This window comes from Acomys minous, assembly GCF_964271855.1.
Source record: "Acomys minous genome assembly, chromosome: 7".
In the NCBI taxonomy this organism is placed as follows: domain Eukaryota; kingdom Metazoa; phylum Chordata; class Mammalia; order Rodentia; family Muridae; genus Acomys; species Acomys minous.
The window spans coordinates 108,035,722-108,173,597 of NC_140488.1; the positions used below are offsets into that span (position 1 = coordinate 108,035,722).

The following is a 137,876-nucleotide window of genomic DNA, read 5'->3' on the forward strand; positions in this document are numbered from 1 at the left end:
TGACAGAGAATGTGTATGGTCAAAAATGTACTACTGGGAACAGGACCTGGTACGTTTGTAGAGCACAAATGTTGGGGTTATTACCAGACTTAGGGGCGGGGGTATTAACCGTATTTTGTAAGTTTGTACCATTTGGCCTCAGCCTGCCTCTTGCTACTCTTGGCTTTTACTTGCAATTTGCCCTAACCCTATCTTCAGCTACCATCCTTATCTGTCTTTTAAGACAGAGGGGTCACCTGAGAAAACCCTGTGTGATCCCATTCGCATTCTCACTTCTGTCTACAACTATCCCCAATAACTGTACTATAAATAAACTTATGGGCTGGGGCTGTGATGCTTACTTCTCTCGTTCGTGTGTGTGTTAAGATCTGCCCTCCACCACTGTCCAGCTCATAGTAAGACACCTAGTGCTGTTAGATGGGTAACGGAGATTACATGCAGCCGTCTGCTTTGTGTGTATTGTCTGTGCTTGTGACTACAGTGCGTCTACCAGTTTCTCTGAATTTCAGTGTCTCTGGTTGAATGTGTATGTGTCTGTGTCCGATGAGGGCTTCTTTCCAGGTGTGTCAGATGGTGATTGAGCATGGAACTCTGCCTATGACAGTTTGTGTCTGGTATCTGAGAGCAGTGCATGTTTGCGTGGGTCTGTCAGTGACAGTGCATCTGTAGTTTGTCTGGGTACTTTCAGTGAAATAGCTGCACGTCTGATAGTGTGTGTGTATGGGTCTGGGTCTGGTTTTGTTACATTGCCTCTCTCTGTGGTGCTCTCAGATCACTACTTGCCTGCTTTGGAGCAGTGTGTGTATGTGTGTGGAACATCTGTACATTCTTGTGAGAGTCTGGGTCCCTCATTTCTGGAGCAGCACAGTCTATAAATGTGTCTATCTGGTGGTGCTGGTGTGCCTGTGACAAGTTTGTCAGTAGCTGGTGGGAAATCCGCTGTTAAATGGCCCCATGGGACAGTACAAGTAGAGTCAGCACTGAATGTTTCTGGGGTATTAGTTTCCAAGTGTATCTTCATGTACATCTAGGTGTAGGGCAAGTCTACCTGGATGTATCTGACTGTATCTTTCATGGTATTCCCCCTCCTCCCTCAGTGTATGTCTGTGTGGGTGTGTGACTTGCACACACAATTGGATGTCGGAAAACAACTTGTGGAAGTCATTTCTCTCCTACTTGTGGGCTCTGGTTAGTGAATACAACCACCAAGTTGGCTGACTTGGTAGCAAATACCTTTATCCTCTGAGCCATCTCACCTGCAGCCTTTTTGTTTTAAAGACTTATTTTCACTGTGTTGCCCAGTCTGGCCTTGGGTGCCTGACAGGTCCTCCTGACTCGGCATACAAATACTTGGATTGCACGTGTACCCTGCAATGCCTAGAGGCCCTCTGGATATTTACACAGACATGGCTGAGGCAGCTGTACCACTTCTTCAGCATTTCAGTTTCCAGCTCTTTTTCACAAGGAAGTTGTAGTTCCCACAAGAACCAACCTCTGCCATTATAGATTGTAGATCCACTGGCTGGGTACAGGGCTAAGACTAGTCAGGTTTCCGTGGGATAATGGCAGCAACAAAAAAACACCCTACAGGTGCCAAACGGCCACTGACCCGTCTGCTCCCCTTTCTTGTCACGGTGGTGGTGAATATTATCCTTTTCTGAAGAGTGGACTAGCTCTTCTATATGGGTTACAGTTTTGAGGCAAAGGCTGCAGCAATCTTTGGTGAGAACATCCATGACAGGATCCTGTCTGGCTACAGGTTCTGATTCTTTAAAGCTGGCCTGGTGGTGTCTCCTCACCCATCCCAAGGCAGCAAAGGTGACAGCAGCGACAAACCTACGTCCTACGAAAGGAGGCTGTGCTTTTTTTTTTAAAGTGTGTACACACACCCCACCACACCAACAACCAAAACAAACGCGGTTGTCGCAAAGGGATTCCCAAAACCTGTTCGAGCTGGTGTGTGTGCGTGTGCGCGCGCGCCCGCGTGTCTGCGTGTGTGTGTGTGTGTGTGTGTCTGTGCGCGCGCGCGCGTGTGCCTGTGTATGTGTGCGCGCCCGCGCCTCCCCTACATTTGCATACAGGCCCTGCCTCCGCGGAAGAACCTGGCATCTATTTGCTTAAGGGGCACTTGAAACGTTGATGGTGGCATGCAAATAAGGACTGGTTCCGATTGGCCGGGGTACAGCAGGTGCCGCGTCTGGATTGATCAAAGTCAGGTGGGCGGGTCTGTCGCGCAGGGCGACTCTCCCGGGAGGCGCGTGCCCCGGCTCAGTAGCGTTGGGGCTGGCGCGCGCGACGAATCTTAACGCTGCGCCGTCTCCAGGCGCTTCCGGGCCACCAGATTCCCTGCCTTCCACCCTGGCGCCCCCCAGCCCTGGCTCTCCTGCCGCTTTGCCCCGGGCATCCACGCCCTGCGGGCTCAGCGGATTCAGCGGGCTCAATCTACGCAGTGCCTCCTCCATGTTGACCAAGCCTCTGCAGGGGCTTCCTTCGCCCCCTGTGACCCCCACGCAGCCTCCAGGTGAGCGCAGCCTCTCCTGTTACAAGCAGGTTGGGTGGGCTGGGGTGGTGGGTGCTGATGTGGGGGCGAGAGTCGCGGCTGGGATCAGAGTACACCGCCACCCTGACTTTCTCGCCTCCGCTTGCGTAGGAGGCAAGGATCGGGCAGCTTTCGAGGCCGAATACCGACTTGGCCCCCTCCTGGGTAAGGGAGGCTTTGGCACCGTCTTCGCGGGACACCGCGTCACGGATAGACGTCAGGTATCCCCTACAAGGGGTCCTGGGAGGGTCAGGTGTTTTGGTGAGGGGTGGTAGTGGGGTCCCGGAGACTGGGATGCCCGCTGCTCCACTGGGGAGCCTGCAAATGTGTAGTAGAATCTTAAGGAGCAGGGATGCTGTGAGTGTGAGTACGCGCGCGTGTCTACAGCTGGACTGGGTGGGTATGGGGGTGAGTAGGAATTTTGGAAGACTGGGGATTTCTATTAGGGAGGGAGCAGATCTTCAGGACTCGACCCCAAGATCCATGGAATTTGTGTGCGTGCGAATCTGTGTGTGTCTGAGAAAGTGGGGATTTTTTTTTTTAAGTAGGTGTTAAGTGTGGAGTCGTGAGAACAGGAATCCAGATACAGAGTTGTGTCCTCGAGATGGGTAGGATGATGGAGGAGGGCTTGCGATGTCAGAAAAACTTAGAATCGAATCTGGGGATGTGGGTCAGTGGTAGACCATTTGCCCATCATCCCGAGAGCACCGAGTTCAATATCCAACATCTTGAGGCGTGTGGGGAGACAGTGGGAGAGAGAAAAAACAAAAAAGAAAAAAATCTATAGCTCCGTTCTGGCTTTCAGGGGGGTCTTGATGGTCTCCTGACAAGAGAGCTCAGGCATGAAGATGTTAGGTGGCTGAAGTGAACTTGATTCTGGGGGCTTGAGTCCTGGGTACGCATCCGAGCTCCGATGGGTGTGATATGCATGCGAACTAGAAGTGCGCGAGTGGAGAGACTAGAATTGGGCAGAGGGTCTAGATTGGGAATTATGGGATCCCCTGCTGGACCCTTACCCCAGCCCCCCTCCTTTTTTTTTTTTTAGGTGGCCATCAAAGTAATCTCCCGGAACCGTGTGCTAGGCTGGTCCACCGTGGTGAGTGTCTTTGGTGTACGTCATGACCCGTGGACTCCATCACTGAACTCACCCCCGATTTTTTCCTAGGGGATAGATGACTCCCTGGGCTCTGAAACCGTGAGGACCACACCAGCCTGTGTTTACTGCCTTCATGCGATAGTTCTGATTTCATCGCAATCCCCCCAGAACCCTGGATTCTCCTCTCAAATTCTCCTTTCGCATCCTTCTTCCAAACACTGCTTCAGGGGCTGTTCACAGGACATGCTGGTAGAGAAGGAGGGGCCTAGGTCACTGGTTGTCATGGTGATGCTGGCTGCTTCTCTTCTGCCACCCCGAGAACGCTAACGGACATCAGGGCGGGTCTGGGCAAATTGTAGGTAGGAGAGCTCCCCCTGGTGGGCATTTCAGACAGTCTGTGACAGCCCTAGGACGGAGAAGGAGGGCGAGGCTGCGCAGTAGCCTAATTTGCTGCTCCGTGAGAAAAACCTGTGTGCGGCTGTGCAAGTTAGTGGGCCCCACCTGAAGCAACAAGACTCTTGGCAGTCGCTGACTGTTCAGGTCTGGGTGGGGGGCCGCTATTGAACTGTGCTGGTTGATTAGTGAGGCTGACAAAAATTGTATTCGTTAAATGTTTACTTTGTCATGTCCATTGCAATTAATCACTGTGAGAACAAATGAAAGCCAGGATTGGTCTTGCACACCTGTAATCCCAACATTCAAGAGTCTGGGGCACTAGGATTCCGGGGAATTTGAGGCCAGTTTGGGCTACATGGCAAGATCCTGTTTCAAAAATGAGACCAAAAATTTTGTTCTGGTTTTCCGAGACAGGGTTTCTCTGTGTAGCCTTGGCTGTCCTGGACTCACTTTGTAGACCAGGCTGGCCTCGAACTCAGCGATCCACCTGCCTCTGCCTCTCGAGTGCTGGGGTTAAAGGCGTGCGCCACCACCGCCCGGCAAGAGACAACATTTAAAAAGTAGAGGACACCTATGTAATAGCTTAATTATAGGTCCTTTGCAAAATATATCATTTCTTTAAAAAAAAAAAAAAGGATTATTAATTGATTATATATACAGTGTTCTGCCTGCATGTAACACCTGTAGGCCAGAAGAGGGCACCAGATTTCATTGTGGATGGCTGTGAGCTTCTGGGACTTGAACTAAGGACCTTTGGAAGAGCAGCCAATGCTCTTAACCTCTGAACCATCTCTCCAGCTCCCAAAATAGATCATTTCTTAGAATTCATTATGTGCTAGATTCCTTCTATTAGCTGCTATCTCTGTCTAACACACCGAGCACTGCTCTGTTAACTGAGCTCTGCCGGTACTTGAGATACGCTAGTGACGAAACTGACACCACTTACTAAATCAAATACTGTTATTGTATAGGTCTTATTTGTGCAATAGTTTTACTTCTGTGCTAGCCCCTCTTTATTGAGTATCTAGTGTGCAAAAACGCTGCCCTGATCTGGAGTGTTGGTTAACAAGACAGGTAAATATATCTCATGATAGTGCTTGTGCAGAGGGACTTCCATTAGAAACTACTTTGAGAGGCTGGAGAGATGGGTAAGTGGTTAGGCGCACTAGCTGCTCTTCCGGAAGTCCTGAGTTCAATTTCCAGCAGCTACATGGTGGCTCTCAACCATCTATCATGTGATATGATGCCGTCTTCTGGCATGCAGATGTACATGCAAACAGAGCACTCAAACAATAAATAAATAGAGTTAAAAAGAGAAGAGAAAACACTTTGAAAGTCAAGCATGGTGGTGCATGCTTTAATCCCAGCACTCGGGAGGTAGAGGCAGGTTCCAGGCCAATCTGGCCTATGTAGAAATTTGGTCTCAAACTCCCTCCCCCTCAAAACAGAAGAAAACATTATCGTTTATCCAGATATTTACTGAACGCCGGGCAGGCCAGATGTGTTGGGTCCTGCTCATTTCACTCTCCAGTGGACTTGAGCCTTGAAAAGGATACGGGGGTCTAGGAAGGGGAATGGCTTGCTAGTGGCCAAAATCAGTGCTTTGAAAAGAAACTTGGATCTATATCGACACTAGGGCTATAGACATAACAATAACATCTGCCTTCTTTTCTTTCCCCCCTCCTTTTCTTCGCTTCCCACCCCCAGTCAGACTCAGTCAGTTGCCCACTTGAGGTGGCACTGCTGTGGAAGGTGGGCGAAGGCAATGGCCATCCAGGTGTGATCCGCCTGCTTGACTGGTTTGAGACCCCAGAAGGCTTCATGCTGGTCCTTGAGCGGCCTATGCCTGCCCAGGATCTTTTTGACTACATCACAGAGAAGGGCCCACTGGGTGAAAGCCGGAGCAGAAGCTTCTTTACCCAAGTAGTGGCAGCTGTCCAGCACTGCCACGCCCGCGGAGTTGTCCATCGTGATATCAAGGATGAGAACATCCTGATAGACCTGTGCCGGGGTTGTATTAAACTCATTGATTTCGGTTCTGGTGCCCTACTTCATGATGAACCGTACACTGACTTCGATGGTAAGGCTTCTTCCCTGCAGTTTATGGTGGGAGGGCTGAATTCTGGTTTTTGAGCTCCAGTATTGGGTTATCCTTGTAACCTCTGACCTATATCATACACTTTATGGTTCTTGATATCTCTCTCTCTCTCTCTCTCTCTCTCTCTCTCTCTCTCTCTCTCTCTCTCTCTCTCTCCCCAGTTGGGCTTTGTTGTTGGGCTTTTTGCTTTGCTTTCCATAAGGTGATCTCACTGTTAAATACGAAGTGTTCTGTTACAGTCTTGTTGCTGCTGCCAGGACTCCCGCTGTTGAATTTGCAGTGGCCCTGCTCTAGCCAATGGAGCCCTCCTTTTGATATGCACTTGATGCTTCTAGGGGCACAGGGGTGGAAGAAGGGCATCCCCAGAGAAGGCTCTAACCCTTGGCTTGTGTGCAGGGACAAGGGTGTATAGCCCTCCAGAGTGGATCTCGCGACACCAGTACCACGCCCTCCCAGCTACCGTATGGTCACTTGGTGTCCTCCTCTATGACATGGTCTGTGGGGACATTCCCTTCGAGAGGGACCAGGAGATTCTGGAGGCTGAGCTCCACTTCCCTGCTCATGTCTCCCCAGGTGAGACCATTACTCAGCCTAGCCCAACAGGCTCCATTCCTCCCGGGGGACTGGGTACCCCTTGCTAACTGCTAATCTCCCCTGTGCTAATTCACCCCACAGATTGTTGTGCCCTAATCCGCCGGTGCCTGGCCCCTAAACCCTGCTCCCGACCCTCACTGGAGGAGATTCTGCTGGACCCCTGGATGCAAACACCTCCTGAAGAAGCACCCATCAACCCCTCCAAAGGAAGCCCCACCCCCTTGTCCTGGTCTCTGCTTCCCTAGACTCAGCCAGCCTCTCTGGAATCCCATGGTCATGCTACGGGGATAGATGGACATCTGTTGACCTGGTTATACAGGTTGTTAGAAATCCAGTATTACTAAGGTCAGGGGACAGGGATAGCCAAGGCTGCTCAGTTCCTATCCCAATCCTGTGAAGGAGCTCTCCTCCCAGAACCTGTGGTCCCTAATTTGGGAGGGGGGAGTTACTTGTCTCATGTTCTGTTCAGGATGCTTATTTGGTTGGATTCCTTCCCGTCGTCTGGCCCTAAGATTCTTATTCTGACATTGTAGTCCCTACACTGGCACCTTCTAGACTACTACACAAACTTAGACACTTAGTTCAAATGCTCTCACGTGGGCAAGGGTGCTTTCCTTAAAACAACCCCCAGCAGCTCTTTAGCGAAAGAGCCTTTACCCTGGGATCTCATTCAGTTGCTGCTTGCCTGCCTTCATCCAGAAATGATGATTATTCTGGGGGAGGTAATACCTATGAATTAATTAGCATCCCAGTGCTTTTTTTTTTCTTTTTCTTTTTTTCTTTTTGGTGAGGGGACCCTACTGTTATCCCAAGTGCTCTTATTCTGGTGAAAAGAACCTTACTTCCATAATTTGGGAAGGAATGGGAGATGGACATCATCGGCCACCACCAGAGACTAGGATGGGATGGATGGTTTTGGGGGGATGGAATGGAGGAAATAAGTCTTAACTGTTTGTTCTCCTGGGGTCCCCCCTCTCCAACTTTTGCTGCCTCCTCCTCCTGAGCCAAGATTGTCCAGTGGCTAAAATGTAAATATGTACTGGAGGTGGGGAGAGCTGCAAGTGTGCCCTCCTGTCCCTTCTCCCCCCCTGCCTGGATTATTTAAAAAGCCATGTGTGGAAACCTATTTAATAAATAATGAAGTCACAAGTGAATGACCATTTATAGAGGTAGGCATTAGTGGAGCATCGACTGTGTGCTGAGTTTAGGAGGTGACTGGAGAAAAGCCCACTCTGAGTGGGACTAGTCTGACTGGTATGTTTTTACACAACATCTTTTCAGGCCCAAGCTGGCCTCAACACTTGGAGTATTGAGATTTGCTTGCACAGAACTTCTGAGCTAAATCCGAGGCTCGAACTGCAATCTTTCTAGTGCTTTCTGTCTAGCTCTTAACCATTTAAATCTTAATTTTACCACCAGCTTTCATGTTCCTTTGGTTTCTCTAACCCTGACAATTGTGTCCACTGTATAGTGACTAGCCCTGTCCAACAGCCTGCTCACTGGACCTAGGGGCAGGCCTATAGTTCACTTGTCCCGCCTTCTTTGAAGTCCCGTCCCTCCCAGTTGGCCACCAGCCCTTAGAGGGCGGGATCTGGCTGGGAAAAGGGAGTAGTACTGATTCTGATGCCAGGAGGGTGGCGCCATCTGAGGGTTCCAATAAAAAGCGGAGATGGCGGAGCAATGCAACCAATGAAACCATGGGCCGGTTTAGGGTGGTGGTGCGGACAGCCGGGTCAGTGAGGTGGGCAAAGAGGAGGTGGGGGCTGTGTCCAGTGTCACGACCAAGCTAATAAGAGCTGCATAAAGACGGCAGGAGACTGGGTCTGCGGCGCCCTGGTCTCCAGTTTTGATGGCATTTGGGACCACGAAAAACCACCATTTTAGAATCAAGCTCGAAAGGGATAAGACACCACCCCCAGATTCCCAGCCAATGCCCCGCCTTCCACTCCAGAGGTCCGGAAGCGGATGTGAGGGATACGGAAGTAGCCTGCTGTTGCCGAGGGGACAGCACGGGCAGATGCCAACATGGCAGCGGTTGGGGTTGGCGGATCTACCGCGGCGGCCGGACCAGGGGCCGTGTCCGCGGGCACGCTGGAACCTGCGTCCGCAACAGCGGGTGAGATGGCATGAAGCAGAGCAGTTGGCTGGGCGGAGGTCGGGATCCTTAAGGGCGGAGCAATCCTTGACAGCGGCATCTCATGTGAACAGACTTACGTGTGTGTATGTGTGTGTGTTGTGGGGAAAAAGCAAGGAGAGAATGGACTGTTGTATGCTGGGGTCAGGAATCGGTCGGTCGTTGTGTGGGGGATTGTGGCGGGGGTCCTAAATTTGGAAATAAAGACTATTGTGACAGTGTCGGGAATTTCCTTTTGAGGAGGCTAAGACCATTGAGAATGTTCTGGGAGGGGGGCGATCCTTAATTGTGGAAGGGAGAGACGGTTCCGAGGGTGGGCGTTTTTGAGTCTTAGGGTGGTGGCTTCTTCCTTATAAAGAGACCTTATAAACTGTCAGGGTGGGGCACATCTTTCCTTGTATGACTAGTGGATCCATTTTGAGCATGAACCTGCCCTTCACTAGAGAGAGAGAATGTTCTGGGGATGCCCCTTCCAAATGGAGATAGTTCTATTTATGTTGAGGTGGGAGGGTTCCTTCCTTATAGGTCAGAGAATGAACATTTGGAAGGTGCCAAGTGCTTCTGTATAGCAGAGAGAGCTCATTGTAAGTGTGGGCAGAAACAAAGCGTTATTCATTGGCTAGGAGGAGGGTATTCAGCAGAGGGAGGACCGACTCTGTGGAGTAGGGAAGTGTTTCCTTATATGATTAAGGTAGTCATAGACTATTGGGGTAACCATTCTGAGATGGAAAATAGAACAACCCTTAGGTGGTGGACATCTTAAACAATCGTTTCACTCATCATACTGGGATATTATTTTGTTTCTGGGACAGTCCAACAAGTAGAAGCATCACTCCATATAAATTCTCAATTTGCTTATCCACAAAATGCATTTGTTTTTGTGGTACCTTTGGAGATCAAGTGATGGGAATCCCTGTACATTCCTTAGTGCCCTGCTAGGCATACTGTAAGCATTCAGTAAATATTGGGGATGCTATCTGAGAAAAAGTTGCTCCCTGGGGGAGGAAGATGATGCAAGTAATGTGTGTGTGGGGCCCGCCCTGGTCATTTCCTCATAGGATTTCAGATAAGAGCTGGCCAGACTGGGGCCCGCTTTTCCCTGTCTTGACACATTTTGCCAGTAGCTGAGGGTGTGGAAACAGGGAGGGACCAGACCTTCATCAAGTCAGGATGGAAAGACCGAGGAAGTCCCCGTGACTGCAAGGTTTTTGATTGAGAAAAGAGGAGTGAGGTGGGTGGCTATGCCACATGGACTCGCTTCTAACCCCATCCTTCTCCCATGTTCCACTTCCTGCAGCTCACCGGCGCCTCAAGTACATATCCTTAGCTGTGCTGGTGGTCCAGAATGCCTCCCTCATCCTTAGCATCCGCTACGCTCGCACACTGCCTGGAGACCGCTTCTTTGCCACCACTGCTGTGGTCATGGCCGAAGTACTCAAAGGTCTCACCTGCCTCCTGTTGCTCTTCGCACAAAAGAGGGGTATGAGTCAGGGAAGGGGTTGGTTGGTGGGAGCCCCCCCCCAAGTTAAGAGTGTAAGCACCCCTGGAAGGTTTGCTGGGAGAGTATACTGGTGGGTCTGAAACTGTTTGGGGAGTATGGAAGTGCATCTGAGCTTCCTTGGCACTCCAGCTGTGTGAAGTTGCTTCTCCACTTGTATAGGCCTTACACCTGGGAACTGCAGTCGTGAGATAGTCTGCCCACAAGGCAACAGGGCACTCATGGTGAGCAAAGATTTAATTACAGCGCTTGGAAGGTAGAGGCAGGAAGATCAGGAGCTCAAGAGAACATAGGAAGTTTAAGGCTAGCCTGGGCTACATGTGACTATCTCAAAAAAGAAAAAGAACTTTGTAATGTGGAGTATTCCATCACACACACATTCAGAAAGAATAATAAAATAGTAAAAAACATCCTTCTATGCATTACTGAGGTTCACAATTATCAACTCTTGGCCACACTATCATAAAGCAGCACCAGTGGCTAGCTGCTCACTACTAATCTGTGTGTCTTTCACATACCTGCATCTTTATAGCACCAACTGGGTGTAAGTGTCATACACTTGGCTGTTGTGTTTTATTGGGGTTTTGTTGTTTTGTTTTTTGAGACAGGGTTTCTCTGTGTAGCCGTAGCTATCCTAGAAAGCTCTGTAGACCAGGCTGGCCTTGAACTCATAGAGATCCTCTGCCTCTGCTAGGATTAAAGGTGTGGGCCACCATGCCTAGCTGTGTCACACACTTATAACCACAGCTGTTCAGCATGCTGAGGCAGGGGATCACTTAATTCTATGGATTCAAGGCTATCTTTTTTTCCTTTTTTCCTTTTTTTTTTTTGCAAGACAGGGTTTCCGTGTGTAGCCCTGGCTGCCATGGACTCGCTTTGTAGACCAGGCTGGCCTTGAATTCACAATGATCCACCAGCCTCTGCCTCCCAAGTGCTGGGATTACAGGCGTGCACCACCATGCCCAGTGAATTCAAGGCTGTCTTGAACACCATGCAATGCTCCTTTAAAAAAAAAAAAAGAAGCAATCAGTAAATGAAAGCAGAATACCTTGAGTTGGTGGTATAGCTTAGTTGATAGAGTGCTCGCTTAGCGACATAAAGCTCTGGGTTTCATATCCAGTGCCACAGAAACCAGTTGTGGCAAATGCCTAAAGCTGAGGCAAAAGTTCAAGATCCTCATTGGCTATCTATTAAGTTCAGGGACAGCCTGAACTATCTGAAACTCTATCTCAAAAAAAAAAAAGCAAGTATAAGCTGGGCATGGTAATGCATGCTTTTAATCCTAGCACTCAGGAGGCAGAGACAGGTAGATCACTGTGAGTTCAAGACCAGCCTGGTCTACACAGTGAGTCTAGGACAGCCAAGGCTACACAGAGAAACCCTGTCTCAAAAAGTGCCTCCCCCCTCCCCCCGCAAAGCAAGTATAATAAAAATTATACACGGGGGCTGGAGAGATAGCTCAGAGGTTAAGAGCATTGGCTGTTCTTCCAAAGGTCCTGAGTTCAATTCCCAGCAACCACATGGTGGCTCACAGCCATCTATAATGTGATCTGATGCCCTCTTCTGGTATTCAGGCATACATATATATGTAATAAATCTTATACATGGAAAAATAAATAGACAATAAAGTTGGGTGGGTGGCTCAAACCTGTAATCCCAGTACGTAGGAGGCAGGGCTCAAAACAAAGCAAACAAAAAAAACCAAAGCACCAACGAACAAAAAAGCAAAGCCACCAAAATAAATAAATAAAAAAGCAAAGCCATACATGCAGGCCTACCTGTAATCTCAGCTCCTTAAGAAGCTGAGGTAGGAAGATCATAAATTCAATACTAGCATGGTCAGCTTTGTAAGACCCAGTCTCAAAACAAAACACACGATGGGCAAGACAGCTCAGCAAATAAAAGCTCTAGCTATGCAAGCCTGACAACAGGTCTGTCTATCACAACCCACAATGGAAGTGGGGAACTGACCTCAGCCTCTAAATTGTCCTTTGACCTCCACACTTGCACCATGGAATATGCACGCCCACACTTGCATATACATCACGTAGGACACAAATAAAGTACTGGAAATGTAGCTCAGCTGTAGAGTAATTGGCTTACTTGTTCAAAGCTGTAGGTTCAATCCCCAGCACGCACGCACTCACACACACACGCACGCATGTGCATGCATGGAAACAAAACAGTAGATGCTCGGAAGATGGCTTCATGGGTTAAATGCTTGCTGTGCAAGAACGAAGTCCTAGCTTAAGCACAGAACCCTCCATCAAAACCAGGCAAGGTGGCATACTTCTAATCACAGCTCATCTTTTCCAGTTCAGGGACAGGAGGCAGGGGACAGGCAAGGAGGTTGGGGATCACCAGTCTTGTGGGCTCACTGACAAGTCAGTGTAACTGAAATATCCAGCCCTGTCTCAAAAAAATGAGAGCCAGGTAGTTGTGGCAGTGCATGCCTTTTATCCCAATACTTGGGAGGCAGAGGCAGACAGTGCTACCCACAGAGAAGCCCTGTCTCAAAAAAAGGGGGAGCTGGGCATTTAATCCCAGCACTCAGGAGGCAGAGGCTGGGATCTCTGAGTCTGAGGCCAGCCTGGTCTACAGAGTGAGTTCCAGGATGGCCAAGGCTGCACAGAGAAACCCTGTCTAGAAACACCAAAAGAAAAAAAGGGGAGAAAGAAAGAAAGAAAAGTGGAGTATAGGCTCAGTTTTCTCAACAATGATATTATAAACTTACTAACCGAGCGTACCTCCCTTATAACCCGACTAACCTAAACAAGAGGAAAAAGAGATTAAAGAACAGAAGAATGAACCTTCTGGGTATCAGTTCCGAGGAACGATTCTCCAGGTGTAGTCAGCAGGATTTCTTCTGCTAGAACCTGGAGCAACCAGAACCCGGAGCCTCAGCCAGAGCCCAGAGCCCAGAGCCCAGAAGCCTTCCCTCCACGGACTCTCCCTAGGAGTGTCCCGAAGTGGAGCAATGAACAACCAAAACCATCCCAAGTCTCCAAAGACACCCTGCCTCCTGTTTTTGGCTCACATTTATATCTGCCCTCAGAATCTATTCAAGGATGTTTTTCAGCTGGTAACAGCCAAGCTCTCCCAGAAGGTGATTCAACTTCTAAGGAGATAAACATCACCTGCTCTCTCACAAGTCTGTTCCTCATCCCACACTTGGAATCTAATCAAAAACATACTTACCTCTCCTTCAGACACCATTCATCCATAGAGCAGTGGTATCTTCTTAATGTATCTAGGGCTGAGAAAAAGATCTGTTTGAGTTGGAAATGGACCATTAAAGAGTTAGGGTGTCTAAAAGTCTTGTGTTAGATGTGCAGCTCAGTGGTGTGTGAAGCCCTAGGTACAACCACAAAACAAACAAAAAATGTCTAAAGCCTCCCTTCTGAAAGATAGTTGAGTGCATCTACTTAGGAACCAAGAACCTCTACGTCTAGGAACTGGTGATTATTTCATTGTACAGACATGTTGAATGCTCACCCTGAATGGGCTTCTGCCAGGGAGGCAGATCTCAGGTGGGTGAAATGTAGTTGATTAGCAGGCAGAGTGGGATGGATAATAGGTTTGGTCTTTTTTATGTATTGATGTAGAACCTGGGGACACACATCTGCTAGGCAAGCACCCCACCATTGAACCATATCCCCATTCCGAGTATCAGAAAGGCTTTTCTTCTTTTTTAATTTTTAAAAAAAATTTATTTTTGAGACAGGGTTTCTCTGTGTAGCCTTGGCTGTCCTGGACTCCCTTTGTAGACCAGGCTGGTCTCGAACTCACAGCGATCTGCCTGCCTCTGCCTCCCGAGTGCTGGGATTAAAGGCATGTGCCACCACGCCCGGCTCGGCCTCCTCCTCCTCCTCCTCCTCCTCCTCCTTCTTTTTTTTTAAAGACAAGTTCTCACTCTGTAGCCCTAGCTATCCTGGAATTCTTGTTTGGATTTTCGAGACAGGGTCTCTCTGTGTAGCCCTGGCTGTCCTCGACTCGCTTTGTAGACCAGGCTGGCCTCGAACTCACAGAGATCCACCTGCCTCTGCTACCCTGAGTGCTGGGATAAAAAGGCATGTGCCACCATGCCAAGCTCAGAAAGAGTTCTTACTGGCATTGTTGTACATGAGAGCTGGCAGGAGAGGAAAGTGTCATTCAGTGGTGGGGGAAGGCAAGACTGGGAAGTGGACAGAGAAGCCAAGCCCAGTCCCAACCTTCAGCAGACCCTCCTCCTACACAGGTAATGTGAAGCACCTGGCTCTCTTCCTCCATGAGGCTGTCCTGGTGCAATACGTGGACACACTTAAGCTTGCGGTGCCCTCTCTCATCTATACCTTGCAGAATAACCTCCAGTATGTTGCCATCTCCAACCTGCCTGCTGCCACTTTCCAGGTGAGTGCCCAGCCCAGCAGAGCCCCCAGGGAATGAGGGAGGGAGGGAGAGGGAGATGGGGGGGAGAGAGAGAGAGAGAGAGAGAGAAGAAGGAGGAGGAGGAAGAGGAGGGAGATGACTTGCAAAGAGCAAGAACTATGTCACTGTCAGAATGTTCTTGGGACTCCTTTAACTTTGGTCTCCTTTGTGTGTCAAAATTGGCAACAGGAGAGATCCTTGGATAACTGAAAATATACTCAGGGCCAGCGTGTTGGCATTATATCTGCAAACCCAGCACTCAGAAGGCTGAGGCAGGAGGATTTGGGCTTCAAGAACAAATTGTACTACATAAAGAAACTATTTGTTGGGCCTGGAGAGATGGCTTAGCAGTTAACAACACTGGCTACTCTTCTATGGGACTTGGGTTTGATTCCCAGCACCCACATGGTGGCTCACAAGTATCTGTATATCTCCATTTGCAGAGGACCTGATGCCCTTTTGACCTCCAAAAGCACTAGGCATGCCTGTGATGCACACACACGCACACGCACATGCACATGCACACGCACACGCGCGCGCGCGCACACACACACACACACACACAGAGGCAAAACACCAATATACAAACTGGTTGTGGTGGCGCACACCTTTAATCCTAGCACTTGGGAGGTAGAGGCAGGCAGATCTCTGAGTTCAAAGCAGGCTTGGTTTACAGAATTCTAGGACAGCCAGGGCTACACAGAGAAACCATGTCTTGAAAACCAATGAATGAATGATTAAATACTTGCCTAGATGCTACAGCAAGGTTGCCTGGTTTCAAATCCCAGTGCTACACTTTCAAGATGTGCGATTTCGGGGAGGTCAGTCACTTACCTTTGGATGCCTTTATTTGCCATCTGTTTTATTTTATTATTTCATTTGTCTTCTTGAGACAGGGTCTCATATAGGCCAGGTTGCCCATGAACTTGTTATGTTGCAGATGATGAGCTGTGATCCCCTGCCTCAACCACTCAAGGGTTAGGATAATAGGTGTGTGCCACCGTGCCTTGTTTCTGAGGTGCTAGGGACTGAACCTAGCCCTCTGTACCTGCTGAACAGAAATACCAGCTAAGCTCTATCTTCAGCTTTTCTTCTTTCCTTTGGTTTTTGAGACAGGGTCTTACTTTGTGGGCCTTGAACTCATGATTTTATTTTATTTTTTATTTTTTTATTATTTTTGGTTTTTTGAGACAGGGTTTCTCTGCATAGCCCTAGCTGTCCTAGGCTTACTTTGTAGACCAGGCTGGACTTGAACTTACAGCCATCCACCTGCCTCTGCCTCCCGAGAACTCACGGTTCTCATACTAATTCCTAAGAGCTGGGATTTCAGTCATGTGCTACCATGCCTAGTTTTCTCATCATTTAATTGCATATTGGCTGTGTCCAGTTCTATGGTAAGTGGTGAAGATTAAATGAATAAATTCTGAGCTGGGCATGGTGGTACACTCCTCGAAAAACCAAAACCAAAACAAAATTTTGCTAAGAGTGCCCAGATGCACACTAGACATATACATAGGAATCTGCAAATATTTTCTGGCTTTGTTGTGGTTGATTCGTTTACATGAAGACTTCCCTTATCACAAAGCTTTCTATTTATTCATCACCTACTTGGAGGTGTTTTATTTATTTATTTGGTTGGTTTTTTGAGACAGGGTTTCTGTGTCTGGCTGTCCTGGATTTGCTTTGTACACCAGGCTGGCCTCGAACTCACAGAGATCCACCTGCCTGCGCTTCCCTGAGTGCTGGGATTTACAGGTGTGCGTCGCCATACCCACCTTGGAGGTGCTTTATGTATAGATCAGCCTTATTTTACAGAGGTGATGCTGGGTCTTAGAAAGGACAAGTGATTTGTCTCTATCACATAGCTAGGAAGATGGGATTAGGTTGTGTAGATTTGGATGTGGCTTGGGGCTTCTTGGCACAGCTACCTTTTGTAACTCACTAGGAGGTTCTTTTTTTTTTAAAGATGATTTCTAGCCCAGGCTAGCCTCTCACTCTATATAGCGGAGGATGACTGTCCATTTCCTGAGTGCTGGGATTATGGGTATTTGCCACTGCACATGGTTTATGTGGTGCTGGGGTCAGAACCCAGTAGTCTGTGTGTGCTAGGTAAGCTCTTTGCCAATTGAACTACATCCTGTAGTCATCCGGGAACGTCTTTGGGAACTTTTTTTTTTTTTTCATTTTTGGTTTTTCGAGACAAGGCTTCCCTGTGTAGCCTTGGCTGTCCCGGACATCCTTTGTAGACCAGGCTGGCCTCGAACTCACAGAGATCTGCCTGCCTCTGCCTCCTGAGTGCTGGGATTAAAGGCGTGTGCCACTACTGCCCGGCCTTTGAGAACTTGTTAGGACCAGGTTGGTCAGTGGTCAGTGGCCAGTTAGTTTTATTGCCACATACCCCGCCTTATCCTTTTCATTGTGCCCAAAGGCCTACAGCAGGTACTGTCCCCCACCCCTTGTACTTTCCAAGAGTTGGGGCCAGCCCTCAGTGCCTTCCATATGCAACTTGCAGGTGACGTATCAGCTGAAGATCCTGACCACGGCACTGTTCTCCGTGCTCATGTTGAACCGCAGCCTCTCACGCCTGCAGTGGGCCTCCTTGCTGCTGCTCTTCACCGGGGTGGCCATCGTCCAGGCACAGCAAGCTGGTGGGGGAGGCCCGCGGCCACAGGATCAGAACCCTGGGGCGGGCCTAGCAGCTGTTGTGGCCTCCTGTCTCTCCTCAGGCTTTGCAGGTGTCTACTTTGAGAAGATCCTCAAAGGCAGCTCGGGTTCCGTGTGGCTACGTAACCTACAGCTTGGCCTCTTTGGCACAGCGCTGGGCCTGGTAGGGCTCTGGTGGGCTGAGGGCACTGCTGTGGCCCGTCGAGGCTTCTTCTTTGGGTATACACCTGCCGTCTGGGGTGTGGTACTAAACCAAGCCTTTGGTGGGCTCCTGGTGGCCGTTGTTGTCAAGTATGCCGACAACATCCTCAAGGGCTTTGCCACCTCCCTGTCCATTGTGCTGTCTACTGTTGCCTCCATTCGCCTCTTTGGCTTCCACCTGGACCCATTATTTGCCCTGGGCGCTGGGCTCGTCATAGGTGCCGTCTACCTCTACAGCCTTCCCCGAGGTGCAGTCAAAGCCATAGCTTCTGCTTCTGCCTCTGCCTCTGGGCCCTGCATTCACCAGCAGCCTCCTGGGCAGCCGCCGCCACCGCCGCAGCTGTCTTCCCGAGGAGACCTCATCACGGAGCCCTTTCTGCCAAAGTCAGTGCTGGTGAAGTGAGAGCTGGTGGTGGCTGGGCGGGAAACAGGGCAGGGGGCTGGGTTGGAGGGTGTGGGTTTCTGCAGGTCCAAAGTTGTTGCCAGGGCCTGACTCTTGTGGGGTTGGTGGTTTTTTGTTTTGTTTTGTTTTTTCTCCCATACTTCTAGAGGGATATGCAACTAGGGATGAATGTCACGTGAACACTTCCTGGTTAGATGGACTCTCTCTCCTCTCCTGGAGGAGGTTTTTAGAACTGCTTCCTTTGCCCCTGGCTAACCTCTTTGGGAACAGGGTTGGGATGCTGCTGCTATTCCAGGCTTTTCCCTAAGACCCTCTGCTGGAGGTGTCCTGTCTCTCATGCCTGGGACAGTTCATCCCAGCCATCCTGCAGACTGGACAACAGCTCTGCAGTTCTTCAGTAACGACTAATGACTGCTCGTGGGGTTCCATTTCCTACTGTATGAGGCCTTCTCTCCCGCGCCATCACCCTGGATCATGGCAACAGTTTGGTCTCTTCTGTGGCTTTGGGGCAGTTTCTCTGGTCCAGGGACCCTTGAAGACCAGACCGGATTGTTGTAAATGCCCCGGAGAAGAGGCACAAGCTGAAAATTTTCTATCAGCTCATCTTGGGGAATAATAACAATAAGTGTCATTTGCTTTTCAATAGTTTGGGGATTTGTGACATAATCAAATCAATGATCCAGAGTGTTGGGGGGATGGGGAGGGGAGGCCCGTGAAGTGGCTGAATCTCGTGTAACTGAAGAGACAGAGGCGAAGGATGATCTTCTGAAACATCCAGAGAGGAAAAATAAAGCTGCCAATCCCATTCTTGCAGCCCTATTGGCTGTTTAAAACACCCCTACTTCATGGCGGGTGTCAGAATTGATGACTCATGGAACCTGCACACCTGCACTCCCCAAAGCTTATTAACTCCTTAACTGTATCCCAGATGTGTGTGTATGTGTGTGTGGGGGGGGTATGTATGTATGTGTGCACGTGCGCATAAAGTGCACGCATGGAAGGTGCCTGGGCTGTCTTTGCTATATGTAAATAGGGCCACTGGATCTTTATTTTTGATTAATTTGTTTTGATTTTTTTTTTTTTTGGTTTGTTTTCTAAGGAACTGTAATGAACAAATGTCAGGATACCCAATGCCAAATAAAGATGTTGTATTTATTTAGTCCACGTGTAGCTTTCTGACCCAGGGGCCCGCTCTTTCCACACAAGCACCCTTAACAACCCCACGATTACTAGCTTACTACCACCACCCTCGCTTGCTCAGGAAGCCCACACGCCAGCCCATCCCAGCTTTCTGTGTTTCTCTTTCCTTCCCATTTTCACCACAGGTTGCTCACCAAGGTGAAGGGTTCGTAGCTGCTGGAATTGAAGACGCTGGCCTGCCTTCCTTCTCCCTTCTTGCCCTGGCCCAGCTGGGACTAAACTCTTTATCAGTATTAGGGGTAGGGTAAGGTAGATATGGGAACTCCCTGGCCCCACCAGCCCTGCCCCACACAGGGCTGCCATGACTAACCTCTGTTAATGGCCCACCTCAACTCCTGCTATCTTTGCAGTATTTCTTAGGTGAGTTTCTGCAAATAAAACTATGTTTTGCATCTTGTCAACTTGCGTTGGAAAGCCTGGAAAGAATGAAGAAAGGAAGCCCTCAAGCCTCTCGGACATGATCCACACACAAAAAAGCTTTATTAAAACCAATAAGGGAGCTGGGCGTGGTGGCGCATGCGCCTTTAATCCCAGCACTCAGGAGGCAGAGGCAGGCGGATCTCTGTGAGTTCGAGGCCAGCCTGGTCTACAAAGTGAGTCCAGGACAACCAAGGCTGCACAGAGAAATCCTATCTTGGAGGGGGGAAAACCAATAAGGGGGCCGGGAGTATAGCTCACTGGAAGGTAATTTCAGCAGCTGCTAAGCTCTGGGTCCTGTCCCTAGAGGCACGAGGAAGACAGAAAGGTAAACTGCCTAAGCTATGGGGAACAAAGGTTCAGTCCTGCTGTTTGGTTCGGGAGGCCTCAGCATTGGCGCGGAGCACTGCTCCCGGGGAAGGGTATGGCCGCTGCTGGAAGAGGGGTCCAGCTGCTGTCGTGTCAGCACCAGTCTTGGCCTCATTCCTCTTGGGGAGTCCTGTTGACCATGTGCCCCTGGGGACAACAGAGAATTAGAAGCCAGGAAGAGGGTAAGCGGGCATCTCTCAACTGCTCAAGGTTAAAGGACGGGAAGAAAGAGACAAGCAAGAAACAAAAGGATCAGCAAAGGGCTTCACTTACCGCGGCGCATCTGAGTAGGAGCTGGGGTCCATGGGGTCTAACTCTTCATCTTTCCGGCTCCCTGCTATAAAAAGTAAGTCACAGGGCAAGTTTTTCCCTTGGAGCCCCTGACCACTGAGCCCCTGCTCCCAGGAAGAGGTGGTACCAGTGGCTAGCACTGCCCACAGCAACCTTCAGAAGCCCAGGACCAGGCATGCACTCCTTATATTCTGTGCCCTGGCACCTCGCTCCATTAATCCGAGTTCCAACATGATCTGCTTACCCTTCTTGTTCTTGGGGTAAGGGGCCAGCTCCTCTCTACGATGGTGGCGCCGGTCTTTGCCCTCTTCCCTGTCAGCCTTGTCATACCCCCGGTCCCGATCTCGGTCCCTGTCGCGCTCTCTCTCTCTGTCCACTTTGTCATAGCTCCGTTCTCGATCGCGGTCAGACTTCTCGTGATTTCGGTCTGCCTTGTCATGGTTCCTCTCCGGCTTCTCGTGACTGCGATCTGACTTCTCATGATTTCTGTCCAACTTCTCAGGATTCCGGTCCAACTTGTCTTCAGCATCTATGGTAACACAGAAGCCCTGCAGCCCCTCTCTTACACATATGGTCTCCTGAGCCCCTCTGAGACTGCAAAGAATCACTGAGCCATCCCTGCCTTTGCCAGCTCACCTGCAGTACTGTTCCTGAGTTTCTTGGCAGATTTGGTAACGACAAAGTTGGGATCGTGTGGTGAGAGCCAGGACACCAGGTCTGTTTCCACATTCCAATAGTAAGGGAGTCCACTGTGGGCAGTGAGAAGGAAAGGCATGTTAGCACACATGCTCCTGAAACCAACTGCCTCCCCAATCTCGGCTTAGATCTGCTCCATGGCTCCACATGCAGATCTCTTTCCCTATGGAGCCCACGCTAAGGGATAACACAGGAAGGGCAAGGCCAGCTGTCCCTCCCGTCTGTGTGTTTGTAGGCTCACCAAGAAGGGTCAAACACCTTGTACCAGCTTGGTGGCAGGCCCTCTAACCGGGTGGCCTCATAGTCAACAGGATCATCATCATAGTCCTCAGCAATAATCTCTTCCTCTGGCTCTGGAAGAAGGGGGAATTAGAAAAGCAGTTTAGGACTCCTTTGTGTAGCAGGACGCGGTGGCACATGCCTGTAATCCCAGCACTCAGGAGGCAGAAGCACATGGATCTCTGTGAGTTCGAGGCCAGCCTGGTCTACAGAGTGAGTCCAGGACAGCCAAAGGCTACAGAGAAACCCTGTCTAGAAAAACCAACCAACCCCCCACAAAAGAACTAATGAAACCTTATTTAAAAGGGGTGAGTGGGAGGCTGGAGCGGTGGCTCAGAGGTTAAGAGGACTGGCTGTTCTTCCTAAAGGTCCTGAGTTCAATTCCCAGCAACCACAAGGTGGCTCCCAACCATCTACAATGAGATCCGGTGCCCTCTTCTGGTGTGCAGGCACACATGCAGGCAGAATACTGTATAAATAATAAGTAAAGAACTATTTTTTAAAAAAGAAAAAGAACCTGGTGTGTGTGAGGATTCTCCTCCTATACACAGGAGCAGATGAGATTTACCTCAATAGTAGAACACATCCAAGAGCTTTGGTTTGACCCCAGCAAGGCAAGGGAGGGGGGAAGGTGTGCGCTTTGGGGATGATGGGAAAGCGCTTGCTTAGCGGGTACCTGGGTTCTACGGTGGCGGGGGGGGGGGCAAGGGGGGCGGAGGGGGAGAAGAGGGGGAATAGAGACCAGAATAAATAACAGAACTTCCGTTAATCCACCTGGCTTTCGCTTGCTCACCCGGCTCTAGATGTTTGAGGATGCCCCTCTTCGCCAAGCGGGACTGCAGGGCAACAGGGAGCGGCATAGTGTGCTGCTGCCCAGACCTACAAAACGACAGACGGTACTTACTTACTGCAAGGCAGATGCGCTCAACATTTCCATCTGGATCCAGTAACCTTTCACCACCCTTCTGCGTTTGCTCATTTGACCCCTCACCTACCTAACTGCACCGGTACCTCAAAGAACAGAACGAAAATGCGTGCTAAAAGACGGAAGGCGACTCGGAGCCGTAAGGCCAGAGCTATTGCTACAGAAACTCTATTCGCGGCACTGGAGACCGGATGCACCAAAGCTCCAGTTCCTCTCCAGGCTAAGGCTCCACCTATCCTCAGGGACTACGTACAGCACTCCCGCGATCCAGAAATGGGATCACCCGACGTTGCTCTAAGTGCACATACTGGGAGGAACCAAGGCGCTGGGATGGGGGGGGAGCGCCACACTGCCTACACCATTCTAGCTTGGAAAGAAAGCTTCCACTCGGGCCTTACCAGAACAGCTCTGTGGAGAGTCAAAGTCTGCCCCCCTGCCCTCCTCTCCCTTGCCGTCTCTATGCTTACCAAGATCGGAGGGCTCTTCTTTTAAAGCACCGGAATGCTCCGACCTCTCCACTGCTGCGCTTACCTAGTTGCCTCCCGAGCTCGCGGTGAACGGAAGTGGCCAGCCTGGCTAGCCAATAAAAACGCGCCTTCGACCATTACGTAGGCAAGGACAACCAATTGTTTCCTTGGCCCACATACGAAGCCGCCGCGCCTGTGGGCGTTTCTGAGTCGGGGGGGAGTGGCTCGCCTGCGAGAAAGACGGTTTCAGGCCAGACTGTGGCGCCATGGAAGAGTACGCTCGCGAACCTTGGTACGGCGATGGGCACAGGCTTCGGGACAGTCCCTGCGACGCCCAGGCCAACCACGGGAGGCGGGCGGGGAAGGCACCGGCTACACTGTCAAGTCCTTGACGCGGGAGGCTTAGAAACTTCACAGCCTCAGCGCCTCCGGCGTGGCTCCGCCTACTCGGACTTCGGTTTAAAAAACCGCCACAGTGCAGTGTCCTCCCCGTAGGTGCGGTGTGGGACAAAACGACCTCCCTCTTTCCCTGACTCTTCTCCTTGACCCTTTTCTTTTTGTGAGGCAGAAGAGAAACGCTGGGCAAATCCATTCCGGCGGCGGGGGAGGAGAGGCGTGGAGCCAAAACGCACCGGGTGTCCTCCTGTGGCTTTTCCCAGGCTGGTTTTTGACTCCAGACAGGGCATGGATGAACCTACTCTGTGCTAAGAGATGGGGCTTGGATCTTCCTCTCGGTCTTTTATTTATTTATTTATTTATTTATTTATTTATTTCCATTTTAGGTTGATTTGGTTGGTTTGGGTTTTGGAGACAGGGTTTCTCTGTGTAGCCTTGGCTGTCCTGGATTTGATTTGTAAAAAACCAGGCTGGCCTTGAACTCACTGAGATCCACCTGCCTCTGCTTCCCTGAGTGCTGGGATTAAAGGTGTGCGCCACCACCGCCCGGCCCATTTTAGGTATTAAAAGGATACGAAGCACAGGGCTTCCTTGGACATGCTTTCTTTGTCAGAGACCAGAGTGCCACACTGTTAGCTAGTTAAACCTGCCAACGCTTTGTAATGGTCAACCCATTGGTTTCTTTTAAGGGTTTACTTGTTTTTGTTTTATGTGCATTAGTGTTTTGTCGATCCCTTGGAACTAGAGGTACAGACCGTTGTGAACTAACATGTGGGTGCTAGGAATTGAACCTGGGTCCTCTGGAAAAGTAACCAGTCCTCTTGACCCACTGAGCCATCTCTCCAGCCCCAATCTGTTCGATTTTGCGGGGGTGGGGGGGAGGCGGTTTTTGAGACAGGGTTTCTCTGTGTTAGCCTTGGCTAATCTGGACTCACTTTGTAGACCAGGCTGGCCTCAAACTCACAGCGATCCTCCTGCCTCTGCCTCATGAGTACTGGGATTAAGGGCATGCGCCACCATGCCTGGCTTCCATTCAATTTTTTTAAAAATGTATTGTTATTTATTTGTTTGTTTTGAGACAGTTTCTCTGTGTAGCCTTGACTGTCCTGGACTCACGTTGTAGACCAGGCTGGCCTCGAACTCACAGAGATCCGCCTGCCTCTTTCTCCCGAGTGCTAGGATTAAAGGCCACCACCACTGCCCAGCTCGATTTTTTATTTTTTTAAAGATAGAGTTTCTCTATGTACCCCTGGCAGCGGTCCTGGGCTTTGTAGAGCAGTTTGGCCTCAAACTCACAGAGTTTGCCTCTACCTCTGGGCATGTACCACCAGGCTCTGCTCCATTTGATTTTTGATAGTAACAGAAATAGTTTCATTGTTGCTTGGTTGTAGTCAAGAATACTTGTCTGTCAGTAACAAGCCCAGCTTTTGGAAGGCTATGTAGTGAGACACCTCTCTTCTTCCATCTTAAAAAGAAAAAAGTATTTTCTCACTTCCTCCACAGATAGACCTACAAAGCTTTTAAGGTTTGCATGTTGGTGTTTTTTTATTTTTTAATGGTTTTTTTTTTTTTTTTTTTTTTTTGGTTTTAGTTTTTGGTTTTTGGAGACAGGTTCTCTATGCAGCCTTGGCTGTCCTGGACTTGCAAGCTGTTTAGACCAGGCTGGGCTCGAACCTGATCTGCCTTTGTGTTTGTTTTGAAACGTGGTCTCACTATAGAGCCCTGGCTGGTCTGGAACTCTTTGACTAGGCTGACCTCAAACACACTAATCTACTTGCCTCTGCCTCCGAAGTGCTGGGATTAAAGGCGTGGCCACTACACCCAGCCCATAATTCAGGGAGGGGGATTGTAGGGGGCAGGGTCTTCATTTATAGCCCATATTAGACTCCCAACTTCTGATCCTCCTGTCTCAGCCTCCCAAGTGTTGTGATTACAGGTATGCAGAGCCATGTCTGACTTTCTTTTCTGGCTTTATGGGACAGATAAAAGCTAACAGAACTGGGGGCTGGAGAGATGGCTCAGAGGTTAGGAGCACTGATTGCTCTTCCAAAGGTCCTGAGTTCAATTCCCAGCAGCCACATGGTGGCTCACAACCATCTATAATGAGATCTAATGTCCTCTCCTGCCCTGCAGGCTTATATACAGGCAGAGCTCTCTATATGTAATAAATAAATCTTAAAGAAAAAACTGACAGAGCTCATTTGTTATCTGAGCTGTTTCTCATATGTGATGAACCTCTCGTTTCGGTTCTCTGGTCAGGCCAGAGTCTCACGTTAACCCAGTCTTTTCCTTCCTGCTTACAGCCCATGGCGAATTGTGGACGATTGCGGTGGAGCCTTCACCATGGGTGTCATTGGTGGTGGAGTCTTCCAGGCTATCAAGGGCTTTCGCAATGCCCCTGTTGTGAGTTGAGCCTTCCCCCAGTCTGTAGTCTTGCTGACCTAGACTACTGCTCTGAGCACACTTACTCCTTCTGTTGCTTGTTCCCCTATGTGTGCTGGGCCTGGCTCCGAGAGCTAGCATTTGAGGGACTCTGTTCTTCAACTGGCGCTCTGTGGAAATGCTGTACTGTCAGAAATAGTCTGAAGGGCTACAAGTACATAGCTTGGTGGTAGAGCAGCTGATTAAGCAAGAGACGGCCTAGGTTCCATCCTCAGCATCAGAATAAGCGAAAAAGGCTAGCATTGAGTTACAGTGTGTATGCAACATCAGGTTTTACCTCAAGGCACACTTTGAGTTATAAATCCTCTATATATGGGCTGTGGTGAGAAGCAGAGGCAGGCGGATCTCTGAGTTCAAGGCCAGCCTGGTCTACATAGTGAATTCTGGAATAGCCAGCGCTACACAGAGAGACCCTGTCTCAGAAAAAAAAAATCTAGCTTGGTGTGGTGGCTCACACCTTAAATCCAGCACTCGGGAGGCAGAGGCAAGTGGATCTCTGTGAGCTTGAGGCCAGCCTGGTCTACAAAGCAAGTCCAGTACAGCCAAGGCTACACAGAGAGACCCTGTCTCAAAAAAACCAAAAAGAAAAAAGAATCCTCTGTGTAGGAAAACGACAGCAGTTTGGCTGATAGAGCAGCCTTTAAATTGAAAGGGGGTAGTATGGGTCTACCTCCGCCGCCCCCCCCCCAGACCCCTACCCTTGAATGTCTAAGGCTCAGTAGAGAAGAGCACGAGGCTTTGCAAGCCTGAGGACCTGATTCTGATTCCCCAACACCTATGTAAAACACCAGGCAGGTCTACAACCCCAGTACCAGAAGGGGTGGGGTACAAGGCAGGCATATGCCATGCCCTTTTAGCCTGGAGACTCTGTCTCCAGGCAAAAAGGGATAAAAAAAGCCCCCAGAAGGTCCTGCTCTGACCCCACAAGTTCACACTCACACACACACACACACACACACACACACACACACACACACACACACACACACACCATGCAGACACAACAGGTTTTTTCTGGTTTTTCGTTTTTGGGTTTGTTTTTTTTTGAGACAGGGTCTCTCTATATTAGCCTTGGCTGTCCTGGACTCACTTTGTAGACCAGGCTGGCCTTGAACTCACAGAGATCCACCTGCCTCTGCCTCCCTAGTGCTGGGATTAAAGGCGTGCGCCACCACACCCAGCTTCACAGCAGGTTTTTATGTAGCGCAGGTTAGCACAGAACTTCAAATCCCCGTCTCTGCTTCCCAAGTGCTGGGATTCCAGGCATCTACCAACATGCTTGCTTTCTGTAACTTTTAGGTCTGTCTCTGAGTCTTCCCCTCAGATCCTGGATCTTGGTCCATATTTCTCATTCTTGGGAGGTTTTACACATATTGTGCCCTCTTTCTTTTTTTCTTTTTCTTTTTTCTTTTTCTATAAGGAATGGAATGTGGTGCCTCCATCTTGCTGTCCTGTGTCCTAAGAATGTACTCCACTGCTGTGCTACATCCGCAGCCTCCTTTACATGCTTGCTTGCTTTTGTTGTTGTTGTTGTTGTATGTTTTGTTGTTTGTTTGTTTGTTTTGTTTTGAGTTTTTTTGGGTTTTTTGTTTTTGGTTTTGGTTTTTCAAGACAGGATTTCTCTTATAGTCCAGGCTGGCCTCAAACTCAGAGATGTGCCTGCCTCTGCCTCCTGAGTGCTAGGATTAAGGGTGTGCACCACCGCTTCCCAGCGGTTCTCAACCTAATTAAAAGGTCCTACTGCTGCAATGTTTGAAAGCAGTTCTTCATGTTGTGGTGACCTCCAGCCATAAAATTATTTTATTGCTACTTTATAACTATAATTTTGCTACTGTTGTGAAAGGGTCATTTGACCGAAGGGAGTTGCAGTCCACAGCTTGAGAGCCACGGCTCTAGATTGCATTTTGCTGTGTGAGGCCGTCTTGTCTTACTTGCTTAGGATCTGTGTGTGCCACTACTGTGTGCCCTTACTGTGAGAGGACAGGGTCCTTGTTGTACCCCTGCATATAGGATGGAGCCTGGCACATAGTACTTGCTCATTGCCTATTGAATGAACAAGTGAACAAATTAATAAAACTTAGCAACCTTATTCTAAGAGTACCTTTGCTCGATTTATTCCCCATTTTCCTGGCTCTTTGGCTGTTGCTATGCATCTAACAGCTTTCCCATGCCTTCTCTCTTGATTGCAGTTATGGGAGGAAAAGAACCCTCGGCCTTGCTCATTCTGGGCGCATGCTCTACCACCAAGTACCCCAGCACCCCCTCTTTTTTTATTTTTCAAGACAGGGTTTCTCTGTGTAGCCTTGGCTATTCTAGAACTTGCTTTGTAGACCAGGCTGGCCTTGAACTCACAACAATCTACCTGCCTCTGCCTCCCAAGTGCTGGGATTAATGGCATAGTGCCACTGCACCCGGTTCCAGTGCCCCTTATATAAAGCCTAGAAACCCTGCCTACCAGTGGTCTTACCCTACCCTGACACCTTTCCTTGCTTTCTCCAGGGAATTCGACACCGGCTCAGAGGTAGTGTCAATGCTGTAAGGATCCGGGCACCCCAGATCGGAGGTGAGGAGAATGGGGGAACATAAAGATGTGATAGCAACTTTGTGGGTAGCTGATCCTTTGAGGGTGAACTATAAGTTAGAGGTCCACATTCTAACCCAAAGTCTGACCAGAATTTACTGGCTTGGTGACATTTCCCAACAGTAAAAAGGCAAGGCTTTGTATTCTGTAGTTTCTTTTTGAGATAGGATCTTTCTGTGTAACCCTGGCTGTCCTGGAACTCACTCTGTAGATCAGGCTAGCCTCATAGAGATCTGCCTGCCTCTGCCTCTACCTCTTCCTTCCACGTGTGGGGATTAAAAGTGTGTACTACTGGGCTGGAGAGATGGCTCAGCAGTTAAGAGCACTGACTGCTCTTCCAAAGGTCCTGAGTTCAGTTTCCAGCAATCACATGGTGGCTCACAGCCATCTATAATGTGATTTGGTGCCCTCTTCTGGTCTGCAGGTGTACATATGGGCAGAATACTGTATAAATAAATAAATCTTTTTTAAAAAAGTGTGTACCACCAAGCCTCGGGTATTCCGCAGTTTAAATCCAGGTCCTGGGAGCCGGGTGGTAGTGGCACATGCCTTTAATCCCAGCACTCGGCGGAGAAGGGGAGGGGCAAAGGCAGGTGGATCTCTGTGAGTTTGAGGCCAGCCTGGTATACAAAGGGAGTCCAGGACAACTGAGGCTACACAGAGAGACCCTGTCTCAAAAAACAAACAAACAAAAACTAGGTCTTGCTCTTCCCTGTTCGGTGACCTTATGCCATTAGCATACTTGGTCCAAATCTCAGCTGATGATAATAGCATTGACCATCCGATTGATAGTTTTAAAGTTAATTCACATAGTACTTATTTCACATGTCAGAGATTTTTTTGTTTTGTTTTTTTGTTTTTGTTTTTTGTTTTTCGAGACAGGGTTTTTTGTTTTTACAATATTTGCATCCATATTATAAAATAGTTTAGGAATATTTGGGGTTTTTAAAAGGTTTACTTTATGTATATGGGAATTCTATCTGCATGTTCACCTGCAGCCAGAAGAGGGCACCAGATCTCATTCTAGATGGTTGTGAGCCACCACACCTGATGGTTGCTGGGAACTGAACTCAGGACCTCTGGAAGAGCAGACCTCTTAACCTCTGAGCCATCTCTCCAGCCCTGTATTTTATATATATATATATATTTTTTTTTTTTTAACAGGTCTCACTCTATAGTCCAGGCTGGCCTCAAACATGAGGTGATCCTGACTCAGCCTCTCAAGTACTAAGATAACAGATATGAGCCATGCCTGGTCATTTTTCTTTTCTTTTCTTTTTTTTTTTTTTGTTTTTTTTTTTTTTGTTTTTTTTTTTGTTTTTTCGAGACAGGGTCTCTCTGTGTTGCCTTGGCTGTGCTGGACTCACTCTGTAGTCCAAGCTGGCCTCGAACTCACAGCAATCCACCTACCTCTGCCTCCCTAGTGCTGAGATTAAAGGCATGCACCACCACGCCCGGCTTTTTAAAAGATGTATTTATTTTTTTGTACACAATGTTTTGCCTGCATATACTCCTGGAGGCAGGAAGGCACCAGATCTCATTATAGATGGTTGTGAGCCACCATGTGATTGCTGGGAATTGAACTCAGAACCTTTGGAAGAGCAGGCGGTGCTCTTAACCCACTGAGCCACTTAACTAATATGTGTGAAACCCTGAGGTCCATCCCAACCACCAACAAAACAAAGCAAAACAGAAACAACAGATAGAGGGATCTTTCTATGTTGTCCAGGCTGGTCTCAAACTCTAGGCTCCAGCGAGCTGCCTCTATAGTTCCGAGGGCTCCCACATAGCTGGGAGCACAGGTACATACATCACACACACATCAGCTAATTTTATAGCAGCATCTTAAGTTCTCCTACATTTTTACTGTTTCGTGTCACATGAGGTCAGCTATGGGATTTTCTTGTTGCTGAGATCATGACCATGCTAAAAAAGCTTTAAGCTGGGCGTGGTGGTGCACGCCTTTAATCCCAGCACTAGGGAGGCAGAGGCAGGCGGATCGCTGTGAGTTCGAGGCCAGCCTGGTCTACAAAGTGAATCCAGGACAGCCAAGGCTACACAGAGAGACCCTGTCTCGAAAAAAAACCCAAAATATAAAAATAAAAAAGCTTTAGATTTTGAGCTGGGCGTGGTCGTGCACGCCTTTAATCCCAGCACTCGGGAGGCAGAGGCAGGCGGATTGCTGTGAGTTCGAGGCCAGCCTGGTCTACAAAGCGAGTTCAGGACAGCTAAGACTACACAGAGAAACCCTGTCTCAAAAAACAAACAAACAAAAAAACCCCTTAAAAAAGCTTTAGATTTTGAATGTCTAGATTATTGTTTAATGATATATATTGTGTCCTGGTTTTCCTGACCTGTTTTCCTTCTCCCTGAAACCAAAACCAGAACTCCAGCTCCATGTGCTCATTAAAGGGTGGAAGTTGCTGCATTGAAAGCTGTATGGAAAGTTAATCTGCTGGTACCCATTTACCAAATAAAAGTGGAAGGATTTGATAATTGCAGCCCCGATCCAAATGGGGAGCTACTTATAGTGGGAAAGATGGGGTGTCCCGTAGGAGTCTGATACCTGTCTCTGTGTCTGGACTTTATTCCTTCTTGTATTTGGTGTTGAGGTTGTAACCCATGACTTTGTACAGGCTAAATTACTCTCCAACTCACTTCCTGTCTCCTCTCCCACCCCTCACCCCAACAGGGTTTCTCTGTGTAGTCCTGGCTGTCCTGGACACACTTTTTAGACCAGGCTGGCCTCAAACTCACAGAGCTCTGCCTGCCTCTGCCTGCATTCTTCACTTCATAGGTGTCTCTTTGTAGTCCTTGTGCCTGCACCTCCTAGGTGCTGGAATTATACCATATCTTAGTCATGTTTGTTTGTTTATTGATTTATTTATGTAATATCTTATCATGTTAAGCTTTTGGTTTTTTTGAGACAGGGTTTCTCTGTGTAGCCTTGCCTATCCTGGACTCAAACTCACAGTGATTTGTCTGCCTCTGCCTCCTCTTTAGTGTAGCTATTTTTAATTAATTAATTAATTTATTTATTTATTGTGTGCATCTGTGTGTGTTTACTGAGAATCCCAAGAACCCCAGGTAAGGGCTGGAGAGATGGCTCAGAAGTTTAGCGCACTGTCTGCTCTTCCAAAGGTCCCTAGTTCAATTCCCAGCAACCACATGGTAGCTCACGACCATCTGTAATGAGATCTGGTGCCTTCTTGTGACAGGCAGGTGTACATGCAGGCAGAGTACTGTATAAATAATAAAAATAAATCTTTACCAAAAACAAAAAAAAAGAACCCTAGGTAAGCACTCTACCACTGAGCCACATCTGCAGTCACAACAGCGCCTTCCCTGGGCAACCTTCAGACCTTGGAAGTTTCCAGATGTTGAGATCCCTGGAGTCTCAGAATTGCTGGGAATTACTGACTAGGACCCTATCCCCCTACAGGTAGCTTTGCAGTGTGGGGAGGCCTGTTTTCCACCATTGACTGTGGCCTGGTACGGCTGCGGGGCAAGGAAGACCCCTGGAACTCCATCAGCAGTGGAGCGTTGACTGGAGCAGTGCTGGCTGCGCGCAGTGAGTGCCTTCAGCCCCCAGCCCCAGCCCTTTCCCGGTGCTGCTTGCCCTTCCTCAGCTCTGTCTCTTTCTGCCTCCAGGTGGTCCACTAGCCATGGTGGGCTCTGCGATGATGGGGGGCATCCTGTTGGCCCTCATCGAGGGTGTTGGCATCCTTCTTACTCGCTATACTGCCCAGCAGTTTCGCAATGGTGAGGACCTGGTGGGCAATGATCAGGGAGAGCCAAGAGCACTGTCTGCCTTCTGCACCCTTCCTCATCTCATTACCTCATTCTCCCCTCTCCAGCACCCCCATTCTTGGAGGACCCCAACCAGCTAACCCCTAAAGAGGGAGCTCCGGCCCCAGGTTATCCCAACTACCAGCAGTACCACTGAGGAAGCCGCTGCCTGCCCCTGCCGTCGTGGGAGCTGCTCCTCAGTTCCCTCCCGGACGATCTACCTCCAAGGGAGGACTGGCTCCTACATAGCCCTGAGCCCTTCAGAGAGGGCCTCTCCTCTACTCCCTTGTTCTGTGGTAGGGGTGGGGGCACCCCAGCAGCCTTGTCACATGGGTTCCCTTTTTTGTCTCTCAGGGCACTTCAGCCTCACACATGTAACAATCTTTAACCCCAGATCTTTGTGTGGCGCCCTGATGAATGTTTAAAGCCAGATGTGAAATGTCTATCTGCCCTCCTTCAGTCACCCAGGCCACCCTCGCTCTGCGCAGGAGGAGGGCGTTGGAAGTCTAGGTCTTGAGCTCCACACTGAAGGGGTTCTGCTGAGGATGGGGGAAAGAAGCAAAGTCCTCGCTATGTTGTCCAAGCTGGACTTATTACTTGTCTGATGCTACCACAGCAGCCTCTAGTAAAGGCTTACAGAGTGAAGGTAGAGACAAAGATATGAAAGATAGGCATTAGGCACACAAATAAACATGGTTAGGGGCCTAGAGATACATCAAACACACTTGGGGAAGAAATACGGGAACTCAAGAACTGCTGGGTGCATATGTATGTTGTGTATTCGTACTCCAGACACCAAACCTCCTTGCATAAGCTCCCTTTGTAGAGACTAGGAAATTAGTCTTTAAAATAATAGCCTCAGGGGGCGGCTGGAGAGATGGCTTGAAGGTTAAGAGGTCTGCTCTTTCAGAGGTCCTGAGTTCAATTTCCAGCAACCACATAGTGGCTCACAACCATCTATAATGAGACCTGGTGCCCTTTTCTGGCCTGCAGATGTACATGCAGGCAGAGCATTATATACATAATAAATAAATAGTTTTTGTAAAAAATAGCCTTAGCTGGGCATGGTGGTGCATGCCTTTAATCCCAGCACTCAGGAGGCAGAGGCAGGTGGGTCTCTGTGAGTTTGAGGCCAGCCTGGTCTACCAAGAGAGTCCAGGACAGCCAGGACTCTGTTACACAGAGAAGCCTTGTCGTCCCCCCCCCCCAAAAAAAAAACCAAAAAAAGAAAAAGCCTTTTCCCTGGGCATGGTGGTGCGTGCCTTTGAGCCTAGCACTCAGGAAGGAGAGGCAGATGACTCTCAGTGAGTTTGAGGCCAGCCTTGTTTACAGAGTATGTTCTAGGACAGCCAGGGCTGTAACTCTTAGAACCTTGTCTCGAAAAACAAAAGTAAAAGCAAAAACCCTTTTCTGAATATTTTTTAAAATTTCATTTATTTAAAAAAATCTCCAGCTGGCTGTGGTGGCACATGCCTTTAATCCCAGCACTCAGGAGGCAGAGGCAGGCAGATAGTTGTGAGTTCGAGGCTACAAAGTGAGTCCAGGACAGCCAAGGCTACACAGAGAAACCCTGTCTCAAAAACAACAACAAAAGTCCCCAAGCCATGTGACCTTAGAACAGCGCTGGGGTAGAGGTCCAGCGATCTGGTGGGTGGGTGGGGACTGCTTTCTGAAAACAACAAAAAGATGCTCTGTGTCCATCTCCTGTCACTACCTCATGCTTGGAGGTGTCTAGATTTCTTTACATTTTTTCATACATATTTTTGAAAGTATTTTTTCCTTCTCCAACTCCCCCATATCTTCTCTGCCTCCTTATCCACTTTATGTTCTTATGCTTATTTTGTTTTGTTTTTTGTTTTTGCTTTTTGTTTTTTTGAGACAGGATTTCTCTGTGTAGCCTTGGCTGTCCTGGACTCGCTTGTAGACCAGGCTGGCCTCGAACTCACAGCGATCTGTCTGCCTCTGTATCCAGAGTGCTGGGATTAAAGGCGTGCGCCACCACACCCAGCTACTTGTTTTGTTTTTTTGAGACAGAGTCTCACTATATAGACCTGACTGCCTTGGAACTCAGGTTGTAAACCAGACTAGCCTTGAACTCAGAGATCAGCCTGTCTTCTGCCTCCAGATTAAAGGAGTGTGCTTCCACACCTTGCTTGCTGTTTGTTTTTCAAGGCAGGGTAGCCTGGGCTGGCCTCCAGCTTGCTATGGAACTGTGGCTTTTCTGTGAGCTGATCCTACCTAAGCTTCCTAAGTGCTGTGGGGCACCAGTTTTATCATAGTCTAGACTGACCTGGAACTCCTGAGCCTTCTGCCTCCCAAATGCTGGAATTACAGATTTTTGTTTATGTTTTTTGAGACAGGGTTTCTCTGTGTATCCTTGGCTATCCTGGAATTTTCTTTGTAGTCCAGGCTGGCCTCGAACTCACAGAGATCTGGCAGCCTCTGCCTCCCAGAGTACTGGGATTAAAGGCATAGGCTACCATGGCATGGCTAAATTGGCAGGGGGGGGGATTGTCCACATTCTTTTTAAAGACTCATTTGTTGGGAGGGAGTACACATGCCGTAGTGTGACATGTGCATGTCAGAGGACGACTTTCCAGGGTCGGTTCTTCCACCATGCTGGTTTTCTAGGACTTAGGCTCTAGGGCAAGTACCTTTACCCGCTGAGCCACTGACAACCCAGTTTGTTTGTTTGTTTTGAGACAAAGTTTCTCTATGTAGTCTTGGCTGTCCTGGAACTCATTCTGTAGACCAGGCTGGTCTCAAACTTACCAAGATCCACCTGCCTTTGCCTCTGGAGTGCTGGGATTAAAGGCGCGTGTGTCACCACGCAGGGCTCCCAGTTTGTTTCCTTTTTCTTTTTCTTTTTTCTTTTTTATTACATATATACCTGCACATCAGAAGAGGGCACCAGGGATCTCATTATAGATGGTTGTGAGCCACCATGTGGTTGCTGGGAATTGAACTCAGGACCTTTGGAAGAGCAGCCAGTGCTCTTAACCTCTGAGCCATCTCTCCAGCCCCCAGTTGGTTTGTTTTTTTTTCCCCCAGAGCTGAGGACCGAACCCAGGGCCTTACGCTTGCTAGGCAAGCGCTCTACCACTGAGCTAAATCCCCAACCCCCCTAGTTTGTTTCTTAATGGTGACTACAGTATGTCCAGAAATGAGTTCTCATTTGGGGAGAGGAAAGATATGGGAAAGATTATACAAGGCTGGGCATGGTAGCGCATGCCTTTAATCCCAGCACTCGGGAGGCAGAGGCGGGCAGATCGCTGTGAGTTCGAGGTCAGCCTGGTCTACAAAGTGAGTCCAGGACAGCCAATGCTACACAGAGAGACCCTGTCTCGAAAAACCAAAAAAAAAGATTATACTGAGTGGACATCTCCCAGGTTCTGACATTCTGTGCAAACCCCTACCTGTCTCTACTGGGGTCCAAATGCCATATGGAGGCAAAGAAATTTTCAGAGAACTGGGTTTTCCACTGTGACTGCTGCAGTACAAATGGGCTCATGGGTAATATATGAATTCTGCAAGGAAATGGAAACATCCTTCCATCTAAAACCGGTGTATCTAGAGACAAAGGTACTGTCCTTAGGGCCTCAGAAAGGCCCAACAAGAGCCCGGTAGCCCTCAGTAATGGGAGTTGCAACACCTCCTGCTTGAGCAACTCAGCACCCGGCAATGCAATGTCGCCCCTGGGGAGGGAGGGAGGGATGTGGGTTTGTGGCTTCCAGCTGCTGCAGTGCTCTGATGGACAAGCTTCCATCATACCCAGAGTATCAGAGCATCAGAGCATCAGGGCTCCTATACGACCCCCACCCCCTCCACACACACACTGGCCCTGTAACCTTTGGGTAACAAACTCTCCTGTCCAGATCTAAGGTTGTCACCTGGGGTTTTCCATGCTGAATTCCTTAAGGTGCTGAGTCCAACCCCCGACCCCAGCCTACTCTCCTTTTCCCATCTTTCTGTGCTGCTCTCTAAGACTGGTATAGACCCTCCCTGGGCCTTGCCATAGCAAGCCCCTCACCAATTGCCTGGTTCTTGACAGCCTGCAGACTTGATCTGGGCCAATTTCAGGCCTGGCCCTTCACCCTTAAAAGTATCCATCCCCTGGGGCCCATCCATGCTCCAGGAGGGGCACTTTCCCTAACCCTAGGATCTAGTTCCTAGTTTCTACCACCAGGGTGCAGCTCAACCTATGCAATTTGCAAGTGGCTCCCGGCTTAGTCCGCTGGATGCCTGGTTTGACTGCACCTGGCTTTCTGGATCCCAGGGAGGACAGTACCTGGTTTCTGTGCAAAAGAGCACGAATGGATTCCCAGACTTGAACAGAGGGAGTACTCCACAAACAGGGGCTTTTTGTGCTGCTAAAGTCTTAATACGTTTGAAGTGAAGAAAAGGTAAATAGGGAAAGAAATAGGCTAGAATAAGCCTCACGATGCTCACCTAAGCAGAACATTTTCAAAAGAAGCACAAATGGACATTAATTGTGAAAAGTTTCACACCTTGCCAGGCTGCTGGTCTTACTGTCTCTGTGAAACAAGCCTGGTCTTACCTCGTGAGTTCCAGGCCCACATTGTGAGACCCTCTCTGAACAAAACACAACAGAAAAAAGAAAGTTCAGTGTCTTCAGCTATCAGGGAAAAGCAAATCAAAATTACACTGAGATTCCATCTTTCTGAAGTGTAAATTACTGTCCTCAAATGGTCCCAGCACTCCAGATACAGAGTCAGGCAGATCACTGTGAGTTCACGGCCAGCTTGGTCTACAGCACAAGTTCCAGGACAGCCAGGGCTACACAGAGAATCCCTGTCTTGGAGAAAGAAAAATAAAAAAAGAAAGAGATGTAGATCAATCAAGAAAGAACAGTATGGGCTGCCACTTGTCTGGAGTGGCAGTCACTCTACCAACTGACCTACCCCCAGATCTTAATGATTTTGTAAAAATGTTCATTTAAGATTTGTTATAGGCCAGGCGTGGTGGCGCACGCCTTTAATCCCAGCATTCGGGAATCAGAGGCAGGTGGATCTCTGTAAGTTCGAGGCCAGCCTGGTCTACAAAGTGAGTCCAGGACAGCCAAGGCTACACAGAGAAACCCTGTCTCAAAAAAAAAAAAAAAAAAGATTTGTTATAAAATAAACACACTGAAATTTAACATCTTAATGATCTTGAGACTATAAGAGGGAAAGCCTGGTTCAGAGCCCCTTATGTTCTCTACGCAGAACAGAAGACTTGTGTCCGCGCTTCCTACCAGTCACCAGGTAGGTTGGTGGCTGCTCGTCAATTCTACCGTCTCATTATCTTGCCCCTGTGACCTCAGTGCCAATAGATTGCCCCTGCCACTTCCCATGCTAATTACAAAGACTTGGTGATTTTCCTTTTTTTCTTCCTCTCCTCCTCCTCCTCCTCCTCCTCCAGTGGTAGAGAGTTTGGTGAAATTGGCAGGCGGATAGCACTCCATTGTGAACTCCAAGAAGTCTTTGCGTGTGGTCGACATGCTATGAACAGCTTCCCCAAGCCCCTCCTCAGGTGACCTATGCTTACCTAGCGGTCATCATAGATGCTACCAAACACCAAAGGAAGCCATGGCCCCGGGATGGCGGCAGGGACAAGGAGATCTCGTCAGGGGTGCCAAACTCAAGGACTACTGTGTGTCCAGCTGAGCAGAATCCTTTCGAATCTACTCCTTTTTGGCTTGAGTTTATGAACGTAATTCATTATAGCCATGGATCATAAACATTACCTTTAGCTAGTCTCTAGCGAAGTGGGAAGTAGGGGGGTGGGGGGCCCAAGTTCCAGCTCTCTAATTCCATCTCGCACCTGGTCACCCAGCCTCCACCCTGAAGCTACCAAGAGGTGCTCAGTCAACAGCGAGTCATTAGCATATAAAAAGGTAATCATCATTTTGAATATTCCAAGGATTTTAGGAGTTACTTTCCACCAAACAGAAACAAAGACCCAAACGGTATTTTTACAACATCACAATCATAGAGTGTGATTTTAAAGCGTTGAGCTGAGTGATAGGCGTTAAGACAAGTTCCCATTGTTAAAGCAACCAACACAAATGCCCATCGCCGGAGCCCAGGAACTCCTGGGGGTTTTGTTTGTATGTTTGGAAACAAGATGTCCTGGAGTCCTCTAACCAGCTCTGCACCTGTGGATGGCTTGGCTCTGCTGCTAATCCTCCTGCCTCTAGCTCCTGGCTACTAGAATCACAGTGCGGCAAGGTGACCTGACCGTCCATTTGTGTGATGCAAGAGATGCAACAGTTCAAGGCTGTTGTTACACAAACCCGCCATCAACTGAGATATACCCCAAGCCCCGAAGCTTACTTTAAACTGTTTTTATCGCAGTGTTGGACATGGAATCCAGTGTCTCAAGAATGCTAAGCAAGTGCTCTACCTCTGAGTTAAATCCCCAAAGCTTTCCTTTTCTGCTTCAGGTCTGAACCTTACTTATCTACTGATGGACATGGGGTACTTCTCTTTGTGAGCTGTTTATAATGCTGATTTGAATAGTCAAGTATACACATACACATAATTTTAAACTACTTTTATTTCTTATTTTCTGTGTGTGTGAGGGAGAGAGAGAGAGAGAGAGAGAGAGAGAGAGAGAGAGAGAGAGAGAGAGAGAGAGAGAGAGAGAGATGTATCTCTACAGAGGCCAGCCAGAGGAGGATACCCTTGAATCCCTTGGAGTTGGAGTTACAGGTTGTTGTAACTCCAACATCTGTAATAGGAACTGGCCTTGGGTCCACTACAACTACACTAACAGAGCATGCTCTTTTTGTTTTGTTTTGTTTTGTTTTTTGAGACAGGGTTTCTCTGTGTAGCCTTGGCTGTCCTGGACTCATTTTGTAGGCCAGGCTGGCCTCGAACTCACAGAGATTCGCCTGCCTCTGCCTCCCTGAGTGCTGGGATTAGAGGTGTGTGCCAACACCATCCAGCGTCTTTCTTTTTTTATTTTTTTAAACTTTTAATTTTCTATTTTATTTATTTGTTTATTTTGGTTTTTCGAGACAAGGTTTCTCCGTGTAGCCTTGGCTTTCCTGGTCTCCCTTTGTAGACGAGGCTGACCTTGAACTCACAGCGATCCACCTGCCTCTGCTTCCCGAGTGCTAGGATTAAAGGTGTGCATCACCATGCCCAGCGGCTTCTTTTTTTAAAAATAATTACAGTGATCTTTTTTAAAAAAACATGTGTGTGTGTGTGTGTGTGTGTGCTCTCATCTTAATCAGTCACTAAACCATCTCTCCAGTCCCTATGAAGGGGGTTTAAAAGCATATAAACTGTAAAAAGTGAGGAATTTACTGTGAACTCCTTCGCATACCTGAATGAAGTGCGTTCACATGAACACTCCTTCACACCTGCTACTTCCTTTTTCACCCTCCTGTCTTCCTGTCTCCTTTCACATCCATAGTAGAATCACTTTTTGGTAAAAACCCTTTCAAAACACTTCTCATAGTATGTAATTGTTTCATCAAAGTTTTATGAAATGTGTCTTCATGTGTTCAAAGTTTTTTAAAAAATGTTTTAATGATTTAAAAAAAACCAGCACTTTATTGAGTGTACTGCATGAAAGCCATGGTTTCTGCAGTAACTAGAGCACCACCTGCAGTTTAATGGAGTTTTTTGTTTGTTTTTTGAGATTTTTGGGCTTTTTGTTTAATAGAGTTTTAACATTTTCTCTGCAGGGGATCATTTATACTAGGTTACTTATTTATTATTATTATTTTTTGACAGGGTTTCTCTGTGTAGCCCTGGCTGTTCTGGAACTCAGCCTCTCAAGGAGCTAGGATGATAGGCCTAAGCCACCAGCTTGGGCTTTTTCAGCCTTTTGTTGTGTCATTAAAAGCAAACTTGGGCTGGAGAGAAGGCTCAGAGGTTAAGAGCACTGGCTGCTCTTCCAAAGGTCCTGAGTTCAATTCCCAGCAACCACATGGTGGCTCACAACCACCTATAACGAGAGCTTCTGGCCTGCAGGTGTACATGCAGGCAGAACACTGTATATGTAATAAATAAATATAAAAAAATAAATAAAAATAAACTTATTTGTGTGTGGGGGGGTGCACAGTTGCCACAGCATACCCGTGGAAATGAAAGTACAGTTTTCAGGAGTTGGTGTTTTCTTTCCACAAGTGCTTGTACCCAGTAAAGCCATGTCATCAGTCCAAGAGTATACAGTGTGTGTGTGTGTGTGTGTGTCTGTCCAGACAGGGTCTCTCTGTGTAACCTTGTCTGTCCTGGACTCACTTTGTAGACCAGGGTGGCCTTGAACTCACATAGATCTGCCTGCTTCTGTCTCCCGAGTGCCAAGATTACAGGCGTGCACTACCACATCAGCTCAGAGTATATAATTTTTAAGTGGCTTGAAATTATTTCTGGCTGGGCACAGTGGCACACGCCGGTAATCACACCACTCATGGAGACAGAGGAGGGTGGATCTCTGTGGTTTTGAGGCCAGCCTGGTCTACAAAACGAGTCTGAGACAGCCAAGGCTACACAGAGAAACCCTGTCTCTTATCCCCTCCCCCCAAAAATAATTATTTCTGGGACAATATATGGACATAAATCCACATATGTATTTATGGAAAAACAAGTAAGTACAGCTAGCAAATTGAAACAGTCAGACGTGAGAGGTTAAAGGGGAGATTGTTGGAATCAAGGAGAGACAGATGAGGAAAGGAAGATAGCGCTGAGGACACAAATTAACACAGCTATGGAGAGGTGAAGGTGCTGACAAAGAGGGAAGAGAATGGAAAGGAACATTTAGTGAGCTCCTGTTTAATATCCCTCCTATAGAAGTTTAAATGTCATTTTGAGGTTGCAGTTGCTAGGTAATAACTTTATCTGGGCCCGAGGCTAATTCATAGCAGTATGAACTGGACCGTCCATGGCCATGTCACCTGGATTCATTTCTCTGAGAACATCATGGTCCACAGCATGCAGCCAGTAATTGTTTATCCATCAAACAGAGTATAGTCTGTTGTCTCCCCAAGGACAGAGACCAGATCCTTATTTCATCCCACTGAGTCAATTTTCCTTGTCTGTCTGGTAATTCATCAGCAAGGTCTATTGCCCTAGCAACTGCCCTTCAACTGCCATGGCAACCACCAGTGCAGACTTCTGTTCTCCACTTTGCCCCTTGGACATCTCCATGGAGATGCGCAGGATGAAGAGACTCCAAAGCCCCAATTCTGCGCCTGCGTAGAGTGACAGGAGGGGGGTGAACTGGAGGGGGCCAGGCTCTTGGATGTACGCAGCCGCAGAGCACCGCGGCTGTGCCTAATAGCCCAAGCGCTGCGCACTTGACAGCCAGTCCGCCCGTCCGGAGCCCGGCTCGTTGGGGCAGCATGGCGGGGTCGCCACTGCTCTGCGGGCCGAGGGCCGGGGGCGTAGGCCTTTTGGTGCTGCTGCTCTTGGGCCTTCTGCGGCTGCCCCCGACCCTATCAGCGAGGCCTGTAAAGGTGCGACCTCAGTCAGCAGGGGGTGGGGGTGGGGGTGGGGTGAGGGGGAGATGGTGGAAGGTGTTAATGAGGCATTCTCGCCATTATGCACATAGAGATTGGCAAGGGTGGCCTGGGCTGCAGGTGACAACCCCCCCCCGACCCCCCGCGCAGGCCAGGTGTAGTTTCAGGATGTGAGGGTGCTGTTGCTCAGGGCGCAGCCAGCAGACGCACCCTGCCCATCCATGGCTCAGCATCAGGGCCTGGTCTGACCTCGATCCACGGGTGGCCAATGCGCTGTTCATGGCATTAGGGTATTATTCAGAAAAAGCCTGTCATGTGCTGACCAACGTGTATAGGTATTGCGTTCTTTCAGTGTGTGTCCTTTGCTTTGACTGCCCCTGAGCGCCCTGCCCTGCAATACTGGAGATGCTTCTGTTTGATGTTTTGTGGAACTGGTTGCTTTCTCGGTGATACCATGTGTATATTTGTGAACCCTTATGTGTGGTGACGTAGTAAATGGGCGTATCTTTCTGTGTACTTATGTGTTTCTGTGTTCGTTGGTTTTCATTTTGGAAGGAGGGGTCCTTGTCCCCCGGGGTACATATTTCATGATGGCTTGGGTAGACTGAGTGCTTGGGTTTTTCTATGTCCATTCACGAGACAGTTTCCTTTTTGCTCCTTTGTGGAGCTGTGTCATTGCAGGGAAAGAAGCCATGATGTCTCCGTTCTGCATTGTGCTTTTAAGGATGATGTGTGTCCTTGCACCTGGGTGGCTCAGACAGTGTAACTGCAGATCATTTCTCCCACGAGGAGTGTGCACACAGGCACGGGGGAAAAAAAGACCATTTAGTTCCTTGCACTGGACTTGGCAGTGTTGGGTTGCAAGTGTGACATTTCAAGGGCGGTGTGTGTGTGTGTAGGGGGGGATTGCTGATGAGTGAGTTCCCTAGGGACTGAGGGTGGCGGATGCTGACCGAGGTGGATGCTACCTCTTCAAAGCTGTCTAAATAACAGAGGATTTAAAAAAAAATAAATATTTAACATGGAACAATCTATTTAACATATATAGAATAACTATATAAGATTAATTTATAAAGAATAATAGTAAAGTAATCGCCTTAGTATAGCCACGCCTCAGCTTTAGAAATAAAGTATGGCCGATAATAGGACTCCTTGGATAGCCTCACCCCCTCCGTGGATATTACTTTGTATTTTCTACCCATTGATCCTTTACTTTTATTTGCAGCTTCTCTTTAAACCATCTATTGTTCAGCCTCTCCTGCTTTGGGAACATCATAGAAATGGACTCAAGCTAGGCACCTGCTTTCTGGTGGTCACTAGGGGTCACTAAGAAGTCCTTGGTGTTTGGTAGCCTCAGGCCATCTGCAGTGGGATTCTAGAATTTGCCTTTGTGTGTGTGTGTGGGGGGTGCATGTGTCTTGAATCTAGGCTTCTCTGCATGCTAGCCCCCCCCAATCTGCTTTGATGGAAGATTCATCTATATTGAAGGGTATGGGTGTAGTTCATTTATTGGTGCACAATATCATGAGGATACTACTGTGTCACTGTTTATTTCTAGGGCATTCTTTCTTTCTTTTTTTTTTTTTTTAGAATATCAGGTTTATTAAATGAGCATGGGGAGAGAAGGAAACGGGGGAGGGGTATGAGAGAGAGGGGGCGGGAAGAGGAAGAGAGGGGAGAGAGAGGAAAAGTAAGAGGCAGAGAGGGACGGCATTCTTTCTTTTATTCCCCTACTTTTTATTTTTAGTTTTGGTTTTTCGAGATACGGCTTCTCGGTGCAGCCTGAGCTGTCCTGGGCTCACTTAGTAGACCAGGCTGGCCTTGAACTCACAGTGATCCACCTGCCTCTGCCTCCAGAGTGGTAGGATTAAGGGCGTGCGCCACCACACCTGGCTTATTCCCCTACTTTTATGCTATTATAAAATTCTACTGTGATAGTTCAATAATTTATGTCCAGTAGGCTATGAGTGTCACACCTAGGGATGGGTCATAAAACCCATTCTTTTGAGACAAGGGCTGTTTCCCTTTCAAAATGATTTTTGCAATTTTTTTTTTCCTGTGGTTTTGTTTCTTGAGACAGGGTTTCTCTGTGTGTCCCAGGTTGTCCTGGAACTTGTTTTGTAGATCACGCTGGCCTCGAACTCGGGGATCTGCCTCCCAAGTGCTGGGATTTTAAAGGCACACACCACCACGCCCGGCTTACTTTTGCAAATTTAATTTCCAATCGAAATGTTATTGTTTTATTCCAAACCTGGCACCACCACCACCACCACCACCACCACCCCAACAAAGAAAGAAGAGAAAAGAAACAGCAATGACCTGGCATTAGTGGACTTAAGACAAATTCGGAGTGATCAAGGCATCACTGAGGTTGTGTGGATCCTTAGAAGTGTTTAGTGGGCTGAAGTGCCCTTGAAGATACTAGGGGTTTCCTTGAGCCTTAGAGACGATAGGAATTTTGGAGGAGGCCCGGTGAATGTAGTGGTCGTTTAAAATCTGTGGAGCCCCACCCATAGTTGGCCTTGCTGGCTAGAGGGACGATAACGATATTTTCGCGCCCCCCCCCATTCATCTTCACGCAGGAGACCCGCAGTCTGAGCGCAGCATCGGCGCCCTTGGCTGAGACAGGCACTCCCCGCCGCTTGCGTCGGGCGGTGCCCCGAGGAGAGGCGGCGGGCGCGGTGCAGGAGCTGGCGCGGGCGCTGGCGCACCTGCTGGAGGCCGAGAGACAGGAACGCGCGCGTGCGGAGGCGCAGGAGGCAGAGGACCAGCAGGCGCGGGTCCTGGCTCAGCTGCTGCGCGTCTGGGGCTCCCCGCGTGCCTCGGAGCCGCCCTTGGCCCCAGACGATGACCCGGACGCTCCCGCGGCACAGCTCGCACGTGCTCTGCTCCGCGCTCGCCTAGACCCCGCCGCCCTCGCTGCCCAGCTTGTCCCCGCGCCTGCCGCTGCACTGCGACCCCGGCCCCCAGTGTATGACGATGGCCCCACCGGCCCGGATGTTGAGGACACCGGCGACGAGACTCCTGATGTGGACCCGGAGCTGCTGAGGTGGGTGGGGGCCTGGGGTGGGAGGGGAGGAAGAGAGGAGGGCTGCAGGACCTGCTTTGTGCGCTGGGGACGAGATCACCGAAGCGCTCTGCTAGAGTCTGAGTATAGAGGTCCTGGGTCCCAGGTACAGGGGACAGACGCCCATAGATCCCTAACTGGTGGGACAATGCAGGACCAGAGCTCCCCCGGGTGGATTGGTTTCTGCAGGGAGTGGTCCTTGGAGAAGGTAGTTTCTGGAATGGAAGGCGGGGCCCTCTGACTTCCTCTGAAAGCAGTGCTGAGTCCTGCAGACTTGAGTGGGACTTGCAAACAGTATAGAGGTAGAAAGTTGTGTTGTTTGGGTTCTGAAGCACAGGGGTTCTGTGAGTAGTGCTCCCAGAATTCCGCTTTATTTTGCAGGTACTTGCTGGGGCGAATCCTCACCGGAAGTTCGGAGCCAGAGGCTGCTGCGGCCCCGCGCCGCCTCCGCCGGGCTGCCGACCAGGATGTGGGTCCCGAGGTGCCTCCCGAGAGTGTGCTGGGGGCGCTGCTGCGTGTCAAACGCCTGGAGAACCCCTCGCCCCAGGCACCAGCACGCCGTCTCCTGCCTCCCTGAGCGCTGCTGCATCTTGCACGCCCTGGAACCCAGGAGCGCACCCGCAACCCTGACTTCCTGCCAGCACGTCTACAGCTGCTAACCCCGGCAACCCCGAGATTCCTATCCCCTGAACCCTCAATAAATGCGATCTATAGCAGATGTTTGTCTGAATGGCTTGTACTAGGTGCGGGTGGGCTGGGTGATAGGGGTAGTGGCTGTCTTTGGAGGACGTCACAGTACCTATTGGGTCCTATACTGCCATGGAATGCACGCCTGCCTACTCTGTGCTTTCTTCACTGGCAAAGGCACTGGCATTGCAGCACTCACCAGGTTCCTGCGCTATTCTTGGCTTCACTGAGTGGGGTTCCCTGGAAGGCTCTGAGGTCACTTTCAGCATCTGCCAGGGGTCCACTGTACAGACCAAGGGGCTATGGCTACGCGTGTTGTGCAGGCTGTAAGTGGATCACATCTGCTGCAGCTGGTCCAGACATCCAGGCGCAGCATCAACTGCCAAGCACTGATCACACAGGGCCCTGACTACCCAGGCCAACCGTGATCTTTGCACTATTTGTTTTGTCCTTGGTATGTGCAAATTTCTGCACAAATGTCACTTCATATGGCTTTTCTTTCTTTTCTTTTTGGTTTTTCAAGACAGGGTTTCTCTCTGTAGCCTTGGCTGCTCTGGACTTTACTTGTAGACCAGGCTGGCCTCGAATTCACAGAGATCCGCCTGCCGTTGCCTCTGCAGGCATGCACCCCCACACCCAGTTTCATATGGCTTTCCTTAACTTTCCTTTCACTGCCTTCTGTTGTACAAGGATGGAGGTTTTGTTTTGCTTTGCTTTGTTTTTTTAGACAAAGTTTCTCTGCCTAGTCCTGGGTGTCCTGGAACTCACTCTGTAGATCAGGCTGGCCTGGAACTCTGAGATCTGCCTGCCTGTTTCCCAAGTGCTGGGATTAAAGGTGTGTGCCATCACACTGGCTCTTTCTTTCTTTTATATTCTTAACTGCTAAGTCTTTAACTTTGTTTTGTTTCCTTTTTTGAGAAAGAATCTCACTATGTAGACAAGGCTGGCTTCAAACTCAAGAAAGATCTGCCTGCCTCTGCCTCTCGAGTGCTGGGATTACAGGTGTGTGCCACTCAGATGCTCAGGTCCCCAAAATTCCTTGAATGAAAAATTCTCATAACTCTAAATAAACATTCTCTCACCCACACAACACTTAGTAGGAAAGCTGGGTGTAGTGTACACCCCCATAATATCAGCACTTGAAGGTGGTAACTGAAAGATGAGTCAGGTTCAATCTCAGCCTGGGCTACATAAGACCCTGTCTCAAAACAAAGCGAACAAAACTTGGCATGGTGGCACATCTCTTTTATTCCAGGACTCAGGAATTTAGGAGGCAAAGGCAGATCTCCGAGTTCCAGCCAGGGCTGCATAGTAAGAACCTGTCTCCAAAAAAAAAAAAAAAAAAAAAAAAAAAAAGGGCAGTGCTGGCATACACCTTTAATTCCAGCGCTTGGGAGGCAGAGCAGGTGGATTGCTGTGAGTTTAAGAGTTCAAGGCCAGCCAAGGCTACCGAGAGAAACCCTGTCGCGGACAAAAAGACAGAAAGCAAAACAGACTTAGTATGGAGGCAGCTTTGAATCCTGAGATCATTTAATTTTGCATAGAGCATCATAGAACATAATCAATGCTGGACATTCCATGTAACCGCCTAAGTCCTCACCCGATGCCAATAAGACGTGTCCATGGTAACTTACTTGATCGGGCAGGGGGAAATCTTATGCCAAGACAATTGTCATCTTGCCATGACATGAGAGAAAGGTCAATGGGTTTGACCCTAATCTTCAGGCTACAGAGCAGCCACAGCCACACACGGCATTGTGGCATCGCTTCTTCTCCTTGCTTGGCTCAGCCACAGCCTCCTGGGCCTTCCGAATCTCATGGACAAGCAGAGCAAAAGCTTCCTCTACACCTTGTCGCGTCTTGGCCGAGGTCTTCACTAAGGGGGCTCCCCACTGGTGAGCAAGGACAGCCGCAGCACCATGAGCATCCCCAGCGGTGGTCACCAGGTCACACTTGTTGCCTACCAATACCAGAGGCTGCTTGTGGTGAGGGCTCCAAGTGGACCAGATCTGCTGCAGCCGCTCCAGAGACGAGGGGTCATCAAGAGCAAAGACACCCAGCACGCCATCACCAGCTGCCAAGCACTGGTCACGCAGGGCCCGGTGGATATCCTGGCCCGCTGTGTCCAGCACATTCAGAATGTAACACCCGTTGTCCAGTGCCACTTTCTTCCAGTATGAATCCTGGATGGTAGGGTCATGGTCTTTCACGAAGCAGTGGTGGGTCATCTGGATAGTGAGAGCACTCTTACCAACACCGCTGGCACCCACCACCACTGCCTTGTACTCAGGTAGCTGCCTGCCAGCATCTTTGCATTGTGCCCAAGCCTCGTGGCTTTCCTCTGGGGATCTGGTGCATGGTGTGTTGGAGCTCAGGTCCAAGATGCTAGACTTGGTCGGCAACGCCATTCCCCAACAGCTCAAGGAAGAGATGTGAACAGTAGGTGCTAAGAGCGAGAAGACAATGACAAATCAGCTGAGACTGGTTGGAAGGCAGGAGAGCCCCAGGTGTCATAGAATCAGCATTAAGTATATACGACACTGTTTTCTCCTTATTGCGAGGGGTGGGGTGAGACATGGTCTTAACATGTAGCTCTGGCTAGTTTGGAATTTGTCCTATAGGTCAGGCTGACCTCAAAGTTTCAGCAATCCTCCTGCTTCTGCCTTCTCAGTGCTAGAATTTCAGGTGCAAGCCACCATGCACAGCTACCCTCTTTTTTTTTTTTTTTTTCTTTTAAAGATAGAAGGCAGAACTTTTAACAAGCCTGGGGGTCAAACCCACAGCCTCTATCATCCAGCTAATTCTTTCAACACCAAGCAGGGATAGCTCTTTCACACACACACACACACACACACACACACATACACACACACACACACACGATTTTAAAATTATATATAACTTTTAAATTGCATTTATTTTGTACACGAGAGTGTTAGATTGGGGTGGATGGAGGCGACTTAACTCTTCCAGGGGTGGGGTTGTGCATTTGTATGGAGGTCAAAGGGAGTCAGGTTTGGTGGTAATTGCCTTTCTCTCTGAGCCATCTTGCCTGCCCTGAAAGTTTTCAAGTACTCCCACTGATATCCATGGCGTTGTGTAGCCGTCACTATAGTTGAATTTGGGAACGTTTTTACAGTTTGTGGACATATTTATCTCCTGGAAAGGAATCTCTATGTTCCTTAGCAGTCGTTCTCCACTGCACAAGGAGAGTGGGATTTGGTTGTCTTTGAACTCCAGCTTGGCACAGGAGTGCCTCCCTGGTGGTGGGCTGCTTGGAATTCTCCCATCCACGGGGTTTATGTTTGAAAAGAACACCATACTGTAGAAAGATAGTAAACTAAGGCTGGGATCTATAGCTCAGTTGATATAGGGCTTGTTTAGCATTCATGGAGCTCTGAGTTCAAGTCTCAGCACCTCATTAAACACAACAGCCTGGTGGGGCTGGAGAGGTGGCTCAGAGGTTAAGAGCACTGGCTGTTCTTCCAAAGGTCCTGAGTTCAATTCCCAGCAACCACATAGTGGCTCACAACCATCTATAATGAGATCTGGTGCCCTCTTCTGGTGTGCAGGTGGACATGCACACTGTATATAATAATAAATAAACAAATCTTAAAAATAAAACAGCCTGGTGGTTCACATCTATAATTCCAGGATTCGGGAGCTGGCGCAAAGAGCAGAAATAAAGGAAGCCAGATCCTATTAAAAAAAAAAAAGAAAAGAAAAGAAAAAGAAGAAAAGAGAAGAGAAAGAAAGAAAAAAAAGAAAAACCTAACACAAACCAAATTGTACAGTCTAGTAACCACCTACTGTGAGCAGGGACTGGACATACAGATGCACAAAAAATAAAACAAAACTGGGGGTGTGGCTCAATTGGTAGAAAGCTTATCTAGCGTGCAAGAAGGTCTCATCTTAGTCCTCAATACCATATAAAATCAGGCACAGGACCAGCAGCTGTCAGTGGGCTGGGACCCATGGTCACTCACAGGTTTATCTGAGTGCCTGAGAAGCAAAAGCAGGTGAGTCTCTGTGAGTTCCAGGCCAGCTGGGGCTGCATACTGAGACCCCAACTCAAAAAACCAAAACCACTACAACTAAAACCTCAAAACAACAGCCGCCCCTCCCCCCAAAAAACTTTTTTATTCTTTTGGTTTTTTTTTTCAAGACAGGGTTTCTCTGTGTAGCCTTGGCTGTCCTGGACTCCCTTTGTAGACCAGGCTGGCCTCGAACTCACATCCCTCCGCCTGGCTCTGCCTCGCAAGTGCAGTGATTAAAGGCGTGCACCACCACGCCTTTAAACAAAACAATCTTAACTGCTGTAAACTGAACATCACATTCTACATTTTGTTATATTCCGCATGGTTGACCATAATCTCACATTGTTTGGCACCAGATAACAAGTTGTTATTGTTAGGTAGTTTATTATTTAATCTTAGCTAAATTAAAACAAACAAAAAAACATCTTCCCGTATGCCAAGCATTGCAATTTGGCACAGAGCAAAACAGGCTACTCCAGGGGCCTTAAGAGAGATTCTGGTTTTAAAAAAAAGAGAGACAATAAGTATGATAAGTAAGGAAATTATCTTGCATAGTAGAAGAGGTTAGGCACACAGCAGGTGCTTAATTTGTGTTAGCCAGTAATAGCAAGTCATTAACTCAGTGAATGCCCCTCCATATCCTGTTGGGATAGCACCTTCTGAGTGGTGCTCGCCACACTTTTCCCTAGAAACAGGGAGGAGTGGCAGTTGGCGAGCAGGGAGTGGGGTCCAGGGCTCCCTAGCAGATTTTGTAGAGTTTTGGGTAGTGAGGTGTGGTGGGGGGTTGGGGGAATGTCTCAGGTGGAGGGAATCTTTTAAAAAGGCTACTGAAAGTGCTTGGCCACATCGGGGTACAGAAGGGTGGGAAGAAAAGGGAACAGAGAACAGAGGTTTGGCATATCTCAGTGTTTTGGGGACACAGAGTGGGAAACAGTCTGTGGAGGCTGGGATCAGAGAAAGGACCAGGATGACCTCAGTGAAGAGGCCCGGGTAGTAAAGAATCCAGGGGCCGGTGGGAGGTGGGAGGTGGGAGGTGGGGGTGGGGTGGGAGGTGGCAGCAGAGCAGGTGGAAAGGAGAGGTCAGCTTCGGATATATTCTGTAGGGAGAACCGAACAGCTTCCTTTCAAAATGAAAAGACAAGGAATCAGGAAAGAATGACTCTTAAATTTGGGGCTAGAGCAGCTACAAATCTGGGGGTGCTATGATTGGCGGAGGGAATAAATAAGAGAAGGGCGCTTCCCTAAGATCCCAGTAGGAGCCTGGGAGAGGCCAAGTGAGCCTCCCCCCATATGGCTACACGCAACCTGAACTTTGTGACACCCCAGGAAGGCTGGGGTTCTAGTGTCTTCTCTTAACAAGGAACAGAGAAGGGACTGGCTCCGGGAGGGGACGGTGGAGACGCCGCAGAACTGCACCTCGGCTTTCTGCTCAAGTTACAGAGCCCCTTATGGCATAGAGTGCTGCCGGAGCATCCCCTAAGAGCTCTGGGGACCTTGTGGTTTTGAGCCGCTTTTGGATTTGAGCAGCTTGAATCAGTCTTCTGGACTCGCCTAGGAATCCAAGAGCCCCAGGAAGGCAAGCACAAGCAGGCTGGGCACACAGGGTCAAAGAGAAAAGGAAGGGTACAGAGTCACTCCAAATAAGAGACTTGGTGGCTCCCTTCTCAGGGTTAGTTTGGACAATTCGCCCGGTCTCTGCGCTCTTCCGTGTCAGAGTCAGGTGAGGTGTGAAGCTCTGGATGATCCTAATCTCTCCCTGTGCTCCAACTTCGGACTCAATTTAGACCTGTTACCCTGTGCTCCTTTCTCCTGCCACCCCGAGAAACAGTCCTGCTTTCCGCTTAGCACGCAGCCAAGTAAAGTGAGTGCGAGGCTCACTCCCCGCAACAAGGCAAGGACAGGGAAGGGGCCCCTGGAAGCCCCATACCGAGGAAGATGTCTGGGCTAGGAATGCCAGAACCCTGCTTACCTGTGTCCCCAGGAGTGGCGGTCCACTGAGGGGCGGCAGGCGGCTCTGACTGGACAGTCTAGGGGTTAGGATGCTCCCTACCCCCAGCGGGCAGGCGGAGGGCGGAGATGTGGGCTTAACCCCCTCCCACCTGCCCGACCCCTGACCCCCTGCCTTTCCCCTCAGCCCATCGCACAATGTGGAGAGCAAATGTGGGCGGTACCTCCACCTGCCCCTCTCTACACAGCACACCCCCCTCTGGCCAGCCCCTCCCTCCTCTGGACTGGTTCAGCATGGGCCATTTGTGTGTGTGTGTGTGTAGCAGCGCTGTGTCAGGATTTGACCTGAAAGACCACATTTTTGAAACCATTTTGTGTTTCTTTTAATCCAGGGAACTTGCCCAACTTCAGCTGGGTTTATGGATAGCTATTGGGTAGGTTCTGTGTGTCCTGAAGGGAAACAGTTGCAGAGGAAGGGCTGTTTCGTGAGGACAGAAAAACAAAAACAAAAACAAAAACCCACCCGGTCTGAGGCATAAATGCAAATTATAACTCCTTCGGACTCTCTTGCAGCTATGACAATCACAGGCTAGAATTCTGAGCAATGAAATGCAAGGTGGGGCATCTGTAATGCTTTCTCAGCCGGAGTGAACTGGGTTGAAACCTAGCTCAGTTGGTAGTGGTGGCTAGAGATGTAGGCACTGCCTAAAATGTGTGAAGTTGCACCCTCCTGTAATCCCAGCATTAGGGAGGTAGAAGCAGAAGGATCGAAAGTACAAGTTAGGACTGGGGAGACGGTCCAGTGGTTAAGAACACTTGTCATCCTCTTCTGGCATCTGTGGCACTAGACATGCACAAGATGCAAATACATACATGCAGACAAAGCACTCATACAAATAAATTTTTTTAAAAAAATGTAAAGGGTCAGAGTTTGAAGTCATTTTGATCTACAGGAGATCCTATCTAAAAGGGAAGGAGGACAGGGCTGCCCTCCTTTTGATTAGGTGAGCCTCTGGGATGAGGAGGTGGAAATCAACAAAATCCCTAACTGTTAGCCAAAGCAACTTTCATGATGTGGGATAAAACTCCAGAAAAGCCCTTGTTATCCAACTCTGGGGAATTGGTAGAGCAGTCTGTCCCTCCAGGTGTCACCAATCACCACTACCTTGAAGTTAAAATTGAACCCATCCTGACCGTCACCAAGCAAGTCAACGAGACAGATGGGGAAATAGGCCCAGTGAAGCTACTGATAGTTTTCGTGTCTTCTCACCTTAGAGTTCAACTGGGACAGACCGAGACCTTTTATTTGTCTTTGTTTTAAGAAACAGGGTCAGTGTGGTGGTGTGGTAGAGCACAGCTGTAATCCCAGCATTAGGGAAGCAAAGGCAGGTGGATCTCTGTGAGTTTAAGGCCAGCATGGTCTACAAAGTGAGTCCAGGACAGCCAAGGCTACACAGAGAAAAACTCTGTCTTGACCTGCACCCCCAAAAGAAGGAAGAAGAGAGAGGGAAAGAGGGGTGTGGCAAGGCTCACCACATAGTTCTGACTGACCTAGAACTGTATGTAGACCAGGCTGGCCCTGAACTCAAGAGCTCCAGCTGTCTCTATCTTCCAGTTGGGGGTTACGTCTCACTGGTGAGACTCTATTTCTATGGTGGACACTCACTCATTTTCTCACGAGCTCTACTATTTAATCTCCAGCAGAGCCAAGCTAGCTGCCTGCTTCAGTTGTAGTTAGGTTTAAAAGCGGGGGGGGGGGGGGGGGGGGGGGGGGAAGGCAATGGATGGACAGAGCTGACTTGATGAAGACCTCTCCTTTCTTCTTTCTTCCCTTCAGTTGTGCTGGCTGGGAATGAGGGTTTTTTTCAGATTAAAAAAAACTTTCTTCGGATTGCGCAACAACTTAAAACTTTATTAAGAATGCAAGCCTGCCACAGCTTCCAGTTGTCTCCTTCTGTGTCACCCTTGTGACTGCAGCTTCTTAGAGCTACTAAGCTGTCCCCTTTTCCTTCCAGGTAGAAGGGTGGTGTTCCCTGAGGGGGCAGTGGGCAGGAGCATAGCTACAACTGAACATCAGAGTCCTCTTAAAAGGATTTGCACTTAAAGAAGCACCTTGCAAAGGATACTCAGGATGGGTTAAGGTGAGGGCACCCTATCCAAGGTACAGGTGTCAGTGAACTAAGCTGCTCTGTCTGGGGCCTCAGAGTGCAGACAGGCAGCACGCTGCAGGACTTAGTGGGGGTGAGACATGCCCTCCCCAAACTTGTTCTGGTGGGCAGCGTTCTTCACATCTTGCAGATCCTGAGGAAGAAGCAAGGACAAGGTAGGTGAAAGGGAGAGTCGTTCTATTTCAGCCACTAAGAAAAAGGCTGCCACCACTGTAGCCCAGTATGCTATGCCCTCCCACAACACCCATGGGGCAGCCATGCAAAGGAAGTCTGTGCCTCCCCTTACCCAATGACAGAAGGGGTACGGGCTGCAGGAGGGTAGGGCTCAGTGTGCAAAGCTTAATCACCCTGCCCAGGCTCACCTGGTGGTGGACATAAGCCTGACAGAGATAACACCAGGTGGACAGGTCAACACAGCTGAGGACCAGTGGGTGTGTAGAGGCTTCATGGTGGTGGATCATATGGGCATTGATGTAACGGCTGCAGTAGACCTGAGGGTGGAAAGTCATTGTCGGGTTGCTTGGCTCCAGCTCAAGTTTGCCTACTGGGCCACCCTCTACCCAATTCCCTTCTTTTGCCCCATACCTCATAGCAAGTCAGACACACCCAGTTCTCCTGGTGTGTTCCACAGGTCATACAAGGTTGGGCCATATCTAGGCCTGCCGCAGGAATGGGGCATACCGCTATCAAATGGGGACACCAGGATAGTGGGGTGACAGCATAAAATACATCCTAGATTGAGGTAGAAAAAACTGAGTAAGGAAAGGATTCCACAACCCCATATACATCATTTGTTCCTATCTGGAGGCAGGAATGGACAGGAAGCAGCAGGCAGAACCCCCGGGCTCCCCTTGAGCTCACCTGGGCATTGAAGTCCCCAAATCCTTGTGTAAGCATCAAGCTGTTCATTTCCTGACCTCCAGCTGCTTCTCCTGGTATGCCCTCCTCTGATTCAGGGGCCTCCTGGAAACACAGAAGAAAAAGGTACATCTGACAAAGGCTAGTTCTTTTGTTCCTTTTTAAGATTTATATATATTATATATACAGCACTCTGCCTACATGAAGGCCTGCCCACCAGAAGAGGGCACCAGATCACATTCTAGATGATTGTGAGCCACCATTTGGTTGCTGGGAATTGAACTCAAGACCTCTGGAAGAGCAGCCTCTGAGCCATCTCTCCAGCCCCCAAAGGCCAGTTCTTAGCCCTTCTACCCTCTTCCCAGGCATAGTGGGCTTTACCTGAGCTCCACTACTAAGTTTCAAAGTACCAAGACTCTCAATCAGGTCAGGAGACTGCTGGGCTGTTGTTCCCTGTACAGGTGGAGCTCCTATGCCGGGCTTGTCTTCATATGAGGCTGGAGGAGTTGGGATTGGCTCAGTTTCCCTCACAGCCTCCTCTGAGGTGGTCTGGTTACGTATGGTTTCGGTGACTGCTGCTGAGGCACGTTGGTCCATTGTGGCTCCTCCCAGGATCTCCTTAGTGTTGGGGAGGTCCACTGTAGCTCCCCTAGCAGCTGGCTCTGATGACTGGTCCTGAGCCTTAAGTATCTTTGCTTTAACCTGACCTAGAGTAGATTGTTTTGCAGGTAATGTTGCTATGGTTTCCTTCATGCTTGGTTCTAGAACCCTTTCCTTTGATGTGGTCATTCCCTTAGCTGGCACGGGATTGGCCATTTTGGTGACAGACTTAGAACTGCAGCATTCTTCTTGGTTTACCATCCCTGGAATGATGGAAAAGATACATGGGTATGGGTACCACCCACTTCCTTACATCTGATCCTCCCTCCCTTCCTCGAGTTCCCCTGTTGTTCTCAATTTCTCATGTTCACTTACTCATCAACCGCAAACTGCGCCAGAATCTGTGATGGGCTTGGATGGTATCACAGATTGCGGCCAGGGCTCCTGGATGTGGAGGGCGCAGCAAGGAAAGCAGGGGTGGTGGGTCTCCAAGGAGGGAATGGGTGCAGGCAGCCATAGATTCAGAGATGGATGTCAAGTTGTATCCACCCTTTGTAAAGGAGAAGAAAAGGTTCCATGATTGAATTCCATCAGAGAATTCCCAGGGTTAGCTATCCTGACTCCCCAATTAGCTCTCCTTTGTCTAAGGCACTAAAAGTCTAGAGTGGAGAGTGATACCCGGAACAAAGGAGCGTAACACTTATTTGTAAGAAGGGTGGTATTTGGTGTGTGAGGGGGCTGTTGGGGGAATGTAAATTTGCTATCAAGTGCAAGATAGCAAAAACAATACTGATAATAGTATTAATAAATAATAGCTTGCATTTGGTGTTTGCTAGGTTCAATTTTAAATAATTTATGGCCAGGCGTGGTAGCACATGCCTTTAATCCCAGCACTCAGGAGGCTTAGGCAGGCAGATCTCTGTGAGTTCAAGGCCAGCCTGGTCTACAGAGTGGTTCCAGGACAGCCAGGGCTACACAGAAAAAGCCTGTCTCAAAAAAAAAATGTATGCATGTTAACACAACCCTAACAAGGGCAGGTGTTCAGTCTGTACAGAAATATGCCCTGGGGGCTGGAGAGATGGCTCAGAGGTTAAGGGCACTGACTGCTCTTCCAAAGGTCCTGAGTTCAATTCCCAGAAACCACATGGTGGCTCACAACCATCTATAATGAGATCCAATGCCCTCTTCTGGCCTGCAGGTGTACATGCAAGCAGAGCACTCTATACATAATAAATAAGTCTTTTTTTTAAAAAAACAAATGAGTAAATAAACATGTTTTTTAAAAGACCTTCTGACCCCCACAGCAGATCCTAAAAAAGGCCTGTTATGAACTGGGACAGGAATAACCAATATTCTACCTGTAAGAATGCCTAACTTGAGCCGGGTGTGGTGGTGCACACCTTTAATGCCAGCACTTGGAAGGTAGAGGCAGGTGGATCACTGTGAGTTGGAGATCAGCCTGGTCTACAAAGAGAGTTTCAGGACAGCCAAGGCTATACAGAGAAACCTTGTCTCAAAAAACCAAAAAATAAAATAAAATAAAAAATCAAAAGAATGTCTAACGTGAACTTTGTTCTACTTGATAGAAACCTGTTTCTCCTCTTTTTACACATAAGGACATCAAGAGTAGGGAGATAACTTGCCTGAGGTCACAATAGTTGAAGAAGCAGTGCTGGTATTTGAACCTGGGCTGACAAAATAGTCCAAGTTGTTGCTAGCATCACCAGGGAGCTGAGCCTAGGCCCTTGGTATATGGCAGACACGTTCTCCCACGGAACTCCTAGTTCTTCACATTAGTTCACCATCCGCCCTTAGCCTTCCATAAGCAGGCCTGGGCAAATGGTAAGTGGGACTTTTTGGCAGCCAGTTATTTTCTCTGTGACTTAGTGTCACATCTATGAAAACAGCACCCAAACTTGCTGAGGGCTAAGATCATGTCTGAAAGATGTGACAGAAGGAAGACAACATCTTTCCAGTGCATACTGTATGCCAGCAGTGCCTCCATGATTAGCCAGCCCCATCTGGAGGTCAGAAAGCCTAGGCACAGGGGTGGAGGCACCCATCAGTTACAAAAGGTCAGTGGATTTATTTTCTTTCTCTAACATGTTAGGAAGAATCTGGATGATGCGGAAAAGCAGACTTCCAGAGCCAGATGTTCAAGGTTCAATTCTGACCTTTATTACCTGTGTGACCTCAGGCTAGTTACTGGTCCACTCAATTCACTGATTTGTTTTGATGGGGGAGGGCGTTTGAAACAGGGTCTCATGAAGCCCATGCTGACATCAAACTTTATTTGTAGCTGAGGGGGACCTTGATTCCCTTCCTTCCTCTGCCTCCTCCTAAGTGCTGAGATTTTAGGTATGTTCCACCTCACCCACCTCGTTCCTCTGATCTTGAGAGGAAAATGAGTTAAACTGGAGAGATGGCTCAGAGGCTAAGAGCACTGGCTGCTCTTCCAGAGCTCCTGAGTTCAATTCCCAGCAACCACATGGTGGCTCACAACCATCTGTAATGTAATCTGGTGCCCTCTTCTGATGTGCATGCAGACAGAACACCGTATCTCTGCTTCCTAGATGCTGAGATTAAAGGCATGTGCCCCACCCCCATCTTTGTTTTTCTTTCTTTTCTTTACTTTTCTTTCTTTTTTTTTTTTTGAGACAGGGTTTCTCTGTGTAACCTTGGCTGTCCTGGACTCGCTCTGTAGACCAGGCTGGCCTCGAACTCACAGCGATCCGCCTGCCTCTGACTCCCAAGTGCTGGGATTAAAGGCGTGCGCCACCACGCCCGGCTTTGCTTTTCTTTTTAACTTTTAAAAGAATATATAATTTATTCATATTACATCCCGATTGCTATCCTCTGGCTCTTATCTTCCAGTTCCCACAAATAAGCCTTTTTTTTTTTTTTTTTTTTTTTGGTTTTTTTTTGAGACAGGGTCTCTCTGGGTTAGCCGTGGCTGTCCTGGACTCACTGTAGACCAGGCTGGCCTCGAACTCACAGCGATCCGCCTGCCTCTGCCTCCCAAGCGCCACCACGCCCGGCAAGTCTTTTTTTTTTAAAGAGTCTAGTTCACAGTGCTGTTTTCTCAAGTAAACTTTTAAGACATAAAAGTCCAGAAGATTGCCAGACGTGATGGCATACATTTTTTTTTTTTTTTTGGTTTTTCGAGACAGGGTTTCTCTGTGTAGCCTTGGCCATCCTGGACTCACTTTGTAGACCAGGCTAGCCTCGAACTCACAGCGATCCGCCTGCCTCTGCCTCCCGAGTGCTGGGATTAAAGGCGTGCGCCACCACGCCCGGCCTGGCACACATCTTTAATCCCAACACTCAGGAAGGCAGAGGCAGGTGGATCTGTGAGTTTGAGGACAGTCTGGTCTACAAAGTGAGTCCAGGACAGCCAAGGCTACACAGAGAAGTGCTGTGGGGGAGAGGAGGTCCAAAAGACTACTTTACACGTAGTGAATACCCAAGTAAAGCTTCGAAGACTGTTACTATCCTCATTGAAATCTGGTTTGAGACAACAATTCTAGGTAGATCTGTATTCAAAGGAGATTTTAGAAACTGTCGTGAGTGGCATACCCAACTCTTCCAAACTGTCCTCCCAGCATGGGAAGAGAGATTGAGAGCATTACCTCTAGAATAAGGATAATGCGGCCATTGGCGAGGGCCATCAGCTGGTGGGTGAGGTGGGCATAACCGTCAGGGGTCAAGTGACAGCCCCCCAGTGGGTCCCCTTGTGCAGCATCAAAGCCAGCTGAAACCAGCACCAGTTCTGGATTAAACTGCGGTAAAAGAGAAATATGACATGAAGGTTGGGTAGGCAATAAATGATGGAAACAAGGACAAATGAAGGCATGGAAACGCAAGTCAAAAACCAGAGGATGTGAACAGAACTCTGAAAGTAAGGAGCCGAAGATAGGAACCTTAGGAGAACATGTCCTCTCTGTCACATACAACAAGGGACAAACATGAGACACACATGCACATGATACAGGCTTTTCTACACACAGACTATATATTACTACAAGTGTCACACAGCTCCATTCCCAATCAGACAATCCCACACTGACAGGACTGCAAATCACATCATCACACATATGCACTTGGTTTGTCACGGGGACAGTAACACACAGCCTCCCCAGCATAGCCACAATGATGTCCATATCATCACTGCAGTTATTATGGTCATGGCCACAGGAGGCAAACACTTGCACACAGTTATACATCCACATAAAGATCGAAATCCCTGACACTAGTGCACAGTCACATTCATGCAGAGGTAAAAGCACATCCTTGAGTCCAGGCTTGCCGAGTTGTGTCCTCACTGTGTCCTCAGTCACAGACATGCCCATTCATTGGCCCCTCCCCCAGCTCACACACAGACAGGCCACCCCCAAGTCAGAGCCATCAGAGAGACCCACATATAGATACCTGGACCCAGTCAGACAGACATGGATGATGATCTCACTACAGCCTCCCACATTCAGAGGTCTTTCTTAGGCCATCACAAGACAGCGGCATTCAATCACATACCATATCGCACCTATCACACACAGAAAGGAGATGACAGCCACTGTACAGCATCACACACGTATCCATAATATATTCAATCCTGTGCCTGTCTTTTACACACAGTTCCACTGAGATGGCATCTCTTTTATTTTTATTTATTTATTTATTTATTTTTTCAAGACAGGGTTTCTGTGTGTAGCCCTGGCTGTCCTAGACTTACTTTGTAAACCAGGCTGGCCTCGAACTCACAGCAATCCACCTGCCTCTGTCTTAACACTGGGCTCAAGACAGATCTCTTACAGATCCCCTTATAGCCACGCACTCATGATGGCAGACAGATTCAGAAGGCACACTCATGCACACAGCCAGGACATATAAAATGTCATACAGAGAGGCCACTCACATGCAGACATATTGCATGGTCAGACAGACACATAAGGCCATCACTGCCACCCATGTCTCAATAGCCATCAGTCACAGGGTAGTCAACTACACATGTTGAAAAGACAGATATATGCTACCACTTACACAGATGTCACACAATGACCAAAGCCTTACCTCATAGGCGATGGGAAGTATCAGACGATGCCAGGCGGCCAGGTAGTCGGCATCAGTCATGCGGGGCCCACTCCAGGGCAGATTGACAGTGAAGCCTAAACCTGCAGCTCGACCTACTTGGGTACTGGCACCCTCATCCCCCATGGGGAAGAAGGTGCCACGGTCATACCGGTGCACAGACATGTATAACACACTGCCAGGGAGAGGATGGTTTGAGAAAGGGGCAACGACAAGTTCGGGTCTACAAACATCCCTGCAGGATGGCTCGATACCCTCCCCACCACACTCTCACCCAAAGGCCCATCCCTCACCTGGGGTCATCCTCAAATATGTGCTGAGTCCCGTTCCCATGATGGATATCCCAATCCAAGATCAGGATCCTGGGGAGGGAGAAGCTCTGTTTAGCGGCTTGGGACATTTAGGCCTAGGAGAGGACTATGCCTAGTAGAATCTTGAGGACCACAGATAACTTGAGAAAACATTGCCATCATTGTAAGAATGAAGGCCCAACCTTGGTTTCCAAGCGCTTTACTACGGGCCTGAACAAGTACTTGAGGATAGGCCTGAGAATCTTCAGGGGACTGACTAGGGACTAGGCTTGGCTGACTAAATGTCACATGCCAAATCCTAGGTCTTTTGGATTAAATACTGGGCTTGGGTTCTGTTGGGATGATCTGTTAGGAATCAGGAATGCTGGTATGATACCCTGGAAACTAATTTATAAAGCATCTAGACACCATGGTCTGGAGGCACTAACACAACCTTCCTGGGTCCTTCATGGTTAAGTGCTGCCCAGTGGACCCTTGCTTGTTTCTGTAAAAGCTCATAAGGGTGTACTGTGGGTCTGCCAGGTCCCTGGAAAGATTAGGTTTTGGGGTCTCTGGGAAGCCCTTACCGCATGGGCCGTTTAACAATGTCTTGGGCATGGCGAGCAGCCACAGCTACAGAATTGAAAAAACAGAAACCGCAAGCAGAACCTGGCTCAGCATGGTGTCCCGGGGGGCGCACTATTGCAATTCCATTTAAAACCTGTAGAGGAGGCAGAGGCAGGCGGATCACTGTGAGTTCAAGGCCAGCCTGGTCTACAGAGTCCAGGACAGTCAGGGCTACACACAGAAAGCCTGTCTCGGAAAACAAACAAACAAACAAACCTGTAGAGGAGCAGTGAGACTGATCCCTAGCCCTCTGTTCTTCCTCCCTTCCCTTTCTCCTGTCTACGCTATCAGCCACCAGGGCATCCACTCCGAGGTATACCTCCCAGCAGAGACTCTTCAATTGCCTCTGTCCTCCTCAGTAGGGGCAGGTGGCCCCTTTCTCTCTATTTCCCCAGCACCTCATTTCTTCACCCTAACTGCACTGGCACCCAGAAGACACACCTCTCCTGAGAGCACAGCTTCCACCAGGCGGCAGGCAGAGCCTGCAGCAAGCTTTGCACAAGAAAAGGTGCTGGGGCAGATGTAAATGGAGTCAAAGTTGCCACCTTCACGGTGCAGGTCCCGGGTTTTCATCTTTTCTGTGTCCCGGAGACGCTCCAAGTACTGAGCTCTAGAGACACAGAGGAGCGACGAGTCACAACTTATCCCCAGATAAGAACTTGGATCGCTTGCTGGGCGTGGCAGCGCACGCCTTTAATCCCAGCACTCGGGAGGCAGAGGCAGGCGGATCGCTGTGAGTTCGAGGCCAACCTGGTCTACAAAGTGAGTCCAGGACAGCCAAGGCTACACAGAGAAACCCTGTCTCGAAAAACAAAAACAAACAAACAAACAAAAAACTTGGATCGCTTGCTGTGGGGCAGTAGCTCCACCTTGGGGAAGAGCAACAGGCCGTACTGGAACGTCCCTCTATTCCCACAGCTGGCCTACTCCTAGCACAGGGTCTGACCTGTGGCAGTTAAGGATCTCAGCATCCAGGGCAGGCCGTGCAGGTAGGATGAGACAGCGAGCTGCAAGGCCCAACTCTTCCAGGTGACACATGATCCGTAAGATTCGCTGAGGTGTCTCAGGATGATGGCTAGTAGTGGGGAAAACCAGAGCCAGGGGTTTAGTGAATGAGGTGAGTGATCCCACCACCACTTAGCCCAGCCCTCTGACCACATACTTGTCCCACAGGTTGCAGTGAGTCATCATTTTTTCATCATAGACCAGTCCAGTGCGATTCTGGAGTACCGGCCACGTATCCACTGTCAGTGTAACGTCCTTCCAGCATTGTTCCTCCTGTTCCTCTTCTAGCCTGTCTTGCTCCGAATCCCCTTCATCTGGGGGATCAACTAGAAGGAGGGGCTCAGATCACTCTACATCATGAATTTGGATCTCATCATACTCTGAGACAAATGTAGCCCAGACATAAGACCTAAAACCCACACAACCTTTCCCACCAAGGCATCCTGGGAAAGCAAGAAAGGATCTACAAGAGGGTATCCGCCAACAGCTCATTCCATGTCTAATGCTGACCATGGCCATTCCCCACCTCCTACCTGCTCCCATAAGGATCTCCCAGAATGGTTCGTGGGCTTCTAGAGTGCAGGAGATCGAAATCCGGGCACTGTTAGGAGGGGTGAGGGGAAGCAGAAATGTGGTGAAATGCCCCCCCCCCCCCCGGAAGCAATAAGGGCTCTCCTTTCCCGTGTTCCCCCAAGGCTACTCACCTCAAACAAGGTGTACCAGGGAACTCCAGAATGGGGCAAGGGTCTCCAAGAAGGGTGTGGAGTGAGGCACTGACACCCTTAGCCAGGGCATGGAGGTTATAGCCACCCTGGGGAAGGAGTTGTTGGGGGAGGCAAGCAGAGGACCAGGTATTACCAGGCAATGATACTGGTAAGAGTAACAATATTTGGGCACATACTGTATGTCAAGCAACAAGAAATCTAGAGGATGACTTCATTGAATCCATTGGACAATGATGGAAAGTGATTACCATTATCATTTTGCCCACTTGATATAAGGGAAACAGAAGCACAAAGAATTAAAAAGTGGTAAGGCTGAGCCAAGAACAACAGTTCAAAAAAATCCCACAAATTTTGAGGACGGGGGGAAGGGGCTAGAGAGAGATGGCTCAGAGGTTAAGAGCACTGGCTGCTCTTCCAGAGGTCCTGAGTTCTCAATTCCCTGCAATCACATGGTGGCTCACAGCCATCTATGATGGGATCTGGTGCCCTCTTCTGGCCTGCAGGTGTACATGCAGGCAGAGCACTGTATACGTAATAATAAATAAATCTTATTTTTTTTTGCAATAATTATTTACTTTATAATTAGGAATGTTTTTGCCTGCATGTATGTATGTGCACCATGTGGGAGCCTGTGGGAGCCCCTGGAATTGGGAGTTATGGATGGCTGTTAGCCACCAGGCTAGGAATTGAACCCAGATCCTCTGCAAGAGCAGTAAGTGCTCAACAACTGAGCCATCTCTTCAGCCCCAAGGAACTTCTGATATACATGAAAGCTCTTGTTTCATTTTCAGTTGTCCTGAGAATGGAACCCTTTGCCTATATTAGCTTAGTATTCTACCTTTTAACTCCACCCCAAAGGCCCAAAAGGCCTTTAAGCCTTCATGTGGGCCAATGAGATGGACGAGAGGATAAGAGGCCTTGCCCCCAAGCCTGACCTGAGTTCAGCCCCACCTAAGGAATCTACATGGTTAGAGAACCAACTCTGAAAAGTTGTCTTCTGACCACCACAATCATGGTACATGTACATAGTGTGCACATACATATACACAGAACAAATACGAAAATTCTAAGCCCACTAGGATCTACAGGGTGAGATATGGGGAGTTACTTACCTCCAGAGACAGAATCAACTTGCCTTCTGCCAGACCCATGAGGTAATGGGTTAGGTGGGCAAATCCTGCTGGAGTGGTGGACATCTCTCCCTGAGGGGACAGGAAGCTCAGCGTACTCCCCTTTGACTGCCTAACATCCCCCAAAACCTGCCTTACCTTGGGGTCTCCTTGGAGGGCATCAAATCCAGCAGCCACTAGAACGAGCTGAGGCTGAAACTGAGGGAGTGTTTTATATGAGAATGCCTGCCTTCATGGATCATCCCTCAGTATTACCCTTACCCCCAAATTTCCCCAATCTCCAAGACCTCAAAGGCAATTGGCAGCAGGATGCGCAGGAAAGCAGCAATGTAGTCAGCATCCCGCATCCCCACCTGCAGACACAGAGGCATGATGAACAGTCAGCCAGTCACCTTTCTTGAGCTTGTGGGAAGGCAAGGCTAGGTTCACTTTAGGTAGGCAGACACTGACCTTGTTCCAAGGTACATTGATGGTACGGCCTTGGCCTGGGCCAAAACCAGTAGCGGACCAGTTAGAAGCCTTAAGGTGGGGCCAGAACCGACCCTGCTCATAGCGGTGGATGGAGAAATAGACAACACTAGAGGCAGAGAAAAGAAATGTTGAGGGATGACTGACTAGCATGCATTAACTCAATCCCTGGCATAGAAAAACAAAACAAAACAAAGCCAGGGTTGCTACACAGAGAAACACTGTCTCAAAATACAAAACATAACAATAAAACCAAAAAGAACCAAACCAAATCAACAATAAAAAGAGAATCGAGGAGTCAAATTTAAGACTCCCAACCTACAGCTACAGCACTTTATTCAACAAGTTGTTTTTACCAGCTACTCAATCCATTCTCTCTTTTTTTTTTTTTTTTTTGGTTTTTTGAGACAGGGTTTCTTTGTGTAGCCTTGGCTGTCCTGGACTCACTTTGTAGACCAGGCTGGCCTCGAACTCACAGCGATCCGCCTGCCTCTGCCTCCCGAGTGCTAGGATTAAAGGCGTGCGCCACCACGCCCGGCTTCAATCCATTCTCTTTGTCATAAGTTTTTCCAATTCTCAACCTATACTCATAATTCTTCCATTAGCTTACCCTTCTATTCACTCACCAACTTATTTTTCTATTCATTAATTCTCCCAGTGTTTTACACATTTTTCTTTTTCTTTTTTTTGGGGGGGGGCAGGGAGGGTTTCGAGACAGGGTCTCTCTGTGTAGCCTTGGCTGTCCTGGACTCACTTTGTAGACCAGGCTGGCCTCGAACTCACAGCGATCCGCCTGCCTCTGCCTCCCGAGTCCTGGGATTAAAGGCGTGTACTACCACCACCCGGCTCTTTACCCATTTTCTACATATTCATTGCTTTCCCACCAGACCCCTTCTGTCAGTAAATACTGCTGCCTCTTCAGTGTCAACACAATTTCAGACTCAAGTCTAAGGTCTCCAGAGCTACTGGGTCTACTCAAGAACCTGGGCAGTGCTGACCTTGGGAGAAACGCTAGGTCACGTCTTCTCATTGCTCCCCTACCCCCAGTTTATTGTCCCACTGGAGGTCTATGGGGGTCATGGAGGAACTTAAATGCGGAAGCCAGTTAGGGCTGTAAAGAGCCTGAAGTTCATATTGAAGAACCTAGTGATTCCACTGAAAGAAGTGAAGAAGAGGTGGGGAGGGCAGGGATGAAGAAAGAGAAGACTTGGTTTTGTGTGTAGAGCTAAAATGAAGGATGCTGCCTAAGACTGATATAAAGTCAGTGAAACAGTCCTTCTTCCTTAATATTTCACAAAGTCACCTCTACTACTTCTATTTCATAGGTGAGAAAGTGCCCATAGGGATGAGAGAGACTAACATACAAAACTGATAACACACAAAACTGATGCTGAAAAGACACAATGTAGCTGGGCATGGTGGCGCACGCCTTTAATCCCAGCACTCGGGAGGCGGAGGCAGGCAGATCTCTGTGAGTTCGAGGCCAGCCTGGTCTACAAAGCGAGTCCAGCATAGACAGCCAAGGCTACACAGAGAAACCCTGTCAAAAGAAAAGAAAAGAAAGAAAGGAAGGAAGGAAGGATACAACGTGCAGGTTCTGAAGAAAAAGATAAAGTCTACAGGTTCACACTGAGAGGACATTATGTACATGTTCTAGACAAAGAGATATGATGCAATTCTACAATAAATCTCCTTGTAACAAAAAAGAAAAAAAACATAATCTAGACAGGGTTTCTCTGTGTACTCCTGGCTGTCCTGGTCTCCTTTTGTAGACCAGATTGGCCTTGAATGCAGAGATCTGCCTGCCTCTGTCTCATGAGTGCTGGGATTACAAGCATGCCTCACCATACCCAGATGTAAAAAACAATTCTTTTTGTTTGTTTGTTTTTTTCCAGACAGGGTCTCTCTGTGTAGCCTTGACTGTCCTAGACTCACTTTTGTAGACCAGGCTGGCCTGGAACTCACAGTGCCTCTCGAGTGCTGAAATTAAATAAAGGCCTGTGCCAACACACTTGGCAAAAAATACCCGAATTCTTATAATTATGAGGAAAATTATTTTGGGATGGGTGGGAGATGAAATGCCCATACAAAGCTCTAATCTTGAGTGGGTAGAGGATGATTTCTTTGTTTTGGCTTTAATGTGGAGTCTCTCTTTTATGTAGCCCTGGCTGCCCTGGAACTTGCTATGTAGACCAGGCTGGCCTTGAACTCACAGAGATCTGTCATGTCCAGTCTGGATCATTTGTTTTTATTTAATTATATTATATTATTTTAAAGTTTCTGACACTGACAGATAAATACTAGCTTTAAAGTTTCAGCAAAGTAATGAGTAGAAGAAAATAACAACACTGGAGAACAAGAATTCTCGGGAGGGAATAAATAAGTGAAGGCTTGAACAAACCCTATTCCATAAGAGCTCCCAAGCACTGGGATTAAAGGCATGTGCCACCATCGCCAGGCTAAAGTACTTTTAATCTTTATTCTAATAAAAACAAGATCAGGCATGAGAGGGTATAAAACAAGAGAAAAAGAAAATGCTTGTGCTAGCCAGGCGTGGTGGCGCACGCCTTTAATCCCAGCACTCGGGAGGCAGAGGCAGGCGGATTGCTGTGAGTTCGAGGCCAGCCTGGTCTACAAAAGTGAGTCCAGGGCAGCCTAGGATACACAGAGAAACCCTGTCTCAAAAAACCAAAAAAAAAAAAAAAAAAAAAAAAGAAAAAAAGAAAATGCTTGTGCTGATACAATATGTAGCTAGGGATGGTGGCTGAGGGATATGAATCTCAAGCTAGAGGCCAGCCTGGACTACAGAGAGTAAGATCAAAGCCAGCTTGTGGTACACAGTAACACTGTCACAAAAAAAGTCAGAGTACATAATTCTAAGGGAGGGTTTACAAACGGAATGAAGGTCATCTTTCAGGACACTGAACAAAAGTAAAAAGTGATAGAAAATACGAAGCCATAGAGGGGAGCTGGAGCGCTATCAGCAGTTAAGACAGTAGTTTGTTCGTCCAGAGGACCTATGTTTGATTTTCAATACAAACATGGCAGCTCACAATTGCCTTTAAGTCAAGTTCCAAGGAATCTGATGCCCTCTTTTTGGCTTCTTAGGGCACTAGATATGCATATGGTACAGACATACATGCAGGCAATAACAACAATATACATAATTTTTAAAAATTAAAGATTTTTTGTTTTGGTTTTTCAAGACAGGGTTTCTCTGTGCAGCCCTGACTGTCCTGGAGTCACTTTGTAGGCCAGGCTGGCCTTGAACTCACAGCAATCCACCTGCCTCTGCCTCCCGAGTGCTGGGATTAAAGGCGCGCACTGCCACCACCTGGTTCTAAAGATTTATTTTTAAAAGGCCATACAGGGCTGAGGCTATAGGGCAGTTGGTAGCATGCTTACCTAGCATCCAGCCCTAGGTTCTATCTATAAAGCAGGCCTGGAGGTACATGGTATAACCCTAGCAGTCAGCAGGAGGAGGCAGGAGGATCAGCAGTTCAAAGTAAAAGAAAAGAAAACAAAGAACAGACCATCCCTTAGGGCTGAGGGTTTAGAGGAGGAAGTCAGAACTGACAGGACAGAGAAGAAAATAAAAAATTAAGTTAAAACTGTAAGAATACAGTAGATTAGATGAACTTTCATCTAAAAAAAGATTTAGCAGAGAAACGAGAAATCTGCTTAGAGGAGGCAGATGTAGCAAAGGTCTTGGGCTGCCTGTGGAAGAGGCAGAGTCAATACCCTGTTGACTGAAACTTTAGCATGTGGACTCCATAGGTACAGGGGAAGGAACTGTCATCCCAGACAGCAACACACCTGCCCTGCTGTGTCAAAGGGAAATACCTCCTGTCCCCACTTCAAAACAATAGGTCACCTTCGGTAATATACAGATTGATTTATTTATTTACTTATTTTAAAGATTTTTTTTATTTAGTATACAGTATTCTGCCTGCATGTAACACCTGCAGGCCAGAAGAGAACACCAGGTTTCATCTTAGATGGTTGTGAGCTACCATGTGGTTGCTGGGAATTGAACTTAGGACCTTTGGAAGAACTGGCAGTGCTCTTAACCTCTGAGCCATCTCTTCAGCCCCAATATACAGATTTAAATGCCAGCTGGAGACTTTATTTCAAAAATCAAAACAAAACAAAATACCAGAAAGGATCAACCTAGGAGGTTTAACCTTTTAACAGGAGTCTGAAAGAACAGAGAAAATTAAAGTAATTATCAAAGATCTAATAGAAGAACATTGGCAAAGATAGAGGAGAGGTGTAAAGCTGCAGATGTAAAATGTCCACGCACAGCGGGCGTGGTGGCGCACACCTGTAATCCCAGCACTTGGGAGGCAGAGGCAAGCAGATCACTGTGAGGTCAAGGCCAGCCTGGTCTACAGAATCAGGACAGCCAGGACTGCACAGAGAAACCTTGTCTCAAAAGCAATGTTTAAAGAAGGAAACATCTGCATAGAATCAAGGGCCATAAGATGTACCGAAAGTGGATTCTACGTAATCAGTTGGGTGGAAGGCCAGATAAAACAACTATTCTTTATGATATATAATATCCCTAGTGGCAAGGATGTAATTCTTTTCTGCAGGAATGGTAAATCGGCGCCCTTCAGGAGTATAGTTTGGCAGCATAAACCAGACCTTAAAGCATGTTGGTCTGTCTGACTCAGCAGTCTACTATTAGAAATCAATTTCACATGCTGGACAATAGTGGCCCACACCTGAAATCCCAGCACTCGGGAGGCAGAGGCAGGTGGATCTCTGTGAGTTTGAGGCCAGCCTGGTCTACAAAGTGAGTTCAGGGCAGCCAGGGATACACAGAGAAACCCTGTCTAGAAAGAAAAAAAAATTGTAGTTCATTGCATTAATCAGAGTATTCAAGTGCTTGGATTAAAGGCGTGTCACCACGCCCGACTCACCATAGTCTTTTGTAGCACCAACATGATATGTCCCCAATATACTGTTAGATGTGCCAGTGAACATATGGAGAATTATCCCATTGGTAGTGTATTATTAATAATAATGAATACTTACATATGCTTAAAATTCTGAGGCTATAACTTCAACTGTCAACTTATTTTTATTTTGTGTGTGTATGTGTGTGCTGTGGTATGTATATGGAGGTCAGAGGTCAACCAAACTGGCAGGACTTGGTTCTTTCTCCTTCCACCATGTGGGTCCTGGATACCAAACTCAGGTTGTTAGGCAAGTGCCTTTACCTGTTGAGCCATCTTGCCAGACCCCTACTTAATTTTTAAGAATAGTTTGAAGTGTTGTCATAATTGAAAAAACACACCAAGTATTACCACTCCAGCTCAGGGGTAAATGGTTGAACAAAACCTCCAAATACTGGGTAGTGGTGGCACATGCCTTTAATCCTAGCACTTGGAAGGCAGAGGCAGGCAGATCTCTGTGAGTTCGAGGGCCAGCTTGGTCTATAAAAAAAGTCAAGGACAGCCAGGACTCTGTTACACAGAGAAACCCAGTCTTGAACCCGCCCCCCCCAAAAAAAAAGAATTAAAAAGAAAATGGAAATTGGGCTGGAGAGATGGCTCAAAGGTTAAGAGCACTGCCTGCTCTTCCAGAGGTCCTGAGTTCAATTCCTGGCAACCACATGGTGGCTCACAACCATCTATAATGAGATTGGGTGCCCACTTCTGGTGTGCAGGCAGAATATTATATACATAATAAATAAATTTTTAAAAAGATCTCCAAATACTTATCAAACTCCACCCCTTTTACTTCTTTGCAGGACATGGTAACCTGTAAGGTTTGGTTTCACCATCTGTAAAATGGGAACTCCAGTTTCTGCTTCCGAGTGAAATCAGGAGCCAATACATTTCCTGGTTGCAGGACAACTCAATGTGTATGAATGCCTTCCCCTCCTTCCTAGCCCCTATGGCTGGGCCTGATAGTCAGTAGTAATTTAGGAATACCAGCACTCAAGGTAAGACCTGGGATATACCTGGGGTCCTGGTCGAAGATGAACTGTGTTCCTTGACCGTGGTGCACATCCCAGTCCACAATAAGAACCCTGAGAACAGGAAGGAGGGGAGCTCTGTACAAGGGGATCAAGTGAAACATGGAGGAACATCCTAGACCACGCATCCCTACTCCATGCTACCCACATTCCATCTGCCATTTGCTACCGACCTCTTAATACGGTGTTTCTTTTGAGCATAGCGGGCAGCAACAGCCACATGGTTGAACATACAATACCCGTCCATAAGACTGTGTTGGGCATGGTGTCCAGGAGGCCTAAGCAGGAAAGGGAAGGTACAGTTTTAGGAGTCTTCCTCTACAGAGATGGAACCTCCCATGCCCTCAATTCTTCATGTAGAGATTCTGTAAATCTGCCAGCAACTGAGTAACTGTGGCTTTTGAAGCTTCACCACCCGCAACCCAATGCTTTCTCATCAGAGATTTAAACGTAACCATTAAAAGGCACCCACACACCCATTTGGCATTGTGGCACATAGCTGCAATACTAGGAAGCAGGAGGATCTATAGTTCAAGAGTAGCCTGAAATATATAGTGAGATCCTGTCTCAAAAAAAGAAAGAAAGAAAGAAAAAGGAAAAGAAAACTATCTTTGTACCATTTTTTCATACCCAGTCATTTTGTTATGTAAGCTTAGCTGAAATGTATATAATAAAAAGTACTATCTTTTTATGTGTCACTGGTATTGGCTATGGTATTTGTTTGAAACAGCAAAGACAGGGGAGTACTGAAATTCCCAGCAGCATAGGAGTAGCTAATTTCAAAGTATCCTTGCACAATGGCAACTCACTCAAGTATAACCCAAATACTGTTAAAAGAAAGCTTTCAAAGATATACAAGTCTTGGGCGCTGGAGAGATGGCTCAGTGACTAAGAGCACTGACTGCTCTTCCAGAGGTCATGAGTTCAATTCCCAGCAACCACATAGTGGCTCACAACCATCTGTAATAGGGTATGATGCCCTCTTCTGGTCTGCAGGTGTACATGCAGGCAGAGTACTGTATACATAATAAATAAATCTTAAAAAAAAAGATATACAAGTCTTTAAAAAATGCGAAGTATGCAGGACACGGTGGCACACGCCTGTAATCCCAGCACTTGGAGGGCAGAGGCAGGTGGATTGCTGTGAGTTTGAGGCCAGCCTGGTCTACAAAGCGAGTCCAGGACAGCTAAGGATACACAGAGAAACCTGGTCTCGAAAAAACAAAAAACGAAACAAAAAAGCAAGGCGTGGAAGGGAGGCCATTATGTGCTTACTGACATTGGGAGTTAAAAGGGGATCAATCGAGGAGGACAAAAGCAATCCTCAGCATTTTATCAGTTCTAGGGAGTCAGCTATGACAAGATGTTCTATGACCTTCCATGGGCAGCAACAAAACAGAGAACAGAAGTTGAGATGTCAGTTTGTTGACTGCATCTGTATTTCAAGATGTTCCAGATAGAAAAGAAATATATCCCTGTAAATCAATGGACTATGATACTTACCACTTCCTAATTGGATAAGACTATGTGTGAGAGCACCCAGAAGTTACTGAGCACCTTTCGGGAATACATTAACAAGGATAGGAGGTAGAATTTGTATAGAATTTCCCTTCATGCCATTTGACTCTTCAACCACACAAAGACACAGTACCCAAGTTAACACATTTTACATTTTTTTGAGAAAGTGGCTTATGTAGCCCAGGGTGGCCCCATATTTACTATGTAGCTGAGGCTAGCCTTGAACTCCTGAGCCTTTCCTCACCATCCTCCTCCAAAGTACTGGTATTACAGACATGTATCTCCATGTACCACTATGTGAAAAGACGTGTTAAAAAATGTAAGAAGTAAAATTCTTCAGAGTCCTACCTGATGACGGCCATACCATTCCGAATCTCATCCCTTAGGACCGCATCTACCAGTCTGAGGACAGAGCCTGTGGCCAGGCAGGCACATGAATACGAGTTCTGGGGACAGTAGAGAACCAGAGAGAAAAGAATGAGAGAAAGCACTGCCTTGTCTATTCAGCTACTGTTTCCCACAGTGAGGTTGGCATGGAGATGGGAGACCCCAGAATTGCTGGCACACCCTGGCCTCACAGTTGCCATCCATACCGGATGCAGATAAACTGAATCATAGGTGCTGGCTAGTTTGCGAAGTTCTCCTTCATTCATGTACTGGGTTGTCTCCATAAGATCAATGTATTCCAGGCTGGAGACAGAAGACAGTGGACAGGATTTCGATCCCTGTTCCCTCCTCCACCCCAGCCATACCTGCTACAAACCATACCTTAAATCAAGTTAGGCCTTCGCAGTCAACCTGGGGGTTCAAGTGGGATTTAGGCCACAGTCCCTATTTCTTCTCTAGTCCCCCTCATCTCCAGTTATATATTCTGTTCCCTGGAACAGCCATCCCAAATCAAACTTCTAAGCCTCTCGCTATATTGTTGCAGTTCTGTTCCTCCCTTCCCTCAGTTTTTTGTTTTTGCTGAACTCAACTCATGTTTTGCCTCTCGGAGCTCAGCTCACATATCCCCTTTGCCCAGCTAGTTTTCTGTGAGACACACTGGACCAGGCCTCTTCCTTTGACTTCCTACAGTTCCCACCCCCAGGCCCCTGACCACTCCAGCAGATATCCACCATTAGGTTTGTTTGGACTGTTTTGGTTTTTCTGAGACAAACCAGTCTCAGCTGTGTAGCCCTGGCTGTCCTGGACTCACTCTGTAGACCAGGCTGGCCCTGAACTCACAGCGATCTACCTGCCTCTGCCTCCCGAGTGCTGGGATTGCAAGTGTGCACCACCACACCCAGCTTGACATCTACCATTAAATTAACAAAGCAGGTTATAATAACACTAGCCCATCAGTGTTATGACCTGCAAGATGCTTTCAGGGACCTGACACACATTAACCTTCATGAAAGACAGATATTTTTCTTTAGGGAATGGGAAGCATTTTCAGACAGGGTCACATGAAACCCAAGTTGAACCTGCTACGTAGCTGAGACTTGTGTTGAATTTCTGATTCTCTTGTCTTCAGGTCCCAAGTGATGGAATTATAGGCATATACCATCACACTTGGCTGGAACTTGGGTTTTTTTGTTTTTGTTTTTTTAGCAATAAGAGATTCAGAGAGGTCGAGGGGCTTGCCCAAGGCTGGCCAGTCTATGGGATTCTTTCCCAGAGCATTTAGCCTGTCCTGGTTGGGCTAGGGCATCCTCCTTCCCGCCCCACCAAGCTCCCAAGTTTTCACCTGTGAACCAACATCAGCTCTTCTTTTTCAGCAAACCGAGCCTGGGGAGACAGGAGGAATAAAGAGGTAGAGTACAGGCTGTGCCTAGGTCTTGCCAGTTCCCTGCCCACTACCTGCGGGCTGCGGAGATTCACCTGAAAGGACACGCAACGGCTTGGGAGTCCCTCCAGGAGCAGCTGCTCTTTGATGGCGTGGAGCCGTTCAGGACCTTCAGGGAAGCTGAGGAGGTGGAGATGCAATCACACACACACACACACACACACAAACAGGCAAGATGCCAGGGAGCATAGCTGCTCCTGTCACATCTCCCATCCCCCCTCCCATAGGTGCTCACCTCTTTCCAGCAGCATAGGCCTCTCTTCCTGTCATTTCTCACGTCTTAACACTTTCCTCCCCGTTACCATTTATGCATCAGAATGTCCAGTCAGAGCTGTCTGTCACGTCACCTTCACCAGATCCTCCTTACATCTACCCTCACTCCCCCAATAGTTCCTCCTGTCCATAGCAGGCAGGCTGTGGTAAGAATTCCACTCAAAGCCCTTTTATAGCTCTGGCTCCATTTACAGTAGAAGTCAAAATCTCTCTCTCTCTCTCTCTCTTTTTTTTTTTTTTTTTTTTTTTTTTTTTTTGGTTTTTGGTTTCTCTGTATAGCCCTGGCTGTCCTGGACTTGCTTTGTAGACCAGGCTGTACTCGAACTCACAGTGATCCGCCTGCCTCTGCCTCCCAAGTGCTGGGATTAAAGGCGTGTGCCACCACTTCCTGGCCAGAAGTCAAAATCTTTATCATACCTAGAAGGCCCTAAAAAAATAAATCTGTCCCCAATCCATTTCTGATTTTTTTTTTAACCACATGCCTCCTCTTTCACTCATCTCACCGGCAATGGTCTCCTTGGTCTCCAACTAAGCCACACACCCTTCTTCAGCCAGGCCAGTGGACTTCAACTGGCTTTTGTGCCTAGAACACTCTTTTATATGATGACTCCACAGTTCACTCCCTTAGCCCCCCTTGTGTCTTTATTCCAATGTCAGCAATACCTTCTCTGGCTGTTGTCTTACAAATGAAAGCAGCCCTTACCCTCAAACTTTCCTCTCTCGCCCACCTTGGTTCTTTGGGTCAATACTGCTCTAACAATGCATTAGCTGCTCCTTGATCACTTTTGAAGACAGTTTTGTTTACTGCTGTATCCTCAGCAAATGTACGCCATAAACGAAGCCTTCTGACATCATGAGTTAGTTTTCGGTCAGGACAGGGGAGATAGCCACTCTATTTGTAAATATCAGTGTAATGATTAACAGACAATGGCAGGGCCTAGTAGGATATCCAAGATCAGATGTGAGAAAGGTAGTGGCCAGCCAAAAGCTTCTGTGAGAGCCTCGAGAGTTGTGGGAGTTGGAAGAGGGGTCAGCCAAGGGTGAAGATCCAAGGCAAGAGGGTGCAGGGGCATGCTGAAAGACTAGCAAGGAGACCAGTGTGGGTGAGGTTAACTGAAGGAAATGAGGAGAGGACTGGCTGAACAGCAGGTCACAAAGGGTGATGGGGAACCAAATCCCGTGGGACCATAGAGGCCAGGATAAAGAATTCAGACTTTACCTTAAGAGCAATACTCTGGCCTGGAAGTATCTTAAGAAAGGGAACGTCATTTCAAACATATTTTTTTAGGCTTCAATGTGGAGGCTGGAAGCAGGGACCAGTGAGAAGTCAGATAGTGAATATAGAACATACAACCAAAAGAATAAGCAGATTCTTTTGGAAGTAGAGCAAATGTGGCTTATTCCAGTATAAATCTCTCTCCCTCAAGGAAGGTGCTGGGACCCTATGTGCTAGATAGTCCAGGCCCCCTAATAAATACTTCTAGCCAATTATGGTAGCTCATGCCTGTGAGCTCAGTGCTCAGGGTGCTAAGACAGGAAAAATCAAAGGTCTGAGGCTGGCTCAGGCTACATAGTGAGTTCCAGGATAGCCTAGGCTATAGAGTCCCCTGGTTTTATCTTCATTAAACACTTTATCCTGCTGTTGGCTGGTTAATGATCTCCCTTTGTGCTCACCGATCAGTTGAGAAGGGGCTTTTCTATTTTGTTCACATATATCACCAACTCCTGTCACATGATAGACACTTGATAAATGCTTATTGGCCTAAAAGAGAACTCTTTCAAAAATGATCCCCGCCAGGCGGTGGTGGCCCACGCCTTTAATCCCAGCAATCGAGAGGCAGAGGCAGGTAGACCGCTCTGAGTTCAAGGCCCGCCTGGTCTACAAAGTGAGTCCAGGACAGCCAAGGCTACACAGAGAAATCCTATCTCAAAAGACCAAAGAAAAAAAAATCCCACCTCCCTAAATCATCTGCTTCCAGACTACAGGTTAGGATAAGGAAAGCTTCACTTTTGCCTGGGGGGGGGGGGAAATATGTACGCTTTCTAGTTCGGGGACAATTTGGAGGTCCCAGCCTCACCTGTCATCCCAAAGGCAGTGGAAGTCATTTAGCTGCTCATCAAATACCAATCCAGTCCCAAAGACTAGTCTTCTCTGACTGTTGAAATCCTGCCGGGGTGGGGTGGGGGTGGGGGAGGAAAAAAAAAACACTGATTCGTTCAGGGGCCCCAATCAAGAAAACACTTCACATTGTCCAGGTTGGATAAAATCATTGTTTTGTTTGGTCAAGAAGGACTGACTGCACCCAGGCCTCTCTCACCAGCCGTTGAAACCCCATGACTAGGTCGTCTTCAAGTGCTTGGCTGAGCTTCTTCATTTTGCCTTTCTTCTTCACGTCCGCTAGCTTGGGGCTGGAGTGGGGTCCAGTACCCTTCTTAACACTTCGCTTCTGCCAGAGAGAAGGATCAGAGTGTGGCCATGGCTGGCTGGCTTTACCTCCCCCGTGCCCCCCCCACCTTCCCCCCTCCTCCCTCCTCCCTCCCTCCCCCCGCCCCCCCCCCCGCCCTGGTCACCCCGCGCCCGCCCGGGGCCAGTCTGGAGCCTCACCGAGGTGGCGCTGGAATCCTGAGGGGGCGACTGGGGAGTGTGCCTAGTTCTTCGCTGCCTGGTGGCAGAATCTTGGCCGGTGGAGGTCATGGCTATAAAGCTTTCACTCCGCGGAAGGACCTGGCAGGGGTGTAGCTGGCGGTGAGGCGGCAGGAGTGTCCAGAGGACCCCACATCCCCACCGTTTTGCTTTTTTTTTTTTTCCTCCCAAGGCCCCGCCCCCTATTCTAGAGCGCATCCTTCACACTGGTCCATTCCCCTACCTTCTAAACCCCGCCCCTCAAGGCCATCTTCTCCTACTGAGGAAACCTGGCTCGGTCCGTTCCCCCTGGACCTCGCTGCTTTTACACGCTCCTTTCCTCATGTAGGCTATTCCCTAAATGAGGTCTAATATAACCCTATGCTCAATCAGGCTCTTCTAAGGCCCAACCTTTCCAGTCAGCGCCGCCCACCCCCTCTAGTTCCCCACATCCTTTCATACCTTTAATCCTCGCCCTGAACGCGGGGCTTCCAATACCTGCCCGTTTCAGCCTAGCTCCCCGCAGAGACCTTTCCAGGCGGCCTGAGGAGGCGGCGGTGGCCCTCGGCACCACCCTTAAAGCCTCACTTAACTCCACCTCCGGTAGGGGGGCCGAACCCGCACCTTCCACTCCCTCAGAACTCGCCCGGAGCCTTTCACGGTGCACTGCCCCCCTCCCCCGGGGGACTCAGGGGACTGCCCACTCCAGTCAGAATTGACCAGACCCCGCCCCCTTCCCAGACGCAGACCGTTTAACCGAACTCCCTCAGCCAGTCTCAAGCCTCCGCCCAATTCCCGCCCGCCGGCGACGTCGACCAATCCCTGCCGTCCTACTCACAGGGTACTGCAACTCTACCCAACTCCACCTCTCTAGCCAGTTCTGCCTTTCTCTCTCGCTTCTAAATTCCGGGCGACCTCTGTGGCCCCGGGCACCTGATCCCCGCTTTTCCATTGGGCTGGCGTTTCATTGGCCTGCCCACATCCAACCCGCGGCGCAGAACTAGTCCGCTTTAAAGGCCTCAGGATCACGCCCCACCTCTCGCGAGAGCTTGACAGGAGCGGGTCATACTGCGCCTGCGTGGTGTGCTGTGCCACACTGGTTCGAGACCCGGATCTGCCTCTAGGGCTCCCGCCCTCCTAGTCTGTCGCTGCCATTGTTCTGGTTGCTACGGCTGCCAAGTCTCAATTTCAGGCCAGTCATCGTAGGAGCCCTACGGATCCGCAGCAGGTGTGCTGTGCAGTGATTCGCGAGGAAAGAAGCTAGGCTCTTCAGAAGGAACCTTGTAACCTTCCTGCGCAGAGTCTGGCGATGACGTAGCTCGGGCCTGCGGGCGACTAGTCTGAGATAAAGGCTAATAATGGAGTTGTGGCTGGTGGCAGCCAAGATGAGAGTGATTACAAACGCCGAGGATTTTCTAAGTTAGTAGTCACTACGATGGTATGCAGAAAGCGTCCCCAAAGGTTAGCTATTAACATTCTGCCATGGAAATGCGGACAGATGCTGAAGGAGTCTGCAAGGTGGGGTGGGGGTTGGACCTAAGTGGCCCACATTGGCAGAAAAAAAAGGAGGGCTGGAGAGATGGCTCAGCCATTAAAGGCTAGGCTCACAATCAAAAAAAAATTTTTTTTCAGCCGGGCGTGGTGGCACACGCTTTTAATCCCAGCACTCGGGAGGCAGAGGCAGGTGGATCGCTGTGAGTTCGAGGCCAGCCTGGTCTACAAAGCGGGTCCAGGACAGCCAAGGCTACACAGAGAAACCCTGTCTTGAAAAACTAAAAAAAAAAAAAAAAAAAAAAAAAAAAATTTCAGGCCAGGCGGTGGTGGTATACAACTATAATCCCAGCACTCAGGGAGGCAGAGGCAGGTGGATCGCTATGAGTTCGAGTCCAGCCTGGTCTACAAAGCGAGTCCAAGACAGCCAAGGCTACACAGAGAAACGCTGTTTAGAAAGAAAACAAACAAACAAAAAAAAGAAAGAAAGAAAACAAAAACTGGGCATAGTGGCTCATGCCTTTAATCCCAGCACTCTGGAAGCAGAAGCAGGTGGATCGCTGTGAGTTCGAGGCCAGCCTAGTCTACAAAGTGAGTCCAGGACAGCAAGGGCTACACAGAGAAACCCTGTCTTGAAAAATAAAAACAAACAAACAAACAAACAAACAAAAAAGAAAAAGAAAGAAAACAAAAAGCCTTCTATCAAGACTGGATGAGGCAATCCAGCAGGAGAAAAAGGGTCCCCAAAGCAGGCAAATAGAGACAGCCCCACTCCTACTGTTAGGAGTCCCACACCAAACTACACAACCATAACATATATAATATACAGAGGACCAAGCCAGGTCCCATGCAGGCCCCTATGAGCCCTGCTTAGTTGATTTAGTGGACAGTATTCTTCCGGTATCCCTGACCCCTCTGGCTCCTACAATCCTACCTGCCTGCTTCCTTCTGGCTTCCCAGAACTCTGCCTAATGTTTGGCTGTAGGTTTCAGCATCTGCTCCCCTCAGTTGCTGGGTGAAGCCTCTCTCCTGACATTTGGGGTAGGCAGTGATCTGTTCTGGCTAGTAGTGTTGGCCTCTGGTGTAGCATTTTTTTAAATTAGTGATTGATGTGGGTGGGCCCAGACCATTGTGGGTGGTGCAGCCCCTGGGCTAGTGGTGCAGGAAGGTATAAGAAAGCAGGCTGAGGAAGCCACGAGGAAGCCATGAGGAGCAAGCCAGTAAGTGGCAGAAGGCCGGGTTCCTGCCCTTTGTGAGTTCCTGTCCTGACTGCTTTTTGTTGATGAACTGTTATATGGAACTGTGAGTGAAATAACCCCTTTCCTCTCCAATTTGCTTTTGGTCATGGTGTTTCATCACGTCAGTAGTATCCCTGAGACGAGCTGGTATCAGGAGTCCGGCATGGCAGGGACAGACCTGACTGTAGGTTTTTAGAAGAATTGTAAAAGGACTTTGGAAGTTTGTACAAGAAAAGCCATTGGGGCTACATAGAGGGACTCCATTGAAAAACAAAATAAATGAACCCGGGTGGTGGTGGTGGTGGCGGCGGCGGCGGCGGCGGCGGCAGCGGTGGCGCACACCTTTAATCCCAGCACTCGGGAGGCAGAGGCAGGTGGATTGCTGTGAGTTCCAGGACAGCCTGATATACAAAGTGATTCCAGGATAGCCAAGGCTATACAGAGAAACCCTGTCTCAAAAAAAAAAAAAAAAAAAAGAAAGAAAGAAAGAAAGAAAGAAAAGAAAAGAAAGAAAGAAAAAGAAAAGTGAAGTTTCAGAGGTAAGTTTAAAGACTATTGGGGCCATTTGTTATTTTGAGTTAATATTCTATAGTTCTGCTTAGCTGGGGCTGAGGAGTCAGCTGGTCAGCTGTGTTTAAGAAGATGCCAGAAATCTTTGTTCTGCTGGGCTATTTAGTGCAGCTAAGCTGGAGGTGAGAAGTTAGTGGTGATTACGAAGAGACCAGTGGGGGCTGGAGAGATGGCTCAGTGGTTGAGAGCGCTGCCTGCTCTTCCAAAGGTCCTGAGTTCAATTCCCAGCAACCACATGGTGACTCACAACCATCTATAATATGATCTGATACCCTCATCTGCAGATAAAATACTCATATACAGTAAATAAATAAATTTAAAAAAATAAAAAATAGCCGGGCGTGGTGGCGCATGCCTTTAATCCCAGCACTCGGGAGGCAGAGGCAGGCGGATCACTGTGAGTTCGAGGCCAGCCTGGTCTACAAAGCAAGTCCAGGATGGCCAAGGCTACACAGAGAAACCCTGTCTCGAAAAAACAAAAATAATAATAATAATAATAAAAAAATAAATAAAAAAAGAAGAGACCAGTGGATGGGTGTTGGTGGCGCAAGGCACACTGTAGGCTCAATTTCCTTAACAATTATACTTTTATTATGAACTTATTAAACGAGCATACCTCCCTTATAACCCGACTAACCTGAACAAGAGGAAAAGGAGATTAAAGAAAACAAGAATGAAACCTTCTGGGTATCAGTTCCTAGGAAGGATTCTCCTGGTGTAGTCAGCAGGATTTCAGCAGACCAGCAATTCAATGAAAATTGTTGCTAGAACCTGGAACAGCAGCCAGAACCTGGCGCAACAGCCGAAGTCCGGAGCCCTGAAGCCTTCACTGGAGCGGCTCTCTCTAGGAAAGTCCATTCAAGGGTGTTTTGTCAGCTGGCCACAATCAAGCCGTTCGACTTCTAAGTGGATAAACATCACCTGTCCTTTCACAAGTCTGTTCCCCATTCCACACTTGGGATCATAACAAAAACAGGTTTATCCCCTCTTCAGCACACCCTTAATCCCAGCACTCGGGAGGCAGAGGCAGGCGGATTGCTGTGAGTTCGAGGCCAGCTTGGTCTACAGAGCGAGTTCTAGGACAGCCAAAGCTGTTACACAGAGAGACCCTGCCTCAAAAAAAAAAAAAGCAAAACAAAAACAAAAACAACAAAAGCCTATTGGTGAAAGGGCAGCTGTTGTACCAGAAGACCGAAGCATCTTGGAGATGCCAGTACCATGGGATGGCCACCAAGAAAGCAGCAGCGGTGGAGTGGAACAATCTAGAACCTAGAAAACAATCTCTGTGTGCTGCAGAGGGAAGGGGTGGAGAAGTGACCCCAAGCTCCTTGAAGGAGCCCAGAAGATGTTGAGTGAATGGCAGACATTGGATGTTATGTCACTTACACTTTTTGAATTTGATTGTGATTTGTCACTGGGCCCTGATTCTTCCTTCTTGAAATAAGAAAATATTAACTTTATTTATTTATTTATTTATTTAGGGTTTTTCTTTTTGAGACAGGGTTTCTCTGTGTAGCCTTAGCTGTCCTCAACTCACTTTAAACCAGGCTGGCCTTGAACTCACAGGCTGCCTCTGGAATGCTGGGATTAAAGGCGTGCACCACCACCCCTGGCTAACTTATTTTTGATTTGACAGAAGTCCACAGTTGAGAGACTTTGAATTTTAAAAGACTTTGGTTTTTAAGAGAGAGCAAGCTATTTTAAAGAGACTGAATTTTGTTTTGTTTTGTTTTTTTGAGATAGGATTTCCCTGTGTAGCTCTGGCTGTCCTAGAACTTGATCTGGCTGGCCTTGAACTCAGAGATCCACCTGCCTCTGCCTCTCAAGTGCTGGGATTAAAGGTGTGTGCCACCATCACCCAGCTGAGACTGAACTTTTAATTTTAAATGTGTTTGAATTTGTAAAGATTGTGGTTTTTAAAAGTTATTTATGGGCTGGAGAGATGGCTCAGTGGTTAAGAGCACTGCCTGCTCTTCCAAAGGACCCGAGTTCAATTCCCAGCACCCACATGGCAGCTCACAACTGTCTGTAACTCCAAGATCTGACACCCTCACACCAATGCACATAAATTAAAACTAAATAAAAATATTTTTTTTAAAAAGTTATTTATATGTTTAATGTGAGATCTTGGGGATGAATGAGAAAGGAAAGGTTGTGGCTTAATGGTGTTTGTATGTCAAGTTGACAAGGGGTTAATTGTTTTTTTGTTTTGTTTTTTTTTTTTTGGTTTTTCCAGACAGAGTTTCTCTGTGTAGCCTTGGCTGTCCTGGACTCACTTTGTAGACCAGGCTGGCCTCGAACTCACAGTGATCCACCTGCCTCTGCCTCCCGAGTGCTGGGATTAAAGGCATGCGCCACCACGCCCGGCTGACAAGGGGTTAATTGTGCTGGATAGTTTTATATTAACTTTGTTAACTTGACAAAAAGCTAAAGTCATCTGAGAGGGGGAAACCTCAATTAAGAAAAAGCCTCCATAAATCCGATTGTAAACCAGGCAGTGATGGCCTAGGCCTTTAATCTCAGCACACAGGAGGCCAGTCTGAGCTAGACAGAGAAACTATGTCTCGAAAAAACTGATAAAACCAAACCAAACAAAAAAGTGAGCTAGACGGATGGCTCACAGCCCTCTCCTGGCCTGCAGGTGTACATGTAGACAAAGCACTAATGTACATTAAAAACACTCTCCCTGCCGCCCCCCTAAAAAAATCAGGCTGTAGGCAAGCCTATATGGCATTTCCTTTTTCTTGTCTTTCTTTTTCTTTTTTCTTTTTTTGATTGTTTTAAGACAGGGTGCCTCTGTGTGGCTTTGGCTGTCTTGGATTCACTTTGTAGACCAGGCTGGCCTCAAACTCACAGTGATTCACCTGCCTCTGATTCCCGAGTGCTGGGAGTGCAAGTGTGTGTGCCACCTCGCCCAGCTGTAAGGCATTTTCTTAATTAGTGATTGATGTGGGAGGGCCCAGACCATTGTGGGTGGTCCTGGATGGTATAAGAAAGCAGGCTGAGCAAGCCATGGGGAGCAAGCCAGTAAGTAAGCACGCCTCCATGGCCTCTACATCAGCTCCTGCCTCCAGGTTCCTGCCCTGCATGAGTTCCTGTCCTGACTGCTTTTTTTTTTTTTTTTGGTTTTTCGAGACAGGGTTTCTCTGTGTATCCTTGGCTGTCCTGGACTCCCTTTGTAGACCAGGCTGACCTTGAACTCACAGCGATCCGCCCGCCTCTGCCTCCCGAGTGCTGGGATTAAAGGCGTGCGCCACCATTCCCGGCTTCTGTCCTGACTGCTTTTTGCTGATGAGCTGTTATATGGAACTGTGAGTGAAATAACCCCTTTCCTCCCCAAGTTGCTTTCAGTCTTTGTGTTTCATCACAACAATAGTAACCCTAACTAAGACAGCAAAGATCCTCTTTCTCCTATAGGACAGGTATTCCTTTTGTGAAGGAAATGTGAGGACAACGATTAATGGACTGGGTCCCATCAATTTGGTATTCTTTACTGAGCCAAACACGTGTGACTGTAAGAACAAAGGCAGGGACTGTTCTTGTAGTCTTTTGCTATTTTACTGAATCAAACAGGCTTCTATGCAGAACAAGACCATGATATCTAGAGAGTTTTAGACTATGGATTCCTTTGAAAGTTCAGGATACAGGTGTGTGTGTGTGTGTGTGTGTGTGTGTGTGTGTGTCTGCCTGCCTGCCTGTGGAGGCCAGATGTGAACACTGGGTGTCTTCTTCAGTGTCCACCTTACTTTCTTCCAAGTGCTTCTGTATTTGTGTGTGTGTGTCTAGGAATGTGGTATGTGTGTGTGGTATATGCAAACGCACGGAGACCAGAGGAGGAGGGTGTCAGGTGGTCTATGCTACCTACCGTCTACCTTATTCCTTTGAGACAGAGGTTCTCCCTGAATCTGGAACTCATTTTAGGGGGGGGCCTAGGCTAAGAACCCAGCAGACCCCAGTGACCATTCCTCCCCCATGCCCCACCCCAGCACCCAGGTAACAGGTGCTCGTGAGTTCAAACCCAGCTTGCCTTAGGAGTATTTGTATCCGAACCCAGGCACTTATGGTTTTGCAGCAAATACTTTGAACCAAGAAGCTGTTTCTCCAGTCCCCTCCACTTTATTTTTTGAGAGAGTCTCTTTGATTGGTCGGTTGGTTTTGTTATTGTTGGGGGCGGGGTGTTGGTTTTTGGAGACAGGGCTTCTCTGTGTAGCTTTGGCTGTTATGGAACTTGCTCTGTAGCCCAGGGTAGCCTCGAATTCACAGCGATCTCCTGCCTCTGCCTCCTGAGTTCTGGGAATAAAGGCATGTGCCACTATGCCTGGCTCTTCTAGTGTTGATTTTTAACTTTTTTAAAATTTTGTTTTGTTGAGACAGGGGTTTCTCTGTGTAGCCTTGACTGTTTCGGACTCTGTAGACCAAGCTGGCCTGAACTCACAGAGGTCTGCCCACCTCTGCCTCCCAAGTACTGAGATTAAAGGCATGAGCCCCCACCACTTGGCAAGTGGTGAATTTGGGCTTTCTGTTGTAACTAGATTGGCTGGTTGGTAGGCCCCAGAACTCCTGGCTTTACCTCCCTGGTGCTTACATTACTGGTGCATGCTGTACTTGCTTTTTAAATTTGCATTTTTTTCATTTTGTTTATATATGTGTAGACATATGAGCCTTCATGATATGTCATGCCACACGTGTGGCAGTCAGGGGATAATTCGCGGGAATTGGTAGGAGAGATCTTAGTGTATAGGTCTCAGAGATTAGTTTAGAGTCATTATCCATATGTGACTTTACCCACGGGGCCTTCTCACTAGTCCATGGAATTAAAGAAATAAACACAGCCAGGCGTGGTGGCACCAGCACTCAGGAGGCAGAGACAGGTGGATCGCTATGAGTTCCAGGCCAGCCTGGTCTACAAAGCGAGTCTAGGACAGCTAAGGCTAACACAGAGAAACCCTGTCTAGAAAAACCAAAACAACAACAACAAAAACAAAAACCCCAAACAAACACAAATACAGGTTCTGGGGATCCAACCCATGAAAGGGAGATATAAATCTGTTTCTGTTTTGATCCCAAGTGTGGGACGGAGAAGAGAGAAGGATGTTTACCACTTAGATGTGAGAAAGCAGGATGTTTTTCCAGGTAGACATCATCGGGGAGCTTAGGGAAAAACACCCTTGAACAGACTGAACACACACACACACACACACACACACACACACACACACGAACCCAAAACAGGAGAAGAGGCTTTTTGGTTGGGACTTGGTTTCTACCTGTTCATCCCTGCTCTTCAAGAGGCTCCTAAAGAGAACTGCTCCAGGGAAAGCTTCAAGGCTTTGGCCTCCAGCTGAGGTTTGAGGTTCCAGCAGCAACTTTGGTGGAATTGCTGGTCTGCTGAAACCCTGCTGACTATGCCAGGGACTGATATTCTTAAAGTTTCACTGTAGTGTTCTTTTTTAAAAAATATTTATTTATTATTCTGCATACAGTGCTGAAAAGGGCATCAGATCACTTTATAGATGGTTGTGAGCCACCATGTGGTTGCTGGGAATTGAACTCATGACCTCAGGAAGAACAATCAGTGCTCTTAACTGCTGAGCCATCTCTCCAGCCCCTGTAGTGTTCTTTAATATCCTTTCCTCATAGTTTGGGTTAGTTGGGTTGTTAGGGAGGTAGGCTTGTTTAATAAATTCATAATAAAATATAATTGATATGAAAATTGAGCCTACAAACCCAAATCTTCATACTTTCACTACAAGTTCTTTACTGCCTGAGCCATCTAGCTCCAGGATGAGGTTTCTTTCTTTTTTTTATATATACTTAAAAAAAAAAAAGATTTATTTATTTATTATATATACAGTGTTCTGCCTGCATGTACACCTGCGGGCCAGAAGAGGGCACCAGATCACTTTATAGATGGTTGTGAGCCACAATGTGGTTGCTGGGAATTGAACTCAGGACCTTTGGAAGAACAGGCGGTGCTCTTAACCACTGAGCCATCTCTCCAGCCCCCCAGGATGAGGTTTCTTAAGCATTATGACAGATTGCTAAAAAGAACGCAGGTGGATAATTTCCTGGTCATCTTAGGTGGGCCCTTATAGGCTTCGTGCTCCTAGTCACAGAGACATTGGGCTGGAGAGGAAGCTTGGTAGACCAGCATGCATGAAGCCCTAGCTTTAACTGTCTATAATCCCATGGGAGATGGAGGCAGAAGGTTAAGTTCAAGGTCATCCTTAGCTACTTAGTAGGATCAAGGACAGCTTGTGCTTAAGAGTAAAGATAGCGCTCAGCTGTTTGTTTTCCGAGACAGGGTTTCTCTGTGTAGCCTTGGCTGTCCTGGACTCGCTTTGTAGACCAGGCTGGCCTCGAACTCACAGAGATCCGCCTGCCTCTGCCTCCCGAGTGCTGGCATTAAAGGTCTGGGTCTCCACTGCCCACGTCATGCACAGTTTCTGATCAAAGGATTGTTATTAATTGAGCTAAATATTATGTTATGCTAGTTGTTAAAAAAAAAAAAAAGAACCTCCAGGGCTTAACAAGTGTTTATTTCATTCTCACATAAAAAAACAATCAGAATGTTTGACTGCTAGTAGTATCACTTTGAGTTACTTTCCGCTATATATGTGGACTTCTCACTATTTAGATGGTGGCTAGGGAGACCGAGTGGAAGCTTGCATGAGAAGCTTTTGTGGTCCAGACCTAGAAGTGGTAGATGACACTTCTCACATAATTGAAACTGAATCTTGAAAAATGATTCTATTAATTTAAAATCACAGTGACTGACATTTGTTCTTTGGTGCAGGCCTGGGGATGGGGCCTAGAGACTCATGCATGCTGGACGAATGCTGTGACACTGAACTACATCCTCAACCCTGGGCCAGGAGTTCTTTTACTGCCAAGGTAAGGACTTTCCTATAGGTTTGAGTATGTGTTTCCTTCCTGAAGTCAGGAGAATGACTAAATTAGCTAAATTAGAGACATGCTGGGCAGTGGTGGTACACTCCTTTAATCTCAGCATTCCAGAGGCAGAGACCAGGTTGAGGCCAGCCTGGTCTACAGAGTAAGTTCCAGAACAGCCAGGGCTGTTAAACAAAACAGAAAAACTTTGTCTTGAAATACTGAAAACCAAAACAACCAAACAAAAAACCTTGGTGACACTGTTGAGGGAAGAAGGCAGGATATGAAGGTACTGTATTTCTATACACATTAAAATTATTCCTTTAGGGGCTGGGCATGGTGGTACATGCCTTTAATCCCAGCACTCAGGAGGCAGAGGCAGGTGGATCGCTGTGAGTTCGAGGCCAGCCTGGTCTACAAAGCGAGTCCTACAAGACTACACAGAGAAACCCTATCTCGAAAAAAAAACCCTATATATATATGTATATCTTTAAAACTGAGAAGAGTGGCATTCTGTGATTGGTCAAGCCAGAGGATTATAATATAATAGGCCAGGTGTCATGTATGGCACTTTAACCCAGAGGGTTATATACCAATGCCCTTTGACAGATAGATGTTCCTCATGTTTCCTCCTTTGGGAGAGTAAAACTTGTGCATGCTTCTGTTAATATCTGTTCCCATTTTGTTCATATCTATGCTCATGCAGGAGAAGCTTCTAAAAATAGAAAATTATTCCTTGACATTTGCCTTCATGGGCCATCCATGGTGCCTCAAGACAGACAATGCTCTTGCTTCAACTCTTCTGCATTCAAAAACTTTGGTACCCACTGGGCGGTGGTGGCACACACCTTTAATCCCAGCACTCAGGAGGCAGAGGCAAGTGGAACTCCGTGAGTTCAAGGCCAGCCTGGTCTACAGAATGACTTCCGGGACAGCCAAGGCTGTTACACAGAGAAAGTAGAGAGTCAATACAGGTATCCCTGCTATTATTCCTGTTAGGATCTTGCTGTATAGACCAGGCTGGCTTTCTATAACCAACCAATGAATTATTTTATGTGTATGGTGTTTTGCCTGTTTGTATGTCTGTGCTCTATGTGCACGTCTGCTACTGAAGGAGAACAGAAGAGGGCATCAAATCCCCGGGAAGTACAATTAAAGGTGTTTGTGGATGCTGGGAAGCAAACCTGGGTCTTCTGGAGGAGTAGCCAATGTTCTGGACTGTTGAACCATTTCTCAAGCATCCTCTGCCTTTTTGTTCTGAGGCAAGGGTCTCACTATGTAGCCATAGCTGGCCTAGACCAGGCTGGCCTTGCATCCATAGAGATCTGTGTGCTTCGGCCACGGGAGTGTGGGATTACAGTCAAGAATCACCATGCCCAGCTAGGAAAGGACTTCCTGGGGATGGAGAGATGTCTCAGTGGTTAAGGGCACTGACTGCTCTTACAGAGGACCGGGGTTCAAATCCCAGCACTCACATGGTGGCTCATAGCTCTGCAACTCCCAAGATTTGACACCTTTACACAGACATAGACGTAGGCAAAACACCGATGTGCATAAAGTAAAAAGTAAATTAGTTTTAAAAAAAGAAAGGACTTCCTGAACAAATTCCAAACAAAAGTCTGGGTTACCAGTTGGATCCTGGGTTCCTGCAGATACAGGAAATGTGAAATTCAGGATCGTTGTGCCAGTGAAAGCAAGAGCTCCTCGACATGATCAGAGTTCCTGAAGCAGTTGAGGATGGAAATCTTTTTGTTTTTGTTTTTGCTTTTGGAGACAGGGTTTCTCTGTGTAGCCTTGGCTGTCCTGGACTCACTTTGTGGACCAGGCTGGCCTCAAACTCATAGTGCTCTGCCTGCCTCTGCCTCCCGAGTACTGGGATTAAAGGCTTCTGCCACCACTGCCTGGCTGTACTTGAGATGCTTCATGGAGGGCAAGGGGGCAGCCCAGTGGTAGGATGGGAATGTTCCTGCCTGGGGTCCAAACACAACTCACAGAGAGATTGAGGCTCACATGGAGGGTCAGGACAGACACCCTTTTAGGGGTGGATGGTACCTCAGATCCTTACTGTGTGCGGTCTGTCTTTATATATATCAAGGCTAATTGACAGGGCGTTGCTCTGTAGAGAAGAGTTACGTATCCATAGTGTGTTTTGTTTCTGTGCCCCCATGTGGGGTTCCAAGGGTAAACAACTCTATTAATACAAGTAGAACTCTCTTTTGTTCCTCTGTGTAATAATAGCCTTGGCTGTCCTGGAACTCTCTTTGTAGACCAGGCTGGCCTCGAACGCACAGAGATCCACGTGCCTCTGCCTCCCAAGTGCTGGGATTAAAGGCATGTGCCACCACATCAGGCACAAGTAAAATGTATTTGGTTTAGAATTAGGACAGAAATTCCAACAATTTCTGTTTCTTTTGTTTTTTTGTTTTGTTTTTGTTTTTGTTTTGAGGCAGTTTCTTTGTGCAGCCTTGGACAGTCTGAACTTGCTTTGTAGACCAGGCTGGCCTGAAACTCACAGAGATCTGCCTGCCTCTGCCTCCTGAGTGCTGGGATTAAAGGTGTACATCACTGTGCCTAGTTCTAACAATTTCTAAAATGGCCCTAAACATATTATTTTTTTTAAAAAAATACATTTATAGCTGGGCAGTAGTGGCACACACGTGTAATCCCAGCACTCAGGGAGACAGAGGCAGTCTCTTATCACTGTGAGTTCAAGGCCAGCTTGGTCTACAAACTGAGTCCAGGATAGTCAAGGCTACACAGAGAAACCCTGTCTTGAAAAACCAAAAAAACAGAAAACAAACAAAAAAAAAGAGCAAATTTTATACTAACAAAATACTTATTTTTACATAAAGGATTAAATCTTGGAACAGAAGATATGGCATAGTCAATAAATGAGACCTGAGTTCAAACACTCTGAAACCAGTTTTTGTAGCTTGCACATGTAACTGCAACAGTGGTGAGATGGGGAAAAAACCCAAATTCCCTGGAACTCACTGGTGGCTAGCCCAGCTTACTTTGTGAAGTTCCAGGCTATTAAGATGTCCACTCCCTTGCCGGGTGGGGGTGGTACAAGCCTTTAATCTCAGCAGCACTGGGGAGGCAGAGGCAGGCAGATTGCTGTGAGTTCCAGGCCAGCCTGGCCTACAAAGAGAGACAGTCAAGGCTACACAGAGAAACCCTGTCTCGAAAAACAAAAACAAGCCAGGTGGTGGTAGCAGCAGTGCACACCTTTAATCCCAGCATTGGCGAGGCAGAGGCAGGTGGATCTCCCTGAGTTCGAGGCCAGCCTGGTCTACAGAGTGAGTTCCAGGACAGCCAGGGTTACATAAAGAAACCCTGCCTTGGAAAAAAGAGAGAGAGAGAGAGAGAGAGAGAGAGAGAGAGAGAGAGAGAGAGAGAGAGAAACAAACAAGAATCTCCCAAACTGAAGGTGGAAGGTGACTGGAGAATGACACTAGAGGCTGTCCTCTGACCTCCACACTCATATAAAAAAAAAAAAAAGAAAAATCAAACAAACAAACAAACAAAAAACCACCTTGGCTGAATATTTGAAACTGTAAGAAGTTGAGTATTTTCAACATTTTTTTTAGAATTGGTCAATATCTTGGTTTTATTATCATGAATGCTCAGAATGCTGTTTCAAATAAATATGTAATACAAGGTGGCAAAGCCACATTTAAGCCTGGGCTAGCAAGATGGCTCAACAGGTAGGGGTGCTTGCTGCCTAATGACCTGAGTTCAATTTGGGGGGATCTACATAATACAAGGATAAAACTGACCCCTCCAGGTTGTCCTCTGACCACCACCCTGGGAGTGCTGGGATTAAAGGTGTGGGCCACCACACTCGGCTAACTTGTGCTTATTAAATTGAACGGCATATTCACTTTGGGGAACAGTTCACCCAGTTTAATAGGAGTGTGAAGAAGTACTTGGCAGTGTGGCACTCTCCACCTATAAGGTATAAAATTTACAGGCTGCTTGTTTTTATTTTTATTTTATGTGTGCCGGTGTTTTGTTTGCATGCCCGGTGCCATGGGAAGCCAGAAAAGGGTGTTCGATCCCTTAGAAACCAGAGTTCCAGAAGATTATGAGAAACCACACGAGTGTTGGGGATTCAACAGGACCCTCTGGAAGAACAGCTGTGCTCTTAACTGCTGACTTGTCTCTCCAGCCCCCGCCCCCCAGAGGTTATTTGTGATTTTGTTGTTGTTTTGAATTCCTGACCTGCCTGTCCTCAACTTTCCAAACCCTGGAATTGCAGATTTGAGCCACTACATAGCGCTTTGTTTTAAGATGAGGAAACTGGAGGCCTCATTTTGTTGTTGTTGTTGTTGTTGTTGTTGTTGTTGTTGTTGTTGGCTTGAGCTACCACATCGCGTTTCAGAAGATGGTTTGGCTCTCAGCCCCTTCATCCTTTCCCATTTCCCACAAGGTAGCAGGCGGAGCTGAGCTAGGAAAGACTAGATGCCCTTCAGGAAGGTCCAGAGAACACCACATCTGAACTTCCGCTCTAACCCAACTCTTTTTCCACCAAGACTGTCTTTTGTCCTGTGGAGGAGGGCCTCTAGCTCACAGTGGGAAAGTATGTATTTTGACAGCGCCACAAATGTACACAGAGATGCTCACATTGTCAGCCCTCAGACACACTGTGACATGACGCATTCTACATGGTACACACATGTACACCCATACATACATACTTAAAGACTGGCAGAGTAATACTGCTGTTGCCAAAACAACAAAGACATTCTGAGGCACACATCTTGTTATGTCTTTGGTTTTTTTTTTTTTCTGAGACAGGGTTTCTCTGTGTAGCCTTGGGTATCCTGGACTCGCTCTATAGACCAGGCTGGCCTCAAACTCACAGAGATCCACCTGGCATGTGCCACCTCGCCCGGCTCTTGTTACATCTTTGAAAATGAACCATTGCACACAAGCTCATCCAGTTCAGCATTTTGTCCCTAAATGTTGGCACTATTTTGGGGAGTTGTGGGGCCTCACTGGTTGCGGTGACCTTTATGGCTTAAAACAGGTCTCTAGCTCGCAGTCTCAGGCTCTGTTCTCCGTTCTGGCTGCCATGTGAAGAGTCTTGCCGAAGATGCACCCCAATAACAGCTGCTCTTGTCTCTCTGCCGTGATGCATTGCAATCCCTTTGAAACTGTGAGCCCAGGGGCTGGAGAGATGACTCAAAGGTTCAGAGCACTGACTGCTCTTCCCGAGGTCCTGAGTTCAATTCCCAGCACTCACATGGTGGTTCATAGCCATCTATAATGTGATCTTCTGGTCTGCACCTGTACATGCAGGCAGAGCATTGTATACATAATAAATAAACCTTAAAGTGAGCGCAAATAAATCCTCCTCATTTAAGTTACTGCTGCCAAGTATTTCGTAACCGCATCAAGGAAAGGAAGGACCATATGTTGTCACAGCCGTACACGGTATTGTGCCTCTTACTGTTATACACAGTCCTTGCTCAGTGTTTCAGAGAGGCTCAGCCATCTGATTCTGTGCTCTGTTTATGTAGCGTCACACTGTCACAACGATCACCCAGCATCATGCACAAGCACACAACTCCAGCCTCACGTGTCTTGTCACCTACTATTGTAACACACATTTCCACATTAACATGCAGCTTGGTGACACCCTTGTCATCTCATCCCCCACCCACCCACCCACCCACCCACAATTACACAGTCTAAGACCATCTTTTGAAAAAGTTTCTTTATTTATTCATTTGACACCCTGGTCATAGCCCCCTCAGTCATACACCATCTTAACAATGATACATGGAGCCACCTGGATGCTATCCACAAAACCTGGTACATTTGTGCGTCGTTAATTTCAATTGTAAAGCTTATCATGCCTGCCACCTCCAGCAGATGAATGCTGTCATAAAAGAGCCATGGACATCACCCTATGCCCCACTCGACACTGACATTTATTTAGCCAAACACAGCCTCATGGCTCCAGTTTCAGGAGTTCTGTGGTGGGTTTTTCTTTTACAAAAACTTTGAAGGTACAGGCAAGGAGATGTCTGGGGCCCAGAGCACTGTGCTGTAAACGACGATGCCTCTAAGAGGAGGAGTGAAACACGCATGGTAGCATATGCCTGTAATGCCAGCACTTGGGAACTGAGGCAGGAGACTGTCAAGTTTGAGGCTAGCCTGGACTACATAGAGAATTCAAAGCCAGCCTGGGCTATGTAGTAAGACCCTGTCTCAACCCCCCCCCCAAAAAAAAACCCCAGAAACAAAGGAAAATGCCAGGCACGGCAATAGATAACTATAATCCAGTACTTGGGAGGTAGAGGCAGGAGAATCATAAATTTGGGGTCACTCTTAGCTATCTACATAGTTCATAGTCAGCCTGAGCTACAAAAGATCCCATCTCCAAAAAAATTAAAAAATTAAAAAATTTAAAAAGGAGGAGGAGGAGGACACCTCCTCTGCCCCAAGGGCAAGGCCATTTTGTATACCTTCAAGAACTGAGTGGCGCCACCACCGTGGTACTGGTGGTAGGAGGCACAGGAGCTGTGGGAAAGGAGGCTGTAGGCGAGGCCAGCAGAGGTCCAGGGAAAGGCATAAGATGGCTGACGGGCCCTGACAGCACCACAGGTCCCAGGCCCTGGTAGAGATGGGCAGTACCCGCAGTGCCCAGTGTCAGGCCTGAGGCCACCTCTCCACAATTCCCACCACTACTGCCACCAGCTACCACCATGAAGCCACCAGCTGGTCCATCAGCTGCTCCTGCTCCTGCCAGACTTGACCCCCGCTTCTTTTTCCCTTTTCCAGATGCTTTGCGGTTCCTAGTTTGAATTCCATCCTTGCGCATGGTCAGTGGTCGGTTCACCTGTAGAAAGGGAAGGCAAAGGGTTGCCAGCTCCAGTCCTCTGTGCCTAATATGGGCAAAGGACATCCTCTCAACCCCCCCTCCCCCCTTTTTTTTAAGAATGGGGGAATTTTGGGGCTGGAGAGATGGCTCAGAGATTAAGAGCACTGACTGCTCTTCCAGAGGTCCTGAGTTCAACTCCCAGTAACCACATGGTGGGCTCACAACCATCTATAATGAGATCTGGTGCCCTCTTCTGGCCTGCAGGTGTACATGCAGGCAGAGCGCTGTATACATAGTAATAAAATTCTTTTTTTTTTTTTTAAGCGCTATGCTCTTAAAAAAAAAAAAAGAATGAGGAATTGGGTCAGTGACTAGAGTAATCCACCCAGGGTGGGATGGGTTAGAGAAACCTGGGGTTGTGTGGCCCTGAGCTTACGATACCCTCCTCTACTGGTTAAGAGTTATTCAAGCCTTAGAGCATAGGAATGAAAGGGAATGGAGGAGGGGCAAGAAGAGAGCGAGGAAGGATGGATGGGAAGGAGTGGAAAAGAGCGAGGAGAACCAAATAGAGGAAGAAGTTCTGTGAAGAGGAAGGAAGCAAGGGGGCGGGGAGGCGGGGAATAAAGGAGAAGGCAAGTTGGAGGAAGAAAGAAGACCCTGGGTAGAAGAGCAAGTTGAAGGTGGCTCTGGACTGAGTGGGGGGGGGCGGGGAGGGGGGACGGGGGAGGTGGCATGAGGGCAGGAAGCCAGGAAGCACCGAGAAGGCTAGAGTGTCACCTGATGGAGCTTGTAGTAGAGGCCACAGGCATTGCACACGGGATCTCCACTGGCATTTCTCCGCCAGAGTGTTGTGGTGGTTGTTTGGCAGTTAGTGCATTGAGTACCTGCCCGTTTGCTGACAATCTGAGGGACAAAATGGGTGTAAGATTAGCGCTCTGGGGAGGTGAAAGTTGGGGATATGGGCTTTCAGGGCCTGAGAAAAGGGCTGAAGGGCCAAGAGGCACATTGAAGGCAAGAGTTCCTATCTTTGATAAGGTATCTATCTACCTATCATCTATCTATCTATCTGTCTGTCTATCTGTCTATCTATCTATCTATCTATCTATCTATCTATCGACACTGGGTTTCTCTGCATAGCCCTGGCTGTCCTAGAACTCTCTCTCTGTAGATCAGGCTGGCCTTAAACTCACACAGACCCACCTGCTGAGATTAAAGGTATGCATAGCCACCTCCACCTAGCAAGGAGTTTTTTTTAAATAATTTTTTTTTTTATAATCTAGGTAAGACTCCTTTGACCACATATCAGAATCACTTGGAGGAAGCCAGGCGTGTAACTGGCCCACTCAGGAGACAGAGACAGGAGGACCATAACAAATTAAAAACCAGTATCGTATACATCGTTCCAGGCCGGCCCAAGACTACACAGCAAGGCCCCATTTCAAAGAAAAATCAAACCAAACCAAACCAAAGGGCAAAAACAAACAAACGAACAAAAAACCCCAAAACAACAACCTCAAAACAAAACCCAAAACCCCAAAGGGATCTCTTGGGAAGCTACAAAATTCCTGGAGCTGGGGGTGTAATTCTGTTGTAGAGTACCTGGCTTTGCATGCATGAGGTCTTAGACCCCCATCCGCAGTACACACACACACACACACACACACACACACACACACACACACACACACACCCCAAAATGCCAAAGTCCTGTTGCCCAGTTCAATGAAATCATCTCTTCTGGAAGGAAGTATCCCAGGAGATTTCTATGTGAACCATAAGTGGGGTTTTTACCCCACTGTTAAGGGCAGGAGTGAAGGTTTTCATGCAATTCGAGGACAGGGTTTCTGTTTGAAGCCTCAACGGGTAGGTAGAGGATGGGGGTGCTCTAATCCAGAGCAGGGTTCCTGTATGGGAAAGGGATGGATGATGCTCTATAGGGAAAGATGAGAGAGTGGGCAAGCATACTATGTGCGGGGGTGTGGGGATGGCATAGAGTGTGAGCTGCTCAGTGGTCCCTGTAGGGTGGGAGGCTACAGGCTCTTATCCTAGGCAGGAACAAGTCACCTGTCCCATCAGGCCGGCCTGTGGGCTTACCAGTCGCTTCTTGGGCCGGATGAGAGGCCGGTTCTGACCATTCATCTTGTGATACAGGCCACAGGCGTTGCACAGGTAGTGCCCGGTCCTGTCCCTCCGCCACAGTGGAGTAGCTGTTGCTCCACAGTTCACACACTCTCTGGCCTCTGGTAGGTAAACAGGGCAAAAAAAGGGAAGCAAGGGTCAGCTCATCTTCAACCTGGAGCTACCTAGCTAGCCCCACGCAACCTCCCTGCCCCTTTCCGAGAGCCTCACCACAAGGAGCCAGGGGTAGGCTTCCGTGAAACTTGGGGGAAGAGTACGCTGCTGAACTGAGAGGGCTCCCAGTGGGAGAAAAGAAAGGACTGGCAAAGTCAGCTCCCCCATAAGCACTGCTGGCGACAGGGAGTGACGCTGGCAGTGCAGTCCCCAGGGTCAGGAGGTCTGGACTCAGCCGCTCTGTCTTCAAGGTTTCCAGGAAGGTGGTGCTGCTCTTCCCATCTGGGTCTTCCAGGGCCTGGGGAGGGGCTTCCTCATGGCTGGTGCACACAGTTGAAGCAGGATAGAGCCCCGTCTTGCTGTAGGCCCAGCTAGCGTAAGGTGAGCCCCCTGGGATTCCCTCCATACAGTTGAGCAGTGGGTACACCTGAAAGACTGTTAGAGTCGGGTATAGGGAGGGAAGAAGAAAGGAAAGCAATAAACCTAAGGTTATCCAACTTTTAGAAGTCCAGTGGTGTCCATTAGTCCCAACATGGCGGCTAGGGGTCTTTGGTTTTTGGTTGGTTGGTTTGTTTTTTGAGACAGAGTTTCTCAGCTGGGCAGTGGTGAGAGTGATTAAAGGCATGCCTTTAATCCTAGCACTCGGGAGGCAGAGGCAGGCGGATCGCTGTGAGTTCCGAGGCCAGACTGGTCTACAGAGTGAGTCCAGGACAGCCAGGGCTACAGAGAGAAACCCTGTCTCAGTGGTGGTGGTGGGGGGCGGGGACAAGCAGGGTTTCTCTGTGTGTAGCCTTGGCTGTTGTGGACTCCAGGCTCTCCACAATAGTTTCTTGCTCCTAGGTGACTCCTGGGTCCTAAGTCCCTCTGGTCACTATGACAACAAAAAGGGACCCTCCATCCCTTTTTGTGTCTAGGATTTGGATGACTACTGTTGGGATTGGGAAGCTGCAGGCCAACTGACAACTAAGGCAGCTAGTACATACTCCCAGCCTTGCTTCTCAGTGTGGTCACTTCAGGATGGAGGACAGAGAGGACTGCTGATGTTTCCAGGGCAAATGCGTCAGTACATCTATACACAGAGTACTACCTAAGAGGATTTGGTAGAATCATGAGCCAGCTAATGATCTCTATGGCAACCCTAACAGCTTCTAGCCAAGGCAGCTACCCAACAGTTACCTGGGGAGTGTCTATAGGCCTCAGTGTCCCTGTAGTAGGCCAGTGCAGTGGCTGCAGCTGTGGCTGTGCTTGGGGAAGTGGAGGAAGCTGCTGCATCCAACCCCTCAGACCCAGAGAAGAAACCGGCTGGATCTGGTGTTGAGGACACCAGGGCAGAATCCACAAACTGGGGCAGGGGTTCTGAGGCCCCCAGGGCTCCTAGGCCAGGAAAATCCATGGGGACACTGGGGCTTCACCTGCGAAGACAGGAAGGGTTGTGAGACACAGAAATCCTTCTCTCTTTCCTTTCTCTTCCTCCAAGCCTGTCACCTGGGGCTCTGTATCCCTCCCTCTCTCTCCCTCCCCCACCCTGTGTCTACCTGTCTGTCTGTCTCTCTCTGTGTCTGCCTGTCTCTTTCTGTGTCTGCCTGTCTGTCTGTTTGTGTCTGTCTTGGTGTCTCTGTGTGTGTGTGTGCGCACGCGCGCGTGTGTGTCTGCCTGTCTGTCTCTCTCTCGCTCTCTCTGTCTCTCTCTCTGTGTCTGTGTCTGTCTGTGTCTGTCTGTCTGTCTCTCTCTCTCTCTTTTTCTCTCTCCTTGGCTGTCTTGGACTTGTTTGTAGACCAGGCTGGCCTGGAACTTACAGAGATCTGCCTGCCTCTGCCACCGGGGGACTGCAGGCATGCACTACTGCGCCTGGCCGGTTTTTCTGGGTTTGTTTTTGTTTTTTGTTTTTTTGAGACAGGGTTTCTCTGTGTAGCCTTGGCTGTCCTGGACTCACTCTGTAGACCAGGCTGGCCTCGAACTCACAGTGATCTGCCTGCCTCTGCCTCTTGAGTGCTGGGATTAAAGGCGTGCACCACCACATGCAGCTGTATTTCTCCTTTCCATCTCTCAAATTCTTTTCCTCTTTCTTTTCCTCTCTTCTCATGGTGTCATCCCTCCTGTCTCTCCTTTCATCCTCATATTCTATCTTTCTTCCTTTGAGCTCTTCCCCAACCTCTCACTGCCTCGTTGGCCTTTCTTCCCTTCATCCTTCATTCCTCCCTCACCATCCTGCCTCTGTTCCCTCTCCTTTTCCTCCTGTCCTCCTAGCCTTCCTCCCATTTCTCCCATCTCTGTGTCTTCTTTCTTCCCTCTTCTTTGTCTCTTCCCCCTCTCCGCTTTCCACTGTCCTCCACCCCCTCCTTTTTCTCTTCTATTTTTCCTGTCTTCTCCTTTCCTTGTTGCTCTCTTCTTCCCTCCCCTCACTTCTTTTCTTTCCTCCTGTTCCCCTCCTTTTCGTGTCCCACCTTTCTCTTCCCCTTTCTATAGCTCTTCGTTCCTTCCTCCTCTTTTATTCTCCTTCCTACCTTCTAACCTTCCTCTTTCTCCTCCTCCTGCGAGCCTTCGCGTCTTTCTCCCGTTCTTCAAGTCCTCCTCCTCCTCCTCCTCCTCCTCCTCCATTTCCTCCTCCTATTCTCTCTTCCCCTTCCTTTCTCCTTCGATAGAAGCAGAGTGCACAACCAAGGTTCCTTGGACCCCTCACAACTCCCTCAGGACCTTGGGGTTCACTCCTCTGGGCTCCCTAACTTCAGCCCTATCTGTTGTATCTTGCCATATGACTTTCTCAGAAACCCCGTGGTTTCCGGCTTTATTCCCCCTCCCCCACCTCAGTTGTGTCTGTAGACAGAAGGGCCCCATTAGTTCCTCCCTGCTGTATGGGGGGGGTAGTACCCCTGCCCCCACACTGCTTATCTCTACCATCCCCGCCCAACTTTTGAAATCACCCCAAAGCTACTGGCTTCCTCTGAGGAGAGTGGCAGGTGGGAGGTGTTCCCACCCTGGTATCTTCCCTCCCAGGGAGAAAGGTCTGTTCTCATCACTCCCGACCTCAGTTTCCCCATTTGCTATATTGGAGGTGGTATGCTAAGAGCTGAGCACTGAGCGCTGATCCTTTCCCTCTGTTTAGTATTGCATGTCTGTCCCTTTAGCCTTCTGTCTCTCCCTCCCTGGATCCTGTCAGGGCTGATGACTGTGTTTCTCCTACATCTTTCTGTTTCTAGGGAGTATCTTTGAAAAACAAGACTTTTATCTTTGTGTGTTTATGCAGTGCATGCACGTGTGTGTGTGTGTGTGTGTGTGTGTGTGTGTGTGTGTGTGTGTGCTCTCAAGTGCACTGGAAGGGTGTTGTCCTTACCTTCCACGTTTGTTTTTTCTAAAGCGTGTCATATTTTTCCACTGTATGCACCAGGATAGGCCTGTGAGCGTCCAGTGATTCCCCTCCATCCCCATAAGGATGCTGTGACTACACATGCATGTGCTACTATATCAGTCTGGCTTCTGGGGATCTGAACTTGGCCCCTCACACATATTCAGCAAGTAATTTATCCTCGGAGCCACCTCCCCAGACTTCTAGGGTGTAGCTTGCCCTCTCTTTTTGAACTTTTATGAAGTTGTGTTTTCTCCCACACTCATACTGCTGAATGTCTCTCCGTCTTTGCAATTCTGTATCTCTTTTTGCCTCCCAGTGCCTCTTCCTCCTACTTCTTTCTCTGAGCTATGGATTCTCTCTTACTATTCCTTTGTCCCTCAATGCCCCTTACTACACACAGCTCAGGAGAAGGAGTCAAAGAGGCTGCATCTACCCCTGACTGGTTGATGGTCCTATTTGTAGGGACCATGCTGGGAATAAAACAACTCATGAGCATGTCCGCCCTCACCTTTTTGGACAGTGCCTGCACGCTCGCACCCTTACCCCCCTCCCCCGTGTCTCTGTCTCCCCCCTCTCACCAGTTAACCTTCCCTCTCTTCCCTCCCTAATTCTTTTTTCTTTCTATTTTTTCAAGACAAGGTTTCTCTGTGTAGCAGCCCTGGCTGTCCTGACCTCCCTTTGTACATCAGGCTGGCCTGGAGATCCACCTGCCTCTGCCTTGAGTGCCAAGATGAAAGGCGCGTGCCACCACGCCTCACCCTCTCTAATTCTTTGTCTCCGTTCTTCCATGATTCATTTTCCCTCCCATCATCTTTCCTTCTTTCTTTTGTTTCTGCTTTTTTTTTTTTTTTTTTTTTTTGCCTTTTGCCCATGGCCCTCCTCCTACCTCTCCTGTGCTCGCTCTATTTCATCTTCCTGTGTCTCGTGTCTCTTGCTTTTTCTCTTAGTTGCTCCCGTTCCTCAATTCTCTCTCTCTCTCTTTTTTTTTTTTTGTCCCTCTCTTCTCTCTCACTACACCTCTCTTTCTCTTCCTGGCGCTGTTCTTCATCTCCTCACCCGCCCTCACCCTCACATTCTCCCTCTGGCCTTACTGCCTTGACCCTGTACTTCTTCTTACCTTGGTGGGTCCAGAGCTGCCCACCCCTCCTGGAGCCAGGGCCCACCCTCCTCCTCAGTTATCACTCTCCCGACAGAGATAAAGTTTATCTCAAAGCTGGGGGGTATGAGAGCTCCTTATCAGCTGCCTCAGTAGAGAAAGTGCTGCCCTAACAAGGAGGCACAGCAGCTGCACCTACAGGCTCTCTCTGGGCCCAGCCCCTCACCCCAGGTAACAGCCCTACCCAGCCCTCAGCAAGGCTCCCATGGGGCCATAGGAGCAGAGAGGCAGGATCTAGGGAGCAGATCTGGTACTTAGGGGGCTAGAGGGGAAATCTGAGAGTCAGCTGTGGGATTGGAGTCAGAAGTCTGGGTACGGCTAGGGCGTTTAGGGGAAGGAAACACTGGGTTTGAGAAGTAGAGTTGAGCTTAGAAGTTCAGAGAGACATTTTGGGCTCAGAAATGGGTTTGGAAAACAGATGGCGAGGTTAGGGAATCAGAGGTGAACTTTGACAGTCAGCTGCCAAGTTAGAGATGTAGTTTAAAGGTTAAAGTTGGGTTCTGGAGGTCATGGTAAAATGTGAGAGAGCCAAGTTTTTGGGTTTTTTTTTTTTTCTTTTTTTTCCTGGGAAGCAATTGGATTTAGGAGAGAGATGGACCCGGCCATCTGTGGCCATCTGTGGCCGATGTCTACAGATGAATTCTGGGAACACAGGAAGAGTGGGAGAAGCCAAGATATGGTCAGCGTAGAAAAAAAAAGTGTGGAAAGAGTGGGCCTCAGTGGCCAGTTAGGCCTTAGGCCTTAGGAAAGACAGGCACAAGGGTCATTGTGATAGATTTGGCAGGGTGGGGGTGGGCGTGGGAGCACAAATTTAGTGTCTAAAGTAACAAACAAATTTTACCCAACAGGTAGGAGGAAGGGGACAGTTTGGGGAGGTCAGAGCGAAGGCCCAGGGAGCAAGCGTGGAGTCTGAAAGGCAACAAGAGGGATGGGGCTTAAAGCTGGGCTTTGACACATCCAAGACAGGTGGTTAGCCAGAAAGAATGGGGTAGAAACAGACGGACTCGCTTGGGATCCGACATAAGAATCCTGGGGAGGCCAAAGTGAGGTTTTTGCTGTTTTGTTTTCTTTTTCATGAGAACAGAGAGGCAGAGACAAATTTCCATTAGTGAAAATCAGATTTGGGAGAGATAGGAGCTCTGGGAATGAGGCATAGTATTTTTTTTTTTTTAGGGAGGGGAGCGGTTATACGGAAGGTAGGGCCTGGGGGTATTAGGAAAGAGTTAAGGGCTCAGCGGAAATAGATAGCGTAAGAAGGAATATGGGAAGAAGCTGGGGCAGACAGAGGAAGGGTTTCAAGGGAGATGGAGGTTAGAAACAGAAGCCTGGGGAGCTGTGAAAGAATTCAGGGATGACCCACATTTTAGGGACCAGCTATGGGTCGGAAAGCCTAGAGCAGGCTCGGGCAGCAGGCTGAAGGGGGGGGGGGTTGTCACCTTGCCGGAAGGTTCCTTGGGAATTGACACTGACCTGGGCTAGTTGATGCAGAGGGTTCAGCCACCTTAGTGATGTGGTGAGTTCAGTGTGATCCCAAGGGTGTCCTCACTGGCCTTGGCCTTTGAGTCTCCCTTCCTCCCTCCCTCCTGCCAGCCCGCCCTCCCTCCCACCCATCTTCTCCCTCCTCTTTCCTCCCCTGGGAGTGGCTGGTGCCCCAGTGGGTGGGGCAGTGCAGGGGAGGGGGTGTGCCGCCTGCTTGTGGGGGACTTCTTAGGCTCTAAGTAGTCCCTCCACCCTTCCTCTCTACCCTGTAGATTGTTGGATCCAGCTTGCCTTTAGCTTCTGTGGAGTCCAGTGTCTAGTCAAGCTATACGAGCTCTAGTTAAGATAAATGGCCCACTAGGTTTTTCAGTGAGGAAAGGCCTTACTGCATGCCAGCTTATATGTGTGCTGGACCTCTATGTGTGAGCCCTCCTGGAGAGCCAGGAGAGAGGTACCTATACCCATTTTGCAGGTGAGAAGAATAAGGCTCAGAGAGGTTTGGGACCATTTCAACCAGAGCCTGTGGGCCACCTCTAGGAACCAGTCTGTGGGACTAAACCAGGACTGGCGGACTGAGGGTACATTTCTTTAGTGCTTGGGGCTTGTGCCTGGGGCTTACGCCAGCTCTGGCCTGCTCTGGGGCAGCAGATAAGTCTTATCAGATGGAGGCGACTGTGGCTGTTGGTGCCGCAGTAACAGGCTGTCTTGGGGTTGGGGGGCAGGGTGGGGGATGCACACAGGGACAAGGGCCTCAACTTCTTGCCCGCCATTCGTTAGAGGCGGGAAACTGAGGTAAAACCCAGCGTGGGCTCCCCTGTGAGTCCCAGAGGATTGGGATAAGATGGCAAACAGGAGAGATAGTAAGAGAAAGCAGACAGAGGCAAGAGCAAAGCTATATGGAAAGAGATGGAAATGAGACGGAGAAGGGGAAGGAGGCAGCGGAAGGACACCTAGAAGAGAGAGCCAGAGCCAGAGCCAGACACAGCCTAAGATGTTAAAATGAACGTGTGGAAGGGAGATAAGGCGGACATGGACAGAAGGTGAAGGAAAAACCTGGAAACGACAAAGGTCTAGGGCCCAGATGGAGACATGAAGGAAGACAAAAACAATGTTGTAAAGAGGGCGAGAGATGGGCCAGGCGATGGTGGCGCACATCTGTAGTCCCAGCACTCTGGAGGCAGAGGCAGGTGGATCGCTGTGAGGTCGAGGTCAGCCTGGTCTACAGAGTGAGTTCCAGATCAGCCAGAACCATTACACAGAGAGACCCTGTTTCAAACCCTCCCTCCCCCCCCAAAAAAAGAGGGGGAGAGGTTCAAAGCCGCAGTCTGAGAGTATAGATGAGCCCCAGAGAGCGGGGGCGGGGGCAGGGGAAAGGGGGTAGTTCCTGGTATTGATGATGTGACAGATGTGTGATCTGGGTCTGTGTTGCTCTGCTGTCAGCCTACATTGAGGGGACAGCCCTCCAACCCTGGTCACTCATTGTCTATAATCCATCCTTACCTTTTTTCTCTTGCCCTACCAGGGCCTCATACCTACACAAACCTTCATCAGTAGATTTTGAACAGTTGTTTCTGCATAAAATCACCATCACATACACACACACACACACACACACACACACACACACACACAGAGAGAGAGAGAGAGAGAGAGAGAGAGAGAGAGAGAGAGAGAGAGAGAGAGAGGCACACACAGGCACACACTTGGTTGGCTCCTCATAAGGCTTTATGTCATAGCCTGGAAATCCGTAGGCTAGGCCTCTCCTACTAACCATCCATTCTACCATTGGGGAGGCTGAGACCCACCGAGGGACAGGCATGGGTCAAGCTGTGGGTTGGCAGGGTCAGCCTGCCTACCAGCCCGTTCCAGAGGCCCTCATTTCGTCTTTTTTCTCTGCAAGCTATTGCCGCCCCCCACCCCCCACCCCACAGGATTAAAAAAAAACGGGAGGCTTGTTTAACTCCTGCTGTGTGCCACTTTCCTTTGTGGACCCCTGCTTCCCAAGGAAGGACACAATTCTCCACCAACCCACCGAGCCACACTAGTAGGGGAGACCTAGGTGGAGTTATTTATGAGTTATCACTGTCCCATCTGTAATGGGGTACTAATGACATCTATTTCCCTATTGGGGACAATTTGAATACATGTTAAAGTGGTCCGACCAACTGACTCAGTTCTCAAGATAGCAAATATTCTTTTTTTTTTTTTAACCTGAGTACTCATGTGAATCTGAAATCTCCAAGTAGAATTTTTGATTCGCTTACTGAGTGCTTAGTGTGTGCAAGGCGCTGGTCCCTCTCACTTCCCGACTAGAACTGCTGTGAATTCCAGCTGTGATGCTAACAATGTGCTGACACCAATAGCAATACTAATATGAACTCTTAAGTTGCCATGAGCTTTAATGCTGAGTCTAATGCTAACAGCAGTGGCTAGCTACCACTGTCATAATTCGAATCTAAGTCGATTTTTATTTTTTGTAATACTTGGGACGGAACCTAATGCATCTCAAATGTTAATAGGCAAGAGCTTTAGGACCGAGCTATAGCCATAAGCCTTAACACTAATTATTATTCCTTCTAATTTTAAGAATACCAGCCTCCAGTTCTCGTCTTTGCCCCATGCTAGGAATGAAACTCAGGGCCTTGCATATACTGGACATGTGCTTGCCCAACAGTGCAACATCCCCAGCACCTGATTCGGCTTGCAGCCACATAGTACTGCTAAACAGAGCACTGGGAGCAGCCCTGCGTGGTGGCAGAACTCAGGTGCTCTGCTACGTACTTCTCATGCCCAGTTGTCGCGCATTGCCATCAGGCTCTTTGTGGTGTGTCACCACTCTTCACCTGCCAGACTGGAGTAGGGCCACAGAGATGAGACTAGCCACGGCCTCTGGTAACTCGTTTCAACTCTCATGCTGATTGGCTGCCTAGTTTCTTGGCAAGTCCTCCATTGGCTGTGCTTTAGTCACTTCACTTGGAAAATGGTTATACTCACAGATGTCCCTGACCCCACGCCCAGTGTAACTAATCTTCCCAATGCCTGTGCGTGCAGCACATCCTAAATGGTAACATTTTGCAAACAAGAATTCTCATCGCTGTTTAGTGCCATTAGCAGCAGGAATTGGGAGTCTGAGGGTGAGGTATGGGGTGGGGGTGGGGTGCCTCGTTGGGAGGGGAAGGCTAGAGGCATGCCCAAGAAATTGATGTGGTGGTAGACTCACATCCCATTTCTTCATTCCTGGAGGCGACAAAAGGGCTCAGTAAAGGAAACGAAGGGTGGGGAGTAGGGTGCCTCTGAGGCCAGGCCTCACCCCATTCCCTCCCCCATCCCTGTGGAGGGGTTACAGGCCCAGAAGTCTGTGGCCACAGTTGAGCCAGCAAGGAGGCAGCTGGGAAGGCACAGATAAGGGAATCAGCGGGGGCCAGGCTAGGCTTGGGGGAGCTCAGTACATGCGGGGGTGGGGTGTCCGGGTTGAAGCGTCTTCTCGGTCAGGCTTCCATTTGAGACCCACACCAATGGCCTCTCTTCCTTGAATCCTTCCTTGGCTGTTCCCTCTCCCTCCTGGCATCTTCTGAAGTGCTTAGAGCCTCGATTGGAGTTCAGCCATAGCACAAGGTTATCTGAGCCTCTTTGAGACTGGAGTTCACCACAGTGAGACAGAATAAGGCTCACCTCAGTGGCATTACCACAGAAAGAAGCAGCAACCAAAACCTAAGCAAGGAGTCATGGGTCTGGCTTCAGAGGAAAACTGTTGGTTTTTGTCTCAAGAATTATTTTTACTCGAGACATCACAATTATACAGTAGTTATGGCAGAGCATGATCACTTAGTACGTGCACATAATACGTAATGGTTGAACTGAGCCAATTAGCATACCCACTTCCTTAAACACCAAACACCAGTAGTTTCTTATTAGAAATGGCAAAAGTAGCCGGGCGTGGTGGCATACACCTTTAATCCCAGCACTAAGCAGGCAGAGGCAGGTGGATGGCTGTGAGTTCGAGGCCAGCCTGATCTACAAAGTGAGTCCAGGACAGCCAAGGCTAACACAGAGAGACACTGTCTTGGAAAAAAAAAAGAAATAAAAAACAAGAAAAAGAAAGAAAAGAAAAGAGATAATAACAAAATAACACAAACGGCCATGGTGTTACATATAATCTCAATAGTCAGGATGGAGGCAGGAGGGATCAGGACTTCAAGGTCATCCTTGGCTACATAGTGAGCTTGAGACCAACCTAGGATACATGAGATCTTGTTTGGAAAAAATAAAAGTAGAGATGTAGGTTTAATTCTCAGCATCCACATAGGGCCTCACAAACCTCTCTAACGCCAGCTCCAGGTCTCCTGCCCTTGTCTCACCTCTGTGGGCACCCATATGGTACATATGCATGGTGGCGCGTGCCTTTAATCCCAGTATTCAGGATACAGAGGCAGGCAGATTGCTGTGAGTTCGAGGCCAGCCTGGTCTTCAAAGCTGTCTGAGGACAACCAAGGCTACACAGACAGACCCTGTCTTGAAACCTCACCCCCCCCTAAAAAAAAACCCACAGCAGTGAATAAAGTAACTAATACAGTGCTGGGAACTGAACCCAGGTCCTCTAGCCACTGCTTTTAACTGCTGAGCCATCTCTCTAACCCCAAATTCTTCCATTTTTGCTCATTTTCTATTTATAATCATAATTTGACAAATGTTGTTGGTTTTTGTTTGTTTGTTTGTTTGTTTGTTTTAAGAAAAAGAGCCTGAGCCAGGCGTGGTGGCGCACGCCTTTAATCCCAGCACTCGGGAGGCAGAGGCAGGCAGATCACTGTGAGTTCGAGGCCAGCCTGGTCTACAAAGTGAAGCCAGGACAGCCAAGTATACACAGAGAAACCCTGTCTTGAAAAACAAACAGAAAGAAAAAGAGCCTGGTGATATTGATGCATGCCTTTAATCCCGGCAGGGGCAGGGGCAGAGTTCAAGGCCAACCTGGTCTATAGAGTGAGTTCCGGGACAGCCAGGACTACATAGAAAAACTCTGTCTCTAAAATCCAAAAAGAAAAAAGAAAAAGAAAAAAAACCAAGCCAGGCGTGTTGGCGCATGCCTTTAATCCCAGCACTTGGGAGGCAGAAGCTGGCAGATCTCTGTGAGTTCAAGGCCGGCCTGGTCTACAAAATGAGTCTAGGACAGCCAAGGCTACACAGAGAAACCCTGTCTCAAAAAACTTTTAAAAAAAGAATAAAAAGAATAAGCATGCATACACAAAATTGAAAGGATTAGGGGAGTAGTTCAGTGATAGAGCAGTTGCTCAGACTTTGTGAGGTTCAAACCGCAGCACTCAAAAAACGAAACATGGAAGTGACATGTTAACACATCAACATTAATTCTGTTCACTAACTGAAGTTTATTCCCTTGGCTCTTGTGTGCTTTTTCTTCCTGTAAAAGGCAAAAGATGCTGAAGAGAAGCCATTGTGATTATTACTATTATTATTTTGAGACAAGAGCTCAATGTCATCCAGGTTAGACTCAAACACATTTTTCTGCCACAGCTTCCCAAGTGCTGGGACCACAGGGATGCAAGCACCATGCCCAGCTCGGACTGTAACCATCCTGGCAGAGGCTGAGATATTCTAAGGAGAGACATTTGTACCCTTTCTTCTACTATCAGCCTGTTGAGAAAATAGAGTCAAAGAATCTCTCCCTCTCCCTCCCTCCCTCCCTCTCTGTTTTGTTTTTTTTGAAAGACAGGGTTTCTCTGTGAGCCCTGGCTGTCTTGTTTTCTCTTTGTAGACCAGGCTGGCCTTGAACTCACCAGGACCGGCTTCCACTAGCAGGACTGGCTTCCCAGGACTCTCACCCCAGGTGAAGGAGAAGGCTGGGACTCTAGTGGCAGCTAAAAGTTCTGTCTGACAGCTCATCAGACTACCTTGCCAGAGAGACTAGAGCCGTGATGGGCATGGTAGGCAGTACGACGCCTTTGACCAGGACTGCTTACTTATGCACACCCGTGCATTCTATTTAAACCCAAACTTCTTGTCAGGACCCTGGAAGACAGACAAAGCAGAGATGGGGACAAGGACCCTAGACCTCTTTATTCTTTTGTTGGTGGTGGTTTTTTGAGACAGGGTTTCTCTTGTACTCCTAGTCTGCTTTGTAGACCAGGCTGGCCTCGAACTCACAGGGTTCCATCTGCTTCCACCTCCTGAGTACTGGGATTCAAGGTGTGCACCACCATGCTCAGGTGACCTCTTGATTCTTTTCCTAATGTGGCCATATTGGATAAATGGTCTTTCTCTGCTTTTCACTAGCACTTGACTTTCTAGTAGGCACATTGAGACTGGATGGCCGAGCTTAGATTACTCAGGCTGCTGAGGCCTAGGCTCTGACCCTGATAATTCGGAGTATTTTCTTTATTTTATATTTTTAAAGTGTGTGTGTGTGTGTGTGTGTGCGTGCATCATGTGCATGCGGGGACTAGAAGAGGACATTGGATCCTAGAACTGGGGTCACAGACAGCTGTGAAGCCACCTGATCTGGGTTCTCCACTAAAGTAGTAAGCGCTCTTAACTCCTCAGCCATTTTTTTTTCAGCTCCAGATCCTTAGTTTCAATGTATATTTTTATAGCACGAGCCTGCTGGGATTAAAGGCGTATGCCACCACTGGCGAGCCTCCTCTATTTTCTACCTCTTCTATTTTTATTTTTTTAATTTTAATTTTAATTTTAATTTTTATTTTTTTGCCTAGTGTGATGGCACATACCTTTAATCCTAGGCAGGGGCAAGTGGATCTCTGTGAGTTCAAGGGCAGTCTGCTGGTGTACAAAGTGAGCTGAGGACAGCTAAAGCTACATAGATCCGTCTCAAAAAAGAAAAGGAAAGCCGGGCGTGGTGGCGCACGCCTTTAATCCCAGCACTCAGGAGGCAGAGGCAGGCGGATCGCTGTGAGTTCAAGGCCAGCCTGGTCTACAAAAGTGAGTCCAGGACAGCCTAAGATACATAGAGAAACCCTGTCTTGAAAAACCAAAAAAAAAAAAAAAAAAAAAAAAAGGAAAGAAAAAAAAATACTTTTAGAGGCTGCAGAGATGGCTCAGCAGTTAAGGGCAATAACTGTTCTTCCAGAAGACCCAGGTTCAAGGGACCTGACACCCTCACACAGACAGGCATGCAGTCAAAATACCAATGTACATAAATATAGATAATTTTAAATGTTTTTAATTTTTGCTAAATTACCAAGTGAAGAAGTATAGAATATAATACCCGTACTGTTTGATACTCAACAAGCTCAATTCTGCCCCAATCTCAAAATGTTAAGACTTCCAATGGCAAGCCAGGCACAATGGTGCACACCTGTAATCCCAGCACTCAGGGAGGCAGAGGCAGGTGGATCTCTGTGAGTTCAAGGCCAGCCTGGTCTACAAAGCAAATCCAGGACAGCCAAGGCGACACAGAGAAACCCTGTCTCAAAAGACCAAAAACCAACCAAACAAACAAAACAACGCCCCCCCAAACCATCATTTTAAAATCAGGAATATGTAAATTGATGCCTTTCAGTAAAAAAAAAAATGTGTTAGCTAGAAATAGCTTTGGGAGCCAAAGTTCTTTATCCTTACATTGAATCATTTCCTGAGGGGCTACAAACCACCTCTGAAACCTGAGGAATAAGTAAGACCCAAAATAAACAAAGACTTTTTTGCATTACCATTGTCTGTTCACTTTTCTGGTTTGAGACAGGGTCTCATGTAAACAGAGACAGGCCTCAAACTCACTGGTGAGCCAAGTGACGCTTCTGCTTGCCCCGCCCCCGCCGCACCCCCCCCACCCCCCACCAAGGGTAGAATTAGAGGTCTACACCACCAGACCTGACACAAACCACCTTTTATAGCAAGTTAGTATTGGCAGTTCATTTTCTAAAAACATTTTCTTTTTTGGGGGGGTGAGGGGAGGGGGGTGGCAGGGTTTCTCTGTGTAGCCTTTGCTGTCCTGGACTCACTCCAGAGTACAAAAAAGAATGATATTAAATAGCCGTGACTACATAATGGCAGTGGGAATGAAATCAAGCCACGGAAGGGGAGACACTTCAAACAGATATGCATTGAACAAGGAGGAGGAATGGGTCAGGGAAACAGGAATGGAGAGCCAAATCTGAGTTAGACGCCAGGCCAGTTTTATAAATCAAGAGTCTATCTTTTACATCCCCTGCCCCCAACACGAGCTCATTGTAGCCCAAGTGTAGCTGAAACTCACTATGTAGTCATGAACTCAGTCCTGCCTCATACTCCCAAATGTTGGAATTAGAAGCATGATCAATAAATACATTTGCCCCTTCCATCTTTTTTTGTGGCAGGCAGATCTCCATACGTAGCACAGGCTAGTCCTGAACTCAAAATCTTCCTGTAACACCGCTCCTCCTGTTGGAGTTTCTGCCCGTGTCACCATCCCAAACGCCCTCTTTTTTTCTCATGCCCAGTTTATTAAGAGAAGGTTACCCTTTTTTCTTTCTCTCTTTGGAGACAGGGTCTTGTTCTGTAGCCCTGGCTGGCACGGAACTTACCTTTGATACCGGGCAGGTCTATTGGAAGGAGAGCTTGCAGTGGTCCTCCTGCCTCTGCGTCCTGAGAGCACGGATTACAATAGTGAGACACTATGCCCAGCCTTGAGAGATGTCTTCTGTAATAAGCATCTTTGGCCTGGAGGAGTGGGCTGTCCTTCCAGAAGCTGCAGCATTCCTGATTGAACATGCTGGCCTTGTGATAAGGGTGGCCTGAGATAACAGCGTAAAAAAAAAAAAATACATGAAAAAGGATGGCCCAAAAGAGACTTTTTTTTTTAAACCAATAAACTCAAGGAGCCCAGTTTGCTATGGGAAAAATACATAACAGTAGCCCGGGCTGGCTTCAAATTTGCTTTGTAGCTGAGGATGACTTTTAAATTCCTGATCCTGTCCAAGACTGGGATTGCAGTCTTAGACACCCGTGCCTGGCTTTGATGCAATTCTGTGTTGACTCTAGCCCCCATGGTGTATAAAAAGGATAGACCTTTTACGTCTTTTTTTGTGGGTTTCTTTTTTCTTTTATTATTTTTATTATTTATACAGTGTTCTGCCTTCATGTTCACCTGCAGGGCACCAGATCTCATTATTAAATGGCTGTGAGCCACCATGTGGTTGCTGAGAATTGAACTCAGATCCTTTGGAAGAACAGACAGTGCTCTTAACCTCTGAGCCACCTCTCCAGCCTGTGTGTGGCTTTTTGTTTGTTTGTTTGTTTGTTGTTTCATTTCATATATTTTTCATTACATGTCCATGGTTACATTATCAGCTACAATTAGAAAATACAAACAGCAGATACTATCATCATCATTATTATTATTGTTATTATCCCTATAACTCTAGTTAAAAGAATCGAAAGTATGTCTCCTCAAAAATATGGAACGCTTCACGAATTTGTGTGTCATTCTTGTGCAGGGTCCATGTTAATCTTCTCTGTATCGTTCCACTTTTAGTATATGTGCTGCCGAAGTGAGCACTGATGTGTGTTTTTTAAGACAGGGTTTCTCTGTGTAGCCCTGGCTGTCCTGGAATTCACTCTGTAGACCAGGTTGGCCTTGAACTCAAGAGATCGGCCTGTCTCTGAGTCCCTGGGATTAAAGGTGTGCACCACCACCAGGTCAAGCATAAACGTTTTTTTGTTTTGTTTGGTTTGGTTTGGTTTGGTTTTTCGAGACAGGGTTTCTCTGTGTAGCCTTGGCTGTCCTGGACTCGCTTTGTAGACCAGGCTGGCCTCGAACTCACAGCGATCCGCCTGCCTCTGCCTCCCGAGTGCTGGGATTAAAGGCGTGCGCCACCACGCCCGGTGTGCAGGTTAGAGGAGGAGCTTTTCAGGAGTTGGTTCTGCCACATTGGTCCTGGGGATTGAACTCAAACAGTTAGACTCAGCGGAAACTACCTCTACTTGTGGTGCCAACTCACTAGCCCTCTTTATTAAATTTTATAAGCCAGGCGTGGTGGCGTACACCCTTTATCCCAGCACCGGGGAAGCAGAGGCAGGCAGATCTTTATGAGTTCAAGGCCAGCCTGGTCTACAAAGTGAGTCCAGGGCAGCCAAGGCTACGCAAAGAAACCCTGTCTTAGAAAACCAAACCAAACCATACCAAGATGGCTCAGAAGTTAATAGTACCTACTGTTCTTGCAGAGGAGTTGGGTTTGGTTCCTAGCATCCACATGGTACCTAACAACCATTGGGAACCCCAGAACCAAAGGATCCTATAGCCTTTTCTAATCTCCCTGGACACTGGACAAGCATTCGGTTTTGTTGTTGTTGTTTTGGGGGTTTTTGTTGTTTGTTTGTTTGGAGACAGGGTTTCTCTGTATTACAGACCTGACTGTCCTGGACTCACTTTGAAGACCAGGCTGCCTTCACAGATATCCCAGAGTGCTAGGATTAAAGGCATATACTGTTTTTTTTAAAAACGTGCAACTGTGTTCTGTCTCTATGCATGTCTATGTGAGAGTGTCAGATTCCCCAGAACTGGAATTACAGACAGGTATGAGCTGCCGTGTGGGTGCTAGGAGTGGATCCCGGGTCCTTTGGAAGAGCAGGCAAAGCCCTTAACCTCTGAGCCAGCTCTCCAACACCCTGAAACAGCTTTTTAAAACCCCTTTTATATCAGGCTAGACAAATTATTTACTCTTTTGCTTTTATGCCCACATATCACCTTCCACCAAGGTCATCCTCAAGGGGCTTTGTTTTTCCCCACATGAGGAAGGTGGTGTGGAACAGGTAGTCTTTCACCAGCTTTTTTCTTGGTAGAGACAAAGACATCAAAGCTGGGGACTAAACCCAGTGCCCTTTGTAGTCTCTCACTGAGTTACATCCCCAGCATCTGCTAGATGCTTAATTAGGTCCCACCTGTGGCTTGAGGGCACCCAGAAAGACAAGTTTCGTGCAACACCCCTCCCCCAACTTTTCTTTTGAGATCAGGCGGTCGAGGCACATGCCTGTAATCCCAGCACTCTGGGAGGCAGAGGCAGGCAGATCGCTGTGAGTTCGAGGCCAGCCTGGGCTACAAAGCGAGTCCAAGATAGCCAAGGCTACACAGAGAAACCCTATCTCAAAAAACAAAACAAAACAAAAAAAAAACTTTTCTTTTGTTAGCAGACAACCAGTTACATGGCATGTTTCAAAGGTGGTGGTGGAAGCTCCCCGTGAAACAAACGGTGTGGAAAGGCACATAACCAATCTAAGGGGACAAAACCAATCTTGCTCTGGGCTTTCTGGATAAAACCAGAGCAAGTGTTCGGGAAGATGATATCTGGAAGGTAACTTCTAGAAACAAGTAGGTGTCCAGGGGACTCTGGAAAGCACATAAATTTCTGGTTTTAGGAGTGTAGACCTGTGTGATCACAGAGTGGGAGGGTGCTGGGAACGTGAGAACAGCACCAGCTGTTACCAATTCAACCCAAAGAGCGGTACAAAGGTCAAGAAAGGCAGGTTTCTTGGGCTGGTTCTCCCTTCCATCCCCTCCCCCTTCCCTCTGATTAAAGAAGGCGAAGATCAAGAAAAAGAGGACAAAGAGAGTGATATTTAGGGTCTCCTACCAGTGAAAGCGCCATCTTGGTCCTTGGTCCCGTCCTCCTGGTTTTTGAGAAGGGCCTCCCTCCGGGAGCGCAGATGCAGCATACGTTTCTCTCTAGGCGGCCTCTGTAGTGCGAATGTCCCCAGGAGAGACCCAAGAGCCACCGAGAGGGGTATATAGGGAGGAGCATCATAGAAGGTGGGATGCCGGTCTACGCTTGTCACAGGTCACACCGTAGTCATGCTCCCGACGGATGTTGCTGCTCAGAGCCACATAAGCTTCGGAGCACTCTCAGGACTTCCGGGTAGCGCGTACCTATAGTGAAAGTGCTTAGGACAGTGAGAAAGACAGATCTTTTGTGAGTTCCAGGCTAACCAGGCCTCCAGAGTGAACCCGTGACTCAAAATGAAGCGAAACAAAACTGAAACCGGAGACTGGAGAGATGGCGCAGTGCTTGAGGGCGCTGACTGCACTTCCTGAGGACCCAGGTTCAAATCTCAGCACTCACATAGCAGCTCAACGCTGTCTGTAACTCCAAGATTTGACAACTTCATGTGGACATGCATGCAGGCAAAACACTGATGCACATAAAATGAAAATAAATAAAATTTAAAAATATTTTTAACAACTAAGCTAAGCCTGGCTTGGTGGCCCATGCCTTTTAATCCCAGCACTTGAGAGGCAGAGGCAGGCGGATCTCTGTGAGTCCGAGGCCAGCCTGGTCTACAAAGCGAGTTCAGGACAACCAAAGCCACACAGAGAAACCCTGTCTTGAAAAACCAAAAACAAACAAAACAAAACAAAGCCAAAAAAAAAAAACCCCTAAACTAAACTAAAACCTTTTATATCAGGTGGGGGATGTAGCCCTGGACTCACTTGCTAACACAGTTCAGACTGGGCTTGGTGCCACAAAGCTGTACTCCCAGCATTACTTGGCTACATTGTGAGTATAAGATCAGCCTGGGTTACATGAGCTCCTGTTTTAAAGAAAAGAATGAAAGATGAAAAGAAAAAGACTATGCACCATAGAAACAAAGCAGGGAAAGTTACACCCCAAGAGGAAATGGGGTCCTTTTATAACAGTTAAACTTCCTGGCATTGTATCCGCAGGTCTTTTGTTTGGGATCATAGATGAGCAGGTAACGGTAACTCACTGTTTTATTAGATAGAATTTCTAGCAGCCCCCATACTGCTCTTGCAGAGGACCTGAAGTTGCTTCCCAGCATTTTACTATTGGAATATTTATTTATGTGTATGAGTGCTTTGCCTCCATTTAAGTATGTACACTGTGTTGAATGTCTGGTGCCCTCAGAAGTCAGGAGAAGCCACTGGATCCCTTAGAACTGAAGATAGAGATGGTTGTGAGTCACTATGTGCAAGAGCAACATGTGCTCTTAACTACTGAGTCATCGCTTCTTCTCCCTAAATAAAACAAATCTTATAAAAGAAAGACATCACACACAAGTCACTGAGTCAGACTTCAAGCAGGCAGAGTTTGATTAGTGAGTGGGAGATTCTCCTTTTTTTATATCTAATTTTATTTAATTTATGTGCACTGGTATTTTACTTGCATGTATGTCTGTATGTCAGAGCTTGGAGTTACAGACAACTGTGAACTGTCATGTGGGTGCTGGGACTTGAACCTGCGTCCTCTGGAAGAGCAGTCAGTGCTCTTAACCACTGAGCATCTCTCCAGCCCCAGATTCTGCTTTTTTTTTTTTTTTAGTTTTAGTTTTAGCTTTAGCAGGGATTCTGACATCGTCTGGACTCTAGCTGAGCATGGAGAATGAGAGCCAAAATATTGGCTATCTTTTCAGCCCTTTTATCTTTTGTGGTTTTGGCCCTTAAGCCTTGAACACCAAGACCAATTCCACTATTCTGCTGTTATTGTTGAGACAGGGTTTCTCTGTGTAACAGCTCTGGCTGTCCTGGACTCACTCTGTAGACCAGGCTGGCCTTGGACTCACAGAGATCCGCCTGCCTCTGTCTCCCTGAGTGCTGGGATTAAAGGCGTTTGCCACCATGTCCAAATTCCACTATTCTTTTTTTTCTTTTTGTTTTTTTTTTGTTTTTTTTTTTTTTTTTTTGGTTTTTTGAAACAGGGTTTCTCTGTGTAGTCCTGACTCTCTGGGCTGTATTTATAGACCAGGCTGGCCTCAAACTCACAAAGATCCACCTGCCTCTGCCTCCTGAGTGCTGGTATTATGGGCGTGCACCACCACAGAGATCTGCCTGCCTCTGCCTCTCAAGTGTGAGGTTGGACTTTTGACAGATCTTAGCTATAAGATTTTACATTTTTGCCGGACATGGTGGTGCACACCTTTAATCCCAGGACTTGGAAGGCAGAGGCAGGTGGAATTGATGTGAGGCCAGGCTGGTCTACAAAGTGAGTCCAGGATAGCCAAGGCTACACAGAGAAACCCTGTCTCAAAAACAAAAACAAAACAAAACAAAAAAGCTTTTACATTTTTGTAGTACTGGGGACTGAACACATAATGGCTCTGGCAGAAATGAAACTAATTTACAGAGAACCATGTGTCTTTTAGTCTGATGATCAGATTCCTGAAAGAAAGGACCCTCTAAAATGATAATTACCCTCCACCCCCAGAAATGTCATCCAGAAGGACACTAGGCAGAAAGGAGAACTTGTCTCTCAGAAAGAGCTTTCCAGTAGTTCTAACAAGTGGTCAGACTCCCTTAGGGACTGGGATGAAGACAGATGGTGGTAGCCGGGTGGGGCGGCACCTTGACCTGGATTGCTTAGATGTGCATAGCCTTGGCCCTCTATGTAAACTTTGATCTCTGCAGATCTATTTCAACTTACAGGACTGTCTGTCTCTTCCCAGTATGGTCACATTGAATAATCTCCCTTTTCTTTCTTTCTTTCTTTTTTTTTTTTTTTTGTTTTTTGTTTTTGGAGACAGCGTTTCTCTATGTAACAGCCTTGGCTGTCCTGGACTGTAGACCAGGCTGGCCTCGAACTCACAGAGATCTGCTTGCCTCTGCCTCCGGAGAACTGGGATTAAAGGCGTGCGCCACCATGCCTGGCACTGCTTTTGATTTTTGATTTGGCTCTTTTAATCGGTTTATTGTGGATGAGTAGATAGACATAAATTAGAGCATGGCTTGTGAGCCCCAAGTTTAATAACAAAATGACATTCATGAAGGGATAAAGACACATTTTGGGTGTGTCTACTACTCATATTGAGGTGACCCCAGGTTGAAAGAAAAGAAAAAAAAGCCGGGCGTGGTCGCGCACGCCTTTAATCCCAGCGCTCGGGAGGCAGAGGCAGGCGGATCGCTGTAAGTTCGAGGCCAGCCTGGTCTACAAAGCGAGTCCAGGACAGCCAAGGCTACACAGAGAAACCTTGTCTCAAAAAAACCAAAAAAAAAAAAAGAAGAAGAAGAAGAAGAAGAAGAAGAAGAAGAAGAAGAAGAAAGAAAAAAAGAAAGTTTCCAGATGTGCTGGAGCATTTCCTCCAGGGACATTTTCCCTTTTCCATCTCAATGAAGCAGGACAACGAGTTTGGACTTCATTTAGACTCTCAGAAGCTCTGACCCTTGCTTAGTCTCTCTCTCCCTGGTCAGCTTTTGCCTTCCTGCTTACCCTTGGGATTTCTTAAGCCCTCGAGTGTTGCCATGTGGGGATCGACTTTGTCTTTAGATGCTCTCTCATTGAAGAGGAGTGGGTTGTCATTGTAAAGCTAGAGGGTGGTGGTGAAGCATTGGGAACCCGACCATAACTCAAAAGTGAAGGCGCGTAGCCATAGTGGAGGCACGCCCCCGCCGCCATTCCTGCAGCAGGAAGCTTCAGGAAAACCTGTCGGCTTCCTCTCTTGACTTTGTCTTTTCCCCTGCTCTGTCCCACGTAGAAGGGCGTCTGTCAACTCGAGGAGGGAAGGTGGCTTGACTTAAAAAAAAGATAGCTCACTCGCCCCCCCCCTTAAAAAAAGGAAAGAAAAGATAAGCACACAAAGTTGAACTATTTGGGGCATCCAATATGGGGACAGGAAAATTGGGGCTCTCTTGAGCCACTGCAGTTTGGTGGAAGCATTTGGAATAGGCAGGTCTCAATTCCATGGGTTTATGTAACCATGAAAATATTGTCCTGCCAGGCCGGGTGGCGCAGGCCTTTAATCCCAGCACTCGGGAGGCAGAGGCAGGCAGATCGCTGTGAGTTCAAGGTCAGCCTGGTCTACAGAGCAAGTCCAAGACAGCCAAGGCTACACAGAGAGACCCTGTGTGGAAAAAAAACCCAAACCAAAACAAACAACAAGAAGAAACTACTATCAATACATGTACATTTGAAACAAACTGAGGCAGAAGATTCTCCAGATCCAGGTCAACTCTGAAAGCAGTCTTTTCACTGTACACTTTGTCTAGCAAGCCCTGTTCAGATCTTTTCAACACTTAAAAATATGTTTAGCTAGCTTTAGGTTGTCCTTCATAAATTTTCTAATCAGAATGTTTCTCTCAAGCCAAGTTTCCATTATTAATAGTTGAAAGAGAGAGAACCTGTCTGAAATTAATATTTCAGACAGATGTGGTGGCACACATCTTTGATGCCAGTACTTGGGAGGCAAATGCGGGCAGATCTCTGTGAGTTCAAGGCCAGCCTGGTCTACATAGCAAGTTCCAGGACAGCTAGGGCTATCTAGTGTCTCAAGAACAAAATAAATCCTTTTAATTTAAGAAAGGAAAAAATTTTTTTTCGATACAGGGTTTCTCTGTATAGCCCAGGCTGTCCTGGACTCACTTTGTAGACCAGGCTGGCCTCAAACTCACAGCGATCCACCTGCCTCTGCCTCTGCCTCCTGGGTGCTGGGATTAAAGGCATGTGCCACCACTGCCCAGCTTCTTTTAATTATTTTTTAATTTTTAAAATAATAATAATAACAATTGGAGAAAACTAATTTTCCCCTTAAAATAATTACAAAGAGATAATACACTGTGTTGTAAATAATGTGTTTTGGTATCCAATTGGTTGCTAGTGTTCCCTTTCCTTGGTTCTTTGTCTCCGTGATCTGGGGACATGACAAGATTCAGAAGGAAGTTCTTGGACCATTTAGCGTGGGAAAAAAGAGACAGGGGTCTCCAAAGCTAGTGTGGTTTTGGTATCTGCAGGTCCTGCTACATGCAGCCTGTAACAAAACAAATTGGAAGCAAATAACTGGTGGAAGAGATGGTTTTCCTGAATCCTGCCTTGGGAAAACAGAGTAGAAACCATATGCAGCCCCCAATTTTCTTTTCTTTTGTTTTTGTTTTTTGCAGCCCTCAATTTTCAAAGTGGGAAGTGGTGTTCTCCTGGGTTTTATTTTGTGTTTTGTTTTTTGTTTTTTCTGAGACAGGGTTTCTCTGTGTAGCCTTGGCTGTCTTGGACTCACTTTGTAAATCAGCCTGGCCTTGAACTCACAGCGATCCGCCTGCCTCTGCCTCCCGAATGCTGGAATTACAGGCCTGCGCCATCACGCCCGGCTGTTTCCAGGGTTTTTAAGGAGAGACTAGACTGGGAAAATCCTATGTTTGAACAAGTTCTTTCTCCAGTGAAAGTTCCTCAAAGGGCTGAGATTTGCTCTGAAGCTTCTGGAACTTCTTCAAGCCAACTTCTTGTGTCCCTGTTCACATACTAAAGAAAGGATCTCTCCAAAAGTTAGTACACCAAGAGAGCAACGTTTAGTTTGCACATCAGCAGTAGTGATAGGTGAGTTAATGGGTAAGCCGGCTGCCTGATGAGACTTTTTTGGCTTTGGTTTTTGAGACAAGGTTTCTCTGTGTAACGGCTCTGGCTGTCTTAGGAACTCACGCAGTAAACCAGGATGGCCTTGAACTCCTTCGAGAGGCCTGCTTCTGCTGCCACATTGTTGGGATTAAAGGCGTTAAAGGCGTTCTGACACCACTCCACTCCCAGCTAGGTGGTGGTAGTGCAGGCCTGTACTCCCAGCACTCAGGAGGCAGGAGCAGACAGATCTCTGTGAGTTCCAGGCCAACCTGGTCTATAGAGTGAGGTCCAGAACAGCCAGAGCTCTGTTACACAGAGAAGCCATGTCTCAAAAATAAAAAACAGCCAAGAGTGGTGGTGCACACCTATAATCCCAGCACTCAGGAGGCAGAGGCAGGTAGATCTCTGTGAGTTCAAAGCCAGCCTGGTCTACAGAGCAAGTACAGGACAGCCAGGGATACACAGAGAAATCCTGTTTCAAAACAAAAAACGAAACAAAATAAAAAAACAAAAACTAAAACAAACAACAGTATCATTCACAAAGGTGAAATGTTAGACTGAGAGTCTGTGTTTGTTGGATTATTCTTTTTTTTTTTTTTCGAGACAGGGTTTCTCTGTGTAGCCTTGGCTGTCCTGGACTCACTTTGTAGACCAGGCTGTCCTCGAACTCACAGTGATCCACCTGCCTCTGCCTCCTGAGTGCTGGGATTAAAGGCGTGCGCCACCACGCCCGGCTGTTGGATTATTCTTAATGTTCGTGTTTACTACGATACTATTCTTGTGATGTAGCTAACAATTTCATTGTCAAGTTCATTTGATAGGTTGCTTATTTTCTGGTATTTTTGTTTGTTTGTTTGTTTGTTTTTGATAGAACATAAGATGCCTTCTCCATCTTCTCCTGAGTATTTCTCTAGTCAAATAGTTATGTTTCTGTGGAGTACTGGGACTTGATTTTTAGAAAGCTTGGTGTTACAATAGACTTCACCTACTGTTAATCATCTTGTGTATTAAAAATTGTGATGCTAGCCAGGCATGGTGGCACACGCCTTTAATCCCAGCACTCACAAAGCAGAGGCAGGCAGATCTCCTGAGTTCAAGGCCTGCCTGGTCTACAAAGCAAGTCCAGGACAGCCAGAACTACAAGAAAAACCCTGTCTTGAGAAAGTTGCCCTCTCCCTCCTACAAAAAGAAAGAAAGAAAATTGTGCCTTTTTTCTTTCTTTCTTTTTTTCTTTTTTTTTTTTTTTTGAGACAGGGTTTCTCTGTTTAGCCTTGGCTTTGTAGACCAGGCTGGCCTTGAACTCAGAGATACATCTGTCTCTGCATCCCAGAGTACTGGGATTAAAGTTGTGCTCCACCACACCCAGCTGGAAAACTGTGTCTTTTTTTTTTTTCTGTTGCAGTCTGCTTGTTGAGATGCTGCATGAGGGCTGGAGAGATGGCTCAGAGGTTAAGAGCACTGACTGCTCTTCCAGAGGTCCTGAGTTCAATTCCCTGCAACCACATGGTGGCTCACAACCATCTCTAATGAGACCTGGTGCCCTCTTCTGGTGTGCAGACATACATGTGGCAGAATACGGTACAAATATTAAATAAATAAATCTTTAAAAAATGCTGCATGATATGTGTGTGTATGTATATATAAGTCCTAACGAAGTAGAGGTTAGTTGCTTAGTTTATGGTCTATCGGGTGGAGTGTGCCCCTGATTAATTAAGGTTGCAGGAAGCCACTTTTATCTATCTATCTATCTAGTTTTCCGAGACAGGGTTTCTCTGTGTAATAGCCTTGGCTATCCTGGAACTCGCTTTGTAGACCAGGCTGGCCTAGAACTCACAGAGATCCGCCTGCCTCTGCCTCCTGAGTGAGAAAGCTGCTTTTGGAAAGTAAATGAATGGGAGACTGTAGAAGGAGTGTAAACAGTATCCCAGGTGAAGGCAATCTAGGCGTGTCTCCACTGCTTGGAAACACCACCGACACCCCACTGAGATGGACATTACTGAAGACTGGGAGGAACCATCCTGGGTCTGGAATTTTAAAAATAGACCGGAAATTCCAGCCCTGCGATTGTGTTTCTAATTAAACATCAATGGAAGGAGGGGTCCTGGGAGGAGACCGGCCTTTGTGTGCAAGACAGACGCAGGTGGAGAGGAAGGAAAAGGGCTGTAGGTTCGGGCAGGAGCGCGCGTGGATCGGGGAGACGACCGGCATACAGGCTGGACAGGCCAGAGCCACCTAGGGATCCATGCCGTGGAACAGACACTGAAAGGTTTGCTCTTGTTTCCCTTTAACCCTTTTTCCCTCTTGTGTAAGATAGCTGGGTTGAGCCGGGCGAGTTAGCGCATGCATTTAATCCCAGCGCTTGGGAGGCAGAGGCAGGAGGATCTCTGTGAGTTTGAGGCCAGCCTGGTCTACAAAGCAAGTCCAGGATGGCCAAGATAACATAGAGAGACCCTGCCTCGAAAAACAAAAACAAACACAAAAAGATAGCTGGGTTGTATAATAAGGTCTAATTGTTAAGAAACAGAGCCAACAGGAGCCTCTCAGTGGGTACGGGTACTTGCCGTCTTACAGCATTTATGAGCGAGAGAGAACCCTACAGGTGAGCAAAAGTGAACATGGCCACATAGCCTAGTTCAAATCAAACATAAGCTTTCTTAGAAAATCCAGTTTCTGCAAATGCTTTTTCTGTGCTTCCTACTTTTGACTTTTGATCAATCTTCCCTAAGAGCTAACATCTTAGTACTTTGATTTAACTTACTGATTTAAAAAATGATTTAAAGCCAGGCCTGGTGGCGCATCCCTTTAATCCCAACACTCGGGAGGCAGAGGCAGGAAGATCGCTGTGAGTTCAAGGCCAGCCTGGTCTACAAAGCGAGTCCAGGACAGCCAAGGCTACACAGACAAACCCTGCCTCAAAAAACCAAAAAAATAAATAAATAAATAAATAAATAAATAAACAAACAACAAACAACCAACCAAACAAAAAACCCAAAAGGACAGCTCCTTTACCTGCAGTTGATTAGTTCTTAATATGTGGTGGATAGACAAAGGTGGTTGTTTTTTAAAGAATCTGTGCTTTGTATGGTATTTATCTATTGAAGACAATATGTGTGCACATCCTGTACGTGGCTGCCTGCCACCTTCTGAACGGAATTGTTTTGTTCTCTGTGGTGAGCCTAGAACAAGAATGTTTTGTGGTTGTTTAAAAAAATTTTTTTAAAAATATTTTCTGCTGGTGCATGCCTTTAATCCCAGCACTCGGGAGGCAGAGGCAGGTGGATCGCTGTGAGTTCAAGGCCAGCCTGGTCTACAGCGAGTCCAGGACAGCCAAGGGTAACACAGAGAAACCCTGTCTTGAAAAACCAAACCAAAAAACAACCAAAAAAAATATTGTGCTTTTTTGTGTTTGTGTTTGTGTTTCAAACCTTTGGCTACTTAGGGAACTGGGTTAAAGTCCAGCTTCATTTAGGGATCGGTTTGTGTTGTGGTCTCCAAATGACTGCTTTGAAAGAAACTGCTTGGAGTTGACTGTAGTCCATTTAATACCCTAGGTATCTGCCTTGATATGTGTAGAGATGTGTGTCTAAGCTTTGTATATTTATACACAATAAATACACAGTGACTGTCCAGCAGCCAGGTGCAGCTAAAGAAGACACAATAACGGGGGGGGGGGGGGGGGGGCTGCAGCTAGCGAGGGTCAGCCTGAGCACTGGGCACACCAGGCCAGGGCCCTGCTTCCCTTTGACCCTGTGTCAGGCTGACTTGCCTAAGCTCACTGCCCTGCGGATGACAAGGTACAAGAAGTGACATGACAGCACCTGGATGAGAACAAAGCCTACTCATGGGATCATGGGTTATGGAGCACAAACAGGGACAGGCCTCCCACTTGGCCCCTTTAAATGAACCACTAATCTAAACAATGGAATCTTTTGACGCTATATCGGACTTTCGGTATTTTCCCCCCTTTCGTTCTTCTAGTAAGTGGCTTCTAGTAACTGGCTCTGCTTTTTTTTTTTTTTTTTTGCGAGACAAGGTCTCTCTGTGTAGCTTTGGCTGTCCTAGACTCACTTTGTAGACCAGGCTGGCCTTGAACTCACAGTGATCCGCCTGCCTCTGCCTCCCGAGTGCTGGGATTAAAGGCATGCGCCACCACACCCAGCCTGGCTCTGCTTTTGTTGGTGGCTTTTTCAAAAAGAATGATTTCTTTGTATGTTTTGCCTGCATGCATGTCTATGCACAACATGCTTTCCTGGTGCCCTTGGGAATCAAATGTTAATGACCTAAGTGACAGATGCCATAAAGTCACATCAGGCAACAGATCTCATGAGGGAGGTTTAGTGGTGGTGGTGGTGGTGGGGAGTTTACAGAAGCTGCCTGTGGGAGAGGCTGGTGGGAAGAAGAGAGAAGGAGGGGCTGACCTTCTTCTCTAAGGGAATGTAGCCCATGTGAGAGGGAGGATGTGCGACTCATGGTGACAGTGGGAATGTGCTGTGTCTTGGCAGCTAGTGATGACTTATCCTGCTGTCTCCGGGTCCCTAGGGCATTTGGATCCCCAGGGAACTGGAAATACAGATGGATGTGATCTGCATGTGATTGCTGGAAGCTCAGCCTGGGCCCTCTGGCGTAGCGGCCAGTGCTCTTAACTGCTAAGCCATCTCTCCAGCCTCTGGTGGTGTTTTTTATAAAGCATCATGGTTAACCGTAATACCTGATAGCTGTGTTTTGTAGAGCCTTAAGTGAACTGTCTGTTAATGTTCTACAGAGGCACAGCTTCTGATAAATGAACCTGAACAGCATTTTTGAGACGCTAGGACATTGCCCACAGGCCAAGTAGAATGAACTTCAGGTACATCCGATCTAAGAGCCGTCCTTTCCATGCCTCAGTTGTTTAAATCAAGCCTGAAGGGCTCATTAGCACTAGCTCCTTGACATCTGTCCAATGAGACCAACCGGGATGATCTGGAGAGGGAGAGCAAAGCACACCACCAGATGGTCAATTAGCAATGCCTTCGGAAAATATTTGTTCAGAGGTGGGGGGCGGGTGGGCTGTCAGACTGAAATGAAGTCATGGTAGACGTGGGAGCGCCTGCCTGCCAGCTTAACAGCTGTGAAGCTGAAATGAAAGGACCCCAAGTTCGAGGCCAGCTTAGGCCTCATGAGGAAGCCCTGTCTCCAACCAATGAGCCAGAATTGCTTGCGCCAGCCCCTCTAAAAGTAACCAAGAGCCACGAAAGATGATTCTTAGGTGTGGTGCCTCATGCTAGCTAAAGATGTTCTGCCCTTCATCCCTACGTTCGTTTTAGTTGACATTTTGTTTCAGACACAGACATGTGCCACCTCAGGACTGGTGCTAGCCAGGTGAGGTGGCGCACGCCTATAATCCTAGAACTCAGGGGGCAGAGGCAAGAAGACTGTGTGCTGCTAAAACAGAGAATGGGATTGTGACCAGGCTGCCAGAAATGAAGATAGTCTAAAGAAACATTTGTATTAAGGTCTTTGTCCCTCTTCTCAGTGTGGCCTTGTTTCTTTTTCCAGGCAGGGTTTCTCTGTGTAGCCTTGGCTTTGTAGACCAGGCTGTCCTCGAACTCAGCTATCCGCCTGCCTCTGCCTCCCAAATGCTGGGATTAAAGGCATGTACCACTACCGCCCGGCGATTTTTAAATTTTTAAATCTTTTTTAATTTAAAAATTTGCTTTTGGTTTATTTTGAGAAAGAGTATCTCTGTGTAGCCCTGACTGGTGTGGAATTGGCTTTGTAGACCAGGCTGGCCTCGAACTCAGAGGTCTCCCTGCCTCTGCCTCCCTGAGTGCTGAATTAAAGGCGTGCGCCACCACTCTTGCCTTACATCTTTGATTTTGGTTTTGGTTTTTCGAGACAGGGTTTCTCTGTGTAGCCCTGGCTATCCTGGACTCTCTTTGTAGACCAGGCTGGCCTCGAACTCACAGTGATCCTCCTGCCTCTGCCTCCCGAGTGCTGGGATTAGAGGCGTGCGCCACCACCGCCCAGCGTGTTTTTTGTTTTTAAACCAGCTTTTTGTAAATATTTCTAGTAGTGCAACAACTTTTTAAAAAGAAAACCTTAATGTTTTGAACATAAGGAATTGCATACTTTTCAAGTTTGTTAGGCTCTTGAGTTGGAAACACTGACTCAAAAATCTAACAACATGTTATTAGATGTGAAATGCAGAAAGCGTTGGCTATTGTGGGGCTGTGTGGGGAGTGTTGAGATAAGCCTCTGGAGGCCCATAGGGAGTGAAGGGAGTGAATGAAGCATCAGCGGTTCCCAAGGCCCCTCCAGCGGTCCTGGTCCACTGCCACAGTGTTGATCTACCAGGGACTCCTAGCACACTAGTGAAGTCTCAAAAATGGATAGGAGGCTAGGGCAGTGACTGCCCCCCCCCCTTCCACAGAAGTCTCCTGAAGTGACCTTCCCGATGCCCCCACCCCCATTTCCTTGTAGCTACACCAACCTGACTGACTGCTATTGGTGCTTGAGGCTAGCGTGGGATGGTCTGATGGAGCCTTCAATTGTATAGAGGCTTGTACATTGCACAATAAGGTTAGGTCGGCACCTTGACTCTGGTCTCCGGAATCTGAGTCCCAGGGTGCTCTGTTGTCACTCATCCCCCTTCCCCTGGTCCCTGATCCTCACTGGGCTGGAGAGATGACTCAGGAGCTAAAAGCACTGGCTGCTCTTCCAGAGGACCTGTGTTCAAGTCCCAGCATCCACCATGGTGACTCATAACTCCAGCTCCAATGGATCCAACAGCCTTAATAGACATATATGCAGGCAAAACACTAATGCACACAACAAATACATCACAAAAAGAAAGCATTGAATATTGTAACTTAAACATCTAAGAAATTGGCCAGGGACGATGGCTCAGCAGGTAGACTCTTGCCCTATACCTCTGACAACCTGACTTCTATCCCCAAAACCCACATAGAAGTACAGGCATACGGAACAGGCGAGCGCCTTTAATCCCAGAACTCGGGGAGGCAGAGACAGGTGGATCTCTGTGAGTCCGAGGCCAGCCTGGTCTCTAGAGCGAGTCCAGGACAGCCAGGGCTACACAGAGGAAACCCTGTCTCGAAGAAAAAAGTATACACATGCTACATGCATACACAATAATGATATTAAATTATAAAGAATGCATCTAGTAAGTAGAAAGACAGGAAAGTTTGTCAACAACTTAGAGACATTTTTATTTTGTTAATTTTTTATTATATAAATGCAGGTTTATTGGAAGCAGCTCTCAGCCACCAGACAGGGGAAGGGAGGAAGAGAGAGGCAGAGATAGAGAAAGGCAGGAGAGAGATAGAGATACAGAAAGAGGAGAGAGAGTGTGCCATTTTTATTTTTACCTTACTAAAAGAAAAACTGAAATTAATCTCAGCACTCGGGAGGCAGAGGCAGGCAGATCGCTGTGAGTTCGAGGCCAGCCTGGTCTACAAAGCGAGTCCAGGACAGCCACGGCTACACAGAGAAACCCTATCTCAAAAAAACAAAAATAAGAATTATCTTTTTCTATGTCATGTCTAGGGGGGTGACCAAGCCTCTTTATATGTGGTGCCAACTTCAATTCCTGGGGCTGTGTGACGCTCCAGCCCCGTGATTCCATTGCAGAATCTTCTCTCCACGAAGCCATGAGGGGCCTTTGGTTCATGTGATTGCACCTGACTAGAAAGGTCAGGGCATTTGCATTGTTAATAACCCTCTGGGTGCCAAAGGTCCACTGATTTGGACTTCACACACAGACTGTAGGCAATTTCTCAGCTTTGGTGAAGGCTTTTTGGTATGCTAAATTACAGGGGTAAATAGATTGACGATGAAACCTGGCATGTGGTAGCCAACCTTTTATCTCGATTAGCCGGTCTTGCCTTTATTATGAAATACCCTAAAAAGTTCATTAACCAGCTGGGTATAGGAGTTTAATGCCCTGTCCTAATTTCTTCTGATGTCTGGGGCCCTTAGGCAGTGGAATCCATAGTAATGGGGGCTTTCCTGTCTGCTGAGTTAGGGTGTATATTGGTATGGGGTTTGTGTGTGTGTGTGTGTGTGTGTGTGTGTGTCTGTGTGTTGATAAAGGTATGTACCACCATTCCTGGCTTATGGTATTTTGTTTGTTTGTTTATTTATTTATTTGGTTTTCTTAGACAGGATTTCTCTGTGTAGCCTTGGCTGTCCTGGACTCACTTTGTAGACCAGGCTGGCCTCGAACTCACAACTCACAGCAATCCGCCTGCCTTTGCCTCCCACTGCTGGGATTAAAGGCATGCGCCACCACACCAGGCTAATTGGTACGTTTTCCAAAAACTTTGTCAGTATGCTTAGAAGTATGATTAGATCGTACTCTTTCTGAGGGATCACTTGAGCTTTGTCAACGATTCTCTAGAATGTTTCAGCGCCTCACATTTTAGGGCCTCTGTGAGTGTGGTAGTCTACAATGTGTGCCCGCCCACAAGATTGATATAAAGTCCAGGAGTGAGATTTGTGTGTCGGACACAACAGGGAGTGGGTAATTTATTTCGTGAAGGGATGGGCCTTATGGGAATCAATTCAAGGTCTACCGTGTGAGAAATCCCACTCGTTCTGAGCGCTAACACAGCAAAGTGTGTCTTAGAAGGGACAAGGCTGGAGGATGCAGAGGCCAAGCTGTGTAAACAGTACCAATGAGAGCATTTGGAGCAACCGTGTTCTTTCTCAGCTGGGGGAGGTCAGGAGCTCTTTCCCCAGGGGAAAAAGCAGAAGGTGTGTGATAAAGCACACGCAGCTAGGCGGCTTCTAAAAGCCCCTTTCATACGGCATGTGACATGACAAATGAGTCATTTGTTTGCCGTGATTTTTCAGCCAGGATGGCCTGGCCTCCAGAGGACCTTCTGGGCCTCTCGACTTGACAGTGGTGTAGTTATGGAGACCTCACTTCATGGTCTATTTGGTGCCCAGATTGCAAAGAGGGTCAAAGTCCTGTTTCCTGACTTGAACTGTGACAACAGGATAGTTAAGAGAAGGGGGGGGGGGGAGAGACGAGAGGGCGGGGCGAGAGGGGAGAAGGCAGGAGGGAGAGAAGACAGGGTTGCTGCATATTGCTTTACACTTAGGATCTTCTGACTTAAAGACAATAGAGTGAAGCACAGCCAGAGACGAAGGAGCACTTCCAGGAGAGTTCAACTGTGCAAGGAGGGAAGTGAGCTCAGAGAGGAAAGTGAGGGGTGCGAGGGAGACACCACACCACTTTTGCACACGAGAGTCAGTTCTGCTCTTGGTTTTGTTGTTGATGTCTGTTCGTTTTAAAAATTTATTATTATTGTTGTTGTTGTTGATTTCTCTGTGGGGTGTGGGGGGGGTGGTTTTTCGAGGCAAGGTCTCTCTGTATAGCCCTGGCTGTCCTGGAACTCGCTCTGTAGACCAGGCTGGCCTCAAACTCAGAGCTCTGCCTGCTCTGCCTCTTAAGTGCTGAGATTAAAGGCATGCGCCACCACTGCCAGTTTTGATTTCTTTGTTGTTGTTGTTGTTGTTTAAAAGGCATAGTCTCACCGGGTGTAGTAGTTCAAGCGTTTAATCCCAGCACTTGGGAGGTAGAGGCAAGCAGATCGCTGTTAGTTCAAGGCTAGCCTGGTCTACAAAGCAGAGTCCAGGACATCCAAGGCTACACAGAGAAGCCCTGTCTTGAAAAACCAAAAAAACAGACCAAAACAAAATATAATAAAAAAGAAGAAAATAAAAGCATTTTCTTTCTTTCTTTCTTTCTTTTTTTTTTTTTTTTTTTTTTTTTTAGTTTTTCAAGACAGGGTTTCTCTGTGTGGTCTTGGCTGTTCTGGACTTGCTTTGTAGACCAGGCTAGCCTTGAACTCACAGAGATCCACCTGCCTCTGCCTCCCCGAGTGCACAGGGATTACAGGCCTGTGACACTGCTTGGTTCATGCAAGCTCATCTTAAAGGGTCAAGTATGAGCCGGGCGGTGGTAGCACACGCCTTTAATCCCAGCACTCGGGAGGCAAAGGCAGGCGTATCACTGTGAGTTTGAGGCCAGCCTGGTCTACAAAGTGAGTCTAGGACAGCCAAGGCTACACAGAGAAACCCTGTCTCAAACCGCCCCCATAAAAAGGGGGGGCAAGTATGGGAAATAAGTACTAGAACCAGGTACAAGCCAGGCGTGGTGGTACAGACCTTTAATCCCAAGGCTACACAGAGGAACTCTGTCTTGAAAACAAAACAAAGCAGAACAAAGACCAAGTGCAGCTATGAAATTCTTAGAAACTTTTAGGTTGGATAAGACACAAATGCTGGGCTGGAGAGATGGCTCAGAGGTTAAGAGCACTGACTGCTCTTCCAGAGGTCCTGAGTTCAATTCCCAGCAACCACATGGTGGCTCACAATCATCTTTATAATGTGATCTGGTGCCTTCGGGTGTACATGCAGGCAGAACATTGTGTACATAATAAATAAATCTTTAAAAAATTGTCATCTTAGAGGCCTATTCCTGGAAGCTTCTAGCTACCATATAATCTACATATATATAAAATCTACTTATAATTACGGGGTTTTCTGCCTCCAAGACTCACTGCTGAATAAGCTCACCCTTTCTAGTTCGTTCTGAGCTCTGGCTGTCTGGTTCAACTTAGCTGTTTTGGCCCAAACTCCTCTTCAAGCTGACTGATTCAAACCAGCCTCTAACTGAATTGCTCTGCTTGGCCTCAAACTAGCTAGCTAGCTCTTCTCATCTCTGGCTCTTTCTCATTCTCTGCGCGGTTCTGTCTTCACCTGGGTCTAGCTTGTTCTCTCTTTAACCTCCTGTAAAACTCTCCCGGTAAAACTGCCTCTGAATTCCATGAACTGAACAGCCGTGAGCTCAACTCCCCTGCACTGCCTCTCAGCTCACTGACTGTACCGAACTGCCTGAGCAGCACTGACTAGAACTCACATCTGCATGCCTCTGTCTCCCGAGTGCTGGGATTAAAGGCCTATATAACCATTCCTGGACCTAAGCTTTTCTTTTCTAAGCTTTTCTTTACCTGAAACTTGTTCTATACCAGGCTGGCCTTGAACTGAGTGATCCGTTTGCCTCTGTCTCCTGGGAATAAAGGTGTGTTTGTATTCCAGCTGGATCACACAGACCTAGAAGGTCTTTGGATGTGATCTCTTGCCAGAGCAGCCATGTTCTGAATTAAAATTCCTCTACAAACATCCAGTGCCGTGGGTCGGCTACTTCCTTAAACATTGTTGGCTGAGGAGGCCTCCCGAGGCCACCGGAACAGTGTGGGCCATTGTAATGATTGATACTGCCGTTTGTCTATCAGAGCTGAATGGGAAGACTATTGCTAAGACACTAAGTGCTTGGTTGTGCAGCATAGAAAATAAAGCTAGAACTGAGCTTGAAGCCTCCCTGCAGGCTATAGAGGGTAGGGGTAATATCGTCAACAGTTCTCCACAGCTGTGGGGTCCATGTACTTACTGCACTACCAACAAGCCAGAAAAGATGTCTCCGGTGGGATAATAGTGGCAGAGATTAGTATGGGGTCAACCAATTGCTTTCCGATTGGATTCAAGTGAGGGAATTCCCATCTGGTCCTGTAAGCTCAGACAGAAGGCTGTGGCTGGGGAGGTCTCAGGACCTAGAAAGGGAGCTACTGACTGCTGCTGTTTTGCTAAATAGGCATGACATGCCTGTCAAATTGCACTTTTATGCCTATAGATTATTGCAGTTGTTTCTTGTCAATGTTGTTACCTGCTTAGGCTTCTTAAACTCCATAGCCCCCTCCCTTGAGACCTGCTTCAGTTGCTAGCATAACTGTGGCTTCTCTGTTAATGCCTGCTATTGCCTTTAGCATATCAGAAGCCATTTTGACTCCAAGTCTCCATTTTGAGTACAAGGAGGCTGTGGCAGGAGGATTGCCTTGAGTTTGAAGCCAATCTGACTTACATATCCCTGACTAGAGAAAGGAAGAAAGAGAAATAAAAAGAGTAGAAGAGAGAGGGGAAGGGAGAGAGGGAGGGAGGGAGGGAGGGAGAGAAATAGAGGACTAGTTGACCTTGTTCTATTTTGGGAGCTGAGCCTCAATTAAGATCTAAAGAGAAAATCCGGTCGTGGTGGCACACACCTTTAACCTCAGCACTCAGGAGGCAGAGGCAGGCGGATCACTGTGAGTTCAAGGCCAGCCTGGTCTACGAAGGGAGTCCAGGACAGCCAAGGCTATGCAGACAAACCTTGTCTCAAAATAAATAAATAAATAAATAAATAAATAAATAAAAGAAAGAAAGAATGAATGAAAAAAAAATCTAAAGAGAAGCCCAGTGTGGTGGCGCACACCTTTAATCCCAGCACTCCGGAAGAGGCAGAAGCAGGCGGATCATTGTGAGTTTAAGCCCAGCCTGATCTAGAAAGTGAGTCCAGGACAGCCAAGGCTACACAGAGAAACCCTGTCTTGGAGGGAAAGAAAAAAGAAAGAAAGAAAGAAAAGAAATGGATGGGTTAGAGGAAGAAGAAATTTGTCAGGGTCCTTAAATCTCAAAAGGATGACCCCAGAGCTAATCTCTAGAGACACCAAACTCTAGCCCAGACCTCCCAAGTTCTCCGAGAACTCATGCCCTAAGTAAGTCCCCAGATAAAGGACTGAGACAAGAATGAACTCATATGGAGAGATTAGTCATTTACTGGAGCAGCTTGAATGGAGGCTACATAGACATAAAAGTTTGTACTGAAGCCTGTCATAGGTCCCCTGTGTCAGAGTTCCCAGTTCTTGGAGGTCTTTGGGATTTGCAGGAAATGACAGATAAGATGGCATTTTGTGGAGCGAAATGGAGGAGGGCCAGCGTCAATCATGAGGTGATGTAGTTGGACACCTCAATGAGGTTTCTGTCAGGATCTCGGAAGTAGATGGACATAATAGGCCCCTTTGCTCCTGTTCTGGAGACTGGCCCCTCCTCAATGGGGACATCAAAAGCCTGAATGAAGCGAACAGGAAAGACAAAAGTCATATGTCACAGATATGTGGGACCAAAACTTAAAATTCCTTAAAAATTCCGTCTTCTTTCTTTCCGTCCCTCATGTTCTAGGGTTTAAACTCCAGGCCTCACACACGCTGCAACCACAGCCAAAATTTCATCCCTAAGTCGTGGCCTAGACTCCCCAGGTTTCTGATCTCATCTACTGTCTCCCTCACTCTACTCAAGATGGACGGCCTAGAGCAGAATATGTAATTGCCTTGAACCTCAATTTCCTCATTTGCAAAGCATGGGCAACAGTAGTACTACTGAACAAGAATTTAAACACGGAGCCTGCGTCAAAGTCTATATCCTTTTTTTTTTCCTTAACAGTGCTGGGAATTGAACCCACAGCTTCCTGTTGGCCCAGCAAGTGTTCTACCACTGAGCTACATTCCCAGTCCTGTAACTGTTGGTTTTAGATGCTTTCTCTTTATGACAAGAAAAAATGAGTTTTTCAAATACTTGGCAGAAATCTCATTTCCTCTTTATATAAAAAGATATAAAAGAACACATATATGATGTTCATTATTATTATTATTATTATTATTATTATTATTATTATTATTATATTTATTATGTGTGTTTGTGTAGGTCAGAGGACAACTTTATAAAGTCTGGGTTTGTTTTATTTTGTTTTGTTTTTTAATAGACAGGGTTTCTCTGTATAAAAGAGCCCTGGCTGTCCTGGACTCACTTTGTAGACCAGGCTGGCCTTTATAAAGTCTATTTTTGGGGTTTTTTTGGGGGGGGTATTTATTTATTTATTTTTTGGTTTTTGGTTTTTGAATACAGGGTTTCTCTGTGTAGCCTTTAATGTCCTGGACTCACTTTGTAGACCAGGCTGGCTTCGAACTCACAGAGATCTGCCTGCCTCTGCCTCCTGAGTGCATGCTGGGCAACAACTCCCCTACTGGGCTACACACCACCTAATATTTCCCTTTTTCCCTCAGTAGTTAAAGATGACTATTTTTATGTTTCCTACTTTGCATTTTTTTCTTCTCATGTTTCTACATAACAAAGCATACTGATCACTGATCGTGTATGTGTGTATGTGCACGTGTTGTTTGTTTTTTGTTTGTTTGTATTTTGTTTTTTGTTTTTCAAGACAAGGTTTCTCTGTGTAGCCTTGGCTGTCCTAGACTCACTTTGTAGACCAGGCTGGCCTCAAACTCACAGTGATCCACCTGCCTCTGCCTCCTGAGTGCTGGGATTAAAGGTGTGGTAGCTCCACCACCCAGCTCTAATCATATTTAATGTCTTTTCTTACTTAGATATTACCATGACAAAAAATTGAGTATATCAGAACATTATTTACAAATACTCTTTTAATTTTATAAAACTTATTACATTGAAGCCAGGCAGTGGTGGCGCACGCCTTTAGTCCCAGCACTCGGGAGGCAGAGGCAGGCAGATCTCTGTGATTTTGAGGCCAGCCTGGTCTACAAAGTCCAGGACAGCCAGGGATGCACAGAGAAACCCTGTCTCAAAAAACCAAAAAACCAAACAAACAAAAACCAAAACAAAAAAAAAACTTATTGCATTGAAAGACTTGCAATAAATAAATCAAGCCAGGAATAGTGGCACATGTCTTTAATCCCAGCACTCAGGGAGGCAGAGGCAGGCAGAGCTCTGTGAATTCAAGGCCAGCCTGGTCTACAAAGTGAGTCCAGGATGGCCAAGGCTACAGAGAGAAACCCTGTCTCAAAAAACAAAAAGAAAAAAATTGAAAAATTGAAAAAAAAAAACAAATCAAACACCCAAATTAGCCACACCCTATTGTTTTTCTACTTCTAATCCTGTATTGAATTCTGGTTGGTTTTGGTTTTGGTGATGGATAAGAGTAGAAATATATTCAGTACTGATTAGTGTGTAAATTTTAATGTAAAGTTCCGTGGTTCAGAATGCCCATTATAACTATATGGCTGCTCCTTGAGTTGAGTTTCCTTTTAAAATCTGTTTGATTACATGAAAGTGACATCAGTCAAGGGAACAAGCAGACAGTGGTGCGCAGGCAGGGTGTGGATAGAGTGCGATCTGTCATGTCTGAGGTTTGACGAAGACCTATGTCTTTGGGTCGCTCTTCCGTCTCCACAGTCTCTGCACTAGTTCTCTCTATAATAATGGCACTGCACTCACCTTGAGGCGCTTGGCCACCTCCTCTAGTGGGGCTTCTGTGATCAGACAAACGTCCAGTGAGCCTGGAACCGGGTGAGCTGCTTTGGGATCAAATTCCTTGCCCACCTCATGTAGGTTAAATTTTTGGTCCCCAAAACACAACGCTTTCCGGTCTTCCTGTTTAGGAGAGAGAAAACAACATAGAACCAAGCTGCCAAGATGAGTTTGAACCAAAGTCACCATACCTACTTCGACCAAAAGGAGAAAGGGCTACAAGACAATAGCTCTTGCTCCGTCTAGCGGAGTTTTTAAAAAAAAAACTAATTTGTGTGGGCTGTGCATGCCTGTGTGCAATGGAAGAGGCTAAAAGTAGACATCGGCTTCCTCGGGGCTGCAGGTAAACGTGTTTGTGAGATGCCTGGTTTGTTACCTGGGTACTAGAGTCTTCACTCACACTCGTCTGCTCTTCATGATTGTACTTTCAACCTCTAAGCCATCTCTCCAGACCCAGACATTGGGGCCAGGCCAGATTTCATAATCCCAGCACTCCCAGAGGCCCAGACATGTGGGTCTCTATGAATCCAAGGCCAGCCTCGCCTTTGAGTTCCAGGTCACCTAGAACTACATAGTTAAGACCCTGTCTCAGTACTTTTACACTTCTGTGCTATGGCACATGCGCAGAAGGCAGAGGACCCCTTTCAGGATCCCTGCTCTCCTTCCACCCTGTGGGCTCGGGGGATCTAAGTCAGGAAGGTACTCGGGCTTGCTGGTGAGTGCCTTTACCACCTCCTCCACCACTTCTTCAGAGACAAGGTCTCGTGTGATCCAGGCTGGCTTTGAACTCACTGTAAAGCAGAGACTGGCTTTCAACTCCTACTTGCCTCCAACCCCTATGTTCTGAGATCACAGAAATCCACTCTCATGCCGAGCTTCTTTTTTCTTTTTCATATCTTTAAGATGTATTTACTGAATGTGTGTGTGTGTGTGTGTGTGTGTGTGTGTGTGTGTCTGGGTGTATGTATGTGCACGTATGTGTGCAGAGCTCACAGAGTCCATTAGAAGGCATCAAATACCTCCTGGAACTGGAGTAACTGGCAGGTGTATAAGGCTGATACGTTTAATCCCAGCACTCTGGAGACAAAAGCGGGTGGAACTCTGAGTTCCAGGCCAATCTGGACTACGAAATGAGTTCCAGAACAGTCACGGCTTCACAAAGATACCCTGTCTCCAAAACAAAACAAAACACCCTCCCTAAAAAATCCCCAAAGAAACAAAGGTTTTGTTTTGTTTTTGTTTTAAAACCAGGCATGGTGCTACACGCTTTTAATCCTAGCACTCAGGAGATAGAGGCAGGTGGATCACTGTGAGTTCAAGTCCAGCCTGGTCTACAGGGAGTCCATAGTCCTGGAGTCACTTTGTTAGACCAAGCTGGCCTCGAACTCACAAGAGATCCGCTTACCTCTGCTGGGATTAAAGGCCTGCGCCACCATGCCTAGCCTGGGTTGCTCTTTTAACTGCTGCTGCTGTTGCTGCTACTGCTGCTGCTGCTCCTCCTCCTCCTCCTCCTCCTCTTCCTTCTCCTCCTCCCTTTTCTTCTTTGCTTTTCTTTTTCTGAGACAGCATCTCACTATGTAGTCCAGGCTAGTCTCAAAGTCAAACTCATAATTTTTCTGCTTTAGGCTCCTAAGTGCTAGTGTTACAAGCCTGCATCTCCATGCTTGTTTCATACATCCGCTTTTGGGGGTGGGGTGGGGTGGGGTGGGGTGGTGGCAGAGCAGCAGTATATGTTTCTTGTTAGAATGCTCATATCGACAAATGTTTAAAACCTGCCCATGGGCCAGGGGTGGTGCCAACACCTTTGATGCCAGTACTCAGGAGGCAGAGGCAGGTGGATCTCTGTGAGTTTGAGCCCAGCCTGGTGAGTTCCAGGACAGCCTGTGTGGTTATACGGAGAAATCCTGTCTTGGAAAAAAAAAAAAAAAACAACAACGATAAAATCTACCCAAAGCAGAGATAGCAATTTGTCTATCCAATGTCTACCCAAATGTTTTCCTTCCTTCCTTCCTTCCTTCCTTCCTTCCTTCCTTCCTTCCTTCCTTCCTTTCCTTCCTATCTCTCTGTCTTTGTCTCTGTCCCTTTCCTTTCTTTGGGATTATGTTCCCTACACTAGCCTGAAACTTTTGGCCTCAAGTGATCTGCCTCAATACACTGCATGTCTTCCCCCACCCTTTTCTTTTTTCTTTTTTCTTATGAGAACAACTCAGATTTCTGTACAGCCAATGGTACCTTCCCAAGCTTTCTAAAAAGGACATCTCAAGTCAGGGATGGTGACATACTTACAATCCCAGCATTTAGAATGTTGAGTCAGGAGGGTAGAGTTTGACTCCACCTTGGGCTCAAAAACAAAATGGACCAACCAAACAGAAACCCACCTTTTTTTTAACTGTTTTTTTAAATTTTTTTATTCTGTATGCATTGGTGTGGGGGTGTCAGATCACCTAGAACTAGAGGTACAGACAGTTGTGTGTGCTAGGAATTGAACCTGGGTCCTTTGGAAGAGCAGACAGGATTCTTTTTTGATTTTTTTGAGACAGGGTTTCTCTATGTAGCCCTGGCTGTCCTGGACTCACTTGGTAGACCAGGCTGGCCTCGAACTCACAACGATCCACCTGCCCATGCCTCCCAAGTGCTGGGATTAAAGGCGTGCACCACCACGCCCAGCCCCAGACAGGATTCTTAATCACTGAGCCATCTCTCCAGCCCCCAAAACCCACTTCTTATGTTTGCCCGCATTCCTTGCTAAGAGGCAATTGTTTAAACCACACATTAGTTGCACTCAGCATCTAGGTAGTTCCTGGTAGGGCTTCTACCAGTCTCCTTGCCCCCACGCAGCTGATACTTTGTGCCTATTCATTTCCTCCTAAGGACATATTCATCTGACTGCTTGTTCAATTGAGAGAAAAAGACAACTGTCTCATTTAACCCGTGATGCCCCTCCAAACACAGGCTCTAACTGATGCAACACTAGTACTTCTTCATCATCATTGTCGTCTTCCTCCTCCTCCTCCTCCTCCTCCTCCTCTTCTACTACTTCTTCTTCTTCTTCTTCTTCTTCTTCTTCTTCTTCTTCTTCTTCTTCTTCTTTTTCTTCTTCTTCTTCTTCTTCTTTTCAAAACAGGGCTTCTCTGTATTCTGGACTGTCCTTGTAGACCAGACTGGCCTTGAACTCACAGAGATCTGCCTGCCTCTGCCTCCCTGAGTCCTGGAATTATGAGGTATGTGCTGTCCCACTTGGCTGCTTCTTTATAATTTTTAGATAACTTGATCCCATATATATTCTTTAGAGTACTAGGGAATAGTGCTTATTTTTCATAGATAACCCTTGTCACCTTGCCTGGTTTCCAAGACTGTCAGAAAGAAAGAATTAAGTACATTGCTTATTATCTTCCCCAAATCTGGGGTTGCGGATAAGAAATCTGATGTGTGGAACTGGAGAGTTCGCCTAGCAGTTAAGAACACTTTTTTGCTCTCACAGAAGACCCAGGTTCAGATCCCAGCATCCACGTGGTAGCTCACAACCATCCTAACTCCAATTCTAGGCAATGGAATGACTTCTGATCTCTATGGGCAGTGTACCACACATGTACATTTACATACTGCAGGGAAAACACTCATACAAATAAAATAAAAATATTTTTATTTTTATAAAAATATTTAGAAAGGGGGTTGGACAGATGGCTCAGAGGTTAAGAGCACTGGCTGTTCTTCCAAAGGTCCCGAGTTCAATGCTCAGCCACCACATGGTAGCTCACAACCATCTGTAATGCGATCTGGTGCCCTCTTCTGATCTGCTGGCTTACATGCAGGCTGAATGGTGTATAAATAATAAATAAATAAATCTAAAAAAATTTTTACAAGGTGTGGTGGTACACA

General features: G+C 47.6%; 9 protein-coding genes across 18 annotated transcripts in view; 4 read left to right on the forward strand and 5 right to left on the reverse strand.

Annotated features, from left to right (window-relative positions):
* The first annotated feature begins 2,323 nt into the window (after positions 1 to 2,323).
* PIM2 (Pim-2 proto-oncogene, serine/threonine kinase) lies at positions 2,324 to 7,872 on the forward strand. Its single transcript, XM_084790631.1, has 6 exons — positions 2,324 to 2,521; positions 2,651 to 2,760; positions 3,585 to 3,635; positions 5,739 to 6,111; positions 6,526 to 6,702; positions 6,805 to 7,872. The coding sequence occupies exons 1-6, from the start codon at positions 2,461 to 2,463 to the stop codon at positions 6,966 to 6,968; spliced, it is 936 nt and encodes a 311-aa protein (XP_084646757.1). The 5' UTR covers positions 2,324 to 2,460; the 3' UTR covers positions 6,969 to 7,872.
* Positions 7,873 to 8,431: 559 nt separating this feature from the next.
* On the forward strand, positions 8,432 to 19,535 carry SLC35A2 (solute carrier family 35 member A2). Of its 2 annotated transcripts, none has more exons than XM_084790630.1 (5): positions 8,432 to 8,839; positions 10,155 to 10,337; positions 14,593 to 14,744; positions 17,275 to 18,011; positions 19,130 to 19,191. In XM_084790630.1, the coding sequence occupies exons 1-5, from the start codon at positions 8,749 to 8,751 to the stop codon at positions 19,188 to 19,190; spliced, it is 1,224 nt and encodes a 407-aa protein (XP_084646756.1). In that variant the 5' UTR covers positions 8,432 to 8,748; the 3' UTR covers position 19,191. The 2 variants fall into 2 exon arrangements, with proteins under 2 accessions (XP_084646756.1, XP_084646755.1); XM_084790629.1 differs by lacking the exon at positions 19,130 to 19,191 and adding an exon at positions 19,356 to 19,535 and having other exon boundaries at positions 8,449 to 8,839.
* Positions 19,536 to 19,686: 151 nt separating this feature from the next.
* PQBP1 (polyglutamine binding protein 1) lies at positions 19,687 to 22,808 on the reverse strand. 4 transcript variants are annotated; one of them, XM_084790635.1, is made up of 7 exons: positions 22,675 to 22,808; positions 22,076 to 22,161; positions 21,245 to 21,356; positions 20,944 to 21,056; positions 20,552 to 20,836; positions 20,290 to 20,350; positions 19,687 to 20,163 (listed from the first exon to the last, which is right to left on the reverse strand). In XM_084790635.1, exons 2-7 carry the CDS (start codon positions 22,140 to 22,142, stop codon positions 20,007 to 20,009), a joined length of 795 nt encoding a protein of 264 aa, XP_084646761.1. In that variant the 5' UTR covers positions 22,143 to 22,161; positions 22,675 to 22,808; the 3' UTR covers positions 19,687 to 20,006. The 4 variants fall into 4 exon arrangements, with proteins under 4 accessions (XP_084646761.1, XP_084646758.1, XP_084646760.1 ...); XM_084790632.1 differs by having other exon boundaries at positions 20,290 to 20,353; positions 22,675 to 22,806; XM_084790634.1 differs by lacking the exon at positions 22,675 to 22,808 and adding an exon at positions 22,606 to 22,630 and having other exon boundaries at positions 20,290 to 20,353.
* Positions 22,809 to 22,821: 13 nt separating this feature from the next.
* TIMM17B (translocase of inner mitochondrial membrane 17B) lies at positions 22,822 to 32,325 on the forward strand. The gene is made up of 6 exons (XM_084790636.1): positions 22,822 to 22,966; positions 25,374 to 25,473; positions 28,012 to 28,075; positions 31,536 to 31,664; positions 31,745 to 31,855; positions 31,951 to 32,325. Exons 1-6 carry the CDS (start codon positions 22,941 to 22,943, stop codon positions 32,037 to 32,039), a joined length of 519 nt encoding a protein of 172 aa, XP_084646762.1. The 5' UTR covers positions 22,822 to 22,940; the 3' UTR covers positions 32,040 to 32,325.
* An 8,798-nt stretch (positions 32,326 to 41,123) lies between these two features.
* On the forward strand, positions 41,124 to 45,139 carry PCSK1N (proprotein convertase subtilisin/kexin type 1 inhibitor). Its single transcript, XM_084790341.1, has 3 exons — positions 41,124 to 41,351; positions 43,937 to 44,403; positions 44,803 to 45,139. The coding sequence occupies exons 1-3, from the start codon at positions 41,238 to 41,240 to the stop codon at positions 44,996 to 44,998; spliced, it is 777 nt and encodes a 258-aa protein (XP_084646467.1). The 5' UTR covers positions 41,124 to 41,237; the 3' UTR covers positions 44,999 to 45,139.
* Positions 45,140 to 46,829: 1,690 nt separating this feature from the next.
* Positions 46,830 to 51,155, reverse strand: ERAS (ES cell expressed Ras; the record flags this gene model as incomplete). The annotated part of the gene is made up of 2 exons (XM_084789795.1): positions 51,115 to 51,155; positions 46,830 to 47,554 (listed from the first exon to the last, which is right to left on the reverse strand). The coding sequence occupies exon 2, from the start codon at positions 47,514 to 47,516 to the stop codon at positions 46,830 to 46,832; it is 687 nt and encodes a 228-aa protein (XP_084645921.1). The 5' UTR covers positions 47,517 to 47,554; positions 51,115 to 51,155.
* Positions 51,156 to 52,983: 1,828 nt separating this feature from the next.
* Positions 52,984 to 77,272, reverse strand: HDAC6 (histone deacetylase 6). 2 transcript variants are annotated; one of them, XM_084790610.1, is made up of 29 exons: positions 77,115 to 77,272; positions 76,259 to 76,378; positions 75,972 to 76,100; positions 75,732 to 75,820; positions 73,416 to 73,500; positions 73,282 to 73,322; positions 72,146 to 72,242; positions 71,901 to 71,998; positions 70,208 to 70,312; positions 70,020 to 70,088; positions 64,031 to 64,157; positions 63,868 to 63,933; positions 63,719 to 63,778; positions 63,563 to 63,652; positions 62,430 to 62,536; positions 62,259 to 62,326; positions 61,883 to 62,051; positions 61,667 to 61,795; positions 61,162 to 61,330; positions 60,681 to 60,814; positions 60,097 to 60,165; positions 59,786 to 59,978; positions 58,348 to 58,497; positions 55,094 to 55,268; positions 54,500 to 54,981; positions 54,122 to 54,223; positions 53,846 to 53,992; positions 53,623 to 53,751; positions 52,984 to 53,393 (listed from the first exon to the last, which is right to left on the reverse strand). In XM_084790610.1, exons 1-29 carry the CDS (start codon positions 77,226 to 77,228, stop codon positions 53,325 to 53,327), a joined length of 3,582 nt encoding a protein of 1,193 aa, XP_084646736.1. In that variant the 5' UTR covers positions 77,229 to 77,272; the 3' UTR covers positions 52,984 to 53,324. The 2 variants fall into 2 exon arrangements, with proteins under 2 accessions (XP_084646736.1, XP_084646737.1); XM_084790611.1 differs by lacking the exon at positions 77,115 to 77,272 and adding an exon at positions 76,739 to 77,032.
* A 14,901-nt stretch (positions 77,273 to 92,173) lies between these two features.
* GATA1 (GATA binding protein 1) lies at positions 92,174 to 113,544 on the reverse strand. 4 transcript variants are annotated; one of them, XM_084790625.1, is made up of 6 exons: positions 113,145 to 113,544; positions 110,100 to 110,309; positions 95,648 to 96,025; positions 95,393 to 95,538; positions 94,076 to 94,201; positions 92,174 to 93,316 (listed from the first exon to the last, which is right to left on the reverse strand). In XM_084790625.1, exons 1-6 carry the CDS (start codon positions 113,224 to 113,226, stop codon positions 92,945 to 92,947), a joined length of 1,314 nt encoding a protein of 437 aa, XP_084646751.1. In that variant the 5' UTR covers positions 113,227 to 113,544; the 3' UTR covers positions 92,174 to 92,944. The 4 variants fall into 4 exon arrangements, with proteins under 4 accessions (XP_084646751.1, XP_084646752.1, XP_084646754.1 ...); XM_084790626.1 differs by lacking the exon at positions 113,145 to 113,544 and adding an exon at positions 96,767 to 97,002 and having other exon boundaries at positions 110,100 to 110,188; XM_084790628.1 differs by lacking the exons at positions 110,100 to 110,309; positions 113,145 to 113,544 and adding exons at positions 96,767 to 97,002; positions 107,361 to 107,374.
* Positions 113,545 to 131,136: 17,592 nt separating this feature from the next.
* Positions 131,137 to 137,876, reverse strand: part of GLOD5 (glyoxalase domain containing 5) — a 14,904-nt gene continuing 8,164 nt past the window's right edge. For both annotated transcript variants that reach the window (XM_084788385.1, XM_084788386.1), the window contains 2 exons: positions 133,965 to 134,120; positions 131,137 to 131,786 (listed from right to left, as the gene is read on the reverse strand). In XM_084788385.1, the coding sequence (XP_084644511.1) occupies positions 131,661 to 131,786; positions 133,965 to 134,120 (282 nt within the window). In that variant the 3' untranslated portion in view covers positions 131,137 to 131,660. The remainder of the gene's footprint in view (positions 131,787 to 133,964; positions 134,121 to 137,876) is intronic.

Coding starts and splice junctions, on each gene's coding strand:
- PIM2 (XM_084790631.1), top strand. CDS start 2,461: ATGTTGACCAAGCCTCTGCAGGGGCTTCCTTCGCCCCCTGTGACCCCC. Junction 2,522..2,650: donor GACCCCCACGCAGCCTCCAG/GTGAGCGCAGCC, acceptor CCGCTTGCGTAG/GAGGCAAGGATCGGGCAGCT. Junction 6,112..6,525: donor ACCGTACACTGACTTCGATG/GTAAGGCTTCTT, acceptor GCTTGTGTGCAG/GGACAAGGGTGTATAGCCCT.
- SLC35A2 (XM_084790630.1), top strand. CDS start 8,749: ATGGCAGCGGTTGGGGTTGGCGGATCTACCGCGGCGGCCGGACCAGGG. Junction 8,840..10,154: donor ACCTGCGTCCGCAACAGCGG/GTGAGATGGCAT, acceptor CACTTCCTGCAG/CTCACCGGCGCCTCAAGTAC. Junction 10,338..14,592: donor GCTCTTCGCACAAAAGAGGG/GTATGAGTCAGG, acceptor CCTCCTACACAG/GTAATGTGAAGCACCTGGCT.
- PQBP1 (XM_084790632.1), bottom strand. CDS start 22,142: ATGCCGCTCCCTGTTGCCCTGCAGTCCCGCTTGGCGAAGAGGGGCATC. Junction 21,057..21,244: donor AAGGTGTTTGACCCTTCTTG/GTGAGCCTACAA, acceptor CACTGCCCACAG/TGGACTCCCTTACTATTGGA. Junction 20,354..20,551: donor TTACCCCAAGAACAAGAAGG/GTAAGCAGATCA, acceptor TACTTTTTATAG/CAGGGAGCCGGAAAGATGAA.
- TIMM17B (XM_084790636.1), top strand. CDS start 22,941: ATGGAAGAGTACGCTCGCGAACCTTG. Junction 22,967..25,373: donor GAGTACGCTCGCGAACCTTG/GTACGGCGATGG, acceptor TCCTGCTTACAG/CCCATGGCGAATTGTGGACG. Junction 25,474..28,011: donor GCTTTCGCAATGCCCCTGTT/GTGAGTTGAGCC, acceptor TGCTTTCTCCAG/GGAATTCGACACCGGCTCAG.
- PCSK1N (XM_084790341.1), top strand. CDS start 41,238: ATGGCGGGGTCGCCACTGCTCTGCGGGCCGAGGGCCGGGGGCGTAGGC. Junction 41,352..43,936: donor TATCAGCGAGGCCTGTAAAG/GTGCGACCTCAG, acceptor ATCTTCACGCAG/GAGACCCGCAGTCTGAGCGC. Junction 44,404..44,802: donor GTGGACCCGGAGCTGCTGAG/GTGGGTGGGGGC, acceptor TTTATTTTGCAG/GTACTTGCTGGGGCGAATCC.
- HDAC6 (XM_084790610.1), bottom strand. CDS start 77,228: ATGGAAAAGCGGGGATCAGGTGCCCGGGGCCACAGAGGTCGCCCGGAA. Junction 58,498..59,785: donor TACTTCCCATCGCCTATGAG/GTAAGGCTTTGG, acceptor CTTTTACCGCAG/TTTAATCCAGAACTGGTGCT. Junction 55,269..58,347: donor GCATTATCCTTATTCTAGAG/GTAATGCTCTCA, acceptor TCCTTTACAAAG/GGTGGATACAACTTGACATC.
- GATA1 (XM_084790625.1), bottom strand. CDS start 113,226: ATGCTGCATCTGCGCTCCCGGAGGGAGGCCCTTCTCAAAAACCAGGAG. Junction 110,310..113,144: donor CCAAGATGGCGCTTTCACTG/GTAGGAGACCCT, acceptor CTGTTATCTCAG/GCCACCCTTATCACAAGGCC. Junction 93,317..94,075: donor TCTACTACAAGCTCCATCAG/GTGACACTCTAG, acceptor CCCTTTCTACAG/GTGAACCGACCACTGACCAT.